This window comes from Urocitellus parryii, chromosome 5, assembly GCF_045843805.1.
Source record: "Urocitellus parryii isolate mUroPar1 chromosome 5, mUroPar1.hap1, whole genome shotgun sequence".
Lineage (NCBI taxonomy): Eukaryota > Metazoa > Chordata > Mammalia > Rodentia > Sciuridae > Urocitellus > Urocitellus parryii.
The window spans coordinates 19,612,926-19,757,104 of NC_135535.1; the positions used below are offsets into that span (position 1 = coordinate 19,612,926).

Consider the following 144,179-nt stretch of genomic DNA (forward strand, 5'->3'; position numbering starts at 1 on the left):
GGGAAGAGAGAAGAAACAGGGGACCAAGGACCTCATCTCAAAGCTCTCCATTTGATAAGAGTCTCAGAATTAGAAACTTCTTCAGTGTAAAGATAAAATCAGTGGTATAACTGGAAGACCCTTTGTTAAAATCTCAGAAAATGCAGGGCACCATGGCATGGGACTATGATCCTAGCTACTATAGAGGCTAAGGAGGAGGCTAGGGTGGGGGCAGCCTTGGAAATTTAGCAAGACTCTCAGCAATTCAGCAAGATCCTGTCACAAAGTAAAAACTAAAAAGGGCTGGGAATGTAACTCAATGATAAATCGTCCCTGGGTTCAATTCCTAGTAACTAAATAAATAAAATAACATCTCAGAAATATTTGAAGTAGAGGCTAGCAGTCACTCTTAGATAGATAAAAGGGATCTCTGGATCTTAAAGGGACTATTTCATGTCATTCTGACTTTATCAGAGAGATCTATTTCTAAAAGAATTTTAATTGTGGCCTTTTAGGCTGGGACAGAACCCCAGTAAGACTCTTTGGAAAGCTGCAGAGTTTTCAAGAGAGATAAGGGGGAAAGAAAATCCATATTTTTGAAATTTAGTAAATTATTATTGTACCATAGTTCTGAAAAGGATTCAATTGTTCACTCAGCTTTTAATAAATTGACCAGTTGACATGAGTTTCATCATTAGTTTGAAGCAACACCACCACCTGGTGGCTTCTTTTCAAATAGGACAACTTCCTTGATGCTTGGTCTATCAAATTAGCACAAGTGGTTGAGTGCTATTTTATTTTATTTTTTTATTTTTTTGACTGTCAAGGGTTGACTACATTGCTCTAAGTTTTTGAACCTAGTTTTTGTGAGTACTATTTTAGATAACAAGTTTTAATTGCATAATATATGCTTAAGAATTAAATTAATATTTGTACCATATTTTTTTTGGTACTGGAGATTGAACTCAGGGTTGCTCTTCCATTGAACAACATTCCCAGTACCCCCCATTACATACTTTTTTTTTCTTTTTCAAAATTTTTAAGACAGAATCTTGCTTCTGCCTCACCTCCTGCGTCTCTGGGTACAGGCATGGGCCACTGTGTTCAGCTCCTTATTTTTAAAAATATTTATTTATTTTGGTACTGGGCACTAAACCCAGAAGTGCTTTATCATTAAGTTACATCTTCTGTCATTTTTGTCTTTTATTTCGAGACAGGATATCCCTAAGTTGCTGAGGTTGGCCTGCAACCTCAAGATCCCATGCCTCAGCCTGCTGAGTTGCTGAGACTACAGGTATGTGCCATTGTGCCCAGCCTTATTTTATAATCTTAACAAATATATGTTTGTGTCCATGTGCAAGAATAAAACATTAAACAAAATGGACAAAACATACTTGCATTTCATACTTGCATTCATTCTACTGAATGTAAGACAATAAAAAATCATAATAAGCAAGCAAGTTACAATGTTTAATGAGAAATTGTTTAAAAAAAAACAGAATAAGAGGAATGTGGTGTAGGTTGCAATTTTAAATAGGATGACATTTGATCAAAGACTTGAAATAGGTCAATTCAACATGGTTGTGGAAAGGACAAAATTTGAAATGCAGTCAATATAAATAATAATTCTAGTATGATATTATAATTCCACTTCCTCAAAGGTTATCTTTTTAAAATAAGCTGGAACATATAATACCAGGTCAATGTTAATTGGATGTTACATTTTGAGGAGTAATACTGCCCTAAAGTTATGTAAATTTCTCATAGAATAATGGCTATCTTGAGTTAGAATCAGGAAAAAAACCCACAAGAAATAGCAGTTTTGTAATCTTGGTTTTTAAATACTTTATGCTTTGAAAATTGTATTCTAATAAAAGTAGTAACTTTGTTGAGGCTTATAAATTGAGAGAAGTAAAGATTAGGTGGAGATGAGATATAGTCACCAAGAAAGATGAGTTAAGTTTCTTTTGGTAATTATGTTTTTGTTAATTATAAATTTATCTCAACATTTTTTTCCCTTGGGGTGCTAGGGATTGAACTCAGGGCCTCACTTGAACATTAATTACTTCAGCCCAATCTCAAATATTTCAAAAATAATGAATATTTATGACATTTTGAGAACTATTCTAAATATTGCATGTGTGTCAGTTCATTAAAACTTTTTCTTTTTTTTTTCTAAAGAGAGAGTGAGAGAGAATTTTAATATTTATTTTTTAGTTATCGGCGGACACAACATCTTTGTTTGTATGTGGTGCTGAGAATTGAACCCGGGCCGCACGCATGCCAGATGAGCACGCTACCGCTTGAGCCACATCCCCAGCCCCAAAACTTTTTCTTTTAAAAAGTCTCAAAACCTTTTGAATTCATTTTAATTTTGTCCTATCCCCAAGGTCTTCTGAGATTATTATTATTATTTTGTACTGGGGATGGAACCAAGCAAGGGGTGTTCTACCAATGACCAGTTTTATTCTGAGACAGGATCTTGCTAAATTGCCTAAGCTGACCTCAAATTTGGGATCCTCCTGCTTCAACTTCCAGAGTAGCTGGGATGATAGGCATGAGCCGCTGTGCCCAGTTTATATTAGAAATTTGATGAGAGTAGAGATTACCTTCACATCCTTCATAGGCTTAGCATAAGGCCCTGAAATCCTGCTTAGAAGAAAATTATTTAAAATTATTTTAGTTGTCATAAGCTTAGAAAAATTTAAAGGTAAGGTAACACCCTATCTTAATATTTTGGAATTTTTCTTTACATCAGAAGTTCCTGTGAATGAGGATTTTTGTTGTTGTTGTTAATGCATTCAGGGAATTGTAACAGATCTTTACTGATGAAGAGGGTACGTTTTGAAAAATGGGTTTTGATCAAATTGTTAATTGGGTTTTTGGTTAATTTTTAATCAAACTGTTGTTTTCATCATGACTTGTTATTTTATGCTTAGTATATATTACAAAGACTGAAATACCATTTAATAGTCAATATTAATGCTTTTTTAAACTTGTTTTTGTGTGTGTATGTGGTGTTGGAGATTGAACCCAGAGCCTCGTGCAAGCACTCTACCAACTGAGCTATACCCCAAGCCCAATGCTTTTTAATTTGTATACAGCACTTTAGTATACAAAACATCCTCACATATATTTCATTTGGTTATTTGGTTCTAAGTATGTAGTCTGCATAAAAAGGTTATTATATTACAGCACATTTTTGTTCCCTTTTAAAGGAAATATTTATTTTCAAATATTATATGCAATTGTACTCAAACATAAATCTGTTAGGAAATGTGAAATAGCAAGGGTTAAGATACACCAAGTGGGGCTGGGGATGTGGCTCAAGCGGTAGCGCGCTCGCCTGGCATGCGTGCGGCCCGGGTTCGATCCTCAGCACCACATACAAACAAAGATGTTGTGTCCGCCAATAACTAAAAAATAAATATTAAAATTCTCTCTCTCCCTCACTCTCTCTTTAAGGAAAAAAAAAAAAAAAGATACACCAAGTGGCAGCAACTAACCCAGATGAAGAGGAGTCAGACAAAGAATAGGGAGGAAGGTCAGTCAGTGGATCATGAAGGTCTGACACTTGGAACACAATGCTTACAAAGGATAGCCTCAAAAAGATTCAGGTGTTTAGGTAAAGAGTCACTCTCTCCTTCTCAAAACAACAAATCATAAAAAGAAAAAAGACTAAACATTTCCGTGCAAGGAAAATTTCTGTGAATCTCTGGTCTTGAAGGATGAAAATAGGCAAACATACGGTCAACTGGACTAAAGTGCTGGTTATAGTGGTACACACCTGTAACTCCAGTAACTAGGGAGGATGAGTCAGGAGGACTGCAAGTTCAAGGCCAGCCTCAGCAATTGAGTGAGGTCCTAAGCAACTCAGTGAGACCCTGTCTCAAGATAAAAAATAAAAAGTACTGAGGATGTAGCTCAGAGGTAAAGCACCCCTGGTTCAATCCCCAGGTACCAAAACAAATAAACAAACCAGAACAGGCATTAGGAATATAAATTAATATAGCCATTATGGAAAATATGATTCCTCAAGAAATTAAAAATAGAATTACTGTATGATCCCATTTCATTATATCAAAGAGATGTGCATTCCCATGCTCATTGCAGTTTTATTCACAATAGTCAAGGTATGAAATTAACAAATGTGTGAATTAACGCATTTAAAAAAATGTGGCTCTTCTTCCTCTGCCAGGCCATTCTGCTTCATTTCAGACCCAGAATTATGGAATCTGCTGCTCATGGACTGAACCTCTGAAAGTGTGAGCCCAAAATAAACTTTTCCTTCTCTATATTATTCTTTTCAGGTCTTTGGGTCACAATGATTAAAAAAAAAAAAAGCTAAAACAGAAACTGGTCTTGAGATGTGGGGTTGTCGTTCTCACTTACCTGCCCATGTAGTTCAAAAACGTTTTTGAGCTTTCTGGAGTTTATGGAAGGCATTTTCAAAAGCTTAGAGCTGCAAGCTGGAAAAGTTTTAGAATGTTTTAAGTGGGTGATTTTGGTGGGTGCTTAAAAGACCAGGATTATGAAAGAACTGTGGAGAATAAAGACTGGCTCATGAGGTTTCAGAGGAGGAGGGCTCTATTGGAAATTGGATTAGAGGCCATTTATGCTACCTTCTGGCAAGACTTTGTCAATACTTTGCTTGTGTCCTGAGATTTTCTTTAAGGTTGTATTTAAAGGTGATGTACTAATTAATCTGGTGGAGGAGATTTTAAGACAGCACAGCATTCAGGCTGCAGAATGGATATTGCTGGTAGTTTATTTTTTTATTTTTATTTTTAAATACATTATTTTGTTTATTTTTATGTGGTGCTGAGGGTCGAACCCAGGACCTTCCATATGCTAGGTGAATGCTCTACCGCTGAGCCACAACCCCAGTCCGGTAGTTTATTTTTTTTTTAATATTTATTTTTTAGGTGTAGTTGGACACAATACCTTTATTTTATTTATTTATTTTTATGTGGTGCTGAGGATCTAACCCAGGGCCTCACGTGTGCTAGGCAAGCGCTTTACCACTGAGCCACAACCCCATGCCTGCTGGTAACTTTTAACCAAGTTTACTGTAATAATCAGGAGCAGAAAGCAAAACAGAAAGATCTGGAAAAAAATTTGCAGTGTGGCCAGAGAAGTGTGAATAAAATTAGTGCTAAGGAAATAGTGGTTGTTAAAGATATTGCAGCATTAAAGAGATGCTAAGTACTTTACATGGAGACACTAGGAAAGACCACTGGAAGTCAACCCAGGAATTGGCAAGAACATACTCATCGAAGGCTCAAGGGTGTCAAAGTATAAATTCCTTTGAGAAGAGGCCATGGGGGCACCTTGCTTGCACAGGCAGGCCTAGAAAGTTGTTTCACTGTGCTCAGCTGTGTAGGCACTGATGCTGCTGCAGCCATGTTCTCAGGATGCATAGTTACTGCTCAAGATGATGGCACACTGGAGTCAACCATGTGCTACTGTTTCTGTAGGAATGCAGGTTGCAGGAGTTAGGGGGTCATGGAGGCTTCCACAGAGATTTCAAAGAAAGGCCTGGAAAGCCACACATAGTGTAGCAGGGTCAGAGTTCCTGTGGGCAGCCCCTGAGAAGGTGATGCATGAAGATATGAGAAAGAAGTCAAAATTTTTTTCCTCTGGGAAAAAAGAAAATGTAATATATATTACACACACATACACAATGGAATATTATTCAGCCTTAAAAAGGAAATTGTGTCATTTATGTCAGCATAGACAAACTTGGAAGACATTATGCTAAGTGAAATAAGCCAGACACAGAAACACAAATACTTCATAGTTAAGAATCTAAAAAAGTAGAATCTGCAGAGGCAGAAACTAGAATGATGTTTGCCAGGGGAAAAAGGGATGGAGAGGTTTTAGTTAAAGGAAACAAAGTTTCATTTAGGCCAGAGGAATAAATTCTAGAGCTATACTGTGCAGCATGGTGACTATATTTAATAACACGGTAAGAGAGAACTTATCATTTCTCATTAACACAAATAACTATGAGGCGATGGATGTGTTAGTTTGTGATAATCACATCACAGCTCGTACATACATCAAAACACCACACTGTCCACCACAAATATATATAATTTTGGTCAACTATACTTAAAAAAAAAGTTTGAAAAAATTCTTAAAACAGACAATTCATAAACTCTTGAATGGATGACAATTTCTATTATAAATAAAAACGTAACTTGCAATGTTTGTATTGGGAAAGAAATCTGAGAAAATGTTGTGTGTGTTCCAGTGGGAACTGAAGGTTTAGGATTAAGGGATAAGTTTCCTCTTCTGTGTACCTTTCCAAAACTCTTGACTTTACAAATTAAGAGTCCAGGGAACTCTTGCCCGTTCTCCAGTTGCGCTTCCTCTGTCAAAACCTACATTACTTCCAAGTGACGCCCCCGGAGAGAACAAGTCCCCGATCTTTCTAATCCGGCCCAGCCCTTCCACATCGCTCAGGTATCCAGAGTCAGAGGGAGAGGGTAGGGGCTCTAACGCTAGTCCTGGCAAAAATTCTCCAGGTAGCGACCTCAGGTGTAAAGCTGCAGAGTACAGGTGGCGCGGGGAGGCGGGGGGCGTCTTCCCATTATTATTACGTAGTCCCATCTCCTTCTGGGGAAAGCACAGGTGAGAGCGGGGCCACCCGCGCAGGGTGCTCCCGGACCAGCACGCCCTGCGATGCCGCAGCCGGCGCTGGTGTCCTACGCGGCCGCTTCTTTGAGTCCTCGACTCGCTCTCTGAGTTGGCTGATTCGTCAAATTTTTCGTGTCAGAATTTAACATGAAAATTCGTATTCCATTATTTCGGAAGCCATTTCTATCCAGGAAATCGGAATCTGGAGCGACTTCGTGTTCTTGCATTCTTTAAGATCCTGGCGTCCACCGTCCTCACCCTCGGCGATCCGGGACCTTGCGTCGAAAGCGCCGACGCGGATGCTCAGGCCGCCATTCCCAGCGCGCAGTCGCGGCGGCCCGGGCCCCCACCCCCGCCGGGAGTCCGACGTGGAAGTTGCTGGCTGACCTGGCTTGAGAGGAGACCGCCTTGGAGCCGCGGCTGGAGGCTAAAGCTAGCGGAGGTGGCGGCGCCGAGGCTGGAATAGCAGTCGTTGCCGAGTCGAGGCCTGCCTCCGCGGACCGGCGAGGGCCGACTGGCGGGTCATCATGGGTGAGCAGTTCGAGGAGTCTGGGCGCGCTCGAGGGGCTGCGGCTCAGGGCTGGGGGCGGGAGGGGGAACGGGGCCGCGGTGCGAAGCCCTGAGTGGCCAGCTTCTCCCGGGCGGTCGTGCGGGACTCAGCTTGGCTCTTCACCTGCGGGCGGACCCCGCTCCGCGCTTCTCCGCTGCTCTGGCTGCTTCCCCTCCGGCGTCGGGGGCGGCCTGGCGGCGAGTCCTTTTCGGTGACCCCGACTTTCCCCTCAGCCTCCTATACCCACCGCGGCTCGCCGGGCGCAGTTGGGCTTGCGAAGCGCAGCGACGTGTCAGTTGCGGGTTCACTGACAACGTTGGAACCGGGGCTCCGTCCCCGCAGTGCCAGCTGAATTCTCTCCCCAGCGGAGTCGGGACTGCGTCACTTCGAGAAGTCCGACGGGAGTGTTGCTTTAAAAAACAAAACAAAACAAAAAAACACATTTATTTTATTTATTTGTTTTTATGTGGTGTTGAGGATCGAACCTGCCAGTGCCTCCTCCGTGCCTCTGAGCCACAAGCCCAGCCCGGGACAGTGTCGCTTTATGGCCACCCTGGCATCTGTGTTGATGGTCTGCTGTAGCTTTTCGTGTAAAATTAAGTCGGGTAAATTGAAAGTGGGGAGGGTGTTACTAGTCCCGTGAATGAAAACTTGAATTCCAGTTCTAGGGACTGTTCCTTGTGCCCGCTAGAGACCAAATGGAGGTGTGCATTCGTGAACTTGTTTACCACTTTCCAAATGAAGATGCTTGTCCTTTGGTTTAAATCCCTCGTCGGTTTTCCGGGAGTAAACTTCCTGCTCCAGAGGCTCACAGCCCCTAAACCTGTCTTGTGTAACCCTTCAGTTTTGTTCTTCCGCATCTTTCCTACCTGTAAATGGCAGAGAGGACTTTGTCAAGTCACACCCAGATTCTTTTGACTTTTCCAAGTTTCTCTATGTAGCCCGTGGTGTGTTCGATTTTCCAAACTTGGCAACTCTTAATTTTCCCATCTCCTTTCTGTATAGCAAAGTGTGGCAACCCTTTTGTTGTCAACTATTATTATTATAATTTCTAGCTTTAAAAAAATTTTCTCTAGTGGCTTTCAGAAATAGTTCTTGTGATTTCTGGTTTGTGTGTCAGTTTCTTTTTTTAAAGCACTTTATTGCCTTTATTTTATTTATTTACTTTTTATTTTTATGTGGTGCTGAGGATCGAACCCAGTGCCTCACTCGTGCTGGCAAGTGTTCCACCACTGAGCCACAACCCTAGCTCTGTGTGTCAGTTTCTTCTGCCTGTTATATTGTTAATTGGAGAAGTCTCAGTAATTAAAGATCATTGTGATTTTGCTGCTGTACAATAATTGCTTTTCATGTGTGAAAAACCACTGCCCTTCTGACTGGCCCTTTGGTTTTTAGGGGTAGTAAGGAAACCATGTCAAGGTATCTGTATTCTGAACCCCATGTCAGCAGTGACTATATTTCTAATTATTTAGTATATCTTTTATATAACTAATTACTTGTGTGATGTTGTATAATCCATTTCATTAGAAGCAAAAATATCTACCAGGAAAATATATTATTTAATTTGATATGTAGCTTTCAAAGGACAAGATTAAATGTATTGTGTATCTGGTTTACACAATATTGAATATGATTTTGCTTTTATTATCTTTTTAGGTGGCTTTTTCTCAAGTATTTTTTCCAGTCTCTTTGGAACCCGGGAAATGAGGATTTTAATTTTGGGATTAGATGGTGCAGGAAAAACCACAATTCTGTACAGATTACAAGTTGGAGAAGTTGTTACTACTATTCCTAGTAAGTGTTGGTATAATAAACTAATTGTAGGAGCTTTCTGGTTTATATCTAACTTTCAGAATAAATGATTTGTATAATAAATTGATAAGGTTTGTAAACTTCTAATATGAATATAATATTAATAACACTTTTTTCCTTCTCTTTTTTTTTTCCCATTACTAAGGATTGGACCCAGCAGTGATTTCCCACTAAGCTACATCCCCAGCCCTATTTTTATTTTTTATTTTGAGACAAGATCTACCTAAGTTACTTAGGGCCTGCTGGGTTGTTGAAGTTGGCTTTGAACATGTGATCCTCCTGTCTCAGCATCCGGAGTCACTGGGATGATAGGTGTACTCTACTGCACCTGGTCCGATAGTTAAACTGAGAGGCAATTTGATATAATTTAAGGCCCCCTGTAAGGGTGCAAAGCAAGTTTGCTGTTTAGAGCTAAAGTTGATTTAAGTCACTAAATCTTACTGAGGGCCAGTATCTTTACTGATAAAACAAAAAATAATAAATATCTACTGGCCTTGAGGAGGGGAAATAAATGAAGTGTACAAAAATACTTTAAAAATACTTTGTAGGGGTTGAGGCTATAACTTAGTTGTAGTAGAGCATTGGCCCTGGGTTCAATCACAGCACCAAGAGGCAGGAGAAACAGAACAAAAATTCTTTGTAAATGTGTGTAAAGAATTATATGGATGTTAAGTGATATTATCATATGCAAAGTGCCTTTTTTTTTTTTTGCCTGAATTTGTTTGTATTTTAACCATAGTTAGTTTGTCTTTAGTAATTCTATAGGTTCCTTTTTGTTGTGGTGGTGGTACTTAGGTCTGAACCTAGTGACTTGGGCATGCTGTGCAAGTTCTGTACCTCTGAACTACATCTCCAGCCTTTATTTATTTTGTTTTGAGGCAGTGCCTTACTAAGTTGCCAGGCAAGTGTTAAGTAGCTGGGATTGCACTTGGCAGGGTTCTATTGATTACTCTTAAAGATCTGAGTTGTAGAGACTGAGTGTCAAAATACACTGGTACTTAAAAATAACAAAAGAAACATTTGTTGCTGTCTTAGACAAATATCCAGGAACAATCCTGTTTATTTATGAATACTGTTATTTATACTTTTTCATTTGCTGATCTGAATTTACTTAAGATTAATACATTTACACTAAATTGAAGAGTTCAGAGTTTGTTCAAGATTATTTAAATTATTGCCTGTATAGTTATTGTTACTGAGGTTCTAGATTTTAAAAGTCTAGCTTTTATAAAAAGAACTTTTTGAACTCTGTAGCATCTGTTATTTTCTTTTTGCTACATTCAGTACATTTCAGTTCCCTCGGTTCTTCTTAAAATTTCTAATCTCTACTGTGACAACTCTCGGTGGCCCATGCAGTGCATAGTGGATCCCATTTCAGTGAGAGCTCTTTATACTACATTCTTGTTCTTTGCACATAAATAGTGCTCTTAATCATGGTGAATGAGGGTAATCACTGTGTAATTGCATAATTCTAAGGAGGACATCATGAACTTGGCTTTTTAGTTTTCCACTTAGGTTTCTTATACTATAGTTTTAATCATCCAGTTACAAGAGTAAGTTGTTTTTTGCTTTGATATTTTTAATCTTGTAAGATGTAAGTACTCTTTGTATATGTCAGTCCTAAGTTTTTTCAGCATCCTTTCCACTCCTTAGATTCCTTTCAGTGACAGTGGTAGTACCTTGCCTTAGCTGTGTGGTGCGCCTTCAACCATTCAGCTATGACTTATTTTGAGACACGTTCTCATTAAGTTGCTTAGATTCTCACTAAGTTGTTTAGGTCCTCACTTGCAATCCTTCTGCCTTAGTCTGCCAAATTGCTGGGATTACAGGAGTGTGCTTACTGCATCTGGTCCATTCTTGTTTTTTTTTTTTTTTTAATATGTTTTAGCTATAGATGGACACAATATCTTTATTTTTATGTGGTGCTGAGGATCAAACCCAGTGCCCCACACCTGCAAGGCAAGTGCTCTGCCACTGAGCTTTAGCCCCAGCCCCATTCTTGGTTTTGATCCCTATTTATTTACTACCTACCAACAAAAATTCCAGTTTTTGTAAATATAACTACATTCTAACTACAACTTTCTGAACACTTTTATTTGCTAGTACTGAGGGAATTTAATATAATAGGATTTCCATTGATCTGGGAATTAGATATTTCAGATCATTCTTATGTAATCTGAAGGTGGTGCTAATCTTGTTAGTGAGTTTGTGTGTATGTGTGTATCATAGAATATTATCTTAAATGAAATAATAATGTCCCAGCCGATAATGTGATTGAACAGTTACTGTTAATTGCTAAAACTCAATTGAATTGGACACTTGAAAGTAGAATGTATTAGTCTACACATACTTACCAATTTGATTTCTCTTCCAGCTATTGGATTTAATGTAGAGACGGTGACATACAAAAACCTTAAATTCCAAGTTTGGGATTTAGGAGGACAGACAAGTATCAGGTATAGTTTAAATACCAGGTTATTTTGTAGTATTTAACTTTTTTTTTTTTGGTCAACTGTTAACAGCAATAAACCAAAGCATATCTTCTATTGTAAACTGAGTGGGAGTTACTTAAGTTTAAAATATTATAAAATTTGAAACTGCCTATTCCCTCAGAGCATTCATTGAATTAAAATCTAAAGATAACCACTTCAGATCTGATTTTTTTCAGATATCACTTAAATGAAAATCTGTTCATGAAAATCTCAAGACCTAATTACTAAAGTAGTTTTTTAACTATCCCTCCATTTAGCTCTCATCAGCCCCTTCCTTTGTGTGACAGAGAATTCATAAAAATACCCCATAGACATTCCATTTAGAGGTAATATAAACATAGATGTCTCAGGAAATTCAGGACTTGTATGAATATTTAGTAACTTAATGGTAGTTTCCTATGTTGCCATTGTAAGAGATTAGTAATACATTCCCTATACATCTGCCTTCCTTTAACGCGTTTCATTTCTTAAATCACTTTTGAGGTTATTTCTGATTTTAGCCATTTCTGCTTCTTGGTGTCTTCAGTGATTAATTTAATGACTTGGATAAAACCATATTAAAATAAGTCCATTCCTTTTGAAGGATTCCTAGTTAAGAGTATAAGCTACATTGGCCAGATCTTTGTACAACTTTTCTATCAGAAAATTTGATGATTTTATAGATGATAAGAATCTGTCTCAGCCTAAAAAATTTGAATTATTTTTAAATTCCTTGGTCCTTTGATTGAAGATTTACCACCATTCTTTCAACTTCATGAAATCCTAGGGACATGAGAGATAACTGTCAGAAATAGTGAAATCATTACAGCATTGTTTCTAACATGAGTGGGGCAGGATTGGCATGCAGCCTTCCCCACCCACTCATTATTGCCCTGAGTCCTAGCAAGTAAATTGGTGTGTCAGTTTCTTCTTTCAAGTAATAATTATATATTCTCCCCCTTTGAATTTTCTTTAGGCCATACTGGAGATGTTATTATTCAAACACCGATGCAGTCATTTATGTAGTAGACAGTTGTGACCGAGACCGAATTGGCATTTCTAAATCAGAGTTAGTTGCCATGTTGGAGGTAAGTAAACTAACACTTTAAGATGAAGGGAAATCATTTACATTTGCTTGCTACTTCCAGAGTATATTATCACATGTAGGAATAATTAAAAAGAATGCAGTGACTTTTTCCTTCATGTTTCAATGTTTTCTCTTATTCACAATACTTCCTGTTCCAGAAATACAGTTGGAAATGGGGGAAAAAAGAAATCTAACCCTAACCCTGAAACTTCCTATAAGGTAGATTCTTTGATTTCCAGAAGTTCAGAGGTCTCTTAAGGCAACTATTAAAACTATCTTAAGTCAGTCCTATGATGTATCCCACCATCACTTTTTCTTTCTTCCTTTTTTTTTTTTTTTTTGTGGTTTTAGGGATCAGACTTAGGGTTTTATGCATGCAAGGCAAGCCCTCTACCACTGAGCTAAACTCTAGCCCCTATGATGTGACATTTAAAAAATGTCTTATTTTTAGCTGTTTTAGAAGCAGAAATATAATTTAAAAACTAAGTAAAGAAACAATAAATGGAATAAAGAATAAAGTAGGGTAAATAGTGAGAAAATAACTGAAACTCCTCTGTGGGAGAGAGACTTGTCAAAACCGTGTATTTCTAGGTTGCTGGCTGTACTGGGGATTGAACCTGAGGACTTTACCACTGAGCTACATCCCCAGCAGTTTTTATTTTTATTTAGAGACAGAGTCTAAGTTGCTGAAGCTGACTTCAAACTTGTTATCCTCCTGCCTCAGCCTCCTGAATAGCTGGGATCATAAGCATGTACCATTCTACTGGGTCACATTGATCTTTGTTTTTTGAGCATACTAAGTTGTATACTTGGGCCTTTTATACCTGTGAGCCTTCTGCTTAGAATTCTCTTCCCCCAAAATTTTACATTGCTACTTTCTGGACCTTTTTTTTTTTTTTTTTCCTGACACACTCTTCCTGAAAGAGTACTCTCAGTTACTTTCTAACCCCTTACCCTACTGTATTCCTTATATCACTTACTGTTTCTCTATTTAGATATTTGTTGTTACTGTGTTTTTTGCAATACTGGGGGTTAGTCCCAGGGGTACCCTACTACTGAGCTACATCCCTAGTCCTTTTTATTTATTTTGAGATGGTCTTACTAGGTTGCTGAGGCTGGCCTTGAACTTTGAATATTCCTGCCTCAGCCTTCTGAGTCACTGGAATTACAGGATGTGCCAATGCACCAGGCTCTTAGTTTTTAAATGTATTTGTTTATTTATGTATGTTTTCCCCTCAAAATATAAGTTCCTTGACTTTATCTTGATGTGTGGAAGAACTCAGTACATTTTATTCATTGAGCTTAAGATGATGTATTGGCTGACATTCAGAGGATGCATTAAGTAATTTTTAAAAATGAAAACAGCAAGATATACTATGACTAATTTAATAATGAAATTGCATTTTCTCTAGAAGATCAGATAGTTAAATTTCCTTTTCACACCAAAAATATATTTCTGATTTACCCAGTCATTGAATGCTTAAATATAAGTTCTAGACCACTTGATACCTAAGGAAAACCATTCTCAGAAGAGAGGACACTAGATTTCTGATTTCTTGGACTACTGACTTTGTAATGGTTTCCAAATTATAAATTTCAAACTTAGTAGTTTTAAACTTATGCTTAATTTTTTACATTATAGCATCATATTTATTATAAGATCTTTGTAGATAAATTCAAATATAAAGAACTATTTGTCTTATATATAATGGAGTTTTAAAGTAACAGCCATAAGCTGTTAATTAGATTTAATTGTATAAACACAAAGAACTGCCCCCCCCCAAAAAAAAAAAAACCCAGATATACCAAATGTAATTAAGAGTAAAAACGGGAAATTAGAACTTACTAAACACCAGTGACTTAAGAATTACTTTTCATTTTTTGTACTGGGTATTGAATCAGGGACGCTTAACCACTGATCCACATCTCCAGCCCTTTCCATAATTTATTTAGACGCAGGGTCTTGAGTTGCTTAGAGTCTTGCTAAGTTATTGAGGCTAGCTTTGAACTAGATTCAAAGATTCTGCCTCAGTCTCCTGAGCCACTGGGATTACAGCCACTGCACCTGGCTAGAATTTCTGTTCTTAATCATATCTAGACCTTTTTCGAATTAGTAGAAAAATGAGTAAAAGGCAGTATACATAAGAGAAACACATTGCTAATAACATTTGCATTTCTAATGGCCTAATAACAAACATTCAGTTAGAACTATGTTTGGAAAAATAATTTTCTGGTATACTAAGGTTATATTGAAAATTTAGATTTGTTGGTGGAGTAAAAATTGTTACCACCTTTCTAGAAAGCTATTTTATATTATTTTTTTTTCACTTTATCAAATCCTCAACATAAAGTTTTAGAGAACTGTGTTAAGAGAACAGATTCAAAGATTTCTGTACAAACACCTTGTTACCTGGATTTTTCTAATTGTCAAGTGAAAGAATATAGAGTCCAGTGCTATAAAATTGTTATATGATTTATGGTACATATACCCATAGTGTAAAGTATATTTAGTCACTAATTTATTTTTTGAAAAATTTTTATGGTTTGGAGAAAGATTCATGTTTATTTTTTTAAAGCAGGGTATAGAATTATATGTAATCTTAAATTTGAAAATGTATTAACTAAGTAAACTAAATATCTTTAGAACCACAGTACTGGTAGAAAATATTCCAAATGTTAACAATGGTGATTGGGAGGTAGGATTATGGATGAAGCATCTTTCTTTGTATTTTTCTGTACTTTGAAATAATTTATAATAAACATTATATGTACTTTTAAAGTAATGTAGTTTTTGGTATTTTTTCCATAAACTCAAGGGAGCAAATTGATTAGAGGAAATTAAATATCTTCCATTTTATTTAGGAAGAAGAGCTGAGAAAAGCCATTTTAGTGGTGTTTGCAAATAAACAAGACATGGAGCAGGCTATGACTCCCTCAGAGATGGCAAACTCACTTGGATTACCTGCCTTGAAGGACCGAAAATGGCAGATATTCAAAACATCAGCAACCAAAGGCACTGGCCTTGATGAGGCAATGGAATGGCAAGTATTGTATTTCTAGAAGCCAACTCAGCAGCTTATCACACAGGTTCTCCCAGCCTTTTCTCTCACTGGTCTTCATGTACATCTGCTTTTATTTTAGCCATATCTACCTGGTTATAGTTATTTAAATAAATCCAGCTCTCTGCCATTCTCAAGAATTTTTCCTGATTTATCTCCATTCCCATACCTTTCCGCATGTTGCTAGGTGACCTTGTTAGAAATCAGTGACATACTACTTGTTACACTGACTTGTAATTGTTTGATTTGTGCATTTGTTCATTGGATTATCAGCTCCTTGAGGAATGAGACTAGTTTTCACCTCTGAATCATCCACATGTAGCCCTACAGTAGTGGCAGCCTGGAAAATAGAAGTTCGGTCTTTTTTTGATTATTTGTGCAAATCACAAAGTCAAAGCTTATAATAACCATCATGGAAATTGAGTCCATAACTTCCTCCTAATTTGTGTTAGCATTCATCATTTTATGTGCTTTGGAATCTGCCTCCATTATAAAATTTATATTATAAATGTGCATGCTTTATACCTGAAAATTAATTTCATGGAACTTCATTTTCTCTTTACAGGTTAGTTGAAACATTAAAAAGCAGACAGTAATTAAATCACTTCAGCTCCTCTGAAATGAAGGCTGCATCACATTCTCTTTGGAAACAGGCAGGTGTGCTTCATATCACTAAATGTTGAAACCACACGATTGTTGGCATATTACTGAACTGACTACAAAGTTCATAATAAATACAAAAAATGAAGTATTTGGTTAGAGGGGTAACTTGATGAATCATCTGGGTATTCTATGTAATGTAAAAACATTCTTTCCTTGCTTTCTTGTGTTAAGGTATATATTCTATTTGTATGGAATTCTTATTCAAATACAGTTCTATTAAAGAATGTACTCTTCTTGGGGGGAAGCCCGCCTATTTTTGAATTAGTGGTTGCATCTTGTTTGTGTCATTAACACATATATTAACTCAAGATTTTTTTCTTCTTTAAAATGAATTAAGTCTTTCCAAAGATTAGACTCCAGAGAGTAGGCTAGAAGCACAGTATATATAATTTTTATTTGCTTAGCTGACCACTTTATATTAAACTGTTTTACTTAAAAGTTTTTGATTATAGGCATGAATATTTTGTTGACTAACTTCATTGACTATCTATAATTGTAACTTTATAGTACTTTATTAAGAGCTTTATAATACTGATCTAATCGGTTTATAAGGAAACCCTGTGAGGTAGATGGGACAGACTGTAATGTAACTTCATGAATGTGTACCTGCAGTGCTGATACATTGGCTTGCCCAAGGCCACATACTAGTGAGGTAGGTAGGAATAGGGCTCAAAGTAAAACTTCTGGGTCAGAAGTTTGTTTCATAAATTGTGCTATATATTCCTAAAAATTGAACATTGACAACACAGATAACCTAACTCTTAAGATTATGATAATTAGTTGCAGAACATTTAAAATAATGTCATAACTTTGTCTATACTTGTAAAACTGATCAGTGACAGTAAAAACAATCCTAAATGGGCATATTTGATGATATTTATAGCACAATAAAGAGAAAAATTCACATTAAAGGAAATTTTTAAAGCAGCATTATAAAAGATGTCTTTAGTATCTTGCATTATCTACCTGTAAATGTAGTGTAAATTGGTTAAAAGTAAAAATCTTATTTTATTGGTTATTTTATTTTATTGATTCTAAAGGAAGAAATTACATTCTTGGTTTTACAAATTAGGTTTACTGCTAAGCTGTGGTTGTTGTAAAAAGCCTGTTCAAAGCAACTTTTCAAACTACTCAGTCCATGACAGGATAAACTAGTGTGAACAGTGGTAGATATAGCTCTTTCATAGCAATTATTAAAATGAGGAGAGTTTTTTTTCTCAAGTTAAACAACCAGCATTTTAAAAATTAGTGCTGGTATAAAGAGCTTAAGCTGGGTGCAGTGGCACATGCCTGTAATTCCAGCTACTCAGGAGGTTGAGTTAAGAGGATGTCAAGTTTGAGGCCAGCCTGGTCAACTTATCAAGATCCTGTCTCAAATAAAAGGGCTGGGGGACATAGCCCAGGGGTAGAGTACAGTGTAGCATGCACAAAGCCCTGGGTTTTATCTCCAGAACTGCCAAAAAAAAACTATATGCCATTGTGCCCCCAAGTCTCAAAAATACTAGTGGTTCATTTCATGGTTCTCATCCTCTTTCCTCTGGTTTCTTTCCCTCAAAATTTATAGGCATTCTCCCATTGCAAATGAATTCAGCTTTCTTTTTTCACCTGCAGGATTCTATTTTTTTCCTTCCTCTGGTCTCTTTTGAATTCTTTTTTGGAGAGTATTTTCCTCCAGGCACAAGTGTTTCTAATGTAACTATTAACTCACTTTGATGGACAAGACCTGTCTTTTTATATTTATATCCCTTCTATCCAGTATGATACCTGGCACTTTATGGCCCATCAGAATCTAACCATAGTTGAAATGGTGGGATACAAATCTAGGAGAATTGCACTTCTGCAGTTCAGACTTGGGTTCTCTTCTGGTCAATGGCACATGACTATGAAATGCTAGTTTACTTATAAACTTGAGGTGCTAGGCTTGTACTCAAGGGCCTAAGTACTCTCTAGCAGTTCAGGAACAGTGTGAAAAATAGTAGGAGAGGGGAATAAGGGCCTGCCAAATTGAATTCTGAGGCATGAGTACTGTCCTAGTACCTGGATGATTCTGATTCTTCTGGTTTATAATAAAGAATAGGATGAGATAAAAGAGGGTACACTAATAGGGATTAAGATCCTTGTCTAACATGGAATAACTGCATAGATAATGCTACTAGGGTTCAAATATTGATATTTCTAAAATAAATCCAAATACTGTTTTTTGTGAGATGCCTGGTCATGGCAAAAGCATCACACTTGAAATCAAAACAGAAGCTCTAGGTCCAAATGGCTACCTTTCAGTTTTGTTTCTGTAAAATGAGACTTGGACAGAAGATACCAAAAGTTCCTTCATCTCTACCATTATATTTTATATTTCTGGTTGGTAGTTGTGCTGTGTTGTGATCTCACTAAAGAAATGAGAAATCAAGTAGTGGAATTACTTCTGTTATCTTGAATACCTGACATGCACTTTAAACTGGAAATATAAGTTCTGTGAGAGCAGGGACCATATCTAATTTACTGTTAGTATTCCTTGCATCTAGTGTGGTGCACCTGGCATATAGTAGCACTCAATAAATATTTATTTAAAAAAGATGCGTTCAATATCTTGTGATACATGTGTTCTTTTTGATGTTTATTATTTTTATTTATTTCGATGCCGAAGACTGAACACAGGGGTAATTAACAACTGAGCCACATCCCCAGCCCTTTTTAAAATCTTTTATTTAGAGACGGTCTCACTGTGTTGCTTGGGGCCTAAGTTACTGAGGCTGGCTTTAAACTTGTGATCCTCCTGCCTCAGCCTCCTAAACTGCTGGGATTATAGGCATGCACCACCACACCCAGCTAGTATTTTGATTTTTGAGTTTTAAAATTTTTATGAAAGTAAATACAAGGACTTTAAGTCAAATAGAAATAATTAATTAGATCTGACTTCCAAGATGTCCAGTGCTTATCATTTTGAAACATTGCAGACCCTTTAGAAGGTGAGAACACATGTTTGAAACACAAACTTCACCAAAACATAGATGAGTGAGTGTTCAAACAGTTGATTCTTAGGCCACATATTGTATTATAATTCCATAATTATAAAGTACAAAGCGCTGGACTTGAAGTTGTAATCATGATTCTACAACCTGTCATGTTTGATTTTAGGAATCCCTCAGGGGTACTCTGAGAATTAAAATATATGCCAAGTGCCTGGCACATAGGATAAATTCTTCTTTCCCTTTGTCTTTAGATACATGGGGCACTAAAGAATTTGTTTTCATATCAAATGTATAGCAAGGCAAAAGATGCCATGTGGTTCAACAACAATTAGTTTGGCTTCCTCTAAGTGTGGCTGGCTTTTTAGTTGTAAATACTAAACCTTAAAACAATTACTAGGTTTCAAAGAAATCACTTAATTCTTTTCTTTGTTATTAGTTTAGTAGTTTTGGCCACATATTGAAATATTTTTATTATAAAATTTAATATTTTTGTAATTATTAATAATAAAATAATGTAGTTGCAAGTGTACTCATCTTCAGGTTTGTAATGAAATGTATGAAAACTTAACCTTACACCAAATATAAGACAGAACATTTTAATCCCCCTGCCACCATACATCATGTGCTTCAAACCCTGTGTTTAATATAAGTACCCTATGCTGAAATTTTTGAAATCATTCCCATTTTTTTCTATACACACACACACACACACACGTATATATTTTCCAGACCTGCAAGTTTTCCTGAGTTTATTACAGATATTCAACTCTATTTTTCTATGCTTACCCCCAGTTGAACAGTTTCTAAAATTCATCTATACTGATAAAACTGGTTTTTAGTTTTTTGAAATTTCCTTACATGAATATGCCACTATTTTATTTATCCATTCTCTTGTGGAGGTACAGTTGAATTGTTTCTTGGTCATATCTTCTTCAGATCCATGGCTCTAAGTCTGTCTTAGGTGTTGAACTGCTGCTGCTAGATTGGGAGTATACTCTTCAGGTTTGTAAGATAGTGCTAAATTATTTTCCAAAATGGCTTATGAATTCCAGATGCTCCACTGTCCTTGTCACTTGGTGTTGTCAGCCTTGTCTGAAGAATTCAAAAATAGAATGTTATTCTAGTGCATTTTCTGGCTAGGTGTGGTGGTACATGCATATAATCCCACAAACTCAGTCTGAGGCAGGAGGATTGTAGGTTTGTGGCCAGCCTCAGCAATTACAGTGAGAACTGGTCTTAAAAAATAAAAAGGGCTGGGGTAGCTCAGTGGTAGAGCACCCTTGAATTCAATCCCTAGTTTGAAGAACCTATACAGTCATATCAACTAATTGTCAAAGGATTATCTTTGATTCATAGGTATCATTGTCTAGTGTGGACATTACTAATCCTTTGGCAGTAGAATATGGTATCTGCCATATTCTACCTTGTGTTTTTTTCATTTTCTTAATTTTTAATGAAGTAATAAGTCTTATCATACATTTCTTCTATAGATGGCACTTCATGTCTTTTTGGTTTCTGTTGGGTAAGACCTTTATCATCCTTTTCTAAGAGTATCATGGCTATCTTGACTTTCAAATAAATTTTGAATCAGATTAATTAGATTAACATGAAGAACTCTTGGGTTTTTGATCCAGAGTGCATTTAATCAGTGGGACTGACTTGGGAAAAACTAGCATCTTATAATAGATCTTCCTATCCATGAACATGGCTATATTTTCTCTACTTGTGCAGATCTTTCCTAATGCCTTCTGATAAAGCTTTATATATTCTCCATAAATATTTTGTTTCATTTATTCCTGCTACATTTTTTCTTGCTATTTAAACTTTTTATTAAAAAAAAAACTTTTAAACTCTATCATGTAGTATCACATGCTTTTAGACAATGAAGATAACAGTAACAGTTTAAACATTTTAATTAAAAATGACCATGGTTACATTAAACTATGTATTTACACATTCTGTGTCAAAGTTTAACTTAAGTAATAAAATCTGTTGTGATTTCAGCCCAGCAAAATATACCAGAAAGTTCATGTGTTGAGGTGAACTAAGACTATGAATTATGCTCCAGTATCAGGACAGGGAGCCTTCACTCCACTATTGCTAAATCTTTCAGGCTGTGGCTTTTTTGCCTCTTGGCTTTATAGCCTGGACGCAGGAATTCTATCTTTCTCTTCTTTGCTTCACTTTTATTTTTATGTTTCTTCAGCTTTTTCTTGGCAGCAATATCAGGATTGGTTACAAACTTGAAAAGAGAACAGAAATTTTATTACTTTTAAAGTACACGTTAAACCAGTTCCCCAAACATGCCCCTATGTTCACCTTTAAACATTGTGAATGTAATACATGCTTATTAATGAAAATATGGAACTCTTGCTATCAAGTTTCTACCTCTCAAATCTTCAGTCATCTTCTGGGTAAGTGTGACACAAGTGTGTACATACCTGTGGTTAAAAAAGCTTGAGCCCAGCAAACAAGCCATTTTCTCAAGCAGCAAACTCACCTCCAGAGCCTTCCTCTTTTTCCGGAGTGCCCTTTTCTCATTAGCCTGTTTCTGTATAGAGGCAAAGGCTAATGAGAAGCTCTCGAGCCCAACCATCTTTTTGAGTAATTCTATTATTTCTTGAGATAGATTCTTCAGTAAAGGATCTACTCGAACACAGAGAATATGGTTAAAGATGGTCATATGGAAAAGGACACAGCTGAACATCAACAAAATCAACAAAGTACAGTATTTAAATGTGTGGCATTAACAGCAGTTCATGGCCCCTGCTCGTTTCCAAGATGGAAACAAAGCCCTCCCATCCACCACCTCATCCAGAGGCAATAAGAGATTAGGCCCACTTCCCAGCAGGTTCTGAAGACAAGGAATTTGAGAACCTGACAATATTTTGGATTACTTTTGCAAACCTGTTCAGCTTTGTGCAGATGCAGGGAGAGGTTAAGATTGCTTCTCTAATCCATGGGTCACAGAAGCTAAGCTCTGCCCATGATAACCTTTTTTGGGGGATTAGAGACTGAAGAGCTGACAGAAGGCTGTGCTGTCCTATTCTTTCTGTTCCCTATCCTTCAAATACAGATAACCCAGACATTTCATATTAATTTCAGGAAAACTCAGGACTTGTGTGTTAGACTGCAAACATCAATCCCTTTGCACTGTTGAAGCCCCATTGCCTGGCGTATATTAGGTGCTCAGTACATGATGGCTGCTTAAACCAAAGTCTTTGATTTAATTGCTCTTTTCCTCAAAATTAGAGCAAGGAAAACTTTCTATCAAGGTTTCAAGGCTAAAAAAACTCTAGTTTTCATATTTACTATATTAATTTTTAAGCTCTTAACATCCACTTTACCCCCCCTTTCCCAACACACAATTCCCTCTTTTCCTATTATTAACAATAGGGATCTGTTAAGGGAATAGAACAAATGTACCAGGCAAGGAAAAAGAAGAAAAATGGCAAATGTTAAAATTATATTTAAAAACTATTTCAGATAAGAATGGTATATATTTTTGCCTCATAATTTGCAAGAATGTAATAACATCTTTATTATTGTTCACAGTGTTATGAGTTCAGAACCATCTCAAAACCATAGTTTTCTTTGACTGTTTAACCTATGCTTTGAAGTAAAACATAAAGCTTTTACTAGAGAAACACTCATGCTTAGACATTAGAAAGCATAGGAGACGGTCATCAAATACAATAACAGATGTGCTTATTTACTTGCTACTAATTGTCTCACAAGTATTCTGTCTTAAATTCTGAAAGGGAAAGAGTACAAAAAAGGAAGAAGAGGGGCCTATAGAAGAAGTTAGGTATCTGAGCATGAAAATATTCAGGAGAACAGAAGTGGCAGTGTTACCTTGCTCTGAATAGGTGCTGTTCAGTTCTCGAAACAAAGGAGCTATGATCATTGGCAGATAGGGCTTTACCTTGTCTACCCCAAGGTCCATTGCTACGGCACCAAGGAACTTAAAGATGCATGTTCTCTGAAAGTGAAGATTGTTTTTTAAACATTTCTCTTTAACACAGCCACACAAATACACAGAAATAAATTTAGAAAAGTGTTCAGTATACTTTGGGGTGAATGTTATTGCTATAATTTTGGATTCAAAAGGGAAAATTCCTAAGGACTTGGGATAACTAACACAATTTAACACAGTTATCCTGTCATACCTTTAAGAGATTTCTAGGTGAATAAGCAGCTTCCAATTTGGCCATCCGGGACAACTTCTGGATCAGCCACATCAGTGTGGCTGGCTTGCTGGGCTTGCTCTTCTCTTCTTTGTCAGACTCTGGCTTTCCAAGTGTGCAGGCCTCGTATTCTGTTGCCTCTCTAGCCACACCACCTCCTAAAGCTTCGTGTTCTTCCAGGTCTTCTTTTATCTCACCTTGCTTATCCTCAGAATCAGGTTCTAGTAAATATAAGACTTTGGCTACGAACAACAAATTCTTAACAACCTTTAAAAAAGAGGGGAGGGAAGAATTAGATTTTGAAACAAATATGTTTTTTTGTTAGAGCATGAGCTGAAGTAGGCATTCTACAATTAGAAAATATAAACAACCTGGGTACTTCAGTATTAAACCGATGATGGCTCTTTCAACAATTCTTGTTTTTACATTCCAAATTCATTTCCATGTAATTTTCATCCTGTTGGCTAGTTCTGTGTGTGCTTTAAGATCATACAACATAAATAAAAGATTTCCTTATGGATCAGCCATTTAATTTTTTTTTTTTTTGTACCAGAGATTGAACCAGGGGTACTTAACCACTAAGCCACATCCCCAGCTCCCTTTTATAAACTGTATTTAGAGACAGGGTCTCTCTGAGTTGCTGGTATTACAGGCATGTGCCACCATGCATGACTAAGTCATTTACATTTTAAAAGAAAGCTTTCATCCCAACTTTCATTAGATTCTTTCAACCATTCTATGAAGAAATAATATTAACTGATTACTAATTAGTTGCTTTATTTTTATTTAATTAGGTACTCAGCAGCCCTTTACCATTGAGTTACATCCCCAGCCCTTTTTATTTTTTATTTCGAGACAGGGTCTCACTAAATTGCTGAGATTACAGGCTTGCACCCCTGTGCCCAGCTGATAAGTTGTTTTATATATAGTATTCCAATTCAGCTGTAAAACATCTCAGCCAGATACTATTATTAGGAGAGAAGGCCAAGTTTCAGTGTTATTACATGACTTACCCAAATAAAGGGAGTGGCCAATTAAGATTCAAAGATAATTCAAGGCCAATTTCTTAAACTTTAGCTTCCCATCCTCAACTCCCATCTAATACTTAGGATTTTAATCTTAATATAATGGGACCATTCTTTTGTCCCTATCAAATCTCTGATGTAGGTATTTCACATCCATTATGTGAGGGAGGAAAACAATTTGGGTTGAGTTCCTTGATCATCTTGGCTGTTCTGCTGGATGTGCTGCATCAAAATTCTCCCGCACATATTTGTCAGAACCTTCACACATTCCAAGACTAGCTTAGCCATTAAGAATTAATGCCAAACTGGGCACAGTTGTGCACACCTGTAATTCCAGCTACTTGGGAGGTTGAGGCAGGATGATTCTAAGTTACAGGATAGCCTGGGCAACTTGTCCAAAAAATTAAAAAGGGCTACAGCTCAGTGGTAGAATGCCCCTGGGTTCAACCCCCAATAAAACACATATACATTAAGGTCAAGATCATAATTTCCTTCTTCTGGAAGCCTGATCCTTGTGAATATAGCCCAGGTTTGGTGGCCTTCTCACCTGTGGCAATCTTTGTTAATTCATCCCAAAATTCATGATCATCTAAAATCCCTAATTTCTTTTATCCTGTAAATCTCTTCCTCTCTATGGTCTACCAGCCCCTATAAAAACTGCTTCTTTGTGAGACCTGATCCTCTGTGAACCCTGGCAGGATTTTGATGGCTCCATTTTGCTACTCACTGAATAGCTATCCATTCATTCTCTGAGCCTGCCATATAATGAAGTTGAATTTTCACTGCAAAATGTGACAGAAGTGTTATTGTTCATGATGTGCCACTTGAGATTATTCTTCAGATAAAAGCATTGACCAATGCCTAATGCCTACTTCGATGAATCTATAAGGCTCCATCTTGCCAATGATTTATGAGGGACATGGTCAAGGCCCATGGGATAATGGTGCTGACTTATGATCACCAGCCCAAATGCTCTATCAAAAGAGGTAATAATAAAATAATAAAAGTACTAGTAGACTATTTCATAGCAACAAATTGCATATTTATAAGTGCCTTCTCTGAATTTACATTTTATGATTTTTTTTTTTTTTTGGTACCAGGGATTGAATTCAGGGGTGCTTAACTACTGAGCCACATCCTTAGGTCTTTTTATTTTTAATTTTGAGACAGGGTCTAGCTAAATTGATTAGGGCCTTGCTAAGTTGCTAAGGCTGGTGATCTTTCTGCCTCAGCCTCCTGAGATGCTGGGATTAACAGGTGTGTGCCACTGCACCTAGCAGACTTTAAGATGGGATAACCCACTTGCTCACATAGTAGATCACACAGTAGCATGAATATTATTGCTTTCTCTTTAACTTTAAGGGATAAAGGGAGGAAACTCAATATTATAGTTTTTCTAGAAAAATAACCAATCAGTGCCCCTTAAAGCTTTTGTCACAAAGTGGAGTATATGTGAAACCCTTAAGATGAGAAGATTAATAGCCTCCCTCCCATTGTATCATCTTTATTGGGAATTGTAAATGGAATCATGAGTTCCTCCAACATAGTCCCCAGAGTTGACGAGACTTGTGTGCATAACTGAACAGTTTATTTGAGTATATGTCTATATTTTGTGAAATCTGTCAAGCACTAAAATAGCAAAAACAACAACAAAATCCAAATGTAAACATATTTCTAGACTATTTGGTAGAATAGTAGGTTGCTTTCACTTAAACTTGGGGAGCTATAATTCTTACCTGCTCTCCTAGAGACTGATCCAAGAATTTGGAATGCAACTGATGGCAAGAGGCTAGAGAGATACTTTTCATCTGTAGAGAGAAATGGTCATTGGCAAACATAACATTTCTGATTATTAAGAAAAAAAATGACCATAATGCAACTGATGTACTAGATTTTGCTCTGCATGACAACCTATACAGAGCTGTAGAGAAAAGGTCACAACCAGAAATTACGTAATTATTCCCTTCTACCTGCCCCAAACATGTCAGTCCCCCCACACCCACCAAAGTTTAATGTAATGGTCTAATTTCCTAAAACTATTAGAATACTTTGCAACATTCCAGTAGTTTTTTCTTTTTTCTCTTTCCCCTTCCATCTTATGCTTATCCAGTATTTATGGAATTCTCACTATGAGCCACACTGTGCTAGGTTTAGGAATCAAGAAACAGATATAACATGGTCCTTACCTAACATCTTTATGAACATGATCTCATATAGTCATGAACAAGGTTATAAAGAACACAGGACAGACAGTTAATCTTATTTTTTCTAATGTTGATAAAAGACACACAATGAAAGATGGACAAGCTAAATAATCACAAGTTTGATTAGACTGATGATCTAAAAATTATCTTTGGAAAACTGGCCTTGAGGGTAACCCCTCTCCAGTTATTAACACTTATTGATTCACATATGCAACATGTTGTCAGTTGGAGGAGTTTTTCCCAAGGGAAAACACTAAGATGTTATGAGAACCAGAGTGAACATTTCAGAGGTCACAAGTCAAGGAAAAGGTTTTAGAGAAAGAAACCTTACCTTCTGTTCAAGATCACCTGTTAGAAACCTGACTGCTACAGGGTCTGCGAATTTCTTTTTAGTCTTTTTGGCATTCCATTTTTGAATAAGCTCCTCTGGATGGCAAGAAGCAAAGAGTAATCCAAAAATCTGGGCCGCTGTGAGCCACACCCAATTGTGTGGGTGTCTCAGGTGAGAGTGCACATGACCTAGGGGAACCAGAATGCATTCTCAAATGCTGCACAGCTTTTATGATTCATAGTAAATATGAAATGGGCATATATTATATGTTTGGGAAGAATAGCCAAAGATGGCCAAAATAGTCCATGTTTCCTGGAAGACCACTAGGAGATAGAGAGAAATGAGGTGAAGAAACCCTAAAACAGCTAGGAAACTAACTCCCTGGGTGGTAAATGGCACTGAAAAGATATGCCTAAGCTTACGCACAGACTTGTTTCACACAGATTAGTTTCAGATTCAGGGAAATAAGATGACATTTTAACATTATGTTTTCTGAAGTGACTAATGTAAAGATATATATATATTATATATATAATAGTGAAATTGGTGGTTCAAAGTAGCTTCCCAGAAAGCTATCATTCATGAGTGTTTTCTTTGTGCCAGGCACAGAGCCATGTGTGTTATATACATTACCTTATTTTTTAGAGCCTCACAACAGTTCTGTGATGTGTCATTTCCAATCTAACATGAGGAAATGAATTTCCAGAGAGGCCAAATGTCATGCAATGGGTAGAGACTGGCCTGGGCCCCAGAGCACATAATTCTTCAGCATTAGAGTATACACCCTTGGAAAGTACATTTGTAAAGTCTTATAATGTAGGTGTTGTGAATGGGATGGATTAATCATGCCACGTTTCAGTTTTAGCCTATACTACTATATTTCATGAATGTTATTTACATCTGTTTAAATCTTTGTAACAATCTGGCCATGTCTCAGTGGAGCCAGACCCAAACAGGTCATATAAACAGTTATTTCTCTTTTTTTGGTAGTAGGGATTGAACCCAGGGTACTTTACCACTGAACTACATCCCCAGTCCTTTTTATTTTGATACATGATCTTACTAAGTTGCTCAGTCTGGCCTTGAACTTGCAATGGTTCTGCCTCAGCCTGAGTCACTGGGATTGGAGGTCTGTGTCACCATACCTGACTAAACTGTGTTATTTCTCACAGGATCACAGTTTCTGGCTCTTAAACCAAGAACTAATTGAAATGTATAGTGTGTTAATGGAGTCTTTATTTTTCATTTAGAGAGTGATATAGTACTTAAATACACCACCCAAGTGAGATGGTTCAGTAAATTACAGCAATTTGCATGATGGCTATTGAAAAGGACAGCTAGGAAGTGAACTGTGGTATAGTAATAAGCTTACTCAGGTACAAATAGCTAAAAAAAAATCATAACTATTTAGCAAAAAGACTAGATAGAAATATATGTACACATTTATACATATTTCAAAACATTCTGTACAGGGAAAATATATATAATTCTTACATGTCAATTATACCTTAATAAAGCTGGGGGGGGGCAGCAAAAGGAAGAAGTGGGAAAATATATGCCAAATTATCATCAAATAGAACTTGGGAGAATTTTTCCTTTGATTTTGTGACAATATTCTCTTATGGATGAAATGTGTTACATGAAGTAATACATACACACACACACACACTTTTTTTTTCAAAAGAACATTTTGACTGTAATCAATCTGATAGGATCTTTCACATTTTTTTTCCTCATGGGCTTTTCCCTTCCCATCTATTTTTTGAAGATGTTCCCATTCTAATTTCCCAAATCTATTTTCAATAATTGTATCACAACTGTTTTTTTATACCAGGGACTGAATTCAGGGGTGCTTAACCACTGAGCCATATCCCCAGCCCCTTTTTATTTTGAGACTGGGTCTTGCTAAGTTGCTTAGGACCTTGTTAGTTGCTGAGGCTGGCTTTGTACTTGTGATCCTTCTGCCTCAGCCTCCTAAGATGCTTGGATTACAGGTGTACACCACCATGCCCAGCCTAATGTGTTTTTAGATTTAATTAAATAAAAAGGAAATACTTACTCCAGATTTTACTCAAAGTCTCAGAGGGCTTGGTAAACTGAATAAAATTACATTCCTTGATGAGTTTACTTATTAGCGTGAGAAAACTGAAGAGCAGGCGATCTGCAGCTTTTTCTTCAGTCTCTTCCATGATCTAAACATGGGGTGATTGCATATAAATGTAAGACAACAACCTGGAAGTACCTGGGATACATGTTTGTGTCAGCATGTAAATCCATATCAAGTCACTATGGGGCTGTCACTTGACTAGGATGTTTAGCAGCATCTCTGGCCTTTATCCACTACATGTCAGTAGCAACCCCCACCCTCCAACTGTGACAGCCAAAAATATTTCTAGACACTGCCAAATGTCCTATGGGGGGCAAAATTGCCTGAGCTGAGAACCTTTTACCCCCATCTTAAAAAGAAGTTCCAACTGCACTAAATTCTTGCTTTTATTAACAAAGAACATTTTTAAAGAAACTACTTAATCTACTAGTTATACTCTGTCAAGTACAACTTTCTTATAAAAATCATCAGAAAATTTATTCCTTAACAAATTACTTACATCTTTAAAGTTATCAGGATTAATTTCCTTTTCAACCACAGGAAGAACATTTCCAAGTCTTCTCTCAAAATTAACCCCTTCACTTTCCACAAATAAGCCACAGACCAGGGCAGCAAGTTGTCTATTTAAGCTCTATCAAAAATAAACCACCACAAGTGAGTGTTAATACAACTTGGGAAGATGTTTATAAAAATTATAAAACGAAGGTGGGGATTATGTTAACAATCAGACAGTAAGAAACCTTTTTGATGCCAGAATCAACAAAATATAGTGTCACGGTCAACAAACAGAAGTGAAGCAATCTTTATACCCAAGAATAACATTAGAAAAACGGCACTTATCCAGTGAGTATTTTGATACACATTTTTCCATTAAAAAAAGAAAAAAGAAATAGAGGTTTCATTCCCAACCTCAATTATATAGATATGCAACAAATTACTCATTAATATAAAAAAACATATTTATATTCTAAAGATGGGCTAGTGATGATGGTGGCAGAGTCAATAAGTGAACAGAATAATAGAAATTACACTCAGAAAACCAATAAGCAAAACTGGAAGCAGATATTCACCAACTGGGTCTGGTTAAGTAAATGATGATTATATTCAAGTAGAGTGCTTTGCTAGCAATAACAATGCATTAGGAATACAAATGACTCAGTGTTAACTTTCTATAATTTCTTACACTTTCTGAAACTTTGAGAATATATTACTTGCATAATCAGATACAAATATAAGCCAGTTCTACAGTATATAATATGAATTTTTATTTGAAGTTTGGACTTGTTGAACTATGATTAAAAGCAATACTAACCTTTTTCCCTCCAAACCAGGAGATAACCATATCAAATAACCAGTCTTTTTTCTCAAGGCTAATTTTACTGAGTAAGGATTTGATTGCCATGGATGCCATCTTTTTACATACAGCAGAGTCATCATTCACCATCATTAGACAAAGAGGGATGAAGAACATCCCACAGTTCTCATGGAGCAGTCCCTACAGGAAAAGAGGCATTGATGAACTTAGTGGGCATGGAATTCCTACAATTGCTGTCCAACAAGGGAAAGCCCAGGGCTTCCAGGGATCATGGGCAAACAGTTGAAGGGTTTCTCTTTGTGATTCATAGTACCTGAGGAAATGTGTCAAAGAGATAAGCGATCATTTCCAAGGTGGACTCTCTTCCAGTCTCATGTTCATAACTAGGGCAAGAACATTAGATGAACTGTTAGTATCTTCTACATTTATTTTTAAAAAATTTAAAATATTACAGTTAGGTGTCAATCTTTTTCTTAGAAACACAAAGTGCTCTATTTGCTCAATTTTAATGTTTATATTCATCAAGCTACTGAGCTCTTTTAAATGTAATTTTATTAGATTTTCAACACTGTCCTCAGTGGACTTTACTGACAATCAATAGTAATATTAAACTGAGTGAAAATTAACTTAAAGAACTGACATATGAAACCAGACACAGTGTCTGACAATCAAGCCTACAAGTCACACCAGCATCTTCAGAGAATGTGCCACTGAAAAGGACAAAAGCTTGTCCTTTTCAAGACAACCACCATGTTAAAAGAAAGAAACTAGCTTTTTGCCTCTGCATAAGAAATGGTTCAGCTTACTTCAGTTGAGCGAGCATGAATTCCAAGTTGGGTCTCAATTTCTCACCAAGGGGATAGTCAAGAATGTATTTCAGAAAAACCTAGGGGGAAAAAAAAAATCACACAGTTAATCATTTAGATCCTGTCACTCCAGGATTCCTGTTTCCTAAGCTGTTTTCTGAGATACACTCATACTCTATAAAATTTTTGCAAAAGGGTAATCAACCAGGCTTTCCAACTGACTCCAGCTAATTCTGTCTACTAAGTCAACCACTGTGCCCCTTCCTATCTCCTGCTTCACTCAGCTGGATCTTAACCCCTGTGCCTGGCTGAGTCAAGTCTTGACCCCCCCACTGCTATGGTGGTTTAAGACCCAAATCTCAACTTACATATATATTAGAAGCTGATCTGACAGGTGGGGCAGTCAACTGAGTAAGGACTATGGTTCAACCTTGTATCTCCCCTTCATATGAGAATAACAACATGGTAATGAATTAATACTGATAATGTATGTGCCAAGCACTATGTTAAGTATTTGTTTCTTGGCTAATTCTCCTCACTCCCTTAGGAAGTAGGTGGTGGTATCACATTTTACAACTGAAGATAAAAGATGGCCCAGAGAGGTTCAGTAACTCGCTCATGTGATGGTACCAGAATTTCATGCCTAGTCTATGGTCAAAGACTTCATTTAAAAACCATTAGTATTTAGTCTCCTTTATTAAATGATGTGCATTAGTTCTCACAATTTATTAACTTTCCAAGGTCTGCTTTTTTTCCTAGCTATAAAATGTGGATAATATTCTTTTGAAGGGTAGCTGTAAATAGAGGTCATGTGTGTAAATTCCTGGGCAAAAGCTAGTGTTTTAATAAAAGCTAGCCATCCTTCCTAAGTAATCAAGCAACTTTTTTTTTTTTCCCAAAGACATGTTTCTTCTCTTCCATCCTGGCCTTCTCAGTGGTCTAAAACCTCCTTCAACCTGGAGTGTGTATTTCTAATTCAGATCTCCCACTTCTTGGGTATGATATATATTCAAAGATTAAACAAATCTGAGTGTGTTACTCCTCTGCCTAAGGATCTCAATAGGGTCTTACTCTTCTTAGAACAAAGCCCTAAATCTTTAACAAGACCACAAGATCCTGCCCCACCTGGCTTCCCCTGCTCCCTCCACCCACCCTTCATTTAGTTCCTCAAACAAGGTGAGCCTTATTCACCTAAGGGTTACCTTCCTCAGGTATTTATTTCCCCTTCTCCTGCAAGTTTTGGCTTACCTGTCAATCCTCAGGAAAGCTTTCTCTGACCTACCTCATTAGGTGTTTGAGTCTCAGAGCATAGCAAGAATATGACAAAAAGTAGTCTTCAGAATTCAGTTAATACCAAGAGCTAACTAAAAGATGAACTGCTAAGGTGGAGCCCACCCAACCCTCACTATGGGAATAAGCTCCCTCTACACACCTGTCTGCATTGGACTCTGGCAGGTTCACTTTGTGCAGAAATTGCCAACTTGGACACTTTTCGCATGACGTCATCAATTTCTGGGACCAATAATCTTCTTGATAAAATGGCCTAAAAAATATAAAAAGATTCATTTCATGTGTTTTACTGTGTATGTAGGTACTTTCAGATGTAAAATAGCTGTAGACACTTTTCAAGCAATGAAAGTAACTTCAAATGAAAAAGAAGACGCACTTGGTAGAGTACCCGTATTTGTTCAGTATTCCCTGGGAATGTTAAGTAGTGTATTCAAACATTTTCATAAGTAGAACGTTAGCTTATGACTGACACATTAAAATCATCATAATCTTTATAAATTACTTAAATTCAGTGGTCCAACAACTAGTCAAAACAATATGTTCCACATTATTCTAAATACTAGACCTGAGACTCACAAACTGTGAAAGACAAGGTTATAGTGACACCATACCTTCAGAAGACCAAATGCAGTGGCTTGTCTTGAAGTATCGTAAATGTCCTCTTCAGCATAAGCCAGTAGAACTTGAAGCTGTTTTTCAGTTATCTGGTAAGATTTGACTTTCTTTACAAGTATGGTCACACACTGCAAATAATAACAGTGAAGTTAACAGACAGCATACTCCACATGTCAGGATCCAGTGAAATGATAACGAGTTGACTTTTTCACACAGGATACTAACCCTCAAGCACTAGCAAATTATTATGGAAATAATTCTGACCAAAGAGCAATGGGGAAAACTGAACTCTGGTATTACTCTAGGTCCTGGCTTTTTCTAGGTGCAACTGATTCACCTCACCTTGAAACAATTTACCACCAGGTGGAAGTTCTGGCCCCTGGCAGCCCCAAGTTTTGCATAGTTCTTCAGCAAAAGAAAAAGGTGTTTCGTCAGCTGTCCTGCTTTTCTTTCTATGGAAGGCAGAGGAAACCTTAAGACCCAGATCAGACATTGTAAAGCACCTGTGATCACCTGAGAAAACAAAATAATAAACAGTCAACTTTGAAGTGACCAAATCCATCAACAAGGCACCAGAGGCTGTGCAGATTATACAAGTGGCTGAGTTGAATAAATTAATTTAGGATTTTTGTTTGTTTTTTGGAAAAATACATTTTAAATGACTCTTCTATTTTCCAGAATGGTACTTCAATGTAATCCATCTTTTCTCACCCTGGGAATGTTAATATAGTGTATTCAAACATGTATAAAAGGCATGTACTGGGCATCATCATTATCATTATTGGTGGTGCTGGGAATCAAACCCAGGGCTCTGCCCACCCTAGGTAAGTGCTCTATCACTGAGCTACATCTCCAGCCCTCTATTAGTTATATAAATAGAAAGATAAAGAAGGAAACTATCTCTGTGTGTAAGGAAAAGATAGGTGGAACAGAAATTAAGCAGAGGAAAAATTAACAGTCATATAAAGTTTAGTGCTATACACAAGGATATAGAAAAAGTGTGCTAAGACCATGTGCTTATACATGAACTTTGAAGGTCAAACCTTGCAATCCCCAGGATCAGCTAGTTTAGCTCTACCTAAAATAATCCTGCTGCTCTGACTACTACACTGCAATGGATTTGATGAAAACACAGAAGAGAGATGGGAGTTTTAAAGACCTAGATGTTAAATCCCAGTTTTATATTTGACTACTGTGTGACTCCAGAGATGTTATTACCCTCTAAGCATCTTCACTTCTGAAGGTGCTGTACATAAGTGGGATTTAGAGTCCAACAGACCTAGATTCATATCTAAAACTGTAACTAGACCCTAGCCCTAGTTTTCTCATCTATAAAATAGAAATGTTGGGAAGAGGGATGTGGCTCAGTGGTAGAGCACTTCTCTGGCATGCATGAGGCCCTGTGTTTAATCCCCAATATCGCAAAACAAACAAATCCCAGAAATGTCAAGAATATTTGTCTAAGAGGTGGTAAGGTTCAGAAGGATTATGGAAATATGGACTTTACGAGATTGACGGTGGTAAAGATGTCCACTGGTGTTGGGACAATACTAATCACCCCTATGAAATTGTGAGGATCAGATAAGATGATTAATGTACCTAGAAGCATTCTAAAAGATATTAAGATCTATCCAAACAAATGGGACTTATTAATTCAGGAAACAGTGGCAGTTCGTAGTATCACCATTTCATTTAAAAACTCCACCATCTCACAAAGCAAGAGCCCTGAAATAAGTTCCATCTAAGAATTCTGCATGACATGGCTCTTGTGAGGGAATGAATGCTCACCTTCACATCCATGGAACCCAGGCAATCTATGAGGAGAGTCACAAAAGGATCCAACATTTCCAGGACATGATCACTTGAAGACTTGATCTTGGAAGTCTTCAGACTCAGATGAAGCAGCTAAAAAGTATAAAAAAGATATTGCACATTAGTTGTTTTGAAGATTGGATGTATGAGGTCAAATGTAAAATAAGAGATACACATGAAACGTTAAGCTGCTTCTGTTTGAAATGACGAATATTTTTAAGAAGTGAGAAATGGCCTTGGAGAGTCTTAATAAGTCAAGAAGGTGGAAGCTCACTGTGCAGTTGAGATACTAAGTCCATTTAGCAAATGGTCACTCAGCATCTGCTGTGATTCCAAGCACTGGCTAAGTATGCTGGGCAAAGCAATGACCAAGATGAACATGGTTCCTGTCCTCATGGACCTCAGCCAGGAAGACAGACTCAAAGTTTGACTGCTAGGTACTCTGAGGCTTGTCGGGGCATGGGTAGAGGGAAGAGTAAGCAGTGAAGTCTTGGGGGCAGCAATAGAGTATGGGGACTTTATGGATGAAAGGGAAGCCAGAATGGCTGGAGCATATGTTGGAATGGTATAGGATGAGGCTAGAACCCTGCAACCCAAATGAAGGACTGTGCTCTCTCCTAGGAAAAATGGAAGCCAAAGGAAATAAAATAACCAGATTTGTATTTTTAAAAGCTCATCATCTTAAAAAATATATAAAATAAAATAAAAAATAAAAATAAAACTTGAAACCTTGTCTTTGTTCAGAGATTATAGGATGTCCTTGGAGAAAGTCCCCAGAAATTGACCCAAAACTCCTGGAACTGAAAAACTATTATAGCTAAGTTGCAGGATATAGGTTACAGAAGGAACACAAGTCAATCACACACCCTATATACCCTCAATGAACAAGGAGAATTTGAAATTTAAAACACAATAGCATGCCAGATGTGGTGACACACATCTGTATTCCCAGCAGCTCAGGAGACTGAGGCAGGGGACTCTCAAGTTCAAAGCCAGCCTCAGCAATTTATTGAGACCCTGTCTCAAAATAAAACATAAAAAGGGCTCAGGATGTGTCGCTATGGTTGAGTGCCTAAGGTTCAATTGCCCCCATCCCACCCAAAGGCAATAGCATTTACACAAGCATCCCCAGACCTGAAATATTTTTGTTTAAATCGAATGAAATATGGTCAATGTGAAAAAAGCAATACAACATTGTTAAATTTAAAAAAAAAAAAAGATATTCATGTTTATAAAGAGAAAAATAGAATTGTTAAGATGTCAGTTTTTCCTAATTTGATCTACAGATTCAATGCAATCCCAAACAAGATTTCAAAGTTTTATATTTGAACATAAACAGTTATTATTTGTCAACTAAGTTTTAATTAATATTATTAATTAAATTGAACTGTGTATTGACAAGCTGGTTCTAAAATTTACATAGAAAAGCAAAGACACTAAATTTCCCACATACTATTGGAAAAGAAGAAAAGAAACAGGAAATGAACACCATCAAACTTTAAGATTTATAAAGATACAGGTATCAAGATAGTAGGACATTTTCTGAAGAAAAGACAATGCGGCCAAAGGATGACTCAGAAGTCAATTCACAGTGACACAGCTATTCTTTTTTTTTTTTTTTTTTTAAAGAGAGAGTGAGAGAGGAGAGAGAGAGAGAGAATTTTTTTTAATATTTATTTTTTAGTTCTCAGCAGACACAACATCTTTGTTGGTATGTGGTGCTGAGGATCGAACCCGGGGCGCATGCATGCCAGGCAAGCGCGCTATCGCTTGAGCCACATCCCCAGCCCAACACAGCTATTCTTAACAAAGGGGAGAGAATCTTTAATGCATAAAGGATGGTCTATTTAACAAATGGTACTGGAAAAACTGAATATCAACATGTAAATTAAAATAAATATTCTAGACACATCTCACAAAAATTAACTAAAAAGACCACACATGCATAAATATAAACCCCAAAGGATAAAATTTTCTAGATAAAATGGGACAAAATCTAAATCCCCTTAGGTTTGATGATGTTGTAGATACAAACACTAAAGGCAAAATTCATGAAAGAGAAATTTTTCTAAGTTGGAATTAATTAAAAAAAAAAAATCAAAGTCAAAGTGGTTTAGAGCTGCTCATGGGCAAGGCAACAGTGAAATCCTAGTAAATACTAGAAATTCAGCAAAAGATGAAATAGTACAGACTCTGTGAAGTCAGTGAGTTTCATTTTAAGAGGAATTCTTACCCGAAGCCCAGACTCAATAAATATGTGCATGTTGGTTTTCCTGCTCACAACAGCTTTGGGTCCACCTCGAACTGGAGTTGGGGGGAGCAGCAGGCAGCTCTGGGGTGGCAGACGTGGATCGGGTGCAGGGACTGCGGGACTCCTATCAGTCCCAATGGAATAAAAATGGAAAACACTGTTAGCTGCATTCCAAGAAGTTAGTGTGGCCCTCTATGAAGATGAGAGCCTAGCACTGAACATATACTCTGGTTTCCTCCCTTCCCTTAACCACAAACACACAAGAGATGCAATCCTGTTGATCAAGTTACTAGGACGGTCCTTAGAAACAGAGGTTTCTAAGGAAGATGAACAATAAATGAAGATGAACACAAGAGGACATTCCCTTTGATCCCTGAAAATAAATGGCAAGGAGCCTTTCCCACAACACAAAAGCAAAATCCAAAGGAAGGCATTTTCACATGTTTTAAGTACAGACTCTGTGAAGTCAGTGAGTTTCATTTTAAGAGGAATTCTTACCCAAAGCCCAGACTCAATAAATATGTGCATGTTGGTTTTCCTGCTCACAATAGCTTTAAATCTGCAATAAGCTGTGTATATTTAAAATCTATCCTTTCATTCAATAAATATTTAAAATAAAAATGACCTCATAGAAATAACATTTCTGTCACAGATACCTCAAAGAAAATCTTATGTTGAAAAGTAGCACTTTGAAGGACCAAAGTAGTACTTGTGTTTCACATAATATAATTTTTATCTTTCTTTAGAGCAAATCCAAACTTACTTGTCTTTCTCTGTTAATAGGGGTAGGTTTTCACTGACCAAACCATAACTGAGCAATAGAATGGATTCTGCCGTCATTTCCTGATTTACAATTAATCCTGCTATGATTCTGCGTAAGGTTTCATGAACTTTTCGGGCCAGTTTTAAACTTGTGGTATTTTGTAAGATCTAAAGGCAAACATAAATGTTAGGTAGAAATAACACAAACACAATTAGATTCACTACAATTTTTTTTAAATTTGCTTTCTAATTTTTTTTTTCTAATTAAAAAATCTATTCTAAAATTTCAAACAGTAATATATATATCTCACACACACACACACACACACACACACACACACACACACACACACACAAAGTCACTTATAAACTCAAACCCAAGAGATAACCACTGTGAGCAGTTAGAGTGCCTCAGAATCCTTCCATTCCTTCCCTGCTCCCTCCTTCCCTGTTGGTGAGGTAGCAAGACATACTGCTAGAAAAATGACGAGACTTCCAACAACGTTAATCTTCTAAATGTAACAAACGGGGTAATTTACACACAGGCACCCTGTACCATAATAAAATGTATAGTCCCTATTCTAAGCAACCATGTGACTGAACTACAATGACCAAGCCTCAGGGTTTGAAATTAATTAGTGGGTCAAATCAGAGGAATTTAATGTAAACTCAGGATCATCAACCACAGTAAAATACTTAATCACTACTTGATAGGATAGGACTTCTTGCGGATGACTCTCTTTAATCCTCAGTAAACATTGTTGGGAGTCGTCCAAAGACTAACTTCCCCATCCCCCAAGAAGAGCTGTCCATTGTAAGTCCTGCTGGCTCACATGATCCTTACCCACCAATCAGAGCCCTGCTAGCTCACCTGATCCTACCCACCAATCAGACTAGCCCTGCTGGCTCACCTGATCCTTATCCTCCAATCAAAAAGCACCCCATGCCAACTGTCAACCACCCCTAGCTCTATAAGTGTGCAGAGCTGTTCCTCAATAAATGGGCATTTGCTCCAACGACAAGCCTTGTTCCTTCTTTCAAACATCAACATTCTTATTAGGCTCAGATAATACTATGTGCATTCTAGGAACAATTATGAAATTCTTCTAGCATCAAAGCATTTGGATTAAGAGTAATTCATGTCACTAGATAGTGATTTTTTTCTCTATTTTTTGCCATAACCGAGCCGCTAAAAAGCCTTGTAGGTTCAAACAGCAACTCTTTATTCCCGAACTCTCACCAGCACTCTACACTCACTTCCCGGGAACACACTCCACTGGGCTCTGAGCACCAATTCTCCTGGAACCCCCCTCCCCCCCACGATATCAAGGGGACATCCAAAGTAGCGGGATCCTCCCTAATCCTAGAGCCGCCCTATTCCCAGCTGGATCCATCCTAATCCCAGAGCAGGGTAGGGTCACCTTTCAACCATTCCCTCTGGCAAAAATGCCAGGCATCATTCTGACTAAACTGTGGCTCTCAACAATTTTTAGTACATAAAACTGGAATAAAATGAATCGATAATGTTATTGTATGTTCATCCCTGTAACAGGCACAGAGAAACAACAGAAAACTAGGTTAACTATAGTCCCTACTCTTAGGGGAAAAAATGAAAAAAAAAAATGGAAAGAATGTGAGCTTTGGATCATAAAGATCTGGAACGACATTCTGACTTTTCTTCTTAACTGTATTCCTTTTTGCTCTTCTGAGCCTGAATTTTCCTATCTGTAAATGGAAATAACATTGATCTCATGGGATGATTGTGAAGATAAGAAGAGAAAATGTAGCAGTACTTAGAATGTGATTTATGTTCAATAAATTCCAGTTACCTTCCTCTTGGCAGTCTGGGGATACAGTTTGATTCTAAAGGCTATGTTCTTAGCTGCTGCCCTGACCCAGCTATAAAATTCACTTGCACTCCAATTCTTGATGCCTTTCCTTCTGCATCTCATGGATTACATCAGGGACTGAATGGAGTCTAGAGCACCCAACGCAAGGCTGCCACCTAGTGACTAGAGGGTATTCATGACCTTAGCACTAAAGGAAATCCTGGGTACTCAAGTAGTTGTTTTTGCCCTATAGGTTCCTTTCAGGAACTCATAATTTTGGGACCACCTGAACTGCATTCTAGTCCTTACCTCTTTCAACGGAACGATAAGTTTTGTGACCTGATCTTTTCCTACAAACTTGCCCAGGATTTCATAAGAATCGTAACTCTTGCTTCTTCGTGCCTCCATGACTTTGGAGAGGATCTGCTTTACTTCCTTCTCTTCAGCAACAGAACCAAACAATTCATGGTTAAACACCTTTGAAAGCAAAAGGACAAAAGGTGATTAAGTAGCCAACACAAGCAGTCTTTGACAAAAGCACAGGTATAACCAAGTCAAAGGAAAGCAAATGGGGAGGGAATGAAATGAGATGGCAGGAGTTTCTATTAGATTGTACTTGTTTTCAATGCAGTTTAGGGACCAGTAATAAAAATAAATAAATAAAAATTTAAAAAAATAAACAAATAAAAATAAAACATGCAGAAATACTTTTAGTTTAATATTAATGGAAAACAAAAGAAAAGTATTTCACAGACAAAAACATATACAGAACAGATACTTCTTTTATGATAATACCAGAGAGTTTAATTTCCCTTTAAGAAATTCTATTTGCAACTTAATTATAGAACTTAATGTAAATATTTAAATTAAGAGTCAAAACTAGTGCCCATATTTTAAAAAACAAATGAACAAAAGGCTGTGTGGCAAATTTTTTTCCTGTTCCCAAATCTACCTCCCAAATTACCAATTATCCAATTCTTTTATTTATTGGATAAAACATTATCCAATATTTTCCATTGGCATATTATAATTATACATCATAATGAGATTTGTTATTACATAGTTGTACATGCACACACATTATTCAATTTTTAAAGTTAAAATCATTGTTAATTTTTCATTATAAAATGAAATTCTACTCCAGACTATATCTCTGATTATTCCTTCAAAATGGATTCTTGGAATTGAAAATTTCTGTTCCTTTTAAAAGCTGTTAACATACTAAACACCCACTCTACCACAGAGCTACCCTCACTCCTCTATTTGTATGGATATTATTATTTTCTGAATTCATTTTATGCCCTCTGCTTTAAAAAAAAAAAAAAACTGGAATTCCATTCTGTAAATCTTACCTCAATCATGATATCTAAACAAGAGTCCAAATCCCCAACTTGCAGCTTGTTGCTAAGGCCTTGCAGCAACATGTAAACAGTGAAGGTGAGCACGTGGACCTAAAAGGAGATGCACAGTGAGAACAGGAGTGGGTACAAACCCCATGTTAAAGAACATTAAGATCTAAGAAGTACTGCAAAGAGAGCACTCAGAGTTTATGTTATTGCTGAGAGCTTTGACAAATGCCACCATTAAAAATCCTTTAACCAAGTGAGCACTGTACGAAGGATGTTTAGAAACACATTACCAATGCTTAGGATCTATAACTGTGACTAAAGCAGGTCAGTGATTTATAAAGGCCCCAAAGCCTTCAACTTTAAAAGCCAAACTGTGAATTAAGGAGCTTGTTAATGCTGAATGCAATCAAAGCTGGTACATAAGGATAGAAACAGGTTTTTAAGTTTTTGCCCACAATAGTAATCAAGCAAACATTTACTAGGAACTTACACTGTATTAATACAGGTACTGAATTAATATCTCACATGTATAAATATTTAAATCATTTAAGCTTCATGCATTCTATCTATGGTGTAGGTGCTAAATTATCAGCATTTATCAGATGAGGAAGCTGAGACACAGAGAAGGCAAACAACTTGTCCAAGGCTGCACAGGTAAAAGGTGGAGTTAGGATTCAAAACCAGAGGGGCTGGTACCATAGTCCCAGGTCTATATCACTGCAGTATACTGACTTTCAAGTTTTTTGCATTTTTAATGCTGCTTCCATGACTGTCTACCCACCAAAGCAAACATCAGATTATAACCAAAGGACAAGGAAACACACTTGGTTGTCAATATAAAAATTAGACCTTAAAGGCATAGTTTCTTTTGTATCTTACTTGAGACCTTTAAAAATACTTTTTACATATTTACATGTTTGCTATGAGCTTTATATAATTCTTAAAAATCCCTTTTCGGGGTAGGGGTGGAAGGATGAAGGACACCTGAAGAATACAATTTTGGTTTGTCTACATGATTAATACTAAAACACCAAAATTATTTTTGTCTACCCTATTTTAATTCTTTTAACAAATAAGATAGACTTGGAGAATAGCTGAAACAAACAAACAAAAAAAGGGTTACTCATGGAAATACCTTTGGTTTAAGGAATGTGTGAATGAATTCTCAAGGACAGAAATGCACTGAATTCATCCACATATGCCAGCACCTGTGACAGCATCTCACCTATAGTGCCATGAAGTAAATGCTGGTTAAAAGAACAGAATAAAGATGAACACTAAAAGGGGCTCTGGTTCAGGTAAGATGGAGAAAAGCACAACTAGTCACTCTGTATTGGATGTAGCTATAAAGTCTGGACAGGACCCAAGGAGCAACTCTCAGGGGAGAACATGAGAACCGAAATGCCACAAAATGTTCAGAGAGTTTGCTAGCATTTTTCAGCTGACACAGAAGTGGGCGCCAGGATGAGCCTGAGGGAATGCTGGGAAAGCTTTCTATTCTGGTGTGAACAGGAGAGAGAACTCATCAGGGAAAGAAAGGGTATGAAAATCTCTCATTTTATTTTTCTTGTCTTAATTTTTTCCCATTTCTGGAACCCCAGGCCCAAGCAACACTGTCGAAGTAGTGACAGTGACTTATAATTAGGATTGGCAGGAGATTGGCAACTCTGGGAGGGGAACCTGAAAACAGACTAATGTAAATTATCTAATCTAAGTAATAGAAAGGAAGACAACTGGAGGAAAAATAAACAGATGCTCAGGGACTCATGAGAGAGAAACAAAAAGTTTAACTTTCATTTCATTGGAGTCCCAAGGGAGAAGAAAGGGTAAACTGCAAAAAAAGTATCTGAAGAAATATTGGCTAAAAACTCAAATTTGGACAAGCAGCTCAATTTACCCCAAACACAGTGATCTCCAAAACAAACCAAACAGCAAGCAAACAAAAAGTCTTAAAACAGAAGAGTGGGGTATTTGTGCAGGATTCTGGGTTCATTCCCCAGCACTATTAAAAAAAAAAAAAGTATTTATGAATGCAGACAGAAAAAAATGTATTATATAGAGGGGAAAAACAAATTGGACAACTCATCATGAATAAAAAATTTAAAGAAAACAAACAAAACAAAACAAAACAACTTGCTACCAAAGGACCTACTACCACCAGATCTGTCTTAAAAGATGCTAAAGAAAGCTCCTTTAGACCGAAGAGAAATGATATCAGAAAGAAATTTGGAAATTCAGAAGTAAAGAGTAAGTGAAAAAGTAAATAGGTAGTATAACAGACTACTTTTTCCCTCTCATCTTTAAAGTATGTTTGACAATTAAAAGCAAAAGTTATAACATCACTTGAATAAGTTTTTAATACACAGATATAAATAACTGTAATACAAAAAAGGGAGGGCAAAAGGACTTATATTTTGGACTTATTTTACATTCCACCTGAAGTAGTAAAACACTGATTCTCGGGACACTGTTAAAAGTGAAATATATATATGATACCCTAGAGCAACCACGAAAATGTCATACAAATGTGATCAAAATGAACACAGCCATTTTAGTGTTATAACCTACGAAACAGGTTGACCTTGCCCATAAATAAATTAGAACACACCATGTAAAGCTAACTTCCAGGAGTGTTAACTGGGTACTTGAACAAACTGTAGTGTTTTCCAAACTTTAAATCACACAGGGGACCTTACTAAAATGTCGTTTCACAGGTTGGGTGTAGGGTCCTAATTTCTGCATCTCCAACAACTTGGTGTTTCATATTCTGCCTGGTGCTCTTACTGTTTTTATAACTTTCATGATTTAACTTTTTTTTTTTTTTTCCTGTACTGGAGATTGAACCCAGGGGCATTATACCACTGAGCTATGTCCCCAGTCCTAATTTTTTTTTCTGAGACAGGCTCTTGCTAAGTTGCTGAGGGTCTGAGGATCAAACTTTCGATCCTCTTGCCTCAGCCTCCCAAATTGCTGGGATTACAGGTATATACTACCGTAACCAGCCTATGTCTGCTTTTTTTTAAAAAAATATTTATTTTTTAGTTGTAGTTGGACACAATACCTTTATTTTATTTATTTATTTTTATGTGGTATTGAGGATCGAATCCAGAATTTCGCATGTGCTAGGCGAGCACTCTACCACTAAGCCACAACCCCAGCCCCTATATCTCCTTTTTAAAAAGATCTTTTTAGGCCTAAGTTGCATGACCTTTTTTCCTCTCAAATTATTTGATACTGAATTTCATGTTCTCTGGATATTAATAAAATTATTAATTTATATTGAATATACTGTCTTAGAATGAACAAGAACATATTTATTTGCTTAAGAGTTGAAACATAGCTGAGTGTGGTGGTGCTTGACTGGAATTCCAGCAACTCAGGAGGCTAAGGCAGGAGGATGCAAGTAGTGGTCAAAATGCAAGTATTTGAAATCCAACCCATCTTGAATATAAAGCACACAATGCAATTTACCTGATACCCTCGGACAAGGGTGGTCTTTAATTCTTTTAAAACATACTGCAGGAAGTGCACACCAAGATCTTCTATTATTTTTGTGAGTGTGCTGCGTGCTATGTCTCTGATTTCCTGTGCTCTATTCTTGAGGAGAGCACACACTTTCAGCAAAATACTAGAAAATGAGAAGTTGAAAAACGATCAATCAATAAACACACAAAAATTCAAATATCATTCTATCTCTTAATTACTTATAATGCTAGGTTTCCCTTAGTATTCAGAAGTACAACAAAGTAGGATAGTACCTCTCTTCTTTGTAACAAAAAAGATTGAAAAGTTAGGAAGAAAAGAACCAATATTTGAGGTTTCCTGAATTTGTCACATACATACTTTGGCAGATTAGCTTCCATGACCTCTTGTGGAAGGGACTGCATCAGTTTAACCATGGCAAAAGCTAAAGGGACTCGAACCACTTCCTCATCGTTTACAATCTTGGACTTGATAAGCTTGTGTTCTTCTTCTCTTTTAGTCTATAAAAAATTTCATGTTAAAACAAAAATAAGGATGAGAGTCCTGCTTACACTGTAACTCTGTATTTGAAAGACAAGCTCTTTTCATGTTTAAGTCCATGTCTAGCTGTCTTTAAAAAAACTAAAAGTTGTGTCAGTTGGAACTTTCAAGTGTTTGTGTAACATGGTTGGTACATGAAAAATATGCCTCCAATAGAGAAGGTTTATTTACAAAGATACAAAATGACCAAGTCAATACCTTATATTAGCAATTGGCAAACGTTTTTGTAAAAAAGTTTTGTAAAAAAAAAAAAGCATTTGGCCTTGTAACCCTCCTGTAGTAATGCAAAACCAGGATTAGATTACATGGAAACAAATGGGCATGTGTTCCCATAAAACTTTATAAATACATAGATACAGCACAGAGACCAGAATTTGGGGGCTCAAAGTTTTACAGTAAAGAGGAAAGGCTCTAGCTTCATGAATATGCACTGCTAAATGTAATTCCTCTTAACCAGAGGAGATGAATTTTAAAGTAGAAAATGGAAACACTAATTTTTAGTTAGCTTTTTTTGGAAATGCGAGTCATCTTAACATTTGCTTCAGAGATAGAAAAAGCATCTATCTAGCATAGCAAAATCAAAACGCCAGGCCATTACTGACTGACTAGCTACAGCAGGAAATGAGACTGAAACTGATGAGAGAAGGGAAGGGAATTATAAAATGTTGAGGTACAAGGAAACTCAAGCTGTGTATGATGGTGCAGCCTATAATTCCAGCTACTCTTAGGCTGAAGGGGGAGGATTCCAACTTCAAGGTCAGCCTGAGCAATTTAGAAAGTCCCTAACTCAAAATAAAATTAAGAGGCAGGGGATATAGCTCAGTGGAAGAGTGCCTCTGGGTTCAATCCCAGTACTATGAAAAGAAAGAAAGAAAACAAAAACAAAAAACCCCAGAAAACCCCCAAAGCTAACCCCCAAAGTCACTTTAAGAGCCTGGTGTGGCAGTGCCTCACTAGCACCCAAGTTCCTACAGACCAGCCTGGCCCCAAACAGAGTTATTACCGTAGATGAGAGGCACTTATGTAGCCTGGGGAGGATATCCCCAGTTATGGTTCCATGGATAGTTTTAATTGTTCTCTCCAATTCTTCCTTATTCCGAGGAAGGAAAGAGACAGACTTTGTGATACAGTCGGATTCCTTAGCCTCTGTCCCATCAGAGTCAGCTGGATCAGGGTGTGCAAGAGTATCACTGTTGTCTAACAACCCCTTGGATGTATTTTCTTTTTCTTCCTCATTCATGTGCTCGAATTCCATGGCTTCAGACTCTGGTAACTCAGTCATTTCTACTGTATCTACGTTTAATAATAAACAAACAACAAAAGTCACCTTAAATTGAATGAGGAAACAGCACAGTTGTGGCAAGTAGTGTTTTCCATGTATATCTAACATCCAATAAGAACATCTGATCTGATCTCCAAGTATAGAAAGGCAAGGTTAAGTGCCTAAGAAGCAGCAGGCAGTGAAAGGCCTATTTTTTGCTTTCTCAAAATTTAGAGTCTAATGAAGGGCACAGACAAGTAAACTGGCAACTATGAAAGAATGTTGAATATTCAGGACAGGATTACTTGAATACCTATTTGGGGAAAGGGGATGGGGCACACTGGGAAAAAAATTCTTAGGTGAAAGAAAGCTTCCTGAGTCCTGTAGTTGTTTCCATAAGCAAAAACTTCTATTCATGGGCATGAACACCATAATAGCAGCCAATCATTCCCATGCAGAAATTTTTCTTATTCCAGGATTCAATTTATTAAAGGAAATTGGGCAGTACAGTATTGTGGAACAAGTCTAGATTTGATCCTGCTAACAAACTATATGATCACAGTCAATCAGCATGACTCCAATGAGCTTTGGCACCAACCTTGCAAGGCTACTGTGAGGATTAAATGAAATAAAGTCTACAATTAACTAAAACATGTCAGACATGTTAATGGCAAAAGATGGGAACATCAATCTTTTTTTTTGCTTACCTGCTATATAGCTTTGGAAATGTTACTTTATATCTCTGAATCTTAGTTTCTCGTATCAAAAATATGGGATAACTAATACTAAGAATCTTGAAAGCTTCTTATCAGAACAAATGAGATAATGTCTATAAAACCTGGCTCAAAGCAGATGCAATAAAGGTTTCAAATTTCATTACACCCCTTTTCCTATTCCTTAAAAAGACCACTATTTTGTGGACTATGGTGCTCCACTTGTGCAGTGATGACTTAGGGTAATTTTGGGGCCTGGTAGTGATCAGCAGGGCAGGGCTCTTGTCTATCATAATGTGATAGACAGTCTTTTATGTTGTTTTACCAGTATCTGATATGAGCAGTACAGAAGAGATTACTTATGAAGGAAAACAAAGGGAGAAGAGCTATTTTGAAGGACAGGGAACTTATTGTAAGTTGATGACTATTTTGAGGGAAAGGATTTGTTTTGTACAGCACCTGGAGCCACTGCTTGTCTTCAGAGATGAACCTCAACATGTGTTTTCTAAAGTGATATGAATCTAATCCAAGGAAAGCAAATCTTTCTATTGACTTCCCTAACTTTTTAGATACTTGGAATCAGCCTTTGCAAGTAAGATATTTTATTTGTTATTTGACATCCTTACCAGGCAGAGGTTAGATCTCATCACAGCTATGCCTCATATAAGAAGAAGTTTTTTTTCCAAAAACAACTAAAGTTATATAAATAAATTAATAAAATATCCTAGTGAAATATTTCTTAGGGACAAAATTATTTTCTATAAATAAAAATAAAACAAAACCTGAATACTGTCACCAAGAGTTGGCAATCATTTTCAAAAGAGATTTCAGACAACTATTAAATGGAAATATCAACGGCACAGGGTCAACAGCACAACATATAAGAGAGCCAAATTCAGGTGTTGCACATTATTTAGATCAGACAGCATAACCAGATTTCAGTTATCTTTTAAATATACTACATGGATTTGGGTACCACTAAACTTGGATAATTTGAGCTAGTTTAGAATAGAGAGAGTAACTAAACTCTCTAAGAAGAAATAGTTAAGTAAATAAATATTTTAAAATTAACAAGTATTTATACTTATGCAAAATTGCCAAAGGCAGAATTAACTGATTAAAGAAAATAGTGCCCTGGTGTGCAGTGGTGCATGCCTGTAAACCTGGTGACTCTGGAGGCTAAAGAAGGAGAAACGCAGGTCTGAGGCCAGCCTGGGCAACTTTATACCACCTCAAAAAAAGGGGGGTGGCAGCTGGGGATACAGTAGTAAGGTAGAGCCCTGGATTCAAACCCCATTATTAAAACAAAACTAAAACTAAACAGAGGGGCAGAATATTCCTCTGTCTTTAGCCAAAATAATTAGGATAAGCATCTTGGCCTATTTGAGTGCTGAATTTTTTTTTCTTTCATATTTCTATTCTGACTAGAACCTCTAGTTCAATGTTCAGGATAAGCAGTATCAGGTATTATTCCCTCATGCTGTTTCTTTTTTTTTTTTTTTTAATACTTATTTTTTAGTTGTAGTTGGACACAATATATCATTTTTTTTAATTTATTTTTTTTATGGGTGGTGAGGGTCGAACCCAGGGCCTCACACGTGCTAGGCGAGCACTCTACCGCTGAGCCACAATCCCAGACCCCTTCATGCTGTTTCTTAAGTGATAATTAAATTTATACTTCTTTATCCCTGAGTAAAATGCTGCATTAGGTTTTTATTTTTAAAAAACGTGGAACGCTTCACGAATTTGCGTGTGATACTTGCACAGAAGCCATGCTTGTCTATCTTGTTCCAATTTCATTATATGTGATACCCAAGGAAGCACTTGCATTAAGTTTCTAAAACACATCTTTTGCTTGAGTATATATGAAATTTAATCAAATATTTCCCTGGGGTCTACATAGACAATCATGTTTTTAAATATGCTAATGTGTTAAAGCCCACTGACTGCTTTTCTAGGAGCGAGCAAACACTGCATTCCTTGAATAATCAGCCATGGTTATGGTTTTTAATGTTTTTTATCACTTAAAGGAATTTCATCTGTAAATATCTGGTTTAGGATTTTTATATCCATGTTAATGAATGAGACCTTGTGATACTCCATTCTCAGAGTACCTGTGCCAGTTTTAGGTATGTAATTATGCCAATTTTGTAAGTCAGTGGGGGAATTCCTCTTTTTTTATTCATTTAAAAGAGCTAGTAAGTTTGAAATTACCCATCCTTAAATATTTGCTAAAACTTGCTGATACAACATTCTTTACCTGGCATTTTCATAAGGAGATGCTTAACTATAGACTAGTTTCTTTATTGGTTAGAGATCCATTCAGATTTTTTATTTTATTCTAAAGTCAGTTTTCTTCAATTTTCCTACTATATTTTTGCTAAGAATATGTATATTCCACCCATATTTTCGAATTTATAAATACATATATTATCTTACTTTTTGCATTTAATTGTCATCCTTTTTAGTTCCTAATATTGTTTATTCTGTCTTCTATTTTCCCTGGTTAATCTTAGCAGGCATTTGTCAATTTATAATCTTTTCAAATACCAAAGTTTTGTTTAATCCCCTCTATTGTATCTTTTATATTTCACTAATTGTTGCTTTAACATTTTTTTTTTCTTTTCTTACATTTGCTTTGCTTTCATTGGTTAATGGTCTTTCTATATAAAAGTGATGGACTTCTAGATAAATAACCTGAAGTTCAAATTATTTTTTTACTAATAAATTTTAGACTGGCCATCTTCATAGTTAAATAAGTTTTTGTTTTGTTTTGTTTTTAAATAAACCATTCATTTTAACTTTCTCCTGATCCATTAACTGGTCATTGCTGCAAAGAACAGAAAAAGGACTAAGTTTAACTGACACCTTTAATGCATAATCATAAATGATCCAAAAATACGGGATGAAAATCTAGTTTAAGAAAGCTTTACAAACTTACTTTCTTCATCCTGAATTTTCCCCATTTGTTCTTCAAGAGTTTTATGGTCAAAGTGGAATGCTTCTAACACTATTACTAGCAAACTGTTAAAAAAAAGATATACACATTTTCATTATATTACCAACACCATTTGACTATTAAAGTTAATGTAAAGTCATAAATATTAAAATTACTTTTACTAGTCTTTGTTTTTACTTTAAACATTACCATAACCTTATTGATACAATGTAAAGAGATTAAAGACAAATTCAAGAAATAATTTTAAGATTATATTAAATAAACAAAAATAAGAAGTTTGACAATACCTGACACCCAACTTTTGATTGATCTGTCCTGACTGTAAGACATGAATGAAATGTTTCAAGTAATATACATATGCTGACCAAGAAAGATGTCTGCAAATAGCTCCAATAACTTCTATGGCAGCAATGGTTATATTTTCATGCTGTAAAATAAAAACAGCATAAATGTAGAACAAGTATTGGCTGATGGCCTACTAAAAAGCTTACACAGTACATGATTAGTAATTATAGAAAGGGGAGAACATCCAAATGTCCCAATTATACTCCATATTTCCTCTTCTGATTCCAGGAAAAAAACGCATTTAAAGGAGTGACAAATTCCTTTAAAGGATATTAACTCTTTTCCACTCAGACCTCCCTAACTGGTTCAAGACTAGATATAGTGAATGATATCTATTTAAGATACAGAAGTAGACAAATATTGGGGCTCAGATGTAGCACAATGGTAGACTGTTTAGCATGTGCAAGGTCCTGGGCTCAGTGGCTGGCACTGAAAAAACAAAATTGACAAATATCAAAAACTATACACTACATTGCTCTTAGCAATCAAAACTACACTATTTTAGCTGGGCACAGTGACACACACCTGTAATCCCAGCAGCTCAGGAGGCTGAGGCAGAAGGATCGTTAGTTCAAAGCCAGCCTCAGCAACATAGCGAGACCCTATGCAACTCAATGAGACCTGTCTCTAAATAAAAAATAGAAAAGGGCAGGGGATATAGCTCAGTGGTTGAGTGTCCCTGGGTTTAATTCCTTGTACCAAACAACAACGACAAAATGTTGTCTCAGAAACATCACTAGAAAAGGAGACAAAAATATAAGAAACAACACTTTTCATACTCTGAAAATTAAACAGAATGGGAGAACAGAACAGTGAGTAAAGAAACATGAAGTGAGTCTTGTAATTACACAAACTTACTATGTGCAGAGAACTGCAGTCACAAACAGCACATGAAGGTAAAAGAATGGCCCAGTGATCTCCCTGAGTTAAGGAGACAGAGCTGAGGCTAAGGTAGTAAGCCCACAGGGCAGATTACCAGAGGAAGAGACATATACACAGAAAGTCCCTTGAAACTCCAGCTGAGTACTGATGAGTATATGTGAGTAAGGATGAGAAGAGGAAAGAATCATAAAAAAGAGGTGACAGAGTCATCAAAGACTATTTAAAAATGAAAATAGTCCATGCTCCTATTAATTAGAGTGTTAAAATTCATGATACATAGGGCACGATACTGGATGAACACCTTGACTTACACAAAGGAATAGAGAGCACCAGGAATTACAAATGTGCAAGCAAATATAAAACACCTTTTATTTTTTTAAGATCTCATTAAAAGATGAGTAACTATTTAAAGCAAAAATAACAATGTACTGTATTATTTAAAGCTAATGAAGTAAAAAAACCTATGATAAAAATATTACAATTAGTAATAAGTCAACAGAAACCAATAAATTAACAAAAAATAACAAATTCATCCAACAGAAGGAAAATAAAATGTGGGCAAATGAAAAATATATTATAAGTTTACAGCCAAAGTTTATTAACAATTATATTGCATGTAAATGTCTAAAAGTCAGTTAAAAGGGAGACACTATCAGAATGAAGTTTCCAGGAGCAATCTTTTAACTACTAGATTCTTTCTTCTTCTTCTTTTTTTTTTTTTTTTTTTTTTTGAGTCATGGTCTTGTTAGATTGTCCAGGCTGGCCTCAATTTCACAATCTCCTGCCTCAGCCTTCCAAGAAACTGAGACGGTATAGGCATGTACAATGGCACCTGGTTTACTTACATCATTCTTTTAAATATTTCTTAATAACTAAATAAACACTATTATTGTAAAAGGCCATGTAATAAATTGCATAAACTCAAGTCACAAATCCTGACATTACCACAATTAAATTTCTGTGACCATTTCTTTGTTCCACCTTTCATTAATCTATATAATCAATAAATACTCAGCCACTTTTCCCCAGGTACCAGGCACTATTCTAAGCTCTGTATAGTACAAAGGTTAAAACAGCCAGAAATTCAAACACCATTCCAACTCCACTTTTGTGAAACTTATAAAACCTCACCCACTCTCAGTTTCTTCTCCTGTAAAACAGTGGTAAACAAGTCTTTATCCCATAAAGTTGAGCAGTAGTGAGGATGAAGTCAAGTATACAGAACAGTGCCTGGTACCTGGTATAATGTGAAAGGTAGCTATTGTTTTATCTCATTTCTTAGGAGCCATTTAGGCAAAGGCTCTGCTGATCAGTGGAGTTTACCAGAAGTCCTATGACACAAAAATAAAAGTATATTATCTCAGCAATATGACCATTTCTAGAAGGAGAATATTTTGTGGATGGGTTTTGTGAGGTAATAATAATAGTAAAGATTCAAGTAACATCAACATTTACATAGCACTTATTATGTACTAGGCATAGTGATAACAGCTTTAGAACTCTTCTAAGCCTCTAGTTATGGTGAAGATGGCAATGCGGATGCCATCAACTCATCGACATTTTGGCAAAGTGTGTCATGATATGGGCAGAGATTTGTCAGTTTCTAGATTTAATGCCCTACCTTGAGCATTTTCTCATCAAAAATTGGAGTCATGGCATAAGGCATAATATAATTCTGAAGAGATTTTGAAGACATCACAACTTTGCCTTCCATTAGCTGTTTTGCCAGTTTCTTCAAGGCTCTTGCTCTTCTGTGGATCTGTGAGTAGACAGAACATGAATTAGTTACTGAATAATCTCACTTATAACCAGCTCTACCTTAGGACCACTGTCTTGTTCCATGGAAATATTAAAGGAGTCAAACACAGTCCATTTGTTACATGAGCAAACTGTACCTTGACTTACTTACAGAAATGCAACCTATAGCATTTGTTCAACAATAGGTCCCAAAGCATTGAAACTTAGGAAAAGACAGAGAAAGGTATACTATGATTTGTGGTTTGTGATATCATTAAAATAATCATATCCCAGGAAACGATCATCTTATTTGCAAATAATAACAACCAAGGAAAGAAAAACTTATTAAACCTTTGGGGGAAGTTAAAAATATGTTTTCTAAATGAGACATTCCAGGCAGGGAAAAGCAGAACTGCTGTGTACCTGAATGTGCTTCATGTTCTCAAAGAAGTCCATTTCTGGATCATGGTAATGAGTAAGCTGTACCAAGTCTTTAAACTCGAGCTGATCTGGAAAGGTTTGAATTAAACAGGAAAGTACTGTGGTATAATCCTGTTGAATACTCTGCAAATCAAGAAAAATATTAAAATTTAAAACAATCTGCTTCCTAAATAAAATGAGGTGGCACCAAAAAAGCCATTAAATTAAGAACCACCACCATCACCACCACCAGCACTAAACATTTCCATTGTAAAAAAATCAAAAGTGATTGCTCCCATCTATTCCCACTCTCCTGTTAAACGTTTGGTCACTATTTCAAGTATCTTAATTAAATTAACTAAGCCTGACTCCTTTTCTACACAACAGTGGCAGAAGAATGAAAGTTTAAAACCAAACCTCAGATAAAAGTATTCAAAAGACAAAGTTACAATACCTCTGTCTGACTCTTCAATCCTTTCCTCAATTTCTCCAGGAGTGAACGATGAATGATTTCTCTATATTCTTTCTCTGTGACATTTAAGGCGGCTAGCTTTTTGATAATACTCATCAAGCACATGCTGGCATTATCACTTAAAGACATATCTCCTAACTAAAAATAAGAAAAAGAACCCAAGTTATTCTGTATAATAACTACATACAATATGAAATATTATTTCCTAAGGAAAGTGAAATATTATCACTGGTTTTTATAAAAGTCCCTACTAAGAAATGCACCTTGAGTATTGCATAACTCAGGACGAACACAGTGGAGGAATGTGAGGGATATAATCAATAAGTGACTTTGAGAAACTATGCTTATCGAGAAGTGTCTCTTAATTTCAAGAAGCACTACGAAGGGTATGTTTTAGTTTAATTTCCCCAAACAAGCAGTATAACAGGTCCATTGAAGCCAATTTTCAATATTCAATACCATTAGGTCACCAATGAAAATGACAGAGTTGGCTGGAATAATTTTGGTTATGTGCCCCAGAGTTCCTGGTTTGAAGAATGTAGCCTAGTGTAAAGAAGATATTCTCAATTCAGCCAACCAGGCAGTGACACTGAACACCAGTGTTGAAACTGGAAGTGATGTATCAAGAATAAGCTCCAAATGGGAGAGCATTTTTTCATGTACATAATAACAAATAATTATGCTGCACAGTTTATAGATGGTATTACATAACTAATAAAAAGCAAGGATTCCATTTTCGAACTTTGTTCAGTCCAGCAACAAGGCACTTACTATAGCCCAAATACCTTTTACTTCTATCATATCATCAATAAAAAGGGCAAACTTTCAAGTTAGTTAACAACAACAACAACAACAAAAAAGGTATGTAATTGACATACCATAAAATTCATCCTTTTAAAGTACATAATCCAGTGGTTTTTTAGTCTATTCTGAGTTGTGAAACTGTTACCAGTATCTAATTTCAGAATATTTTGTCGCCCCTAAAAGAAGGCCTATACTCATCATACATCATTGCTCATTCCTCCCTCCATGAAGCTTTTTTCTCTATTGAGTTTTTAATGTTTTTTGTAATTATAGATGGACAGAATGCCTTTATTGTATTTGTTTATTTGTATGTGGTGTTAAGGATCGAACCCAGTGCCTCACACATGCTAGGCAAGTGCTTTGCCAGTGAGCCGCAGCCCCAGCCTTCCTGCAGCTTTTGATAAACATTAATTTACTTTCTATCTCTTTGGATTTCTTCTAATATGTAACTTTATTTTTTTTGAAGTGTTTCTACCTACAGTATTTTATTTGAAATATCTGTCTTTCGAATAATAACAGTAAGTTTTTTGCCAGGTGAAAAATTCTTCATCTAAAAGAAATTTTATCCTAAAAACATTTCTCCTTGACAAAAACAAATTTAAAAATTAGGTGATAGTATTAGATGGTTGTATTATCAAACAATAAAAATCTCACACAATTTTGCTATAAAAACCTACCTCCATATTATAGAAACAATTATGCATAACTGGAATTAGGAAGTTAACATCCACAGTCTGCATTTCTTTAATGTAAGAGGTGATGGTCTGGAATGCTGCAAAGCGAATGTCGAAGTTGATGTCATCAAGATGTCGTTGATCAAAGGCATTAAGCTACAAGAAATGCCATTGAAATCACATAAATGATAAGGTGCATAAATCTTAAAAATGATAATGCTTTTGACATCAAAGAGAAATGAGATTCCTTCCTTACCTTGACAACATCAGTAATATAGTTTAGTCCACTCTCAAAATCAGAAAGACTCTAAAAGGAAAAGAATGGTTGATCAGTGAATAGAATTTTAAATTTTCTGACTTCCTCCCCTTAGCTCAGTACACAAATTCATACAAAACCATCCTACTGTCACAAAAAAAGGTTGTTCCGATGCTTTTTTATGTCAGTTTTTTAAAATATATTTTAAATTTTGTATTAATTAGTATATATGACAGTAAATTGCATTTTGACATGTCATCTATAAACGGAGTATAACTTCTCATTCATCTGGTTGTACATGAATGTAGAGTTACACAGGTCCATATACGCACATAGGGTAATAGTGTCCAATTCATTCTACTGTCATTCCTACCCCCATAACCCCTCCTGTCCTTTCCTCTCCTCTGTCTAGTCCAAAATAGACCCATTCTTCACCCGCTTATTGTGAATTAGCATCCGCACATCAGAGAAAACATTTGGCCTTTGGGATTGGCTTATTTCGCTTAGCATAATATCCTCCAGTTCCATCCATTTACTGGCAAATGCCATAATTTCACTCTTTTTTAAGGCAGAGTAGTATTCCATTGTGTATATACCACATTTTCTTTATCTATTCATCTTCTGAAGGGCATCTAGGTTGGTTCCATAGTTTAGCTAGTGTGAATTGAGCTGCTATAAACATTGATATGACTGTGTCACTATATCACAGTTATCTTTTAAAGAAAGGGTGATTTGGGGTAGAAATAAATATTACATACCTGGAACACTGTACAAAGCAACTGTCTTGACAACTTGTTCTTAATAACTGAGAAGAGTTTGGCAAGAGGCTTGAGAAAGCTTGTAGGATCCAGACAGTGTTTTAACAAGTTTTGCACTGTCACCAGAATATCAACCTCCGTATCCTTTAGAAGAAATGAGAAATCTCATTTCAGTAATTTATAGAACAGGTCAACTTGTATTTTGATATATTATAGCATTGGAAATAATGATTGATATGTAAAAGTAGTACCTGGAAAAATAACTGCATAGTCTTTTAAAAGGTTTTAGAATTTTAACTTAATATAAGACTCAATAATGTTGATAATAGTTTCTTCCTTTAATTCTAATAGAGAAAAATGTGGTTTTGAAACATAATTTCTGCAATTGTGTAATCAAAAAACAGCTAACAAAACAAGCTTGCTGAAGGGAAACAAGACACTTCCGGTCATTCACAGATTTGTGGTATTCTAAACTGAAAGTACTTTACACAGTGCTGTAGCGAGTGATGATCAGTGCTCCTGAGGCCTTATTGAATGAGTGAATGAGCCACTCAGAGACGCATAACTGAGGAAGGGTTTGAGGGTTAGAAATTCTTCACTATGTCTAAATATTAAAAGTCTGACTTTTATTGAGTTTTACCATGTGATCCATATTTGAGACTAAAAATCAGAAACTAAACAAAGAAAATAAAGAGACTAAAACTTTTACTGTTGTGGCTGACGATGATGTGTTACCTTTTTGCCTGTCCCCATACCTATTTCTGTGAAAAGTTTTCTACATCTAATTTCTGTATAGTTTTTTAAGTTCCTTGGGACAGACGCATCAAAGAATTTAACCAATAGCTGGGTGCGGTGGTGCACACCTGTAATCCCAGTGGTTGGGGAGGCTGAGACAGGAGGATTGCGAGTTCAAAGCAGCCTCAGCAACTGTGATGTGCGAAGCAACTCAGTGAGACCCTGTCTCTAAATAAAATACAAAATTGGGCTGGGGATGTGGCTTAGTGGGTGAGTTCTCAAGTTCAATCTTCAGCACACACACACACAAAACAAAACAAAAACAAAAAAACAGTAAAATTGTTGCTTGTAACTAGCGATAAAGTGCCACTTCAAAGACAAAATAAATGTTGCATGAATTTGTACCTGAGCAATATTGCCACGGTGGAGGAAAGGAAGGAGAAGTGTAATGAGGACAGAACTTTGTTCTTTGTCTTTCATAAACTTGCTTATCCTAGAGAAGGAAACAAATGGATATGTTAGGAAGACAAACAAGTTGAGAATATTTCTCTAAGAAGTTAACTTTTTGTAGAAAAGCATTAGCAACTAAACAGACTTTTAACATTTGAATTGACGGTGGCTTTGGAGTACTGTACATGTGTAAGAAGGTTAACTTAGTTATTTAGCAGTGCCCTCTAATCTTATTCCTCTCAACACCAGGTTCCTGGGATGATTCTATTTCTTTTACAATATCTGATCCCATAGGTGGGCTCCCCCTTTCTTTCTCCCCCACCTCCCGCCCTTCTTCCTTTCTTTTTTTGATATCATAAATTGAACCCCCAGGGCACTTAACCACTGAGCTAGCTACATCTCCAGACTTTTTTTTTTTTCATTTTTTAATTTGAGACAGGGTCTGCTAAGTTGCTTAGGGCCTTGCTAAATTGCTGAGCCTGGCTTTGTTCTTACAATCCTCCTGTCTCAGCCTCCCAAGCCACTGGGATTACAGGTGTGGGCTATCATGCCTGGTGGAATTTATGATTTCTTACTTTGCAAGGAAATAACATTTTTGCTAAGATTTAAGGTTTTACATACAGTATTTCAATAACTCTTGTAACAGCCCTGTAACAGGGGAATTATTAGAGCTTTGTACATACTAAGGAAGAACTCTATCACTGAGCTATATCCCTAAGCCCTAAGATAAAGTCATTTCCTGCACTTGGGTTTACTAACCTTGCCCTTTATAGAAATCACAATTATATACTACTAGGGTCTATTGACAAACAGACTCTTAAAAACAAACAAAACAATCTGTTCTTTCAAATTAATCATTTTTTTTCAATTAAGATAAAAAATCAAAAACAAAAAGGATAAAACAGAAAAGGGTAATGATCTCACAGAAGCCAAGGCTTTAATTAAAATATGCAAATACTAACTAAGCAAAATCTAGTAGTTTGATGTAGGACTCTGTAGTCAACTGTCTTTAATTACATGAAGGCAAATGCATAAGAAGTTTCTAGTGATTATGTCAGCAAAGAAACAATTCTGTAACTTAAAAGTGTAGGGCATTTAAAATACTGTAAGTTTTTTTTGGTATTAGGGACTGGACCCAGGGCACTGCACGTGCTAAACCCCCTGCTACACCACTGAGGTACACTCCCACCCCTACAGATATGCTGTGTGTGTGTGTGTGTGTGTGTGTGTGTGTGTGTGTGAGATAGTAGTACTGGGTATTGAATCTAGGACGTACTACATACTACTGAAAATTTTTTAAACTTATTTACCATGTTAACTGAAAAGCATGTAAAAAAAAAAAAAAGCATAACCATGCATGATAATGTAATCTTTACCAATGTCACTTACTTTGAAAGAATACCAAGTTCTTTACTGACTTGTGCCCTATTCTTTTTCTTTTTCACCTTTTCAGCACTTATTGTGGTTTTGCTGAGGTACTGAAGAATTGTAGGTACATGAGGTAGAATTAATCTTCCTCCCACAGTGATAGACTCTGAAACACATTTATTAATGTCTTGATTTTCACAAATTCTTATAAAGCATAACTGTATAGTATCTTCTTGATGACAGATACAGAAAGTAATCAACTACTAATAAACAATTAAATTTCTACTCTAAACCTTAAATAACTTTTTCTTACTTAAAAGACTTATATTGCTAGATAAAACAAAAATTTATGAGGCTTTATTTAATCCATTTTTGATAACAGTAATAGAATTTTTGGAGTAATATGGTAAGAAGAATTCAGAGAGATAATGGTAGAAGTCATCTGATAATTTCCTAAAGGATAACTGAGACTCTGAGGGCATTAAGTAATCTGCATTCCTATGTGTTCAAAGAAAATTCAGTTTTTATAAATAGAGTATTACTTCCCAGAGAAAAGAAACTCTGAGCACTCAATTAAGAAAGTCAATTCTACGGACTTTTTCATTTTTGAGAAGAGTCACTGCCTCTGAAGACAAAGATTTGCTTTATACAACATACACACCTTCTGTGTTTACTACTGTGTCAGCAGTGTATACGCATCCAGTTACTGGCAAGCTCGAGACTGCTTCTGTAGGCTCAAAATCTGGAAGGTTAAGAAGGTCATCAACTATATCCATCACAATATTGGCTGTGGCATCAGAGAGATTCTTTGCTGAGAGAATTGCAAAGACATTGGTCAATATATCACATTCTGGGTGCTCAGGTTTCTGTTTAGCCAGGAAAGGAAAATATCTGCAGGGAAAAAACCATTGTAATAATCACCTATTTTCCAACATTTATTTCTAAAATATGTTCCATATGAATTTTTACAATGAGTTTAACAAATATATGAGTGTGTATGAACATTAAAAGGTTTGCTTAAAAGAGGAATTACTTTAAAATCTAAAACTTGATCTAAACTAAGCACACCTCATAAACATTATACTACTTAGGCACTTTTTGTACATTTCTTATTTAATCCTTACAATGTCTCTATTAGGTAGTAGTATTTTCACATTACAGATGAAAAAACTGAGACTTATCCAAAGTCATTGTGCTAATAAACAACTAAAAAAGTTGTAGAGGTGAAATCTGAACCAGTCTAATTCCAGTCTTAGCCCTTTCTGAAAAAAACATGTGAAAGCCTATTTTTATTTTTCAATGTGAAATCTCCCCCTTTGGAATGTTTTCAAAATTTTAAATATTTTTTTAAAATCTTAAATTTTAATTTTTAAAAAAATTTCCAGGAGCTATAATACTAACAATTTATAAGAAAAAATTCAGATAGTTTGCTATCAATTCACTATCACTGGAGAAAAGAGTTCAAGTACTTAGTACTAACAAGCTGATGAAAAAGTTCTGAGGTTGTATTCATAAGTCTTTTTGTATAATAAATATTGGGCACAGTATGCACAGGTTCCAAGCAAGATACTTTACATATTATCATTTCTGTTATCAATGAGGTAGGACTCTTTTTATTTCCATTCTATAGGTGGAGAAACTGAGGCTCAGAGGCCATAGGAGAATGATATTGCTCCATGCTGAGGTATATGGCTCAATCAGAAACTTCAACCATTCATTCAACATGCAATGAATACTGACTAAACATGGATTAAGAGGAGCAACCCTGTGTGGAGAAAGACATAATTATGAGTGAGAAATGGTTTCTGTCTGCAAGGAGGCTTGGGCAGATAATTATAAAGATAGAGAGTACAATCAAAGTTGTATGTGATGTCAGGGCCTTAAAAGAGTGGACAGTACTCCCAGGAGGAAGAGACTGAGCCAAGCAAGGGTCATGGTAATGAGAATCAGTACAACTGAGAGTGTGGTCAAGGACAGTCCCAGTTATGTTGGTTGTCTTAGCCTCATTAGTTTCAGCATCTTTTCACACAAAGGAATGTAGGGGACAATAAACTGTACAATCACTCTAGTTGGTAAGGAAGTATTTGTCGTCTTGAGTTCACCTAATTTCTGAGACAATTTATCCTTATTATAAGCTTAAAGATACTGGCTATTGTTCAGCTCTACATGTATTCAGGTAAACATTAGACTTCTGTACAGATGGAAAAACCTATTTTAATATCTGATGGACACTTACATAAATTGTAAGTGAACTTCAAAATGTGAATTTATTTTTAATCAAAGAGTAACATTCCCATGGAGTGGTTCTGAAATATTCATTCATTAATTTTTCTACATAAAACTACATGTGCATACCTCCTGCCATGAGGATTCCAAGGAGTCAGACTTTTTAGATTTTTTTTCAGATGAGTATCAAATATAAAAGAAGTTCCCTAGGCTAGTTTTGATTAGATTAACCCAAAACACCACCCCTTTTTAAAGAGGGAGAAGGGGGAAGATTATACCTTGCATTTCTGCTCCATATACTAATTAGTTTCAGCAGAGGAGTAGGTGAATACTGACTCTCAGATCCAAGCCTGCAGATCTACAAAACAAAATTTAAAATGAACATAAAATAAAAACACATAGAGAATCATAGAAAAGCAAAAACAACCAACAAGCAGAACAGAGAAATCATATCACAAGATGAAGCAAAAAACAAGGGACAGGGATTAACATGTAAACAAAGGCTGAGAAAAAGATAAAGGGAAGCAAAATAATATTGACATTAAAGAAATGGCAGAGATGATGCATGGAAGTTCTTGACTTGAAGGAATCAGGTATTTTAGGTTTCAAATGGTCAGAAAGGATTGAGAGTTCATGCAGCTAGAAATCTCCAAAGATCAAATCTCTCCTGTAGTCTTCTGTGCTGTATCTACATCTCTAGCATCAAGTGATTACAACTAGAGAAATCAAACAAGAAAACGCACACCAAAAACACCTGAATATTTCCCCTCAATGTATATTTGTGAGAAGCTATGAAAGTTAATTTTGTTTAGAGACACAATCATATTCAAATTAGCTTTAAGCACAAATGCCTACATATTCAAGAAACTAAACTCTTGATCTTTAGATCTAGTAGTGGAGGGGGAAAAAAACATGTTGTGAAAACTTTCAGAAATAAAGAAATGCTTGCTGTTAAGAAAAAAAGACCAGAATAAACATTCATGTCTAGGAGGCAGACTGAGATGTTAAATTAATAATAAGGAAGCAGAAGATGCCCAGGCAGAAAATAGAAATTTAGGTTTACCTGGGGCCAAACTGCACCATGAAACACAGCATCGATTTCTTCTGTTTTGAACTGATAGGATTCCCAATCCAAAAAGATATCAGTAACCATTTTGATTCCAAGACGTCTTAAATTTTTCAGTGGGTTAATAAACCTTAGCTGTATCTGCAAAACAGAAGATCTGCTATATTAAAAAAAAGAAAAGAAAATGAAAAAAAGTACATACCCAATTTTTTTTTCCTGATTCCTCAGAAAGGCTCTCCTGCTCAGATGTCAAACTGAACTGAAAATCCTGTTATTAAATCTATTGACTCTGATTCACATGGGGACATCAAAGGAGCAAGTCACATTGCTATTCTCATTGAACTGGAAGGAAAATCAGAGCAAAAAAAATCAAGTGCTCTGCTATCACTGCCCAGTAAAATCACATTCACTGTCCTTAAGAAAAAATAATCACATCTGTAACAACTTTGCATGAATAGAATGTTCTAAACAAAACCTCCCCCACCCCCCCACCCCCACCCATCTCAATGCCTCAGAATCAGGATTAGGGGAAAAAGAATTAGAACTTCATTTCAACTCAGACTAATGTTCCTTTTCATTTTCACACTGTATTATTCTTATTTTTTGCCACTTAAAATCTTCCAAATTGTTTATTAATTGTTATTTTCTATTTCTGTGTCAAATTCTTGAGATCCTACTTCCATTCCCCCTTTTCTGGCTTTCACATACAAAAGAAAGCATAGTCCTTGATTTTCTGAGTCTGGCTTATTTCATTAAAGTAATGCTCTCAAGTTCCATCCATTTTTCTGCAAATGATTTTGTTCTTTGATATGGTTGAATAAAACTCCACTGTATATAGACACAAAGTTGGTTCTGTAACTTGACTATGGTGAATGGTGCTGCTATAAACATGGATAATTGTATCTTTTCTTAAAACTAGAAGTTTTAAATTATTCTAGTTAAAATTAGTCTAGGGGACAAATCAAAGAATCTGTGACCTTTCCATAATGTAGACTATTTTGTGCAGTAAAGAAAAGAGAATGAATTAAGGTATGGAAGATCAATGGGTCTGAATTAAAAGCAAACTTCTTTTTATAACAGATATTGCTATTTCTACTGCATTCTCCTTTCTCTATGAGATATAAAAATCACAAACACGCAGCCAATTGTTCAGACTCAAAGTAGAATAATGTAGTGAGTCCCCACCAATGACATTATGGTCCTAATCTTGACCTCAACTTAAAATCTTAACTGGATGCAAATTTATTAAATTAGGTGAGAGACTGAAAATCCCAAAGATATTCAACAGATAAGAAATTCTATGAATTTGGGAAGAGTAAACTTTATGGAAAAGAATTTCCACTTGATATTAAAAAATGAAAAAGTGTAGGCCAGTAATAAGAGAGACAATGGCCTCAGAGAATTCTATCAGGTAGAGAATGTTGTAAAAACCAGACTTTAAAGAGGAACTTTCAACCCCTGACTATTTTGCCAACTGACTAACATACTGTGGGTGATGGGCACAAAAGTGCCAACTTATTTGTATATATGACTTTTATTACCTACATCAACATCTAAAGACCACCCTAAAATGTACAGATGACTGAAATGCACTCAGATGCTGAATATCAAGTCTATGACCAAGATATCACATATAAAACTAAAAGGGAAGTTACTTCCATGAAAATCTGATACTCTGATCAACAGATTGATTTGAATCTGAAATAGTACATTTTAAATTCAGGTGACTTAAATAAGAATTAATAAGAATGCTCTTAATTAATTTGTTATACAAACCTAAGGGACCAAAGTATCTCACATATCATCTACTATCAGCTAATGTGGGAAGCCAACCTTATGGGTGACTGAGTTACACTCCCCAGCTGGGTGCTGAGGCCCTCAGTCACAGAAATGGGTGTATCTTCCTATAGCCCCATGGGTGGAGCTATGCTCACCTGTTGCTTTGTAATATAACCCCTTGCCCTGTTTAGGATAGAATCTTCCATGGAAGTGCCTTGTGTGTGTCCCCTTCTCTTACTGTGCCCTTGGGTGTGGCCTACCCAGGTGTCAGTCAACCTGCTGACAGTGGACATCATGAAGACAGACTCAGCCCCCTGAAACCTGACCCCTTGCCTCATTTGAATAGCTTCTCCTCAATAAAAGGGGTCAGCGCGTGCTCTTGCTCTCTCTCTTTCTGCAGACCCTTAAGGTCAGAGGAGCCGTCACAGCGACCCCAAAGAAAAAGGTATTTGTGTCTCTTGTGTGGTTATTTCGTGCAGCCCAGTTAGCCCAGTTTAACTAGAGTGACCCCTGAGCCTTTTAGTCGAGAGAACAGAAACCCGGCAAGCTAATATTATACAAGTTAAAAAGATGAAAGAAATGACAGGCAAATACAAGAGGTGACATAGTTATAAGTCACTCTGATCTGCTTCAATTCCAGTGGCAGTATTTTATATGAGCTGAATTATACTTGGGGTGAAAGATAAATACTGTCACTGATACTTAAAATAACTTGGTATCACCATTATCTGAAGCAAATGCCAAACCAACATCAGCAACCATGATTTTAAATAAGACATCCCTGTCCTTCTCCAATCCCACCTATCCCCCTCCCTCCCTGTGGGTAGGATTGGCAGGCCCTACTTGTTTCTGCAACTCCAGTGCTGGCTACCCAGTAAAAACTGTTGGATAAACTGGAAAACACTCTCAAAATGAGCAATTGTAGACTTTAATTCCTTAACTGTCAGTATGGCTGAGATTATGTACATTATTACACCACTTAAATGTACAAAACGCCCACAAAGCGAACAATAATATTCATGGTACATCTTTTAATGTCGTCAGTACCTTGAAGGATAGGAAAGACATAAAACAGCAAATGTGTAACTGAACTCAAACACATAAATGTAAAACTTTAACTCAAGAAAATTCACTGTAGAATAATTGCATCATGCCACTTTAAGGAATTCCATAGACTTGTTAAAAAATAAAAAGAAGAAACCTCATAACTATGCATAAGCTTAACATCTCACTAACTAATGAACTGTGAAATTGCACAAATGATCCTCTGAGTTACTGATTAGTGACCTGGTAGCAAGGCTGCAATATTGAGTAACTTCTAAGTTAACCAAAAATTCAAAGGACTTTTACAGGCTTTACAAAAGCTATCACTTCTCATGGTTTAATATATCCACAGTCACTTTTACTTGCAATAAAGCATAAACATAGTCCTTCCTATGGTCCTTTAGCTCTCATATAACACAGAAAGATTTTTCCAAGACCTACTTTCAGTATTCACTCTTGACCTCCCACAACCTTTTTTCCATCAAGAAACCAAAGTGATATTTTTAAACATCAGACAATCTTTATCACTCCCCTGCTTCAACTCTCAGGAACTTCCCACCACTAAGCTGTTTAAGTGTACTTTAAAAAAAAAAACAAAACTCTATTTTATTTATTTATATATGGTGCTGAGGATCAAACCCAGGGCCTTGCATGTGCGAAGCAAGTGCTTTACCGCTGAGCCACAACCCCAGCCCCTTAAGTGTACTTTTATACTTAGATGTAAATACACCTCCTGCCATAGCCTACAAGGTATACATAACCCACCCTATCTACTTTATAGCTGAACGTCACCTTGCCCAATGTTCCTGATTTCTGCCACCTCTACCTTTTTTCTTCTTAGAACATGCCATGACTTTCCACCTGAGGAATTCTACACTGGTTGTTTCACTACTAAAACAGACTTTCATCCATTCCTAGCACCAAAATGCAGTCTAAAATTTTGCCAGTCAATTTTCACTTATTATTATGTTGAAATTATTTTAAAATAAAAATATTTAAAAATGTAAATCATTTATTAGGACTGTATTTGAGAGGCGATTCACCAGACATACTCATAAATGAAATGAGCCTGGATCTTTACTTCGAGGTCAGTCCCTGAAATTATTACGTATGGATTATTTCATTAAATTCCAAAGAGTACACTTACATCTATATACTTGTTTCAATGAAACATAAGTATATTGTTTGGAATACAATTCAGAAAACATCTTCCAGAACACTTCTTGGCAGCTGGCCAGTTGATATGTCTTTTCTCATCTCCCTGCTTATCTATTCAAGACACTGCAAATTGTAGGGAAGCATTTACTTGGAGTCCCATGTAACTATGTCTCAAAGTAACAAGGATGATGGCAACAGTGACTGATTTATTTACCAACCATTCTGAAGAAACGACAACTGGATGATAGTTTAACAACTCTTCAGCTCCTGAAATTAAACTTCAAGACACACCAGCTCAGTGAGCTGAGTTTCTGAGAAATGTATACAAGTCTACTATTATTCCATCTCCTTTAAAAACATACACTTGATAACAAGGAATTTGCATTTGCTAGTCATACATAAATATTTGTACATAAATATTAGATTCCTAATAAATGGAAGATTGATTTTAAAGAGATACTCTCAAGGGTTATATATAAGAAGATTTAGGTTAGAAGGATGTTAGTATTTCAGTCCCCAACCCAATTCCCAAAGTGAACCAGACTCCTCAGCCCAAGAAGAAGCATCTATAGTCAAATCTCTCACCTTTTCTCGCTGGTCAAGGATGTGTGATACGGTTGCTGTCATACAGAGCAATATCTGCAAAATCTTTGGTAAATATTCACTGATCAGATGGCTAATATTTTTCAATACTATTTCAAGGCTATTTAAAATTCCATGCTGACGTCCCAAAGGAAGAACTTTAGACAAATCCAAATCTTCTACTGCTTGAATGACTGCAGAATGGCACTCTCCTAACAGAAGAGATAATTGTGTACTGTAAAATGTTATTACTATATGTAATTATGGCTTCAATTTTTCTCTATAATACAGTATTTTATACTGTTATAATTAATAAATGACAATGCACCTTTCTCATATACTATCTCTTTTTGATTCTTACCAGATATTCAATGAGCTAAGTAAGCCAGGTTTTCCTATTCCCACTTTAAATAAGGAAACTCAGGAATAAAGGAAGATAAGAAACTTGTCACAGAACTCAGTCTCTTGGCCCATTTCTCATCCATTTTTTAAAATACTATTCTGAGTTACTAACAATCTTTCATTCCACCTGACAACTTTACACATATTTTTGTTTTGCTCATCTTTCAATGAGCTGAGTTCAGTGGATTCATGAAAACTGCTCTGCTATATTATAAACTCCATGAAGGCTGAGAATCCAATTTTCTATACCTCTTGTAGTCCCTGCCTAAGAAATAAAGCAACAGTCCCTTATAAACAGCTGTTGAAATATTGATTTCAGAGCTTACTGAAAACATGTTATTACTTCAGTTTTACATAAACCAACTGAGATGAGATCATGAATCAACTGATCCATAAGTCATTCTACCCTCCTATACTGGGGCTATACATGAACAAAAACTTTTGTATTCATTAGAGTCAACTTTCTTTACAGGACAATATTATACTGAATGAAATTCTTTTAACAGCTGGGCCCACTATCACAGAAAAACATCAAACTAATTCAATACATTGCCTTACAAATAAATATCTATGTTTACATAACCCAAAGCAACTATGGGACTAGTTTTTGTAGTCAGAAAGGTCTGGGTTTAAATCCTAACTCTACCACCTTCCAGTAAATCTCTAAGCCTCAGTTTCCTCATTTATAAAATGGGGACAATCATATACTGATAGCTCAAGTGGTTGCTTTAAGGATCAATTGAGTTGTGTGCAAAGGGGACTGTTAGAACATCTGGTATAAATTAAGCACTTAATAAATGTTGGCAATTATTATTAGTAATAATTACTAACATTGTGTACCACACATACCCCAGAGCCTTATAGCTCAGTGTATACACTATTCTTTCCTTCAATTCTTGACTGTGAGGTTGAAGGCAAATATTATACTCACTTTTCTGTTTTTAACTTATCAGAGTACCTGGGGTACAAGAGGTGCTCAATAAATCACTCTCAATAGGTGAATGACTCAGTGAATAAATAAATACCAAGACAAATAAATTTTGCAACACACTTTTGATTTCTTAGAAGAAACCCATTCTTTGTGTATGGATAAGTATTCACCATTTTTCAGATGGCCTAAATACACAAAATAATACACAAAATAATATACATTTGCTTATCAAGCACTTAGTAACATAAGAGTGCCGATAATTCCCAGGATCAATTGTAAGATCACCTAATTCAATGTTTAAAATGAATTGCACTTCAGCTGAAAGACAGTCATCAAGGTTGGGAGGATCAACCCAATTAGAAATACTTCTAATGTCCAGGAAAGTAGGGAAACATATTACTTTATAAGTTTCTACATAAGTTGTCTGCTACAGTAACATATTCAGCAGGGAATGGGAGGCAGTTGGTGGGTACCATTCTTGAAGTGTTTCACAGGTTCAGACAGCAGGTCTAAGAATATCTGGATTTCTTCAGGTTGAGTCCCAGCAAGGAAGCGCAGAACAATGGCCATGCGGGTGCCTGAAGCAGATTTCCCCTGAGTTTTACTCCCAGTTTTATTCTTCATCCGACCATATAAAATTCTGAAAAGTCAAAAGAACATTATTTCTTTGCACATTAATTCTAAAACACAATACTAGTTATTTTCTTTTCTTAAAAGGCTGTAAGAGAAACAGCAGATTTAAATTGGAAAAATGAAAACAAATGAAATATTTACATTGACATTTATAAAAAATAATCATTGTCATCATCATCATCATTAGGCCAAAAGGAAGCAGGAAGAAAAAAATATAGACAAAAGGCCAGAAGGTGTTTTTCTGTGTGAGAAAAGAAGCAGTAAAATAGGTTAAGTCAAAGGTTAAGTATAGTCAAGGAAAAATGAAAACAAGAACATAGTGATTAAAAGGAAATGAAATAAGAGTAATATGCAAATAAGGAAACTGCAAAGATTTTAGTTTAATAGCTAGGAAAAAAAACACATATAAACAAAAAGAACTTAAGAAGGAAAAAAACCTGAGTACACCAATTAATAACTGGAAAACATGGTTTATATGCAATACACTGTCTTATATAGTTGAATTAAAAAAATTATTTTTGTTGTTGATGGAACTTTGTTTTTATTTATTTATATGTGATGCTGAGACACAAACCCAGTGCCTCACACATGCCAAGAAAGCACTGTACTGAGCTACAACCACAGCACCATAGGTTAATATTTAAAAATAACTGCTGTCATAATTTCCTAGCAGAGAGAAAGAAGGAAACAGTCCTTTTGCATTAATGAAGGTGGAAAAACTAATAACTAAGATGAGTCAATGACCAAAAATGAAACTACATACTAATATTGCTTAGAAACATAAAGCACAACATTTCTAAACACAGTATCCAGTTCTGGGTTAAAACCAAATAAGAATTTTTCCAGGAATTGCAACAAAGAATCTTCAGTAAAATCTGTTAAATCAAATATAGATGAATAGTTCATATTAAAAAAATAATATAACCATTATAACAGTTGCTTAATAAGCATACAATTCAACATCCACTTCTGATAAAATTCTAAATAATCTAATAAAAGCTACTTTCTTAACATGATACAACATATTGACTTTTTCAAAATTTAAAGACAGTGGTTTTCAAACTTTTTGATATTAGGACCCTTTGACACTTAAACTTTATTGAGAATTCCCACAAGAACTTATGTGTCTGAGTTTTATCAGCTTATATTTACTATAGTAGCCATTAAAACAGAAAAAATTAAAATATTTGTTTGAGTTCACTTAAATAAAAACTTATATGTTAAGATAAATACCATTTTAATGAAAATAATGTTTTCCAAATTTCTCTTCCTTAAAAATTAAGACTATTGGCATTGTTTTATTTATTTTCTGTCTGGTTTAATATAAGATAACTAGATTTGCCTATCTGCTTTCAATCTGTTGGGGCTGAAAGAAAATCTAACCCCACACAGATATGTATTGGAGAAGGATGAAAAAACTTTTAAGATTAATTGTGACTATTCCACTTTGATACTAATCCAGATCCCAACAAGTGGTAGCTTATTAAAGGCTAACTGATGGACTCTACAACTCTACCAACAAACTTTGAGAACCTTATTATATTAAAATCTGTTTACTTTGCACTTTGAACAGAACTCTTACCCTTACATTGATTCTGTAACATGCATTAGTTACTCAGAAAACACTAAGTCCACTGAGTTACATGGAACGCCAAATACTTGCACATTTTATTGCAAACCAAAAGACAAGTGTGCTAATTAACTTTACATCATTATCCTCTTCATAAGGAAAGTTTTTAATTAATTGGGAATCTGTCAAGTTCACAGGAGCAAATAACAGTTTTCTAAAACCTTGATTTTCACTTGAATACTAGAATTTATCACTGGAAACAAAAGCTATCAATTGTTTCTCTTGAAGTGACAGGCTCACTGCCTGTTTAGAAGATTCCTATAAAATACCCAAGTGTGAAAAGAATCATAGTCTATTAGCCAAACTTCCAGATAAAAATGGTATTCTGTGAAAGGAAGGAAAAAAAAAAACCAAAAAAACAAAAAACATGGCCAGTTCAGCTCGTAGCTTATTCACACATGTGTGAATAACCAGTGTGCAGCAGAGGAGTTTTTATATATACTTCCCACTTTGTCATACAGAGTAGAAAAAATATATACTGAAGGGTCAATATTCACCAAGGACACTGAGTAAAACTAGCTTTTCTTTATTTTTTATTTTTTATTTTTTTAAAGAGAGAGAGAGAGAGAGAGAGAGAGAGAGAGAGAGAGAGAATTTTTAATATTTATTTTTTAGTTCTCGGCAGACACAACATCTTTGTTGGTATGTGGTGCTGAGGATCGAACCCAGGCCGCACGCATGCCAGGCGAGCGCGCTACCGCTTGAGCCACATCCCCAGCCCAAACTAGCTTTTCTTTAAAAGACAAAATAAAAGTAAATAAAATTTCCAGTTAGTTGGTAATGAAGAATGACTAGCAAAATCTAGTACCACAGTCCTGATGCATGATAAGGCACCATGATTTTACCCACCTTGCTTTTGCCTTGCCAGTACAAATGTCAACACAGTGAAAACAATATGGTCTTAGTTTATTATTATGAAAATTTTGGACCCTATGGACTTCCCTGTAGGTGTTTCAGGGACCTCCCCAAACAAGATGAGCACATTTTAAGAACATGACTGTTAATAAGTAATTACCGTTAGCCCATAACGAAACAAAGATAATCACTGCCACCACCACCACCAGTTAATTCTTTTAGGCTATTTGGGCAATAAATAGGATAATAAACTGGAAAAAATGGTTTTATATCATACATGAGTACAAATTAATTCAACCAATATTTATTAAGGGTCATGGAGCTTCCTATGATACGGAAGATAAGGAAAGATTATGCTGTATGATAAATATTGTAAGGAAAATAAGTAAGGAAAGGGCCTAGTGAATATCAAATAAGGAAAGGTATGATTTTATACAAAGAATTCAAGGAAGGCACCTCTAATAATGCAGTCACCCGAAAAATGTAAAGTTACACAACATGATAGCATTTCTCACCAACAAATTAGAAAAAATTAAACAAATAATAATAATAATACCCAGAGTTGGAATAATGGGGAAACAGCTATCCTACTACTGATAGGAATATAAAGTGGCTCAAAAATACTTGAAAGTGATTGGATAATTTATATCAGAAATTATAAAAGATCTGTATTTCTCCCTTAAATTATCTGAGAAAAATCATCAGAGATTGGGTCAAACATTCATATTCATAGAAAATAAAACTGTTGATAGAAAACAATTATAGAGAGCAATTTGGCATTTTTAAATGGTCATAAATTTTCCTATTGAGAATCCACCTCTAGAATAATTACACTATCCCATTAATATGTACAATTTTTATGCTTTTATGTACAGTTAACAATTTAAAAAATCCAAGTATACTTAGTAAGAATAAGTCATGAAGGAAAATGAAAAACCAATGATAATGAACAAATACCTACAAAATTAAAAAAAAATCTATCCTAATAAATTGATCTAAAAGATTCACAGATATTCAAAATCAGATATGTGTTTTGCAGAAAACAAAAACTAGACCCAAGCAAAAGGCTCAACATAGGGGGCTTGGCTAAAAAATTATGGTAAATCTATAAAATGAATAATCATACTTTGAAACATCTTATAGTATAAGAAAATTCATGTAATATGTTTTAAGTAAAAAAAAGATAAAACATTTTATGCAAAATGATTGCAATTTTCTTTTAAGAACTGTATATGCATGTATTCTGACAGTTTTTGGTAGTTTGTATTTTAGGTTTTATGCAACCCTTTGATTTTTACTTCTAGCTTTTAAAATGTTATTAGTATTGTTGATGTTTATAATTTATAATTGTTTTGAAAGATCATGAAGTGTTTATTTTTGAGTTTTGGGTAAGGTAATTTCTACTTGGCATTTTTATTGTTTCATAATCCACCAATAATTATAATTTTATATAAGTATATGTAAGTATATATTAAATAAGTATACTTACTTATTTACTCATATTTTCAAGTCCATTATAGCAAATACCTTAATGCTGGCTATAAATGGAATCAGAGTCATCACATCAGAGAAAGTATAGGCAACAGAGGATATGTGATCCATCTTCCATCCAAAAAAGGGACGTGAAGCCCAAAGAATCTAAAAAAACCTGCCCCAGTTTTCAGAACTACATAATCCCAGAGCTGAATGGCAAGTAAAGGTCTATTAAATCCCATTCCTATTCTCATGATCTTTCCAAATCCCATCACCCCAGAGCCACTTAGCTAAAATTTTTAAACTTCATTTTTTAATGCTTTGAATATATGATCTCTACATTATTTGTATATAACTTTGTATGCCACCATCTATAATTTAGAAAGCAGTAACATCATTAAATATAAATATGATATTTATAGACACTGGAATGAACTCTTTGTTCAGTTTCTTTAAATGGATTTTTTCTTTCTTTTTTTTGGTGGTGCTGGGGATTGAACCCAAGGCTTTCTGCACATGAGGCATGCACACCCAGCCTTTGTGGTACATCTAAACAATAAACCTAGGGAAATAATGGGCCTAATTTAATATTATCATTATTAAAACAATACTACATTAACAAGTTTCCTCATAAGAGAAAGAAAATTATCTAAATTACATACAACTGACTTCCCCAAAGATCCTATTAAAAAATTAAAAAAAGCATTCAAAAGAAAATACAAAATGATATATTCTACTACAACTGCTGAAAAGAATCATAACACTATACTTAAAATTGTGCTTGTGATTAACTTTTTTTTTTAAATCAGTTTTTAAACAGCAATATAAATACCTCATTAGAATAGGAAACAAATCTGCTCGGTGGGCTGTTTTCACTACAGTATTTTCTTCTGAAATGCTAAAATGCACTATCTCTTCCTTAAAGCTTCTGTCATCAAGCAACCTTTGTAAGTTTTCCCTTTAAAAAAGAGAATAGCACAAATTATCAGTCAGCAAGACTTTTTAAAAACAGAAGAGTAGTATGTATACAGAGCAAAAAGTACAACTAAATCAAAATATTAAATGGATATTATGGTTGGTTTCCATATACGAAAAGTCTCACAAAAATATCTTCAAATTTCAAAAGGTAAAGGTAAATGGACTACAAAGACTAGATTTACTACACAATTTGGCTATTTATAAAAAGCATACAAAAGGTTTCTTTAGTTTTTAGAATTATGACTCCCTAACCCTAACCTTTAAGATTTTATGGCACAGGGACAGAGAGAATGATTAAACTTTACAACATACATTTTTACATTATCCTTCCTTTTTTTTTTTGGTACCAGGGATTGAACTTAGGAGCACTCAACCACTGAGCCACAACCCATACCTATTTTGTATTTTATTTAGAGACAGTGTCTCACTTCACTGATTTGCTTAGTGCCTCATTTTTGCTGAGGCTGGCTTTGCACTCGCAATCCTCCTGTCTCAGCTTCCTGAGCCACTGGGATTATAGGCATGCACCATTGCACCGGGTTCTCTTTCCTATTCTATTATCTATATAAAACTGTGTGTGTGTGTGTGTGTGTGTGTGTGTTGGGGAGCGGGGAGGCACTAGATTGAACCCAGGGCACATGCTAGGTAAGTGGTCTACCACTGAGCCACAATCCGAGCCTATTTATTTTTTAAGAGAGGGTCTCAGTAGATTCATGCTGGCCTTAAACTTTCCATCCTCTTCCCTCAGACTCCCAAATAGTTGGAATTATAGGTGTGCACTACCCAGCCTAGCTAGAGAATAACTCTACCACTGAAAACAGCATTATGAATTCCTTAGAAAAGAGGAAAATTTCTCAGGCCTTCAGACATTTCATAAAGGAGCTCCTAAACAAAAAGATAAAAATCAGCCAAAGAAATAATATTTCTTTAAATTTAAGCAACTTACCTGTAAGGAAGTATATGAGGATGTTTGTATGTCATGATGCAATCCAAAGTTATTTTTTGCACTGTTTGGTCCTGGTGTAGCAATAACTGGAAATGATATTTTATAGAATAAATTAACATATACACATGCCATGGGATGACAATCTTCTTGTGTTTATTTGCTCAACTAAATTTCCTAAAATCTAAAATTTTATGCAAGTGTTGGGCTGATTCCTAACAAAAGCTTTATGAGTTTTCTCTAGTCAAAGGATAAAGAGAATATATGCAAATAAAAAATGGAAATGAAACTCTGACCTCAAATCTCTATGCTGAATTTAAACCAACTAGGTTGGTCATGTGATAAAGAAAATTCCTACACTATAACCAGAGCCAATAAGCTGCCAAGAAAAAACACTTGGCTCAGAGGACTCCCTGAATATTAAGTTCAGAATCTTGTTTCCCTTGAACAACTTTATAAATGAGGTCTCTCTGAATATAGGCAGAACACAGATAAATTCTGCTGAAATTAAATTTCTCTAAACAATATCAAAATGAAAAAAGAACATTTCTCAGATTGTTTAGAATGACATCCAACACTTACTCTGCTTCTGACACTAAATTTTTTCTGCAGCCTTTTCTGGAATTCAGGGACATACACTGTGATATCAATAGACAATTACTCCAACTATCTGTTTTTACTCCACCTAACAGATCCTGAAACTCTAGACCTCCATGAAGGCTGAATTAACTAGAAGGGAAAGGTAGCCAATTGCTTTTGGTACAACTCCCTTCTAAAAGCTAATCCTATGATGTAATTCATGCTTTTAAAATTTTCACTTTTAATACAACTCACCAATGTTTTATCACCTGAAATACCTTTAAATTAATTAATTAGTGTTACCTAAAATAATTTCAAGATAGCCGAAAGTGTGTTTATTTATTTTTTAAAAAGTAATTAAAATATGGACATAGGTTCTGTTCAACAAGCAACTACTGAGACCCTACAAGTAACTCTGGCAAAGAAAATGATAAAGACTTTATTTTACTTACCTGAAGATACAATTCATATAGTTTCGATTCCAGATATAAGGCTCGTGGATTTGAAAACTTAGAGAAAACTTGCAAATGAGCAATTAACTGCCTAAATAAAACCAAGTAAAGAGTATTACAGATAGAGATTATTTTCTTCAGATGACAGTACCTACAATTTTATTCTTGCAAAATACTACAAGCACTCTACCTATAGTTTCACTATTAATTATGCAAATAAATTATTATTATTGGTACCAGAAATTGAACTCAGGGGCACTCAACCACTTGGCCACATCTTCAGCCTTCTTTGTATTTTATTTACAGATAGGGTCTCATTGAGTTGCTTAGTGCCTTGTTGTTGTTGAGGCTGACTGAACTCACAATTCTCCTTCCTCAGCCTCCCGAGTTGCTGGGATTACAAGTGCATATACTACCGCATTTGAGTGCAAACAAATTACAAACATTTACATTTAGGAAGTTACTCTCCAGAAATTCTACATCTTAGTCAAGTCTCTCCCTGATACAGGCTCCCTATCCCAGAAAAATCTTTCAGGATGTGCTTCCTTCAAACTAAAGTTTGAAAGAAAGTAATCAACATAGTAATATATTCCAAAATTGAGCCAAGTAATTTTGGGAATAATTCCTTATCTAAGTTCTATAAAGTAGATGGTTAAGTGGTAGAATATAGTCTTCCTCGCCTTCATACAGCATAAACACTGATGTCAGCTAACAGAGGTCCAAGTTTAGGTAACAATGGCACCAGTTTACCACAAAGGAAGAAATGACAATGTTCTGTGGTTGAAACATAAATGTGTACATGGGAATGCCCAGAACAAATGGCCATCTCCTAACACAGACCAAGAGGGCTTTTACTGTATTTATTCACCTGACTTCCTAATCCACAGACTCTAAGACTCTAAAACTGCTTTGAGAAAACTCTTTTCTTTCTGTACGTAATCTCTGTGTTAGAACTTTAAAAAACAAACAAAAATAACTATAAATGAAAAGAGTTCAAAAGATTTTATCTGACTATTTCAAGAATGTAAGTAGGAAGAAGGAAATGGAAATCAAGCTGCATGTGTGTTTCTGCCAGTTTCAGCTGTGTAACTTTGGGGAAAGCTACTTACGTTTCAGAGTCTCAGTTTTTTCACTGTAATAACCACAAACTTCCTGGGTTTTCCACAAGGATTAAATGAAAGAAAGAGTCTAAGTTATGGTGCCTTTGCTCTGAAGCATTTACCAAACAATGCATTTCTCTGCTACTGGGAAAAAGAAAGCAAAACTATCAAAGTCCTTCTAATTAATATGAAGAAATTAAGCTAGAAATCACAACCTCTTTGGCTACTGTAGAAAAATAATCTGCAGTTTTACAAATAAACTTTAAAAAATTGAAGTCATGCACATACATGCCTGTAATTCCAGCTACTCAGGAAGCTGAGTCAGGAGGATATTAAGTTTGAGGCCAGCCTGCAACAAAATAAAGTTTTTGTTTTTGTTTTTAAAGGGCTGAGAGTGTAGTGGTGGAGAGCCCTGGGTTCAATCCCCAGTTCTGCACACACAAATGATTCTTCCACTCATTTTCTCCATCTATGTGCCATTTGCCTTACAGACTTAAAGAGAACAGGAGCTAATTTACACATTTTCAATAAAGTACTTGCCAAATGGTGATTTCATGAGAGATTATAAACTTAGGTTATGAAAATACTGAGATGGCACCAAGAAGGTGATTACTGATTTCTTCACATTTTCAATTTTGGTATTTGGTGGCAATATTCTAGGTTTGCTATAGAAGACAAATTAATACATAGATCTAATTCTTCAGAGTTTCTGATTTTCATGGGAAATCTATAAAAAATTAATATGCAAAGGAAGGAGTGGGGATGTGTTAGGGGTATGACAGAAGCTGCTACAAAAGTCAGAAATTGAGACAGACAATTTTGACTTTAAAAGACAGGAAAGGCTTAAGTGAAGTACTGATGGAAGAGTGAGTTAAAGTATGAATAGAACTTCAATTGACAGAAGTCAGGCAAGGACACCATGGAAAAAGGCATGAACATGTGCAAAGACCCAGGGATTAGGAAGACAAAGCCATGGTTGGTTAGAGATATGATTTATTCATCTATTCACCAAATACATATCTAGGACTAATGTTTTGCTAAGTTTTATGTTAATGGCAACGAAGGAGAAAGCAACAATCTTAAAGTAGTAAGTGACAGAATGTTCAGAGCTATGAGAAGGCAGAGGCAGAGGAGGAACTATATAGTTGCATCGTCAAGACTTTACCTGCCCCTGTGCTTTCTACACATTTCCATTAATTGCTAAGTCTTTTCTCATCTAAGGCTGCCAAACTGTAATCTTTCCGCATCAAAGATATTCTTTCCAGGGGAGGGGAGGGGGATAGTAGAGGATAGGAAAGGTAGCAGAATACAACAGTTACTAATAGGGCATTATGTAAAAATGTGGATGTGTAACCGATGTGATTCTGCAATCTGTATTTGGGGTAAAAATGGGAGTTCATAACCCACTTGAATATAATGTATGAAAAATGATATGTCAAGAGTTTTGTAATGTTTTGAACAACCAATAAAAAAATAAATAAAAAAAAAAAAAAGAAGATATTCTTTCCTTTGGAAAAATCCTTCTCCGGAACTTTGTAGTAGAAGTAAGCAATTCTTTACTGTGCTCCTATAACTCCTTTAAAAATATTTCTCATATAGAAATATTTCACCAGGCATTTGACTATGACTTCTGCATTGCAGACATTGTGTACAATTCACTTTAAAGCCTAGCACTTAGCAAAAATCATTCCATACAGTTACAGGATTGGATGAATTAACAAATGGCTCATGTTAAAATACTAAACAAATGAGATCTAAAGTTTTAAAATAACACAGGGGCATCAGTCCAGTGGCTCTTAAGACACCTCAATTCAGACAATTTTTAAGTAACCTGAAATAACTTCTGAAACCCCAATCATTTGTTTTTAAGGTTTAACAATTTAGATAAATGAGTAACCCAGAGAATAAGAGGGTATAACAGCATGAGAAAAAAGTAACCAGTAGAAGATAAGCCAACAGCAGAGTAAAAGTGGCTGATATGCTTATTTAAGAGAAAAAATATCATTATGTGTTCCCCTAGAACACAAACATAATGATGCCCTTTGCTGCGAAGATGAATAGCAAAAGTCCAAGAGTATTTAAGCACTGGAGGCTCCAAAGCTCACATCTTTAAAAGAAGTTACAATAAAAATGAGCTACCTCAAAAGTTCCTAGCTCTATATTCTGTGGATAAACAAGGCTAATAGTAAGTAATTGTTTCAGGACAATAATTCCACTGTGTGAAAACCAGCCTCAAGATGCCATGAGATCGAAAAAAGAGGCAGACAGATCCAGAACTGTACAGAGTGTAAAGTACTGGGGTCACTGACAGAGGCATGATCCTGGGCAGAAACAAGATCAGCGGACCCACAAAATATTGCACCTGCACAATCCTGGATCTGTCTGCCTATTTCTTCACTCTCAAGGCACCATTGGCCCAATTTTCATACCCTAGAACAGGGCTGTTCTAGAACAGTACACTCAGAAGACAGTTTTGTTTGGACTGTAAAAGAAAAATCCCAGGAAGATGTAGCACTTAGTAGTTCATGTTGTACAAGGCTATTTCCCATTCAGGTGAGAAGAGATAGCACCTGCTCCGCCTACATCTGTGATCACTCCACAAAGGAGAACTCACTTTGCTGCAGCTCTTCTTGTCTTTTTCTTCTGCGGGGGTTCATCTGGGGTTACCACCTCTTCCTCCATTTCTATATCATCTTCAGCAGTAGGTTCATCTTCTTTTTCCTCTGCTGCCATCCCTTTGCCTTTTCTCCGCAGATCCTGGGTTGGAGCAACCTGCAGATCTGCTGGGTAATACTCATTGCTACAGCGGGAAGAGAGTGGTACAACACAGATGAGAAGGGCACACTAATCTGAAATGTCTTGATTCTGTTCATGAGGGAGATGTTCACGGCACATAGAATCATACCCTAAACAGACATCAGAGGTTAGTCAAGCTTATTCTACAATATTATTTTTTTTATTGTGTCCCTCATTGACAAGGCAATCACTAACTGTACAAGACAGCTCATTCCACTGGTAAATTACTGAAAGTATTTTGAGATGTTTATTTTGGACTTCACTGAAATCAGCTTTTCATCTTTGGAAAAGCAAGTGGTGAAAAATGGATTATATTAAAAGATTGCAGCATGATGTTAAGACCACACTGTTACATTTGGCCAGACACATTCTACTTTGCCACTGTCCTTTTGAAAATATAGTATCTCAACCCTGAATAGCTAAAGTAATCTTGAGCACAAGGAATAAAGACAAAGGTATTACATTATCTAACTTCAAAATATCCTACAAACTTGTAATCAAACAGTATGATTTTAGAATACACGCAGAGGCCAATGGAACATAATAGCCTAGAAGTGAACCCACACATTTATAGCCAACTGATTTTTCAACAAAGGTGCTGAGAAAAATTGTATATCCATATACAGAATAATGAAACTAGACCCCTCTCACCAATTACAAAAATCAACTCAAAATGTAAAAAAAGACAGACCCAAAACTTTGAAACTACCAGAAGAAAACAGAAGAAATGCATCAGGACACTGGAACAGGCAAAGATACGTGTGTGTGTGTGTGTGTGTGTGTGTGTATGCATTTTTAACAAGACCCCCAGAATCATAGAAAACAAAATCAAAATAGACAAATGGGATTACATCAAACTAAAATGCTCTGTAGCAAAGAAAAAAATCAACAGTGAAGAGACGATTCACAGAATGGAAGAAAATGCTTGCAAACTATATATCTGACAAGGGATTAAATAAGATTCAGAATATATCAGGAAATAAAAAAACTCAATAGCAAAAATTAAAACAAACAAAAAACTAAATAATTCAATTAAAAAATGGGTAACAGACTTCAAGAGACACTTCTCAAAAGACATACAAAAGGGCCAACAATTACATAAAAAGTGCTCAACATATCACTAATCATCAGGGAAACACAAATCAAAACTACAATGAAATTACATTAGTAAGAATGGCTACGATCAAATAATAATAAATGCTGGTGAGGATTTGGAGAAAAGGGAACCCCTGGACATTGCTGATGGAAATGTAAATTAGTACAGCCGTTATGGAAAAATGCAGGGAAGTTCCTCACAAAACTAAAATCGAATTATCATATGATGATCCAGCAACCCCAATACTGGGGACATATCTAAAGAAATGTCTACACTCCCATCTTAACTGCAGCACTAGTCACAAGAGCCAAGACATGAAAACAATCTAAATGTCCATCAACTGATGAACTACATGAGCTCATATTTAGAATCTAAAAATGTTGATCTCAAGGATAATGGTGGTTACCAGACTTTAATAGAAGGAGGGATGGGAAAAGGTTGATCACTGTGTATTAAGTTCCACTTAGGAGTAAGAAATTCTGGTTTAACTATTGCACAGTAGGGTGACTATATGTAAAAATGTACTACATATTTTGAAAAACTGAAATAAAGAATTTTGTATGTTTTCACCATAAAAAAAATGTCAGGTGTTTGAAGAAAAGGATAAATTTAACCTGATCTGAGCATTACAATATATGTGTATCAAAACTTCACATGATGCTTATTAATACATAAAATTTCTTACCTTTTTATGTATTAGGTTAAAAATAAGCTTAATTTAAATTAAAAAATATACTTACAGAGGACATCACCACAAAATTCAGTTTAAAAAGCATGGGTCTGATAAGATAAAAGGAGCTATTAACTCCATAGCTTTTGGTGGCAGCCATGATATGGTAGATTCAAACGGAATGTCCATGCAACAAAAATCATTAAGTTTTTATGCTTTATCTCTTCTAACTATAGAATTTGTTCTTATTAAATATATTAAATTCCAATCCTTTATTTTTAATCAATTATTGTAGTTAACAAATACAATCTTGAAGTCATTTAGTGCACTAGCTTTCATTCATTCATCCAATGATTAACATTTTGTTGTTTACAGCATGCCTGGAGAGATACTAAGAAAAAGATCACACAGTGAGACTTTTAAATTCTCACTCAAAATAACATGTTGTGGACAGTATCCTACCAACCCTTTTAAAAGAACTACTAGAATAACACAGATTGAGGTTTTCATCTTTAAGCTAAGGGGTGATCTATTTTTTCAAATTAACATGGCAGAGAGCTCACATTCAATTAACAGCACTAAGGCCAGGTTGCACTTGGATGCCTTTTGCAATTCATAAAACAACTGATACAAATTTTGCCTCCAAAACAAGGCAAAAGATGATAAATATCACTGTCCTCATTTTATAAACAAATTTATATCCAAATAATTATGTGCAAAGAGAAAAATCATTGCTCTTCCATCGCTATATCTGTCATCCTGCTGCTTCTTTGCCAATAACCTTTGCCAAAATGAATAATTCATGCAAACCTTTTCACTTATGCATCGGATCCTATTTCCTCTTACCTAGTTGAAGAGATGGTATTAGCAAATTTTCTTCTCCCTTCTGGATCATTTGCACCAACAATAGATATATATCTGTACTTTCCAGATCCATTTTTCTTCTCCATTTTCTCTACAGCTCATTTAATCAAGCTTTGATTCTTCTCATATTAACCAAAACTACTATCGTTAAGGTGGCCTGCATGTAGGCCTGCTTTAAGTCATCTCTAAAATTCTTTCTCATTCAATGAATCAATTCTTGATCCTCATCTCACTGACTTCTCAGACACATGTGATTAAAGTGATTGCTCCCTCCCTAAAATATTCTCTTCATCTGGCTTCCAGGATATCAGATGGTCTTGGTTCTTCTTACTATCACTCTTTTGTAGTCTCTTTGCTGGTTTATTCTCTCTCAACCTCTAAACACTGGTGTCAATCCTTACAAGTCTTCTATTTTTACATTCATACCTTAGGTGACTTCATTCTCTGTCTTATCCACATACTGATGACTCCCAATTTATTATCTCCAGATCACATATTTCCTTTGATTTCGAACTTCTACCTTCAATGTGTACTTGACATACCTCTACTTGGGTGTTTACTTAGTAGCCCTAACTTAACACATCTTCAAATGAACCTTGATTCAACCTGCAAACCTGGAAAGCCTGCTCTCCTCATATTCTCAGTAAGCGGTAGCTCTCTTCTTCTATTTGCTTAGGCCAAACCCTTAAGAGACATACTTAACTCCTACCTTCTTCCCATTTCCTACCACCACCACATACCCATACTGCCATACTGGCAAATCCCACAGGCTGATCTTGTTGGAATCTTTCAAAAATATATCCTATCAAATTGAAATCTTTTAAAAATTCCCATCTTTATTGCTACAATTTTGATCAAGTCACCACCAAATTCTTGTCTAGACTTACAATCCCTACCTGATTGGTCTCTTGCCACTGCCATTCTATAGGCCATTTTCAATGTAACAGAAAAAAAACCTTAAGACTTAGATCATATCATCCTTTTGCTTAAACCTCCCAGGGCCAAAGTCCTTACCATTACTTAAAGCACACAATCTGGTCTCCTGTTAACTTTTTGCTCTTATTTCCAAACACTCCCTGGACAGCTCTATGTCTGCCACCTAGACTTCCTTGTTCATCCTTGGATAAGCTAGCATGTAATCCTACAGCATTTTCTCATGTCATGAAATACTAGTGGAGAGCATACTTTTTGCTAATTGCCTAGTTCTGACCATACCTTTGGAGTCTTAAAGCAACCAGACATATACACACATATATAGTCAAAGCCAAACAATACTCCAGAAAATTCCTGTTATTCTTTGACAGTACATGCATCAGCATGAGAAATATCAAGAGGCTCAAAATAGTAGATGGGGTTGGTTCACTGGAAAATATCTTCCAGTTCCAGGTAAACAATAAAACAACAAACAGGGCGAGAAATAACGAGGCCTCTTTATGTTGATCACACTCAATATGACCTTCTTATTTCGTAATGTGAAGTATTTTTATTAGTACCATTTGTGTTTTGATTCATATAAAATTAAGTGGTGAACAAAACTAGTTGTTACCTGAGAGAACCGGTGCTTCACAGACATTCCACTGATTTAAAAATGTGAGATGAATAAAGAACTTGGCCAGTTTGGAAGGTTAATACCCACACCCTACCAAGGATATATTCCTAGAAGAGAATACTTACTTGATAAATCTCAAGAAAAGTGGGGAAAGCTCCCTGGACCGTGGCTCTACTCTCTCTGGAAATTTTGACAAAGCACGCCAGAGCAAAAATCGAAAGTTGGTATGGTCCAGTCTTTCCTGACAATCAGTTTTCAATGTTAACTGCTTCTGATAAAAAGCTCCAACATCCCCTTCCTGGGTCTGTTCCCAGCTTTCATCTCCAATGGACCTTTCCTCATCTTTTATATTTTGCAGTTCTTTCTCTGAAACAGAGAAAAAAGTCATTATAACCACTACAGAATATTAACATATGCCCTATATGTTTACTCAAGAGAAGACATTTCTGTCTCTAGTAATATAAGGAAAATAAAAAACTCACATCCAATGGTTATAGAAGATAATACATTTCTCACTTGTTTTCCAATTTCATGCATAATTATGCAGTAAAAATTACAGTTAAACAACAGCTTGTCTTTCCAGCCTCCCCTGCCCTCTTACATACCAGCATGGGTTGCTGCTTTTTCTAGATGTTCATAGTAGACTTTCCAAAACTGCTTATTTTCCATTTCATGAGCATGGGAACTAAGATAAAAACAAATTTTAAAAATAATGTGGCATGGTCTTAAGTTTTGGATATCTCATAGGAAAAAAAGTGAAAGAATTATATTTGATTAACTCAATGGGAGGTTGTAAACAAGTTCTGCATTCTTTAAAAATGCCTGCATTGCTATACATACACACACACATACATATACACACATATATGTGTGATACATATGTATATAAAGACAGATAGATATAGATATATAGATATACGTACACACATACGTGTACACACACACACACACACACACACACACACACACAAACATTTAGCTACTCTGAGAATTGAACCCAGGGCCTCAGACATGCTGAGCAAGTGCTCTACCACTGAGTTACAGTCCTTTTTAAAAAATTTTTTTGAGACAGGGTCTTGCTAAGTTGCCCAAGTTGGCCTCTATATTGCAATCTTCCTTTCTCAGCTTCCCAAGTAAATGGAATTACAGGTATGAATCATAGTGCCCAGCTCAAAAATTCTTTTTGTAGTCATAAAAGACTGATGGGTATTTTAAAAAATGTAAATAAATCCCTATAAGGTGAATATTTTTTAAAGGCATAATAATGGCAATGGAGCATAGTATATGAGGTATATAGACCATTAAGGGAAAGAGACCACTGTTTGGAGAGAAAAGTTATTTTGTTCACAGCTTATTTTAAAATGTAGGTTCCCTCTACCAAATTCATATATACTTATTAACTCAACAGTAAAATAAAGATTCACCAACTATTTGAAAAACATTTTTAGAACTCCATGAATAGATACTAGGGGAATCAAATAGTGTTTACATAGTTTGATATTCCAGCAAAAATCATCTCGAATTTTTGATATTTTTTGCATTACTTTTCTGAGAATGCATAAACTTCATGCAGACATTAAACTATGTCTGTTATGTACTATACATAGAAAAAAAATATCCAATTTCCAAACAGAAATAGCTACCCAACAGGAAGGGAGCCCAGACACTATGGAGAACCATTAAAGACAATTTAGTACTTAAAGAAACAACATTTTTTGACAAGAGGCTATTGATAATATATCAGATTATTTTTGTCTTCTGAAGGGACAATAAACAAAATAATAAAGCTGGTGTTAGAAGGCACTTATTTTCAGCATACTGATTTGATGGTTTTGAAGGGAAGTAAAAGGCAGACAAGCTAATTTGAAATTCAAAAGGGATTTATTTATTGTTTCTTTCTGGTAAATAAGAATCAACAGTCAGGATAGAAAGGCCACATATGACATATTTCCAATCTGTTAAAAAGCCAGAGTACACAATCTGAAGACAAATATCTGAAAAAAGGACCAAGTTTTACATCTGAGTAATGACATATGTATTTTCTACGTGACTATTAAGATTCTTTTTTTAGATATGAACATAGGAAAGTTATTTAGAGCTAATAGGATTTTGTATACTACACAGCAAAGGTTTTGAAAAGTTCTTATTTTTAAAGTAAAGTGTGGCTCAATGACTCAATATATATAAATAAAAATATGCAATTATTGTATCTCTTACTATAAAAAATCAGCACAGAAATTATTACATAAAGTAAAAAGAAAAAGCCCTCCAAAGCTATTTCAATACACATACACATAGCAATGTACATATAACAACTGAATTGTTGAAAATCTTGACATCCAAGAGAATAATTAATGTTTATTAATATTCTATTTGAGATATGTGCAAAAAGGAACTGACACTACCTACCTTGAGGATTAAAATGAGATTATAGACATAAATTATAATTTTGTAAATTATAAAGTACAATTCTGGCTTCCTCGTTCCATAAAGGATTTAAGGTAATTGTAAATAGTGCACATAGCCATTCATTTAAATCACAGCTACAAAGTATATAATCCTGGCCTCATTATTCTGCAGCCATTAAAGCATAATAGCTTCATCCATTTAACCACGCTTACCTTATGAGTTCAATAACAGGATCCCAAAGAGGGCTGAAGTTAACATATAACATGCCTAGCAAATACCGAAGAGGCACCTGCAATTGCAAAAGACTTGTTTAGTAAATGAGTAATAAGGTACAATAGAATGGCAGAAGTGCTCAAATGCAGACATCCCAACCTGGACAATCTGAGATTTGGAAAGATGCTGTGCTTTAAGAAAAAATGTTGTAATTATCCACCCAAAATCCAGTGTGTAACAATTTCCTTCCTTTTCCTAACATATCACTCACAATTAAACACAGAAGACTCATTATAATGAGTAAACATATAATGAATAAACATAATATTCAAACTCATTTCAGATATCCACATATAAAGGATACATTTGACTCAGAATTAAATTCCTTTCTAACAAACAATTGCCATCACCTGCTAAAACAGAACCTAAAGAAAGATCAATGAAGTACAAGGCTAAAGAACTCAAAGTTTACTGTCAATGGCAGTTGAGGCTTCAGAAGCACATGTTCGAATTCTCAAAATTATACTTAAAAGGAGTTCAGTTCAGTGTGTAAAGTTTTCTCAATCTCCTTTTGGAATGACACTCATTATTACCAATATCTCCTAGTGAGAGGCATCAAGTTCATTACTTAAGGTTGGGATGTTTGTACATATTTTAGCAGCCATCTCTTTTCCAGATGAAATATCACAGAGGATGTTAACATCTAAAACAGGTTAAAAGCAGGACTTCCTGCAGTCTTGCTCACTAAGAGTTCAGTACATGATGGATCTTCAAATGCTATGGACTGAAAACCCCTAATGTCCTGCAACAGAGAACAAACGTGGGAAAGAATATAAGGCTTTAAACTTTGACACTGGTATTCCTATTGCTGTTTTCTCACCTACCTACCTCACTTGGGTTCTATTTGAGACATGTGCAAAAAGGAACTGACACTACCTATCTTGAGGATTAAATGAGATTATAGATATAAAGGCATGTTGTGAATTATAAAATACAATTCTGGCTATTATGTGTTCTCTGAACACATTACCTAAATTAAAATGAATCCATTGCTTTTACATTTTTTAGTGGAATTATCTGAGTTGTCATTAACTGAGGCCATGGATCTTATTAAAAGCACAGACTATGGATCCAAAACACTTGGGTTTGAATACCAGTTTTCCAAGCTCTGAGCTGTGTGATCATGGGCAAATTACTAAATCTCCTTTTTATGTTTTCCTTTCTATAAAGTGAACATAGTAAATGCCTAACTCCAAAGTTTGCTCTAAAAAAAAAAAAAATGTATTAATATACAGTAAGTCTACAGAGTGGTGCTGGGAACATATAAAAAGAGTACAGAGTACCTGTCTTGGCCAACAGGTAGAGTCTCCAAACAGAATTCACATTTATTTTTGTAAATAGCTCTGGACTAAGTAGGCAGCAGCACTCAGAATGTCTTTCAATGGTAAAGGCAGGCAGTTCCTTCATAAAAAAGCATGATTGTTACAGTTTACATCTGGAATGTCCCCCCAAAGTCTCATGTGTTAAGGGCTTGGTTCTCAATGTAATAATGTTCAGGAGCGATTCTAAGGAAATAATGGGTTCATGAGGGCTCTGATCTCAGCAGTGAATTAATCCATTTGATGGATTAATAATGTGACTGAACTACTAGGAAGTGGTGGAAATAGAAGGTAGGTAGACATGTCTGGAGGAAGTAGGTAACTGAGGGTTTGCCTCTGGAGAACTGACTATTTCTCATCCCCTGCCCCATTTCCAAGCTGTCAAGAACTCAGCAACTTTCTTCTGCTACACTCTTCCTCCATGATGTTTCTGACTTGGAGTCAGTCAATCATGAACTGAAACCTCTGTAACCATGAGCCAAAATAAATCTCTCCTCCTCCAAGTTGTTTTTCTCAGGTATTTGACACAATTTTTCAGCACTGAAAAGCTAATGTAATGGCCTAAAAATGGAAATTAATTCTCAGATAATGACTATCTATTTCTTTCTCTTAATTTCTAATAATAAGGAAGACAACAATAGCCATCATGTTTCTTGTGATTTCCTTTTACCAGGTTCCATTTCCACATTCTTAGCCCTAATACTACAACAAACAGAAGGCTGGTCATTGAACCAGGAAGTTAAAATGAAATACGTTTCAACAGATTTCCTATTATGAATGTTCACCATAACTTAGCCAAGGAATATCAGCAATTTTTCAACTCAAGTAGCCTTTGAACATTTCTCCTAAGTATTCCAGAAACTCACTCATCATCTATATGTTTTATTAATAGCACATAAAATCAACAAAAGGAAAAAGATAACAGTAACAAAAGCCAAATGTCTGCTCCACTCTCCCTTTAATAAAAATACCATCAAGTTTCAATAGTGATCTATAAAGTTGGCATCAGATGCACTGGTCAGGGTCTATGTCTCCTCTGTTCTTTGTTGTACAACCAGCATCTTGTACAGCGTAAGATACTTAAGAGATGCTATAAACAATACACAATAAATAACTGAATGAATGATGGCATTTCTTTCCAAAAATGGCAAATCTTTGAAGAGTGAAAAGACTGAAAACAAGGGCCTACATAGTGAACACTGTCTCTGGTTTATAAGGTCTATACAAAAGTCCAGGCTTTCAGATATGACCTAGGCCGATCTCAATTTTCATGATGTCTCCCCTGCACCTCACACTGCAGCCATATAGAATTGCCTGTATCTCTCATATGAGTTGGGCTACTTGATAACACTTCTGCCTCACTCTCCTCTCTCTGGCTTTAACAGCCTTCCCATCTGCATTCCTGAACACCTAATCCATCATTCAGCACTCAGCTCCCTCGGTGCAGCCTCATCAGACTGCACTACTGTACGCAGTGCTTTCTGTGTCTGACAGGCTCTACTAGGTTATACATCTCTTATAGGCTGGGTTATGTTCTCAATTATCTTTGTATCTCTAGAACCTAACCTGATGTCCAAAACATCGTAAATGCTTACTAACTGGCTAGATTCAGGACAGAATACTGACAAGCAAATTCAGTAACATAAGTATTTTCTGAATAGAAATAAATCATAGGTTTCTGGGGCAGGAAAAGTGAGAGACCGTCATATTAAATATGGCTTCTTTATAGATAGGAAAACTAAGACACAGGGTCAGCCCAGGAGAAGGGGCAAGTGAGGGCAATCATGCCCTCTGTATGATTCCCAGTTCTCTCTACACATGCCTCTCTACATATAATGACTTCCCATCAGCCTCCCAAGCTGCTGAACTTTCAGGTGGGTGCCACCATGCCCAATCCTATGAATACTTTTAAAGTACGATTTTGGCCACTCAATAAGGACATTTCAAATGTTGAAATGACTGTGAATAATTTACATATAATTATTTTATTTATATTTTATATATGCATATATGGGTATAAATTTCTTTCTGGTGGTACTAAGAATTGAACCCAAGGCTTTATGCTCTATCACTGAGCTACACCCCCAGTCCTTTTTATTTTGAGACAGGGTCTCACTAAGTTACCCAGGCTGGCCTCAAAGTTGTGATCCTCCTGCCTCAGCTTCCCACCATGTTGCTGGGCTTTCAGATGGGTGCTACCATGCCCAATTCTACAAATACTTTTAAAGCATCATCCACAATTTACCCAAGGCTTTGAGAGAAATAATATTACACAAAGACACCTAATCATCATTTTATGTGCAGGGCACACTGGCCAAAGTAATTCTATCTACTATGATAAGTTGATAATCAATATATAATTGTACTTTTATCTCTAGAAATGACAGAAAATAATATCCAATTTCAAGCACTGGATTTGGAATTGGACAATATGGATCTTAGTTCCAATTCTAAAATGCTCACTAGTACATAACCTTGAACAAATCATTTTAACATACTTCAGCCTTGAGCTTCTTATGCAATGGGTATACTATCTGGGAAAACATAAAACACCATGTGACTGTAAGGTACTCTTATAAAGGAGCAAGACAATCTAGGGTTTTGTAAAAATATTTTTAAGTTTGACATACAGTTTTAAGCAGCAAAACTGAAAGGCACTGTAAGTATTCTGTGTTGCTTTAGACAAAAGAAGTCAGTAACTCAGTAAATAATTAATAGTCATATTTTCAGTTTGTGCATAATTGAGATTTATTATTAGAGTTCCCTAAAAACAGAAAATATTAAAATATTAACTGTTGCCTGCAATGGAAACTTGAAATGTATACATAAAGAAAACAGATCCCATGTTGAGACTTGATTTTCAAAGTAATTTTGGTAAGAAAACTTTACATGCTTATAGGTTTTTGGATTATTCTGAAAAGTAAAGTGTATTTTCCCAAAGCAAGGCAGCAGGATGGCATGATGAAAAGAACAAGGGAATACATTCTGCTTCCAGCTCCCTAAATCCAGTAAAATAATGCCTAGTTAATAAAATGTGTGCTTCTCAAAAAGTAGACTTATAAGAAGTAAAATAGCATTTGATCTTTCTCAGACTAATAAGGACAAAAATCAAGATCAATATTAAGAACAATTTTATTATGGAAAGTATATTTTTTTTCCTTATGTATTTTACAGGCAGGGTGAAAAAGCAATTTAAAAAAAAATTGTATCTATTTTATGGCCATTCTCTGAACCTAAAAACCCAGCCACCACCTTGGTGGACACTAAAACCATCCTGATGTAAAAAGGACCTGGATATAGAAGGATCCTGTTCTCTCAGTCTCCTTCCAGTAGTTTAATGGACATTTGCCTTTCCAGGGAAATGTCTGGGATCAAAAATCCAACCCAATTGTTATTATAAAAACATATTGAATTTGTAACTTAAAGAAAATCTAATAAAAAAAATTTACAAAGTATGTCTCTAGTAAACTAATATAGAACAATAAAAATAATTTATCATTCACTTATTCTACAAACAAATTTCCCTTGAAAACCTGCTCAGTGGGGCAAAGCACTATGCTTAGATGATTAACACCTAAATTGCTCAAAGAAAATATCTAATCTAATGAATGCATAAGGAAAAAATACAAAGAAAAGAATATTATGTATTGTCAAGAAGCACAACAATCACCTTTGTAAACTAAAGATTGTAGAATAACTGAATTAAGATGAGGGAGAGAATGTCAGTAACAACAAACTGAACTACCAAGGCACCCTAATACCTGTGCAAACTCTCAGATATGTCAGTCTGTATAGTTCCCCTAAATAAACTACATTCTCTCAGACTTGTTTCCCTTACATATATTCTTCCTCTCAAATGGAACATCATCCCCTTGTGAGGGTACAGTCAAACATCACCCCTGCCTGAAGTCCTTGAACATTGTCTTACACATTCATTATGAAACCTGCCCTAAGCACAATGTGATGTCTTTGAAACATCAGTACATGTTTGATAAAATATTAATTTTAATAATCTCAAAGTTACCATACAAGTGCTTAATAGGTGCTAGCTACTGTTCTAACATTTTATATTTATCTCATGTAATTCCCAGAAAAAAGCAGTGAACTAAAAGTATTTTCCCAATTTCACAAATAAGGAAACTGAGTCACCGTGTAGTTCTAGGTTCAGTAAGTGGCAGAGCTAGGCCTTGATTTCAACAATCTTGACCACTCTACCTAAACTATTGTGTGATGATGCCAGGGACTACAAGAATCAATTCTGACTCCTCACATAACACAATTCGGCCTCCTACCTCCAGACCAATCATTTCTTTATACTCTATCCTTCAAAGCTTCTTTTTAAAGATGGAATCTAATTTTAAAAACATTATATGAATAAAACCAGTTTAAAAGTGAACTTTTGACAAGAAATTATTCACAAATTAACCCAATCTTTAAGGTCTGAGGTTAATGAAGTTAAACTGCTAAAAGTGACGTTGTATTTTATGCTAAAATGTAGTGCTACACGCTGAAACTGGAGAAACATCAGAGACCCTAAACAAAACAAACTTTTAAATTGGTCACTTCCCTATTCTACCAGGAAAAGCAATCATAAAACTAAACAAAGACTGGTCGTAAGTGTTTCAAACCTTCATGTAGTCAAAACGTGGGTACTAAATTATTCCTACTATTTAACAGGCTGGTAGAGCTAGTTAACTCACAGCATCTAAGAGAATTGTGAATTTACCTGTTTAAAAAATTTTTCAGGGGGTGTGGGGTGGGGTGGTAACTATTTGATATGCTTCCCCAAATATGATTTGAAGTGTAAATTAAGAAGGAAGAAACAGAAAAGGATGGTATTTTTACCTCCTGTAACAGCCCATCAGGTATTGCAGTCTGCACCACATCATGCCTCAGTTTTCTCAAGTGAAGAAGCTTCTCTCTATAATCACTCACTGTTGCAGGAACAAGTTCTGCCTGGCGTAATATAGCAAAGGCAGACTGCCGCTGACACAGCCCGTCACCCTGAACAGCCAAACACAACCCAAGCAGATCAACATTGGGGTTTATCCAAAAAGTAAAAGAATATTACATATAACTAAAGGTCTGAAAAATAAAAATAAAAAAAAATAAACTAAAATATATTAATGTCTTAGGTAACTATTTTTGTTTGGTTTAGTTTGGTAAAATGTTCATTTTTCCTCACACTATTTACTTTTTGGCAGGTAATTTAGGTTTAGTGTTTAGCACAGGAATGTAAAGTGAACAAAAAAGTAATTCTCACAGTGACTCAAATTGATTAGCAATATCTATTGAAATAAAATGTATATATACTTTTACTCTACAATTCCAATAGTTTGCATTATAGAAATATAATATATATAACCCTACACAGAGGTTGTGAAAGGAGGTTCACTACAGTGTTTACCCACCAAATAGGGAACTGAAAAACTAAGATATTTTAAACTGTGGAATACTATTCAAAACTTCAAAAAATAAGGTAACACAATAGGTTCTAACATGGAAAACTTTCATCATAAAATCTGCTTTAATTATGTATGTATACTGAAAAAGTTTAAAAGAATATTCATTAATTATCTAGATTTTTGTTTGTGGTCTTATTGTTAGGTGGGAGTAAGAATTAAAAAAGTTATCAATTTCCATGAGATATTTATAAAGTGTGTTAGTTTTCTGCAAAGATAACATTCTGGAAATTTAAAAAATGTGTAAAATTGTGTTTTTAAAAAACCTTCCACTCAAGCAGCTATAATACCTCCATCAATTCCGGAAGCCGAATGTCAAAATGGTTTAGGATCCTTATTGTCAAAAGCCGAATCTAGGGAAAGTAAAAGGCGTATTTCACTTACAAATTTATATGGAGGAAGAAACTCATTTACAGCCAGTAAGATCTAAGTTTTATAAAATAAAAAAAGATAACCATTTGACCAGAGTCATAGACATCTATTCTATCCCTTATTTCATATCCAACCAATACCTAATTCAAAAAAGAGAATATATATATATAATGACCAGACCAGATTTAAGACAGCGATGCTGACCAATATTCCATATTGTTTTTCTGAACGATAACACTGTAAGTACTTCTGTAAATAAGTGCAAGGAACTGATTAAGCTTATAGTTCAACCAAAATCAGTATTATTTTTATTCCTAAGTAACCTACTCATATACTTCCACACACCCAAATGACCACCAGAATCATCAAGGGGGCTTAAAAAACACCATGTACATTTTTCATTTCCACCCTAACCCTACTAAATCAGAATCTTTCGGGGTGGGGACCTGGCACTCATATTTTTATTAATCTTCCTAACTAATTCTGCTACAGTTTGCAAGCTAATCTTTAGGAATCCTTGCTTTAAAGAGAAATCATTCCACAGCAGCACTTTCTGATTAAGGAGCTCTCATGACTTCTGGCTATACACATAAAAACAAATGGAGACTGCGAACATCCCACAAAACAGTATTACCTTAGATATACCAGTAGAAATGTTTCCTTGTAACTTGGGAAATAATTCCATCAAAGCTTCCTCAGAAAGTGGCCCTTTACAGCCACATAAAGACAATCTCTGATAATAGAGATCAGCCAACAGCAATACAGATGGCTCCGAAGGAAATGTTCTGCAATGAGATATTTATAAGACCCAAATTGCACATACACCTTGGAGTATTTAGACAGTAAAATAAAATTATCACTGTTGAGGGAAATATAAAAGGTAGCATGGACAAGTTTTACTGGACATGTAACATCATGATTTTATAGATGAAGAATCTGAGGCCTAGAGACCCTGAGTACTCTGTTCAAGGCACATAGCTGATTGGAGGCAGAGGCAGGATTACAATGCTATTTTCACTCCATATGCACAGCTGAAAAATGACGGTCACATAAAAAGAAGATATGTAATACTTATTAAGTGTCTGCTGGGTACTAGGCATGGAGCTAGTAAGAGAAGCAGCAGAGGAGTTCTGGTGTAGGGCAGTCCATGTCTTGACCCAGCCCCATGATGCATCAGTGGCATAACCTTGAGCAAGCTTAATCTCTATGTACCACCTTCACCCAACAATTATTTACTGAATATTACTATATGCCAGTGACTTTTCTAGACATTGCAGATACAGCGGTTAAGAAAAAAAAAAAAGACAACATTTCTATCTTTCTGGAACAGCATTCCAGCAGGGAAAGATAGCCAATAAGTAAACTAACAATTAGTATGACAGTGATGAGTGCTGTGGAGAAAAGTAACCAGAGAGGGAGGTTAGACAGAGACCAGATTATGGAAAGCAGGGATGGAAGGAAATGAAAAAGGGAGCTAAGACGTATCTGGAAGAAGAACATCTTAAGAGGGGAAAGTAAAGCCACCACAGCCTGAGATGTGCTCGTCTGTGGGAACAGTAAGGAGAACAGTCTGGCTGAAACTGAGTTAACAAAGAACAGTGGCTGAAGATTTAGGAGTGGGAGTCATATGGAGCCCCAAGGAATCTGATAAAGACGTTGGATACCACTAGAGCAGGGTTTCTCAATAAATATTGGTACTATTGATATTTGAGGCTGGAATCTTTGCAGGGAGGTGACCTCTGCATGGTATGGTGCTTAGTAGCACCCCTAGCCTCTCTCCACTACATGCCAGAAAATTTCTCTCTTCAGTAGTCAATTTCTCTCAGTTAAGAAGCACTGTACTAGAAGGTTGTGAGGGTGGAGTGACATGACCTATCATCTTACATTTAAAAGAATAATCATTCTGGCTTCTGGTATAGACTAGAGAGCAGTAACACAAGGGAAGAAGTAAGGAAACTCATTAGGCAACTATGACAATGATCCATGCAGGAGATAACAAATGAGACCAGGGTGTTAATTTGAAACTAGTTCCCATGGAGAACAAAAGTACCTACACCTTACAGAGTTGTAAGGATTTAATAATGTATAAAGTGTACACACAACAGCAATTTGCATATAATAAGAAGACAATAAATGCATTTTTTTAACTATTATTGCATACATTATCCAAATTTGTTTGCACAAGGTAAGTACTATTATCCTTTCCTTTTTTAACTGTCCTCTGTTGAGATATAATGAAGCTAAGGTCAACTAACTTACCCATGGCCTCGGAGTTACAAACTTCAAATCCAGTCTGAAGTGACAGTGAAACCTAGACACTCAGTGTAATAGCACAACACTGAGAAAGGCCCAGTACATTCAATGAAAGATCATACCCTGACCTCAAAAATGGATCCACTTCTGATGGGCTTCTAAAGCTAACTGCCACCTGGCCTTTCCCAGAGGACATAATTACCCCATTCTGGTATGCTATGCATGTGTTTTGTTTCAAACACCCTAACCGTCTTCCACTGCTTATACCAAGGACTAAAGGATGAGAAATTTTAACCACAACAGTCAAGAAAAGGGAAATATGTAATATGGTAAATATGGTGAATTCAAATAAATATTCCCTCTCTAAAGAAAGTTCATTTAAACCAATATAATTAACCATGGAAAAACATCAACTTCACCCAGATTTACAAAAGTAAAGAGATTCTGGATTATTGCCATAAGTCTCCTAATTATCTTCTCAACTGGGTAAGCTAAGTGATCCCGTTTAGATCAATCCCTTGCCAAAAATCCTCTCCTTTCACTCACAGTAAAAGCCAAAGCCCTTCCTCTACCTAAAGGTCATATACTGTCTGCTACTTCCACCTCTGTGTCCTCTTATTCTACTACTCACCCACTCTGCTTGGCCACAAAACACCCCTTGCTGCTCAAGTTTATACACCTATTGCCCCCAGGGAGCATCTTGGACCCCATATCCCTCCTGCTTTCAAGTTTCTTCTCAGGTATCTCCTTCTATGTGAGGCCTTCCTTATTTAGAACTGCTACTCACCCTAACCTTCAGACTCTCCTACCCAAAGACTACTCTGGTTTCTTCATAGTATCTAGCACCTTCTTACATGCTGCTACATATTGTATTTATTCTGTTTAGTGTCTCTTCTTGCTAGAACATTAGCTCCATGACAGTGAATTCTGTCTACTTCATTCCACTGTGTTTCCCAGTGCCTAGAATACAGCCTGGTACATGAGAAAAGCAAAAAAATACTGAATAAAAGGTGCTACTACCAAAATCAGAGGCTAGCCAAACTAACTTAAACAATAAATAATTGTTTCAGTACACAGCAAAAAGATCACAAGGAAATTTTTCTGAAACACATTATGTTATGGTAGGGCAGAATATGATAGTGGTAGGAATGTGTCAGTTGGAATCATTAAAGAGGTTAATAAAGTTCAACACTGTGCAATGTTACATTTGGGAACAATTGCCATTATAAACTCTTTACACTGCACCTTAATTTACACATAAAAACAATACTCCTTCACAGAGATGAATCTGTATTTAAAGACTGTAAAAAAAATTCTTATTTTAATTGGAGAATCTAAGTCAATATTAAATTTCACTATGTGAATACAATTCATGCATGAAATATCTTAGAAGAATTTTTGTTATGTCTGAATTATAGACAATTATTTTATGTTCTCAAAAATAGACTTAAATATTTTATTCATTACTAAGCCAAATAAAGATCTGCTTACTTACAATATTAAATTCTTTACACGTTCCACAGGAACCAAATGAAGAAGTTCAGAAGATTCTTCCAAACTTAGCAGAGTACTTACAGCTTGACAAAGAACAAATAAGTTTCCTAAGCACAGAAAGACAGAAAAAACTGCTTATTATTTCTATGACACAACTATCAAGTATCTTATTTATCCAACATCTGATACTTACAGAACAAGTAAATTCACTTTAAAGTGAATCTGTACCTTCTAAAAATTATCTGTCAGGTACCTGAATTAATAGAAAGGAAAAGAGAAGTTTCCAAGCTTTATATTTTATCTTTTTTAAGGTAAATATGTATTTAGAAGTAGAGAATAATAACTTATTTGCCATTAATTGAGATGAGGATGAAATACTGGTTGGGCATCTCTAATCCAAAAAATCCAAAATCTGAAACATTTTGAATACTGCTATGATGCCCAACAAGTTCCGGATTTTGGAACATTTCCATTTTCAGATTATCAGGTCAGGATGCTCAACCAATGAAGCCTATGTAAATATTCCAAAATCAGAAAAAAATCGAAAACACTCTGGTCCTAAGCATTTCAGATAAGGGACACTCAACCTGAGTAATGACTCAACCCTCTTAAAAAAGCCAAATTATCTTTGTATAAGACTCATGTTGATATTAGTTTCTAATTTATAAAAAGTCACATACCAGTAGCTATTACCTTGAATATATTCAATTAATATTAATTAAACCCCATTTAATTTCTAGCCAAGGGGTCAGTAAACTGTGGCCCACAAGTCAGATATATTAGACAGTCTGTTTTTATATGGCCTGTAAGCTAAGAATGCTTTTTGCATTTCTGAAGGGTTCTTAAGGAGGAAAAAAAAAAGCAACAAAGATAAAACATGTCCATAAAATCTAAAATATTTATTATCTGGTCTTTTTGCCAACCCCTGCTCTACACTCTAGACTACTCAACAGAGCTTTATGCAATGTTAAAAATTATTGTGCTATTTTGTAGCCACAATCCAAAATGGTAACTAGTAGACAAATGCGACTGCTAAGCACTTGAGATGTCTTTTCTTATTTAAGTGAGTAAATGACTACCATGTTTATATGTTAAGAGAGAATACTGTGCTAGAATAAAACAAAATACTTGCTTTTAAATTGCTGACTCATGTACATCTTGGTACACGAGAAAAGCAAACAAATACTGACTGAATAAAAGGTGCTATTTATATGGGAGATGTACCCATATATAATAGGCGATGAAGTGTGGGGCAGGGCAGTTCAATACAGCTTGGAAAAGGCAGGAAGGCCTTCTCAGAGGTACTATACCCGAGCTCAGCTTTGAGAGGTAACTAAGAGTTAAATGAATGACAAAACCTAGAATGGTCCCTAGGCACAGGGAACACATGTTCAAGAGCAAATAGAATATTATGTTGCTCAGGGTGAGAAACAGAAATGCCTGGAGCATGAAGTGTATGCCCGGGATAGGGCAGGCAAAGGACACACAGAGCAAGACACAGGCTGGGGCTTGAACGGTTTTCTATGCCATGGCATCCTTCTGACACTCGACTTTCCTATGTTCAAGTCACCTTGATTTGGTCAATACATTACAGGGTACAAGTGAAACATGCCCTTCTTATGCTCTTTTTTCCGTATTTATCACATAAGGAGTTATGTCAGAACACAATGTTAGTATTATCCTCTGCTATTACATGTGTTTACAATTACTTTATGTGTGCCAGAAAAGACAAAGAGAACAAATGGTGATTGTAACTGACCTTTTCCAAAGCTCCCTCTGTCAACAGTCATGAAAAGTGATTCTATGAAGCATGTAACCAGTGGTATCACCTTCTCTTTCTCAAGAGGTCTGTCCAAGAAGTAGGGAGAAAAAGGGAAAAGTTCAAACAGTCATCCAATGGCTTTTTCACAGAATGGTAAAGAACAACTAATATATTTTAGGCACATGCTATATTCCTTTCAAAATTAAAAGTTTATTTTCTTACCTAATGTGAGGTAAAACAACAAGGGCTGCCCAAGAATGTGAAAGGTAGGTAGTATTTTTACTTGGGGGTAACTGAATTACAGATAAGAGGTGGTCCAAAACTGGAAACTGCTCCTTTCCTGCCTTGGATCTAGTCTTCTTCTGCCTTAAGTAGGACCTATAGGATGAAAATTCAAGTAAATGTTTAAAACTGGAGACAATATAATCACTTATTGCCCTCGAAAGTTTGAAATGACACTGGTTCCTTCTCATTGTGGCACTTCAGGGGAGGAGGGAACTAGTGGTGGTGGTTGAATATAAGTAACTAAACAAATGTGAGTCCTTCCATTGATTTTCACTGTGAGGTCCTTTCAACTCCACTGGCTCTACTTCTTTCCATTTCAATTTGCTTCATAACTTAAACCAAGTCTCTCTCAGTTTTGGATATTACTTAATTTATGTCTTTAAAAACTGGAGGGATAACTCATTCAAATGAACTAATCTCCTCTATTCCCTTTCATTTTTCATATGAATTTTACAACTTTCCAGATGCAGAAATGTTATATAGTTACTGTACTAAAGTTAACAAATATCACAAAAATGATTATGATTTACAAGTAATCTTCTACTGCTTTACTGTGTATTATTACACAATAACATTTTCTGATATGACATGTGGTTTGGGGTATGTTAGTCTATACTATTCTTGCTAGCCTCTTTTTATTCTTGCCCTCATACTATGCCTCAATTCTATCTGAAAGAAATCTGAAGAAAAATTTATCATAAAGGAAAATTATTTGTTTTCCAATTTGTCCTCCATGTCTAGTTTTTTGTTTTGCTTATTTTGTTTTCCCTTTGGTGCTGGGGATGGAACTCAGGGCCTCAGGCATACTTGGTAAGTACTCTACCACTGAGCTATAACCCCAATCCCTCCATGACCAGTTACATTAGCTTATTATGCAAAAACAGTGAAATATCAGGTTTTTTACTCCTATGCCCTTTTTATTATTACAATTAATCAAAAAGTCACAGTCTCATTTAGTTTCATACATATCAGGATACTGAATGATAGGAAATTATAATAAATGGTTAATTTTAAAGGTCAGCTACTTAAAGTCACCACATCCTGATGTATAGTTTTTTTGGCAGTAACCATGAATCAACAATCTACAAAAATCTTACAAATTATTAAGATGTTTTTAAAAAAAGAAGGAAAAAAAGAATGATTAGTTGCCATGTCATTCCCCACCTTTTTCATACCTGCCATGAGTTCCTCTGTTGTGTTAAGGTTCTATGTGATCTGACCCTTGCTTACCTCCCTCACCTCCTGTCATCCACTCCCCTCCTTCTCTAGAGCTCTTTACCCACAGAGACTTTCTCTTTCTGAAATAAGCTGAATTTATTCCTTTCCCAAAGTCTTTGTAATAACTCTTCCCTCCACCTGGAAGTCTTTCATCTGGCTCCCTCCAAGGCTGAATCCTTCTCAGCCCACACATTCTTGCTCCAGAAAGGAACACTGAGTGCCTCCTTCATGCTCCTTTTTATCACTATCTATAATCATCTTGCTTATGGGCTTATCTGCCTCATTCTGTCCCTTCCCATAGAATATTATCTCACCGCAAAAGGAATCTTTTTCTTACTCATTGTTGTATACCAGTGTCTCCAACATTACCTAATACTATAAATATTTATCAAACAACAGAATACTCTGAAAAGCATTTTCACATTAATTATCTTTTTATCTTCAACAAACTTGATGAGTGGACTATTGCTAGACTACTGAAACAATTATTTAAAGCTATTCACAGAAGGAATCAAGACAAAAGTGACCATTTACACATACCATATCTCTGGGGAATGGGAGGGTGAGTAGCAGAGGAATGTTTTCTCAGACAGACAAGGAAGTTGTAGCCCTTGCCTTAAATTAATACATCCAATTTATTTATTGATTTTACCATGTGACCTTCTCAGGAGGATTTGAGAGGGCTGAGATAACAGTGTGAGAAAGTCTGACATCCAGTCACATTAGTGCCTTGGCTTCAAGGAATTCAACCAACAAAGCAACTTCATTCCCATAATGAAGACACCATAATTGTGGCCACTTGCAAGGAATTGGCCTGCCAGAGATTGGTTTGAGGTTGCAAAATCAAGAGAAAAGGTTCAAAGGGATAATTCTATAGGAGTTACTCATTACCCACTCCTCAAGAATTGGAGTTCAGTCAATTAAAACACTAAAATTCTGTTGGCACATTTTAATAAAGAAGATAGGTTTAAGGTAGGCAGAAGATGTTAAGTAGGTGTTAAAAGAGATGGGTTCTCTCAGAATCTCAAGTTGATCAACCTCCAAAGCTATGTGACTGTGGAGACAGTATCTCCCACTTCAATGGATGCTGTGAAACTTTGAAGCTGAGTGCTCGGCACAAACTCAACACATGTGCACTTCCTCTGACTACCTTAAAGCAAACCATAAACACAGAACAGATCGAACTAATCCAACAGACATGAAACCAAATGTAAACACAAAGGAATTACAAGGGAACCCATTTCCTAACCTACAGTTTCTAGAAGCTTATTCACCTGACTATTTGTAAAACGATAAGCTGAATCCTCTCACATATTTAAATGGATTGCTTTTAACTTATAAAGGGTTCAACCTGTTTTGAGTGAAATTAAGAAAGTAATTCATAGTCCTTTAAACAACTTAAATAAGGCAAAAGTATAAAATTTAAAAATGAACAATCACTTCATTTTTCCTCTCACCATCTCCTGACAACACAAAACAAAATTAAGCCTTTGTATCCTTGGGGAGATGTTAATTCTCCCCAAATTGATCAAAAGGCTTAATGCAATTCTTTACAAAATCCCAGCAAAGTTTTTCTGTAGACATAGAAAAGCAAAAGGAATAGGAATAACTAAAACAATTCTGACAAAGAGGAATAATGAGGATTTTTACTTAAAAATCTCAAAACTTATTTTATAGCTAGAGAATTAAGAGAGTGGTATGGGAGGAGGAAAACTTTATGAAATGAGATCATGTTATGCATACTATATGTACAACTTGCTTTTTCCACATATTATGTATTTCTTATTTATATATAATCATTGTTATTTCTCTATCATTATATATGTTAAAACATATAGAGCTTCATTTTTTTACAGCATTCTTGGTGCACTATATTTAAAAAGGTAATCTTACTAACACTATAGGAACAGACTTAGAGAACTCACCCCACCGTCTGCTGTGAGAAAACAAGAGGATACTTTTCAATCGCCATGGAGCCAGCAGTGGGAGGTGCTGCTTTGTTCAGAATAAGCTTGGCCAAAATGGCCAGGGTTTCATCTTTGACCACATTGTCATCAATTAAGAAGCAATTCTCAATATATAAGAGAAAGCTTGGCAGAAAAAGCTAAAGACAAGAAAGGAAATCACACTTGTTAACAGATAAAAATTCTAGAATGCGTAAAAAAGAAAAAAATCATAACATTTCAAAAAAACATGAATTCATAAACAAAGGATCAGGAATCCTAATAGCATTAAAATTTTCCATAGGAACAATGAAAGAAGACAATGTAATACCCTAAAAACTGTGAAGGAAAATGATTTACAATCTAGAATTCTACATCCAGTTTTAAAAATGTAAGGAGAGAATTTCAGATGTACTAAATCTTTTATTTTAATGTTTTTTTTTTTAGTTATACATAACACTAAAATCCATTTTGATATAATTATACCAGCACAGAATATTTTATGCTAATCCAGACCTCAGGACTGCCCCTTCCCCTTCCCCATTCCCTTCTTCTTCCCTCTACTGAACTTTCTGCCATTTACCCATAGTTGGTTGTTTTAATTAATCAGATGTGCTAAATCTTAAAACTTTACCTCCATTTACCATTCTTGGGAACCCTTGGAAAATATAGTTCATTAAAATAAGAGAATAAACTGTGATAAGAAGGAAATCTGGGACCCAGGAAACAGGATTGAGAAGGAAAAGGACATCCTATTATAACATCTGTGTAGTGGGTTAAGAAAGCAACCCATTCAGAATGAATTGTAAAAAGAACTGACTGAACTGCTAAATTCTCTGACAGTTTGCCGTGTGACAGGTATTTACAATGATGCTGGCAGACAGACTCTAGTTTTTAAAAGATAAAGTAATTACTAACTTCAGGAAAAATACAAAGGTATGAAAAAAATGATACGTAATCATAAACACTCTTTGTTTACAGAAACTATGTGGTTCAACCAAAACCTGTGATGTAACTCTATCACAAAGATGATTTACTTTTTTTATATCCATTTACTATATGAAGAATTCTACAGATTGGGACAAAAACTAACAAACTAAGGAAAAGTAGTATATTCAGATGACCCAAAAATATAAAGCAAATGCCAGAAAAAAATAGCAAAAATCATTCATATTGGTCGGTGCTGGTAAAGTGAATATGGAGGACAAATGACTATCTTTAGATGTATGCCACTATTTTAAATTACATAAAAATGATTAAAAACAAAAACAAACAAATAAACGAAGATCTGGAGAGAAATGGAAGAAGAAAAGACATAGTTGCTAAGAAATCAAGAGTGAGATAAAGTCCACATAGAGCAGAAATGAGATCTAGGACATGAATAATAGAGGGTTTTTTTTTCCCCTTCAGTTTTTAGTCAAATAAAATTATATATTATTAAGAATTAATACAACAGGTCTTTGAATTATAACTATTAATTCTACCTTTGTCTCCAGCAGACAGTAAGTATACTGCAAGGTTATTAGTTACAGGATGTGGCAAATACTTGATGGCCATAAGAGGAAACAGGCAAAATAAACTCTGGATTTGACAAAAGGATTTTTTCCATCAGGTATTTCTTTTGAAGCAATGAAATAAACTTTCAATCTTCCTCCAAAACAAGCTGTTTCAGATACTATTTTTTATGCTTCAAATTCACCCAAAAGTTTCTTAAACTGTTTTTTTCAATTTTACTGCATGATTTTGTAACTAGGTTAAAAATTATTAAAAACAGATTGGTTGCTATATATCATTTTAAATGCTTTAGCATATGGAATAAAGTTTTACCTGTAAACCAGAACTGAATATAATTTCTTTAAAATAAGAAGCTGACTAAAACATTGAACACTAAGTCTGTTTCTCTCCAAAAACAAATAAAAATCACAGAATTTCAAATTTGGTTATTTTATCACGACAGATTCAAGGAATACTCAAAATCTAGTATCTTGCTCACCTGCTCAAACTGCTTCATAGCAAACATGACTTCAGAAAAATCCAAAATTAAACGTCTTTCCAATGTGCTCTCAAAAATCTGCAAACCACAGGTAAAAGCTATTAATTTAAGTATAATTACAGAATACCTTCCCCTTTACCCCCAAGAAAGTGAATACACTAAGGGAATGGAGGGCACATCAACCAGCATGCTGTTCTAAAGCTCAGCCTTCTCCAAAGGAACTCGCACAGATGGAAGGGGCATTGTTTTATCAATGACAGAGGCTCTGCCTAAGGAAGGATTTTCTCCAGCTCCACAAAATTGCAAAAGGGCAAAAAGCATGATCCTAACCTTTCCAATGTGTCCAGCTGCATTATGTGATGTTAGAAAACATCTAATATATCAATTTTCAATCACACTTCCCTCCAAACCATCTCTCAAAAATCACTAAAATGTCAGTCTCTTCAAATCATGCCCCTGCTTAGAATTCTTCCAGGGTTCACCATGACTTGTAAGATAAAACCCAACTTATTTTTCCAAAGCTGAACAGAGCTTTGTGGCTATCACATCACACTTCCTCAAGTGTCCATGTGCCCAGACTGTACACATTCCTCAATACAGGTCTTTGCTGTCCCTTCTTAGTGTTTTTAAACTCTTATGACTGGCAGAACACTATAGAACCTTCAAGGACTATTTCAAATATAAATCTTCAAAAATGTTTTTCTGTTCCTCAATCCCAGGCAGAATTAATGGTTATAATTCAATATGTATCTCAAACAAATCAGTTCTCTAGATTTTAACTACTGACTCCCAGACCCATTCTCTAACATCACAAACTGTAGGGATTACAGGGTTATCCCTGGAACACCTAGTTCACACATAGTAAGTTATCCATGTTCACTAAATATTTGCTCTAGAGATTTAGCTTTTACCCCACTTTATTTCCATTACAGCATACAACACGTCTTCTTAACAAGATTATAAATTCCTTGAGGACAGAGCCTTTGTCAAGCTTCATTTGTATTCCCCAGCAGGCTTACTCGATGCCAAACATATTATTAACTACTCAATTAATATTTGTTGAAATAAATTACTTTTTCTAAAGTTTCTCTGATGAGGGTCTCCGGCAAGGAAACATTTTCACCGAGAATCAAAGCAGAAATTACATCCAAGAGAGTTTCCCAGCAAGATGTGGAGAGATTGGGTATTTGTAATGTTTCAGACAGTACCTGCAAAGATAAAAGAAAAACAATGTAAAATCCACTTTTAATCAACAAGCTTTTAAACATATTAAGTTGAGAACTCACCTTACACACATCAGTAGGTTCAGTTACCTTTGATCCATTACCATGTTTCACAAGTATCAGATATATTTCTAATAACCTTTTAATCTGTTCAGAACTTTCATAACAGTTCTTTTTTGTTACTTTGTTATGTAGATCCAGGAGTGATTCCTGCAAACAATGGATTTAACAGAGAAAATAACTGAAAGATACTAAACTCAATTTTTCATCCAATAATGAAAATGTTGTGACTTATTTGAACTTTTTCATTCTTTTGCTTTGGAAAGAAAAGACACTTATGGGGATACACTAGATAATGAGAGCTACCATTTACTGAATGATCAATTCTTAATTCTTTGAAGTAATTAGCATTTTCACAGCAACCCTGAAGTAAAGAATATTGACATCATCCTTACTAATCACATGAGACTGAGGAATAGAGATTTAAATTAACTTCCCCAAATTACACTAGTAGTAAGTGGTGGAGCCAAGATTTAAACAGACAGTGTGGATCCAGAGCCTCTCTCTTTTTTTTTTTAGGGGGCGGGGGGGGGGGTACCAGAGATTGAAGCCAGGTATCACTGGGCTACATCTCTAGAACTTTTTAATTATTTTTATTTTGAGATGGATCCCACTAAGTTGCCGAGGTTGGCTTTGAATCCTCCTGCATCAATCTCCCAAGCAGCTGGGTTACAGGTGTGTCCAAAGGTTCTTGTAACACTATACATCACTGTATCTCAAGACATCATATCAAATAAAAAGAGTACTAAGGGTAATGGAAAGGAAAATCTTAAAATGTATGTAGAAGAGTGCTCTGATAGACTCAGAACAACAAAAAAAAACTCAACACTTCTTATTATATACCCATCTTTAAAACTTAGAACTCACTTGCAAACAGTCAAAAAATGTACCAAAATGTTCCTTGTAGATGTGGAATACAGTGGATTTGGCCATGTTTTTGAGTGTTTCTCCAACTAAAATCCATGGTAATTGAGTTTCTGTTTCAGTAACTGGTCCTAGTTTTTGCAAAATTAGTTTCACTGCCTGTAGTAAAACAAGAACAATTTAAATTATTTTAAGTATTAAACTGTGATTTACCATTCTAAATTAGCTACCTTAAAAATCTGTTCAAGAATTACCAAGGATATGGGAGCTTTGATGGTTAACTGTGTCCCAAGGAATTCCCAACCTAGGGTGGGGAATTTTACTGTACAACTGACCCTCTCTACCTACTTGTGCCCATTGATATCTGGGTTATTACCTCCTACTATCCACAATGAAGAAGATAGAAATGACTCTGAAAGTAAACATACCCAGGGCTGATGTGTCAGAAAGCATTCTACTCTCAAGTATAACTAATTAGAACCAAAAAAAGTACCTAGGGCCTACAGCAGGAAGCAATGTTATTAATCCTCTAATTTTCCCACTTAGTGCTTTGTATTTGTTCTAGGTTACCTATCCTTCTGCCATAACATTTGCCTAATTCTTCTCTATTTTTCTCTTTAATCCTTTTACATAGACCCCACCCACAACTTCCCATCATTAATTACCTGGCTTGTACAGGAGTGAAACATATTTCTAACTCCTTTGCACATTTCAAAGAGCAACTGCCCAACACCCTCCACTTTTTCTGGATGGTCATTAAAATCAAGAAACATTAAATTGAAAAGTGCATTTTTATCAGAGACCTAAAATATAAAATGAAAAAGTATATTTTCAACAAAAATACATTCAAATGAAGAAATCTTACTTCCTATTCTACATATTCTTATTTAAACATACTTAGCAAACAAACATTTGTAATGTTCTTGAGTTACTACAATAGTGTACTCTCATTTGTACAATCACATAGAGGAGTGATGAATTCACTAGTATGATAGGAAGATACCTACAAAAAAACTACATAAGGCAACATTTTATAATTTAAAACAAATCATATATTTGTATTTTATGAGTGTGGAAGAAATGTGATACCTATTTTTTTGTTGTTGTTGTTACAAAACCAGTCTAAAATTTACTAGGGAAATTTTTAGACAAACACAAATCACACTACGCCTCCATTTTTCAAGGAAACTGTTACAGAACTTCCTGTTCATCTTACTGTGAATGTATTACGGATTTGAATTTGAAAATACTTTTGAAATATACACACAGAAAGTTACCAAAAACCTAAATAACAAGAGTGACCCCAAATTACATCAAATTAATTAGTGAGCAAAGACTAAACTTTACAGAGATATAGTCAAAATAGTATCAGGTTTGTCTACGTATTTTAAAAAGTTAGTCCATAATAGCCATATTTTTACAAAGTGTCTACTTCTGGTCATCAGATTCTTGATGATCAACTAGCAGCAAATATATAAAACATCAAACTAACCTTTCTCATCAAAAATGTAAAGCTTTCAGCAGCAAAATTTCTTATGTGTAGTTTTTTATGAGCCAGGAGTGTACTATACATGCTATAAATGAGAAAAATAAGATAATTTATTAACCATATGACTCTAATAAAGATATACTACATGTCAGCAATAAAACTAACACTGTGCTAAGCATGCGAGGAATATCTAAGAGGTATAACACAAGTTTAACATCTTAATTACTTAATTACATGTCAAACGCAAGACTTGAGAGTCCCACATTCAGTGGTGCTGGTCTTATAGCAAAGACTCCATGAAAAGCTAAAACTAGCAGTGAGTTCTGAATGACAGAAATTCTGTAGGGAATGTTAGGATAAACAGAAGAATAAAGACAGAACAGGCAGCATTGATTATGGTCAAGAAATAATAAGGAGGCTATTCTGTCTCAAAGAGAAAGAATGTTGGGCTGGGGATGTGGCTCAAGCGGTAGCGCGCTCGCCTGGCATGCGTGCGGCCCGGGTTCGATCCTCAGCACCACACACCAACAAAGATGTTGTGTCCGCTGAGAACTAAAAAATAAAAAATATTAAAAATTCTCTCTCTCTCTCTCTCTCTCTCTCTCCCTCTCTCCCTCTCTCTCTCTCTCTCTCCCTCTCCCTCTCCCCTCTCTCACTCTCTCTTTAAAAAAAAAAAAAAAGAGGAAGAATGTTGGTGGTGAGATGCAGAGGCTGGGGGAGAATAAAGGTGAGAGGCTGAAAAAAGCTGCAGAAAAAGTTACTCACGTAAACAGATAGCTGTGAACACCAAGCAGATTAATTTTAACTCTAACTTACCTCTACGCAAGAACTTACTCTGTGTTACTTTCATTTAATCAGCACAAGAACTCTTTGAGATGAGTACTATTATTACTCTCATTCTACAGATAATGAAACTGAGACACAAAGACTAAGTTACCTGCTGAAGGTCACATATCCATGCAGCTATAACAAATTACTTACATAAATTGGCCTCTCTAATATGGAAGATAATGGAATACGAATTTCTCTCTCATTTTGGCCATATTCCTAGTTCCCAACAACTTCTTACTCACAGCAGGTACTAATAAATAATGGCTAAATAACAAATACTTTCAGAAAGATTAATTTGGGAGCAAGAGAAAGGATAAAATAAAGGGGAGGGGGGAGAGACAGGTAATCCACTTGGAAAGCTGATAACATCAGGCAAACTTGGGCTGATGATAGAGGAAGATGGTAAAGGATAGACCCAAGAGACATTAAAGTATCTGCTGCAATGAAATAAAAAATCTTACAGTAGTCCACAAGACCCACCATGAACTGGCCCCCATCTACTAGTACTCTGACATCACCTAATTGCTCTTATTATTATTCATGTTCTTCATTGAACATGCCAGGCATGTACCTCAGATGTTTCTCCCCCATTAAAATGTCTTGGTAAGAAGAGGGATTTTCATGTTTTATTTGTGACCATATCTCAAGTGCCTTCCAAGCAGAGAGCATGCAGTAAATACTCAGAGTACATGTGTACATAACAGCATCTTAGAGTCCTTGAAGATGACTGTGTCAAATATGCTTTCAAGGTGTGATACAGGAAGACTGTCAGTATAACTGATAAAAAAAGAAAAAAGGGCAGCCAAATGGGACTTGGTACAAGGTATGCCCTTAGTTCATATTTATGAGCACACGAATAAATAAAAGGTAAGAAAAGATGGTGTGAACAGAGATGTGTTAAAAACCTGGTTTTAACAATATTCAAGTAAAAATATCCAGGCCATTGAAGATGTCACACACTGAAAGCAAATAAATTTAGAATTAAAGAACTTTTCTTAGGAGACATAAAAGTGATAGTTTTTATGACAGCTGAAGTTATAAAACCAAATAAACTATACTCCCCTAAAAACCTCATAGGTTGTTAATGACACAATCTTGGCTTTTAATCATTTTATTCAAAGCTTCATAGAGAAATAGTCAAGAGTAGAAAAATACTTCTTTCTCATCCTTTGTTCAAAGTTCCTAAAAGAAAAGGGTGGGCAGGTAAAGGGGGTGGCACAAAACCACTGTTCTACTTTCTGATAGCGGGTAAACAGTTGACCGCTGATCTTAAGTATTCCTGTGGCGATTACCACGTTGAAACAATCAGGAGACCAAATCCCATCAAATACCAAATTTAAACAGATAATAATCTTTCCTTAAAATGCTACCATGGAAGTCATTCTCCTTCCCTGTCTACATAAGCTCAAAAATACTGGGTATCTCTTTTAGCTTAGTAAGCATAATGGTAGCTGGGTAAATAAGTGTTTAAGACAGGATTCTTAAAGAGTTCATGGGTTTAAAGGAAACAGCACTATACTACAAATAGTTAAAATGAAAGCTGTGTAATATAAATGATAATAAACAAATGCTTTCACTTCTGGTAAAGGTGCCTGGGAATATTTGTGGAAGTTATGAAATCCAAGTTAGGTTTGGATGACTGGGTATAATTTCAATAGTTGTAGATGAGAGAAGGTTAGGTCAATATAAACAAGATACATTCAACGCAGATTGCTAGACTAGATAATGAGTCACTCTGGCTGGCAAATCAACTCTATATAAGGAAATAATTAGGAATCAAGCTGCAAAGGTAGTTTAGAGTCAGGAAGCGGCCAGACAGAAGAGAAATATAAATAAAAAAACATACTGGAGAGAGAAAAGGGTCACCTGTATATATTGGACATGTCCTTCACCATCAATCTCCACAGATACTTGTAAAGATATGACAGTGAGGTAAAAGCCCATTCTAATAATTCGGTGTCCTGGGTCTCTAGGATGGATGTGATGGTCAGGAAAAAATCTTGAAAGTGTGGATAGAAATCCATCTGCAGATCTCGTGCCAACTGTACAACCAAACTGGATTTTAAAAAGAAGAAACTGATTATGTAGTTTTTTTTTTTTAAATAAAGGTTATAAATCTATATGATGATAGATTACCTATGATCATCAGATTAATTAATTCAAAATACTTCTAAATCAAGTCTTAAGAGATACAAAATTCTTCAGATCTTAAAGTGTTCAACAAAAAAATCAGGTCAGAAGGTACATTTCTTCAAGGCTGTAGTTACCTGCTTCCATAGTATATATTAAAAAAAAAAAAAAATGGGGTTCTTTTAGGAGTACATGACAAATGCAAAATTACACACCTAGGATTCTGTTTAATGATAATGCACATTTTCCTGATATTCTGATCTAACAGGAAAGGTAAATTCTTCTTGTTTCTAAATTACAAATATCTGATCCAAGGCATGTGCAGCTATAAAACACAATCTTTCTTAAAAGTTAAAAAAATATCAAATTTTCTCTCAAGATGTTACTTACTCCAAAAGGGGTTGGTAGGCAAAACTGTTCTTAATTTGCAGGTGAGTCTTCAAACTCTGAACGATTTCATTTTGATGATAGACCAACTGATTAAATGATTGGCATTTGCCAATAACTTCTTTGTAAAATTTGCCTGGGTGAAAAAAAGAGAAAGGAATGTGTTCTGCTTTCTATCACATTATTATTTAGCTGTTTTGAACATATAAAGTACAAATTAAAACAAAATTTAAAATACCGAAATGTTCCGTAAGATTTAATTCTCTCCATTTCAGCAGACCCTCAAAGAAGTAGGTTTCAACCTCCTGCCAAGATTAAAGCAGTCCATTAATCAGACAAGTACAAGAAAACTATGACAAAGTTTAACAATAATAATAATGATAATAATATTAATATGTTAGGACAATAACTAAGAGTTTAAAGTCTTTTTTAGTTGTTTTTGAAAAGTATGTTAACTAACACTTTAAAAAGCAATTAGAAATGATAGTATCAACAGATAATTTATAAAAACAAAGTTTTAGGCTGGAAATGTAAATCAGTAGCACAATGTTTGCCTTCCATGCACAAGGCCCTGGGTTTAATCACCAAAATATAAAAGTAAAATAAAAACAATGTTTTGTTGATTTGGTTGTATTGAATGATTCTCTAAAGCCCACAAAATAGTCACATAGAAAAAAATTCTTTTCTATTTTATTTTTTTGCAAGTTTAGACACAGAAAAAAAAAAGTGCTGATTCTTTACAGTTCTTTCATGGTGATTTTGGAAATAACTGCTACAACTTTATGGCAAAGCTATCTGGCATTTCTATTAAAATTAAAAATAGATTTACCCTTTGATCTAGCAACTCTATAGTTTTTTGAAACAAAAAACTGCAAACATAGAAGTACAAAAACGTATATCCGGTTCTACTATAGTGGAAACAAAACAGCCTAAAAATCCAACAATAGGAAAACTGTTGGAATAACTATAGTCTAAATATAGTAAAATATATTATGTGGCTATTGAAAAAGAAGTTCAATCCCCAGCATTAAAAAACAAAACAAAACAAACAAAACCCCACTATATTTTATATTAAACTAGGAGGATATTGAATGTTGATATACTCCCAAAGTGACAAAAGCCAAGTTACATAGTGAAATATACGTTGGGATCTAATTTTTACAAAACAAAAACCTCTGTAAATGTTGGCGTATGTTTATATGAGTATGAGAGAAAACTGTGGAAGAATACACATATACTGAACCATTAATGATGATTTCCTTAGCAATAAGGAGAACTGTCTTTTTTCTAAGTTCACAACATGTTGGTTATCTCATTAACACAGTATATATTATTTTGTTCTTTGAAAGATAAAGCCAATAAGTAAATTATTACCATGCATGTGTATATATGCACATGCACATACACACATACATATACAGAGAGAAAGACAGAGACAGAAAATACCTAGGCACATACCTGAACAACATGCCAAAAAAATTTTTTTTCAGGGCTGGGGCTGTGGCTCAGTGGTAGAGCACTTGCCTAGCATGTGTGAGGCAATGGGATTGATTCTCAGCATCACAGATAAATAAATAAAATAAAGGATCACTGACAACTAAAAAAATATTTTAAAAAAAATTTTTCCATTAAATTGTGTTTTGAAAATTTTAAAAGATAAAAATGAGATAAAATAAAAATAAACAAGGAGAATATAGGAAAAAGAAAATCCCATTAAATTTTATTTAGCACCCCTAAGGTAGAAGAAAAATAAACATTACAGTTTAAAATCTAAATGAAAAAGATATTTCTAGCATTCCATACTTACTGACACATGTCAGACACTTATGACATACCACATCCCTGCTCCTCCCACCAAGAGATGGAGTCTATTTCCTAATCCCATGAATCTGGCCTGGCCTCAAGACTTGCTCTGGTCAATAAAATTCAATCGAAGAGACACTGTGATACCAAAAGCAAGGCTTTATGCTTCTACTTTTACTCTCTTGGAAAGATTCTCCATCATAAAAAGAAGACTAGTCTATTGGAGAAAAAGAGGCATGAGGAGAATCAAGACCAACAAGCCCCAGCCAGCTGCCAATCATGTGACTGAGGCCATTCTAGACCACCCAGCCCAGGTCCTATCCCATGCTCTCTAAATTAACATTCTACCCCTTAGTACTTTTGAACTTTTCTATGGCTTAAACTATAAGCCATCTACTGAATGTCAAATCTAATTCTACCTCTGAAATCACCTATTCTCGAGATCCATATACCCAAATATCTTTCGAATAGTATCATTTTCATGTCCATAGGTACTGAATATCAAATTCTACTAGTCTCAAATGCAACAAATTATCTTCTCTCCAAAACTCATGCTCCTCTTCCTACAACTCTATCTTGATAAGTGACATCCTCAATCACCCAGTTATAAGAACCAAAACCTTTAACACCATTCTCCTCCTTCCTGCATATCCAGTAGGTCATACTTCCTTAGTATCTTTGGAATTCTTCCCTTCTCTCCATCTTGACTGGAACTACCCCATAATAATTTCTTACTTCAAATGACTACCAGATCCTTACAACTGGTTGCTCTGACTCAAGACCCATTCTTTCCTCTACACTAAAAACAGATCAAAAACTTAAAGCTTGATTCACGTCTCTCACTCCCACAGCTTCAAGAAAAATCTGAACTTAGAATGGCATATGAAATTCTTTCTTTGTGTTGCCTTAAATGTGACATGCATTTCCTAGCCTCTGTTCCTTTATGTAGGCTTCTCCCTCAGCCTGGAATAGCGCTCCCTGTTCTGCTTGCCATGCCAAAATCTATACAAATAATGAAATTCAATTCAAGTAGCATCTTGTCTAGATCACCTCTTTGACACTCCATTCTATACCTCCAAAGCATTTAGGGTACTCTGTCTTCACTATGAGTTCCCAAAGCATTATGTGCTTACCTAGGTAACATGATTTAACACACTGAACCTATACAGAAGAGACAATGCTTTTAAAGACACAGTGAGTAGACTTTGACTAGAGCCAAATGAAGAATAAAAACTAAAGTTGAATTCTCAAGTTAAAGGCATGTTATACAAGACCTTAAAAGGTTAGTCAGTGGAGGAATAATGAATTGATACAGTAAAATGAGGAAGATTTCTGTCCAAAGGGATGACATAGGTAGAATGTGATTAGAACTGGAAAATCCTGTAGTCTAAACCCCCCCAATTTTTTTTTTAATAGAGGAAACTAAGCCCCAGAAAAGTGATTCATCAAAATCACTTTAAAATAATACAAACATGCAGCAGTGTCAGAATGCACAAGAGAAAGGAAAAGGCTTGAATCACAAAAGCCAGTTGATTATCAAGTCAAATCAACTGCCTTTATAGCATCATTCAACAGAACTTTCTGCAAGGATGGAAAGAAATGTTCCCTATCTATACTTGTCCAATATGGTAACAACTAGACATGTATGGCTAGTATGGCTTCTGTGTTAGACAGCACAGGTCTAATGCATTTCATGCTCATGTAAGAATAGTTTGAAAAAGAAATCACTTTTATTAATAGAGAAAACTGAAAAAAAAATACAGGAAAAGCATCACAAATACTTTAAGACTTTCTAATATCACATTTTTCTTACCTCCTTATAACTTGCTGTTCTATCGATACGGTGAATAATATCAATATTCACATTCCCCAATCGTTCAGCAAATGTAAGAAACTGGGGAGGGAAAGCATATTTAAGATACATTATCATTTAGTACTTATAGCATTTTGAATATCTGAGTGCTATATAATAATCATATGTGGGCAATTTTCTTATGAAACAAACAAAAAAAAGTGTAAAGGTTCAAAAACCCTTATGTGCAATCATTACAAATAAATGTATGCTTTGCTTGGCATTTCAGACTTGTGTTTTCTATCAATCATAAACTACATAAATGAATTTTAAACTAAAAGAAAGCATCACTGATGAAACACAAGGGTAAGTATAAAAACAATTGAATGGCACAAGACTTTAAACAAAGACACTGCATTACTATTGGAGGATAATTAATTTTTCTGTATATTTGCATTAAGTTCTTCCAGCTATGTTATTTCAAATAAGATTTCCATACTAGACTGGTAAACCTACGTAAACGCTGAAGATTAGATTATCTGGATTTATTAGTTTCACACCACTACACAAGCGCAGGGACCCAGCTAAGTTTTTGCAATAAGAGTGATTTTTAAACCTGCAATAAGAGTGGTTTTTAAACCTGGAAACAAATTGCCAGGAAGCACCCAGAAAAAGAGCTACAGTAGCCATTAACTGGAAGTCACTTATCTTCTCCCGCTTGTTTTTTAAAGATAAAAAATCAAGGGAGATTCTGGGATAATAAATTTCACTCTAGACTGAAAGGTATCCGGGACGGCCCAAATCTCACAAGCTATCAGCGAAAGCTTGAAAACTTTCCCTCTCCACTTTTACTACACCCGGAATCTTCCACTTTCGCCAGAGCCTCCTGACAAGTGTCCCACTCTCTGCCCAGACTCTGCAGCCCCAAGAGTTCTGTGCCAGTCTTAAGCTGAGGCAGGAGGTACCCGTGGCTCCCGGCCCAAGCACTCGCGCTCACCCGGTAGGTGTTCTCGGTCTTGTGGGAAATGGGTTTTATCTTCATGGCTGAAGAGGGGCAGCGGCACGGAGGACCTCAGAAAGGGTCGAAGAGCTACAAGCGATCGCTGCCAGGACAAAGTAGCTCGCGTGCGGTACTCTCCGAGTCTCAGTAGCCCAGTCTTTCTCACGTGCGGATGGAGCCCCAGGGCAGCGCCATGTTGGAAGCGGGGAGGAGCCTGAGCTGGTCACGTGGGCGGAAGAAGCGTCGGAGCAGGCGCACTCTCACGGGTCGGAAGCGGGCGAGGGGCGGGGCCGCTTTGTCCTGGCTGGCACATGGCTGCGGTGTTTTTTTCTCTTGATTAGCAGGATAAATGTTTTTATTATAAAAGAAAACATGCGTGGTGCTTGGGACGTAGCTCAGTGCTAGAGCACTGCCCTGAGTTCGATCCCAGCACCCTCTAAAGCAAAAAAAACAACTAAGTTTGTCATCATTAGCAGCTAACATTAGCTGCTTCTCACTATTACCCTGCACCGTGCAAAAGCTCTTTCCATTCATAATTTCACAGTAAAGCTGATTGTGAACGCTAAGCGTAAAGGAGGGTTGTATCTTCAAGCCTCTTTGGCACGCTAGGAAACAGATTATACAGCTGGTGTCCGAATTTACTCTGACTGAGGTCACTTGCTTTTAAATTCTGATAACCACTATGCTTGGAATAAATTTTAAAAACAGAAAAGGAAATTTAAAGAAAAATCTTTTACTTTCATGTACTGTTAACTCATTTGGTGTTTTTCCCATTTTAATGTCTGTGCATAGCATATATTTTAATAATTGTACAATTTTACACATATACACAGTTTTTAGATATAATTTTAAATATAATCCCACACACACTTAACATTGATTTGTTCAAATATTTGCTTAGAGTCTACTATGGGCCAGTATTCTAGGAGTGAACAAGAGATAATATTAATAATTATGTTTGTAAATATTTAGTTTGAGTTCCTTACATCTTGGGGGAGAGCCGAGGAGAGATGTTAAATAGACATGCATACATAGCTGTATATATCAGCATAGAGATCAGGACTTAAGGTGTGACTTAAATACATTAAATACCCCGAAATACCTCAAGCCTGAGATACTGGTGACTTGTAGGAGAATCAGTGAAGTAGAAATGGATTAGTCATGGAATGGAAACAGAGTCAGTGGGCAGCTGTCCTGGACACTGAGGGTAGAGAAATCACTGTTGGATTATAACAATGTGACAGTCTAATTACCTTGGAAGTACAGTCTGGTGTGGAAGAAAAGAAACAAAATATTAATGGATCAAGGAAGGAATCGGGTGAAAAAGAACAGTAGGCACAACATATTGAAACTGTTATTGTCATTATATCACAGACATTTTCAATGTCATTGCAAGGTCATTTAAAATATTTTAATGGCTCCATAGAATTTATGGATTTTACTTTTTAATAACAAAATATAATAAAACATTGAGATACCCCATAATTGGTTTCCAATAGACTAATAATTAGCTTTTTTTTTTTTTCTCTTGCTCTCTTTAGGATATGCTTATCCTTTTAGGGATCACATAGCCCTCAGGAAAGTCTACCAAAGCTGTAGACCTTGTCCCCAGAAATATGTAAGTAAGCTTATTCACACTAAAATATATAGATGATTTCATAGGTTTGAAGCCTGCAGTTAACTGAAGGTGGGAATCCCGACTCTAAACAAAGTTCCTTATCTTTTGCTAAAATTGCTACCCAATAATTGTACCCCTTTTTTTCTTTGTTATTTGCTTTTGGTAATAGTTAGTGGGACAATAGAGAATGGGGAGAAAAATGAAAAATCAAGGAAACTAAAAGAATGGATACTTATACATAAGTTATCTTTCACATTCGTTGTTGTCTTGATTGTTACTGGACAGTTACTTCTTTGAATAAGAATTGCTGTTATTGTGCAAAGGAGATTGATCTCTACTGCCAGGGCTCCCAGGCTCACACAAGTGCTCTGCCACTGCTATCTGAGTCTCGGTTTACTTTTCTAAAATCAAGAAGAATATATTGATTTTCAGAATGTGGGTTCTCTGACCACATCATCCCACTGCTGAGTCCTCAGAGCCCCAAGAAGAAGTAGGATGATAATCTCATTAACACTAGAAACCAGGAAAACTTGAACTTGTTGTGACCGAAAAGTGAATCCAGATATAGTTGGAAAAAATTTTCTCATTTACTCAGTTGACAAGTATTTATTGAGTGCCTATTATAGTCAAGCCTTGGCCTAAAGGCTGAGGTCCTTGTCCTCAGGAGGGTCATGTTCTAGTGTGGGGATATTACAAAAAAAAAACAACATATACATTTATAGACTGTCAGGTGTGATAAGTGCTAAGGAGATAAATATAGTAGATGAATAGTGAGAATGACAGAAACTATTAATAATTCCACAGAATTAGTACTCTGTTTCATTTTTAAGAAAAAGAACCCCACCACCACTAGGGCTGGGTATATAGCTCAGTAAGTGCTTGCCTTGCGTGCACAAGGCCCTTGGATTCAATCCCCAGCATCTCAAAAAAAAGACAAAAGAACCCCATTTTAATCATTAACTGATTGTTTGCCCTAGCTCCCTTCTTCCCAACCCTACCCTCGCACCTAAATATACCCTTGTGACCAAGTTCAGGCCAATTGAATAAGAGTGGAAGTGCTTTATGCCATTTCCAGGCCGTTTGTTGAAAGATTGCCATCCTCTTCTGGAGCATCTATAAGGTGATCTAGGTTTGTGATCACAGAAAATTCTGGAGACAAATTGTGGGCCTCATCATATACTTTTGGATGTTTTCTCTTAATGAAATACTGTATTTATAATCAAATTCTGTGTGGGAGGATGTATTTCCAGAGATAACAGTAGATATTTAACCCAAGTTATGAATAATGACCAGACCTCTTCATGCCCAGTAACATCTCTGCCACAAAATACATAGTCACAGAATTGTAAGCATTGATTTATTTTCATTGTACAGATGAGGGAAACCCTAAGGAATAAAATGACCTTACTCCAGCCCAAGAAGACACAGGAAATTAACAGAAGAACTGAGAATTGCAATCCAGTTTCCCTGACTCCCAATATTACCCCCTTTCTATTAAAAGCTGCATTAACATTCTAGGTAGACTAGGTGGTGGTGAGTATTTCAAATCACAAAGCAATTCTCAGAACTTTTGAATCGGATTTGGTTGTGGAATCCATTATTTTCTTTAAGCAGCAGATTTTCTTTCCTAATGACACTTTGCATAAAACTGTGTGGGATGAAAAACTGCACTGTTACAAATCATATAATCTCAATGGAGATAGATAATTAGTATTTTTAAGGCCTCTTATTTATAAAGGACTTGCAGGTTTTCAAAGAATTTAACATTCATTATGTCCTCTGATCTTCTTGACAGCCCTGTGAGGTAAGCAGTGTAGATAAAATTTCTACTATACTATAAAGAAAGAAAATAGTCCAAGAGACAATAAGCAACTCAGCCAAGGTCATGCTTCTTTTCTGGGATGATGATGCTGCCAGATTTTCTTACTCCAGCTCCAAATTACTTGGCACCACGTTGCATCTTCCCAGGTGATTAATAGCTGGCACTTAATAGCTCTTACTCTGTTCCAGGCACTGTTCCAAGTGTTTTGCATATGATCACTCATTTACTCTTCCTACTAGGTAGATTCTATTATTATACTCTTTACTGATGGGACAACTGAGCCAGAAACTGAGTAACATGCCTAAGGTCAGATAGCCTCACAAAGCAGTCAGAGCTAGGATTCTGTGCTCAGAATCTATGGTCTCAGAAGCTGCACTATGTTGCCTCTTCAATCAGAAGAACTCAGAAGCAACTTTATGATTCAGGTGACTCAAGGGCTCAATTCAAGTCTTTGAGATCACGTTCAGATATCCCGTTGCTCCTGTGACTGTCCTTTGATGTGTATGACCACTTGGTCTTATTATTCACTTATGTAGAGATGTGATCAAAATTTGGTTTTAAAATCGTACATCTGGGTGGGGTGGAAGAAGTATAGAGCCAACCTGAGCAGTCATCATTTCACTCTTTTGCTTGTGTTCATTAATAATATGGAGTAGATATATGTTCTTTTCACCTACTTTCTCTGTTTTTGTTAGCACTATCTCAATTTTCTTTCAGGAAATCCCCTCTTTACTCATTGTCAATCCATGTAGTTTCAATACCAACACATTTCCTGTCTATAGGGTTGGATCATTACCCAAGTACAATGAGAGTATATCCTTTGGGGAGGGGCTGATTCAGGGGTCTGTATCTGATTCTAATCCGTTCAACGAAAGTTGGCCCTACATCTTGAACTATTTGAAACAGAACACCCCACCACCACCACCACACACACACACACACACACACACACACACACACGCTTTTATTGAGTAACTCTTACAGTCAGGTGTAAGCTCAAAGCTGCTGGTGGCTATCTTATCCTAATGAAGGAGAACTGGCAGACAGATAAAAGTAGAACCAAGAGAAACAAGTCCCTGATGATAAATTTCAGGTACTTAGATCTAGCTGTGTCTACCCCTGGACTTTTCAATAATGTAATCCAACAAATCCTCTAAATTGGATTTCTGTTACTTGCAATTTAGATTAAACTTTTCTGATTAATTGGTTTGATGAATATAGGCATTGTTCATACATCAGACATTCTCCCTTGCCTAGAAACTTGGAATTTCACTGTAATACTGGTATTTGTTGCCACAATAAATCTGTATTAAAAAAAAGCCACACACACACAGTGACATGCAACAGGTCTACAGTTGGCTGGGTGGTTCAGTTATTGTGGGTTGATATGGTTGATCTTGCTTGGACTTATTCATACATCTGTGGTCATCTGGCATACGAGATGGAGGCTGGTTAATCTAGTACAACCTTGGTTTAGATCCCTCCACTGCTTAGCTCTGCTTCACATGGTGTCTCATCATCCAGCAGGCTAGCTTGTGCTTTTTCCATGGAGAGGTAGAGTTCTGAGAGAGACTGGTAAATTGTGAAGGCTTCCACAGCATGTTTACTGTACACAGCCTGGTTGTGCTAGGTCAGTGGGATAGGTTGCCAAGAGACCAAAGAAAGTATCTGGAGATGGTATGCAAGGCATGAGGCTTTTTGAAAAATGAATACAGGGGGTATCCAGTGGTGATTGTCTGGACAGATAGTACCTTCATCCCTGACTGTGCTTCACCAAGTAATCCCTCCATCCCTCACAATGTTACTCCCAAAACTCCAGTGGTAACAGATTGACAAATAGTACCTTCATTCTTCACAATGCTTTGTCAGAAAATAGTACCTCCATCCCTATGATGCGTTGTCCAGGGGCAGCCCGCTGGATGAGTTGCATTTATCATCTCTATAGCACTCTCAATTCTGCACCAGTTACTTCAGGGCAAAGGTTTTATAAGTAAGGCAACAGAAGCAGTGACATCACTGGTTTAGTTTGCTTTGTCCCATTGTATGATTACCACCCCCAAGAAATAGGTATGCACACAAGAAAGTAGCTTTCTACAGATGCCACTAACTTGTCCTAATTCCTGCATACACTAGAGAAAGCCATTGTCCTTGGAGATATTATTTATCTGAACATTCCAGCCCAGACTCACTCATTGTTTCCTTGACTTGGCTAGAGAATGGAGAGGGGCATTTCAGGAACATGGTGTTGTACTGTCCATTCTTTTCAGGAAGGATGACACACTCCACCACCCATATGCCTGAATTTTCTCACAATTTTATATTGCACCCATTTTTTTTGTGATGTTTCTCAGGCAGTATACTAAGATTTAAATTGTAACAAAGAAAGAATAACAAACTATATCAAGTCTTATTGTAAGAGCCCTCAGACTCAATAAAATATATCTCCAGGTAATACTAAGAGACTGTAACCAAGCAGAAATAGATTGACACTAAGTGTATACATAGTGTTAATATGGGTCTGTAACTTATTTAGGGCCAAAGACATATTATGAGAATTATTAGGGACATATGTGTTTATGAGGGCACCAAGTGCTTGGTAGTCAGCATATTTATTGTCATTCTATTTTGCAGTACTACCTTTTACATTTGAGTAGTTTCTGTATTAAATCAAGTTATAACTCTGAATATTATTTAAGGCAGTGGAGTGTTTAGCTAAACATCAGCTTGAAACTAGATAAAAATGCTTGTTGTTTGAGGAAAAAGTATAGCACATGGGTAAAACCTCTAGGCAGCTCAAGTTACTCTATGCCTAGCTTTCACTATGTCCCAATTAGTATGGGCCATAGATAAATAGATAAAAGTGGAAAGTGTGTGGGATTAGGTATGTAGGGTCTTTTGTAAGTGCATCAGTCTATATAGTCATAAACAGGTATGGCCACCCATGACCTATAACATACCCATAACCTCCCCCCCGAGGGGTGCACATGCTGTTTGACTTTGCCATCCTAAGTGGTCAGTGTATTTGAATATAGTGGTAAGATATTTATTGAGAGTGGAGAAATACTATTGCCACTTGTCTTTTTCATACAGAGAGGAACTTTTCCTCTCACTTCAGTTGTACTTAGCCATCCCAAGCCATTAAACACAGTGTATCTTAGTAAAGGCTTGGTCATGTTTATTTGTTCCCATTGTAAACAGAAGATGTGATATGGGTGTCCTTAAAAGAAGGTAAATTTAGGTTTAAATCCATAGGCCAGTTATTCAGCTGTATCCATGAGAACTGGGTGTTATTCCGGCTTAACATTTGCTTCCACTGAACCAAGGTGGCCAGTTGCAGATGTCATGAGAGCCTGGTAGAAGATGAAAAAGACCTCTCACTCTACATGGGCAATCCTATAGTTATAGATTCTATTTCCATGTTTTGTTTTACTCCCTTTCCCCATAGACCTAGAAATCCACATTGTTGATTCCCTACTAGCCATTCTCATAGCCAGTAGATCATATTTTGGGTCACAAAGAAAGTGTTAGCAAATGCAAAACATACCTGTATAATCCTTTGCATCTTATAAGATCAAAATGGAATAGAATTAGAGATCAACAGCAAGAAATATTATGGAAACCACATAAATTAATGGGTATTGAACATTACTCTTTTGAATAAAGAATGGATCATAGAAAAAAAATTCCTAGAGTCAGATGAGAGTAGTAGTACAACATATCAAAATCTCTGAAATACTATTAAGACAGTTCTAAAAGGGAGGTTTGAGGCATTAAGTTTCTACATTTAAAAAATACAGAAGGATGCCTTTTTTAAATTTAATAAAAAGTAAGATGCCTAATAAACAATCTAATATTATATTCAAGGCCTTAGAAAAGGAGGAACAAATTAACTCTAAAACCAATACAAAGCAGGAAATAATTCAGACTCGAGCCAAAATTAATTAAATAGAGAATTAAAAAGCATAAAGGATCAATACTACAAAGAGCTGATTCTTTGGAAAGATAACCAAGTAGTTGCTGGAATTCCAGGTACTGCTACACTGACTTCATTATATCTTCTTGTTGAATTGTTCCAGTAGGTAGTGAACTTCCTTTTCTGTTCTGATTGCTTTGTCAGATGTGAGAATAGCTAATCCTGCTTGGTTTTGGACTCCATTTGCACAGAGTATCTTTTTCCATCTTTTAACTTTCACCTTATGGATACCTTTGGCTATACAATGAGTCTTTAGAAAACAGCATATAGCTGGGTCTTGTTTCTTAATTGATCCTGTCAATCTGTTTGATTTTTTTTTTTTTTGTTTTTGTTTTTGGTACTGGGGATTGAACACAGGGGTGCTTTACCACCAAGCTACATCCATAGCCCTTTTTATTTTTATTTTGAGACAGGGTCTTGCTAAATTGCTGAGGCTAACCTGGAACTTGAAATCTTCCTGCCTCAGCCTTGTGAGTCCCTTGGATTACAGGCATGCATCACTTTTGTAATTGGAAAGTTGAGACCATTTACATTCCATGTTATTATGGAGAGATGTTTATTTTGATTTGTTTTATAAATTTAATTTTGTGTTAATTTTAATTTGTCTAACATCTAGTGAACTTTATCTACTCAGAAGCTCTGGGGTTTGTTTTGGGGGTCTTCTCTGTGAAATATTTCTGTAAGTATTTTCTGGCTTAGTGGTCATGAATTCTTTTAGTTTATCCTTACCTTGGAAACTTTTTATTTCTTATTCATTTCTAAATGTTAGCTTTGCTGGATTTAGCAATCTTGATTGATGATTGTTTTAGAGCTTGGATTATCTCATTCAAAGCCCTCCTGTATTTTTAGAGTCTGAGCTGAGAAATCAGAAGCAAGCCTTATTGGTTTACCTCTAAATGTGACCTGACATGTTTCCCTTGCAACTTTTAATATTCTATCCTTATTCTCTATAATAGGCATTTTGATTATGATGTACCTTGGAGAGGGTGTTTTGGGGCTTCATATGTATCTTGTATGTAAACGTCCATCTCATTGCTAAGGCTTGGAAATTTTTCTACTATTATTCACTGAAAAGGTTCTCAATGCCATTAGCCTATTATCTCTGCATCCTCTTCAATTCCAATGACTTATAAATTTGGTCTCCTAATGTTGTCTCAGAGTTCTTTTATATTCTGAATATGATCTATTTTTTTTAACTGCTTACTCTGTGTCTAAGTCTTCAAGACCTGACATTCTGTCTTCTAGATAATCTAATTTGTTAGCAGTCCTCTCACTTGAGTGCTTCATTGGAGTGTTTTATCATGTCTTTCATTTCCAGTGTTCTGATCAGTTTCTTTTCAGAATCTCCATTTTTTCATTTCTTTATTGAAATGATCTTTCTTTTTTTAAATTTTTTGTAGTTGTACACAATGACTTTATTTTATTTATATATTTATTTTTATGTGGTGCTGAGGATCAAACCCAGGGCCTTGCACATGTGAGGCAAGCGCGCTACCACTGAGCCACAACCCCAGCCTCCTATTGAAATGATCTTTCATCTCTTGTATTTTCTCTCTTAATTTGTTCCTTAGATCTTTTTTATATCATTAATTATTATAGTAATAATTTTTGTTGTCTTCCTTTGGAATTTTATCCCTTTCAATATTTGTTGGTTCCTTTATTGGAGGATTGTAAATTTGAGGTGAGGGGAGAGACTTGTTTGCTTATTTCTATTGTTTACAGAGGTCTTAGACTTTCACATCTATTGAGATAGATTCTCATTCCTCTTTTATGAGGTAAAATGGTTAATTTGAATTGTCAACTTAATTGGATTAAAAAATGCTAAAGATTAAGAGGATTCTGGGTGTGTTAATGTAGGTGTGTCTAGAAAAGATTAGCATGTGGGATGGCAAACTGAAGTGGAGACCCTCTCAAAGCATAGGCATCACCCTCAAATAGGTTGGAGGCTTGGATGGAATAAAAGTTGGAAGAACATGGAAGCAGCAAGAGATGCAAGCTCTATTCTTTTTCAATGTGTTCTTGATTGCTGCTGTGATCACCTGAGGATATCAGACTCCTGCTCCTTCATTCCTCCAAAGTGGACTCTGCCAGTGATTTCTAGAAGCCTTCAGTCTCAGACTGGGGTAGCATTGTTGATCCCTCTTGTTCTGAGGCTTCAGCCTTTTGGACTGTGCAGCTACTGGTTTCTCCAGCTCTCCACCCTGCAGATGACCATTGTGGACTATCCAGCTTCTGGTTGTGTAAGCCAATCTAGTAAATACTCTTTTGATAATCATACTTCTTGTTGGTTGCGTTCCTCTAGAGAACCCTGACAAATACAAATTGGTACTGAGAAGTGGGGTCATTGTTGTGACTAAGCTGACCATGTGGTTAATAAGCATTTGAAGTTTTTTTGGAGTCAGTAGGAGGAATTGTTTAGCAATACAAACTGGAAATGCTTTAGGTTGTAGTATGCAGAGCTCAATGAGCAATTCTGGTTGGAGCTCAAAAGACCAGACTGTCAATAGGATCATGAACAGTGAAGAGAGGGATCAAGAGGGGTTAGAGGAAAAGGAGGACACTATTGGGATAGAGGCCATCATGTTATGTTCTGGCTGAGAAGTTGTCTGCATTATGTCCATGTCCTGAGACTTTCTGTGAGGCTGATTTTGAAAGTGATGGACTTCTTATTCTGGTAGAAGAAATTTCTAGACAGCATAGCATTCAGGTAGTGGCATGTATATTGCTGGCAGATTTTTAGCTAAATTTATTGTAATAATCAGCAGCAGAAAGCAGAGCCAAAAGATTTGAAAAACTTGAACTTGAAAAGTTGAAGTAAAACTGGGGCTAAGAATGTTACAGTTGTTACTGCCACTGAAGAAATGCTAAAAATTTTGCCCAGAGACAATAAGAAAGATGGCTTGAGGGCATTTTAGGAATTGGCAAGATCACACTCATCTCAGACTCAAGGAAGTAAAGCAAAAATTCTTTTGAGGAGATCTGTGGGGCACCCTTCTTGCACAAGGGTGACTAAGAAGTTTTCTCATATGTTCAGCTACTCAGGCACTCAGAAGCTGCTATAGCCAGGGTCCCTGGATGCTTGGCTACTGCTCAGGATGGTGGCAGACCTTGGTTTTGACCACATGATGCTGATTCTGCAGGAATGCAGGAAGCTGGAGTTAGGGGGTCATAAAGGCTTCCACCAATATTTCAAAGGAAGGTCTGGGAGGCCAGGCAAAGTGCTGCAAGGTCGAAGGCCCTGTGGGCAACCCCTGAGAGGGCAAAGTGTGCAAATATGAAGAGGATGCCAAAGAGACCCCCAAGATTATGAGATGCTAGTACCATGGAATGGTCATTGAGGACAGCTGCAGAATCAAGTTGAGACAAGCCAACAGAAAGGCCACTTGGGCTTCAGTTAACAAGGCCACAGGGGCAGAGCTACACAAGCCCTTTAGATAGAACATCACCATGCCATGTGCCCAGATACTGAACGTGGAGCTATAGGACTTGTTTGCCCAGCTGGATTTCAGGCTTGCATTGGTCCTACTTTTTATGCCCTAATTTTTCTGAATAGAACTATTTAGTCTCCATTTTATATATTGGGTACTTATAAATTGCTTTTAATTGTACAGGAGCTCACAATGCAAGATTGCCTTGAGCCTCAGAGAAGACATTGAATTTAAACTTTTAAGCTTTCTTGGAAATGTTGAGATATGAGAACTCTTAGAAATGGGCTAAATGTACTTTTTGTTTTTTGGTTTTTGGTACCAGGATTAGGGGTACTCAACCCCTGAGCCACATCCCCAGCCCTATTTTTTGTATTTTATTTAGAGACTGGTTCTCACTGAGTTGCTTAGTGCCTTGCTTTTGCTGAGGCTGGCTTTGAACTCATGATCCTCCTGCCTCAGGCTCCTGAGCCACTGGGATTATAGGAATGCACCACGGTACCCAGTTGATAAATGTATTTTGCATTGTGAGATGGCCATGAGCTTTTGGATGAAGTGTTATGGTTTGGATGTGAGGTGTCCCCCAAAAGTTCATATGTGAGACAATGCAAGAAGGCTCAGAGATGAAATGATTGGGTTATAAGAACTCAACCCAATCAGTGAATTAATCCCCTAAAGGGATTAACTGAGTGGTGACTAAAGGCAGGTAGTGGCTGGAGAGGTGGATCATTGGGGACATGGCTTTGGAGTATATGTTTTGCATTTGACAAATGGACTCTCTGTCTGCTTTCTGATCATCATGTGAGCTGCTTCCCTCTGCCACACTCTTCTGCCATGATGTTTAAATTTACCTGGAACCCCAAGGAATGGAACCAAACGACCATGCCCCAAATAAACTTTTTGTTCTGGTTGGGTCTTTTAGTTGCAGCAGTGAAAAAAAGCTGACTAAAACATGAGGGCATCCTTTGACGAGTAGTTCTCTCTTTTATAATAAGTGCCATGTTATCAGTACATTTTAGCTTCAACACATAGGATAAGTGCAGTCCAAGTGTTAATTTCAACCTCCAAACCTTTCAGTTTGCTGCTGAATTGATGATTTGATTTACTCTTGGAGAGCTGAGGCAGCATTGTGGATTTCTCTTATTCACTATCTTTGAATCTCCCTTTTTTTTTTCTATAGGAGCAGATGTCCATGTACAGGACCTGAGGGACACCCCTCCCCCCAGCCATTGTACCTACATGGATTATGAATGTCAGTTTGGGGTTTTTATCTCCCCTTTATATGTGTTAAAGTATAGTTGAAATGTGAGTGGGGTTAGTTTTTATATGGAGCAAGGTGTCCTGTCTAGGCTGTGGGTGTAGCTCAACACAAAATCTATACCCTGTGAATTTGTAGTACCCTAGTAGATTCCCAACACCTTTCAGAAAAGGGAAAAATAAACAATAACAACAGTAACAACAACAGTGAACAATACACAGCATCAAAATAAATATCCAATGTCTACTATGACATTTATTTGCCACAAAAAGGGGAATGGCAGGGTCAACAGTTCACAATAGAAACAACAATAAACAGCTGTGAACTAGATCTAGCATTAAAGTAAATGGCAGGTGTCAACTGTGCCATCACATGAATGGTAGGCACAGGAATCGTGTAAACTAAGTAGTTCTAAAAGATGGTAAAAATTACAGTTCATTAAGTTCACTATAGTATGCTGATTTTAAGTCCTTTGGGTACAGACCAAGAAGTGGGATAACTGGGTCAAATGGTGGTTCCATTCCAAGTTTTCTAAGGAATCTCCATACTGCTTTCCAGAGTGGTTGCACCAATTTGCAGTCCCACCAACAATGAATGAGTGTACCTTTCGCCCCCACATCCTCACCAAGAAAATGAGGTAGGAAGGCAAAAGTAAGTTTTACATATTCAAATCATGAACAAAGAAAAAGCAGATGACGGGTAGCAAGGGACAACCATAAAGAAGGAGAATAAATAAATAAATAAATAAATAAAATAGAGAACAAGATTGGCTATTAGAGGGGAAAAGGAGGGAGAGAAAGAGTAACAAGAAAAACAAACCCCCCCCCCCAAAATGCTTAGCCCTCAAAAGACAAAATACAGTGACATGAATGGATGGAAAAAAATGATAAAAAAGAAGAAGAAACAAATATGCATATGTATTTATATTTATGATCTAATCCGCACAGCAACTTAGGGGGAACAAGGAGAAAATAATCCTTGATGGAAAATGAAAGGATTGTCTCCACTGAGATGGTGAAAACTGTTGACGAAGATAGATGCTCACTCCCTATACCAGATTCTCCTTCTTTCCATTTCCTTTTGGGCTGTGTATCACTTAGAGAGAGGGATACAACAAGAGAGGAAGGGAGGGGGGTTGTTAAACTCTTCTTCTTTTTGTGTTGCTCAATAAGCACCAGCTAGAGTGGCCTGGAATTGTAGCTGGTGGAAATAGCTCCCAGCTGCTTTTCTGATCAGTGTAAGGTAGAACAGAATAGGATGTACTGTCAATTGGGATTTTGTCCAGACAGACTGGATCAGTGCACTCCTAGGGTGGGGGCTGATGTAGAGTTCTAAATGGGAAGTTCTGGAAGGGAAGCTGGTATTTAACTTTGATCAAATCCTTGAAACTGTGTTGGGTGGTATCTCCTGGGACTGGGGCAAATGCCAATCTCTGCTGGGCACTTGGATCTCAGGGGCCTTCCAAGAACTCCATTTATAGGACAGAGTATCCAACCTTCCAAAGGTCTTGCACACTCCACTGTCCATGAATGTGGTCTTCCCAGGCTGAGTCCCCACGTTCAGTCATGCCACCTTTCCAGTTTCTGGACGCTCCTCAGTTCACATGGGCTGCCAGACTCAAAGGGAAAGCAAGCCACAATCTTCCCATGTCCCTAACATGAATTCCTCTGAGCACAATCCTCTCAGTCTCTGTTTCAATCGGACTCCACTAGGTATACTCTAGGCCACACAGTAGGTGCTTACCAGGACAGTATTGCAATATTTGCTGTGATTTTCTGGGTCGTGCAGCAGCAAGCTGCAGCATGACCTCTTCAAGATAGCTCTCATCCCAGGTCTCTGCTTGTCAATTGAGAACCATGGAACACTTTTCAGACAACTGATTGCCGTGTAGTCTTTGGTTCAAATAAATTCAAAGTGCTTTTCTGTTTTACAGGTCTTTTTTTGGGGGGGGGAGTTCTAATTCATTTTTTTAATTACTTTTTATTTGTTCTAATTAGTTATATATGACAGCAGAATGCATTTCAACTCATTGTATACAAACGGAGCACAACTTTTCATTTTTCTTGTTTTATATGCTGCAGAGTCACACCATTCATGCAATCATACATGTAAGTAGGGTAATAATGTCCATCTCATTCCACCATCTTTCTTACTCCCACACCCCCTCACCACCTCTCCCTCCTCTCTGCCCAATCCAAAGTTCCTCTATTCTTCCCTTGCCCCACCCCCCCACCCCCATTTTGGATCAGCATCCACTTATCAGAGAAAATATTTGGCCTTTGGTTTTTTGGGATGAGCTTATTTCACTTAGCATGATATTCTCCAATTACATCCATTTACTGGCAAATGTGATAAATTCATTCTTTTTTAAGACTAAATAATATTCCATTGTGTATATATACTACAGTTTATTTTATCCATTCATCTGTTGAAGGGCACCTAGGATGGTTCCATAGTTTAGTTATTGTGAACTGAGCTGCTATAAATATTGATGTGGCCGTATCACTATTATAGTATGCTGATTTTAAGTCCTTTGGGTACAGACAGAGGTGTGGGATAACTAGGTCAAGTGGTGGTTCCAGTCCAAGTTTTCTAAAGAATCTCCACCCTGCTTTCCACAGTGGTTGCACCAATTTGCAGTTGCACTAGCAATGAGTGAGTGTATCTGTTTCCCCACATCCTCACCAACACTTATTGTTGCTTGTACTCTTGATAACTGCCATTCTGACTGGGTCTTGCTGTGCAATTTTTTTCCTTTTCTTTCTTTATTTATATGCAGTGCCTCACACATGCTAGGCAAGCACTCTACCACTGAGCCACACCCCAGCCTGCTGTGCAAAATTTGTCGGCTGTGTTTCTCTTTCTACCTATGTTGCTCCTCCCCTCTGCCACAAGCTTGGCTTCAATGTTCTCTTTCTTGTCCTCTGTTCAGAACTCCCACGTTTCTGGGTCTTTATGATGCTCTGACCATTTGATATTGAATTACAGTGAATTCCCTCTATCACTCACCTTCATGAGAAATAGTACTCTTGCTGCCTGGATTCTGAGCCTTGGAGCAACTGGTAAGTGCAGGCTTCCTCTAATCCACCATTTTTAATCTCAAGATAAACTTTTTGATATGATGTACAACACACTTTGTTTATATTTTTAACTTAATTTTCTGCCACTTCTTCCTATGTACCTATATTAATTATAATTTACTCTTTAAATATACATTCATAGAAGGCACAGAGACAAACCCACACAGATACAGTTATCTGATCATTGAAAAATGTGCTTAAACATATGTTGGCGAAAAGACAGCCTTTTAAACAAATGTTTCTGGGGGAAAAGTGGTTATCCGTATGTAGAATTAATGAGACTGTATCCCTATCTCTCACCCTTACAAAAATCAACTCAAAATGGATCCAAGTTGAGGATTTAGACCAAAACCTTGCAATTTCTAGGAGAAAATGTAAGAATAAACAAGTGGGATGGCATAAAAATATCCAGAATATATAAAAAACTCAAAACAGGTGCAACCAAAAAAACCAATTAAAAAATGATCAATTAGAGTAAACAGAGATTTCTCAGAAGAAATACAAATGACTAACAAATGTATGAAAAATGTGTTCAATATTTTTAGCAATTAGGGAATTACAAATCAAAACTACACTGAGATGTCATCTCACTCTAGTTAAAATGGCAGACATCAATAATACAAATAATAATAAATGCTGGAGAAAATGTGGAGGAAAGGAATAATTTTATACTTTTGGTAGGATTGTGGATTAATACGCCACTATGGAAATCCATATAGAGGTTCACAAAAGACTAGGAATGAAATCACCATATGATTTAGCTATATCACTCTTTGATATTAAAGAATTCAAGTCAGCATACTACATGCATACCTACTCAAGTTTATAGTAGTACAATATCTAAACTATGGAACCAGGCTAGGTGTCTACCAGTAGATTAATAGATGAAGAAAAAAATGGTATATATACTCAATGGAGTTTTATTTAGCCATAAAGAAGAATGAAAATATGTCATTTGCATGAAAATGGATGGAACTTGAGAACATTGTGTTAAGTAAAATAAGTCAAACTCAGAAAGGCAAGTGTCAAATGTTTTGTCTTATGTGTGGAAGCTAGAGAAGAAAAAGGAAAAGAAAAGTAGGGATGTATCTCATGAAACTTAAAGGGAGTAGAGGAAAGGAATGAGGGGGGCGATACTAGGGAATGATATTGACCAAATTGTATTGTTATATTTTATGCATGCAGGAACATGTAACAAGAATCCCTCTGTTATGTATAATTATAGTATATCAATAAAATATAGAAAAAAGAATTATGGTGCACTCCTGTAAATCCCAGTGATTTAGGAGGCTGAGACAGAATGATCTCAGGTTCAAGGCTAGAACTGACATCTTAGCAAGGTCCTCTCTCAAAATGTAAAAAATAAAAAGGGTTGTGTATGTAGGGGGCCGGTAGAACACTCGTGGCTTCAATCCCCAGTAATCACTCCTCAAATATAAATAATTTATAAAACATATTCATAAGATAGGCTAAATTGTTGCTATAACTTAAAAAGACCCAAAGGTCTATAATGTTTCACACACAACAAGTTTATTTCTTGCTCAGATGACAGTGCTGGACCGGTGAATAATCTGTGTCACAAGCTGTGCTTTGACTAGGGACCCAATCTAATGGAGAGGTGGCATTTTCACATGTGCTCCAAGGTTATCCTTTCCAGATATCCATAAAATGGTGTTGGGGTATTTAGAGGATAAATGTGGGGAGTTTTTATGGAACAGGCCTGGAAGTGATGCATGTCACTTCTTCTCATAACCCATTATCTAGAATTACTCGGCTCCACTTTATTACAAGGGAATCTTGAAAATGTCTAGCTATGTGCCCAGGAAGTAAAGGAAAAAATTCGTTGGTAAACTTATAGCTCGAAGTCTGGGCCATTGTGCCTTAAACTTTGGCAAACCTTTTATTTTCCCATGGTAGAGTGTTGTCATTTCTAAATAGAGGATAAGGATGGCACATCCTCCCCTGGGTTGTTGTATGGACCCATGGCACGTGTTTAGTGTTGTGCTCCTAAAATGACAGAGTGCTTCTGAGAAACGAATCAGGCAATTTTGACAATTTGTGAATATTACAGAGTGTAGTTACACAAACTTTGATTGTGTATGTCAGTCACTTGATATGCTTTTTTTAGAGAGAGAGAGAGAGAGAGAGAGAGAGAGAGAGAGAGAGAATTTTAATATTTATTTTTTAGTTATTGGCGGACACAACATCTTGTTTTGTATGTGGTGCTGAGGATCCAACCCCGGCCGCACGCATGCCAGGCGAGCGCGCTACCGCTTGAGCCACATCCCCAGCCCTTGATATGCTTTTTGATATATGTAAGAGATGTGGTAAACATGAGATATACAAGGCCTCTTCCAGCCTAACATGGCACACTGTTTCAAGTAAACATTTTTTTTGGGGGGGATGGTTACTGAGGTATTTAATTTAGGGGCACTCAACCACTGAGCCACATCCCCAGCCCTATTTTGTATTTTATTTAGAGACAGGGTCTCACTGAGTTGCTTAGTGCTTTTGCTGAGGCTGGCTTTGAACTTGTGATCCTCTTGCCTCAGCCTTCAAGCTGGTATGCCACCATGCCCAACTTCAAGTAAATATTTTTTTTTTTCCAAAAAGTAGAAGTACATTCTAAAACAGAGATAAAAACATAACATAGTAGATACATAAAGCAGTGAGAATTCTTTATGTCAAGTATTATGTACTGTACATAGTTATATGTGCTATAATCTTACACAATTGGCAGTGCTGTGTTGGTTTACATCATCAGAAACACATGAGCAATGTGTTGCACTATGGCATTATCACAGACACAGTATCACTAGGAAATAGAAAATTTTCAGCTCCATTATAATCTTATGGGACCCTGGTCATATATGTGCTTCATTGTTGACTGAAAAGTTATGCAGCATAAGACAGTACTATAAAGACTTTAGAACCTTGCCTGGCATCCCATCCAAGTTATCTGCTATTATTTTTATTGCAATTCTTAAGAGACTCAGTTTATATGTTACTTTCTTAGGTGAACTTATCCTCTTTCTTCTCCCCACCTGCCCACTCTCCTTATCAAAGTGTATTTTTGTTAGAGCTGTTCATTTTCTAGGGGGTCCCTCCTCAACATGACTAGACATGCAAGGATTGTGTTTAGTTATTTTTATATCTTAATCATCTTGTGTAACCTCTGACATATTATAGGCACTTTCTAAGTATTTGTTGAAGGAGGAAAGAAAGAAGTGATGGAAGAAGGAAAGGAGGGGAGGGAAGTGGAAGAACAGAAGGAAGGAAAGCCATCTAAGAATCCACTGATCTTTTCATGGGTACATTCATGAAAAGGCAGCTGGTAAACTGCATACAAGCTTGAGTAGCCATCATACTCCAGGTCCCAGAAGGTCACTTGATACTGAACTCTGATTCAGGGACCATGGTATAGCCTTCAAGTTCTGTAGGGGACACCGACTGTGCATTAATTCACATCCTCTAAGCCTGTCTTACCCCAGCCATTCCTGAAGCACACAGATGCCAGGGGAGCAAATCTCTGTTCCCTTACCTCAGCACACTCACATCATTCTGCCCTCAGGCAGCTGTCACGCCATTTCATTGGAGGCCTGCAGAAATGTGTTTTGGCTTTCACACATGCAAACATGCAAGTGTGCGGGAGTTGGCATCTTATCAAACTAAAAAAAAACAAACACAGAGTCCAAACATAATGATATTTATTTGGGAATGAGCAGGGAGCACTGTAATGAGAAAGAAACCTGTGTATTCAAAAAGGTTGAGGCAAAGGGAAATGTTTAAAGGTAAAATGAGGATGATTTCCTGAGTTGCTTGGAAACAATTATGCTTGGCTACAAGGATCTATAATAAAGAGGGCGTCATTCCATGGTTAAACAGGCAGGTGAAGTCGTGGCAGCCTTTGTGCTTTGTGCTGTGGTTCTAATAGTCTTTTGTGCTAGTTCTGTTATCAGGCATCTGTGCAGGAGATCCCCTCCTTCATGACCTCTGGCACTTATTTGCTATTATTGGGTTATTGTTGATAGAGTTTGACAAAAATGAGTCTACTTTAATTTTGACAATATTCACAGTGATCTTAAAAAGTGTTGGTGCAGCGACTTGTGGTAGTGTTGGAGTATTTTTGCTGATGATGTCATCGGTGGTACAATTTTTCCAACAAGAGCTGTCAATTGGCTTGGTATATCTTCCTCCCTTCTGCTTGTCATGATTGTTCAGCTATTTGGGGGCCAACAGAGGTGAGGCTAAGAACCTCACCCCCCCTCTGGTACCTCTCCACAGGTGTGGCTGTATACTGGACCGGTAGTCAATGACGGGTAAGATCCAATTACAATGGTACCAACCTAAGACAGGAGGCTGACGCCCTGAGGTCAGCTCATCCGAAGACGGGTAAGGACCATATGTAGTATTGGACAACCTAAGGCAGGCACGGTCCCTAAGCCACATGCTTGTTGTTTAAACAGAGAGGGGGAGATGTTGAGAGCCACAGCCAAAGGGGCCCTAGCAAACTTCCAGCTGCCAGCAACCAGCTGCCGGCTGATGATTGGCTCACAGTGGCCCCAGCAACATCTAGCTGATTGGCTCCTCTGCAGTGATGTTCATTGGGCTGTTTCCCTGCCCTTCAGACTACGGAACTGCTCATTGGGGGACTTCTTTGGCTCTGCCCACGCGACCCAGCCAATCGGCCTCAAGAGCAGGAGGATTGTGGGAGGTGGTGTGGTTTGTGTGGTGAGAGGCTTGTGGAAGCCGGTGGTGGCAGTTGGGCTCTGAGGGTTTTTCCTGAGGAGCTGTTTTGTTTGGCGTTTGTAGTTTTAAAAATAAAGTTTGTTTCTTTTGACAAGTGGCTCCTGAATTGTGCCCAGCCAGACTGCGGCAAAAAGGATCATTAAAACCTGTCTTTCTCCCTCAACAGTGGCTTTTCATATATGCTCTGTGAAGCTGAAAGATACAAATTCCTACAGAAGTCCTGGAGGATTCCTTACCTGCAAACTCTGCAAGTTCTGACAGAGTCTGGGCTCTTCCAAGAAACTCACAGAACCACATCAATATGTTATGTGCTGCTGCTTCAACAGAATTTGTCCTCATAACAAATAGGAGTTTGCCTATTTGGGGACTTTGGAAGGTTCTTGAAGGATTTTTGAAGACTGCTTAGCATCTTTGCTCCTTGACTAGATGAGTTACTTAACCTTGTTGAGCTTCCTCATGTGTATAATGGATAATACATGCTTCAGAGGGTTTGTGGATTTGTCATGAACCTTGGAGAGTGAATGCCTTAAGATACCTCATATATATGTGCCCTCACAGGAGAGCTTTAGGCATCGTGGGTGTGTAATTTTGTAGTCTAACAACTTCCCCCACCCCTTAATCTGTATAATTTTCAGAGCCTGGCAAAGTTGATCTGATGTTTGTTCACAAGCAGGAGATTGTGAGAATGAATCACATACCCAAGTGCAGTCCAGGGTCGGGCCCCTTGTAAGAGTGTCACAGAGTCTTTGTTGTTGTTAGTGGAGATACTTTCCCTCTATTACCTTTCCTCCCACATACTCTCCCCCCCACTCCATAAGTGTCAGTGCACAACCACATCTGTTCAACTTGCTTCTTTTCCTGCAGTGTTGGCTTCCTGCCAATCACTCACCCTGTGTCACTCGGTACAACTTATTTTGTAAGGTGCAGTATGTAATTTCTCCCTGTGTCCTTTTTAATGATGCAAAAACAATGTCTAACAATTGTGTTCTTCTCAGAAATGTGACAGCAGGGAGAGACTGTAAATAAATTACCTTAAGCTCCTTGGTATGAAGGGGAATCAAAGTCCAACTAATGCTTAACAAAATACCCAGCAGGACAGGAAAACAAAGGGCAATTGAGGCAAACTGTGATGCTTGGCCGGTTGTTGAAATCAGAGACCAATTGTCCTCTGACCGTGATGTAGAGACGCTTCCCTTAAGAATTACCAAAGGGTTCTCAGTCACCCTCATAATGACCTTTACTACAAGCATGGAGAATGCAACCCACATTTAATCTTAAAAGACACAGCTCTTTGCACTGCAGTTGTTAAAGAAGCTCAGAGCCGTTGGCTTTGACTCAGGATGAATAAAGAAAGAGTGGAGTGTCTGAGGGCCTGACATGGCACTCTTTCCCTGGCCTATAACTTGACTTCATTCTCTTAGGTACAGCAGGTATTGCAGGCTAATTGTGTACAATGCACTATGGAGGGTGATGAGTAAAACCAGGGCTCCCGCACTTTCTATCGCTCAGTGCTGGAAGCTGTCCAGTCAAGTGGAGGGAGCATGGACAATGGGATTAGTTGAATCTAGTCTAATCCCAGCTGCTTTGTACTAGTTATATAATTTAGACTACATAGTAATCTCCTTGAGCCTCAAGTTTTCGCATCTGCAAAATGGGAATAATGCTATCCACTTTGCAGGATCACAGTTGAGGATTAAATAAAAGAAACAAGACAAAATGGCTGAAACAAAGAAAGTTAAGTTTCTTGCCTTCTTCTGGAGACATAGAATATAAGTGTCAAACTTTCAGAAACTGTAGCTCTTTTGATTTTGTACTCTTTTAGCAGCTGAAACATTTCATCTTATTACAAAAGAAATATATTTTGGTGGTATAAGAATTAGAATGTTTAGATAAACAAAAAGAAAAAAGTTTTCCATATGATTCTAATAGATTATCTTTGGGTGAATCATTCCAAAATAATTTTTTGTGCCTATACATACATAAATATTATTCAAAACATAATTATACAATATCTTTCAACTTGCTTTTAAAAAGTACAATACATTATTTTTATGGGAAACTCTTTAAAAATGTTTTCAACGACAAGTCCAGGAAACAACAAGTTTCCTTGTGGGAAACTGTTAATCAGCTTTGCATTGCTATGACAAAATATCTGAGATAAACAACTCAGGGGAGGAAAGATTTATTTTGGCTCAGGTTTCAGTCCATGGTCTCTTGGCTGCATGGACTCTGAGCCTGTTGTGAGGCAAAACATTTTGGCAGGGAGATTGTGGCATAGCAAACTTGCTCCCCTCATGTCAGCCAGGAAGCAGAGAGAGAAGAGGAACCTGGGGACAAGTGAGAATCCTCCAAGGTCATGCCCACAAGGATCTACTTCCTCCAACTAGATTCTACCTTCTACCGTTTCTGCCACCTTTCAATAGTTCATTTAGTGACCCTATCGAAGGATTCATCTATTGATAAGGTTAGAGTCCTCTACTAGATCGACTAGATCTAGCCACTTTCCAAAGCTCTACCTCTGAACATTGCTGTGTGGTAGACCAAACTTTGAACACATGAGCCTTTGGGGGACATTCCAGATCCAGACTATACCAGAAACACATGGTGGCCAATGTCTATGATTATTAAGTATATTACATCAAAATGTGGGGGCCTGTTTTCCAGAGAAAAGAGGTTAGAAAGAATAAGTGAGGCCATGGTGTAGAACAGATTGGCAGAAACACTGATGAGACCTTGGGCCAAAGAGAAGAAGTCAGATGTAGGGACTCTCTGATGTCCTATTGATGAGTGTGTGGTATGGAGGAAAAATCTCTGGGCATGCTTGATGAAAGAATATCTCTCCCCAGTGCCTAAGTAAAGAACAGTGGAGAGGTCAGTAAGACTACTGCCCTCCTTCCATATTCACCTTTCTCTTAAACACTAAAGGATGAAGACCTTTAAAGGCCCTAAGAATCCTGTGATGTGACCTATCAACCCACCTACTCGCTCTATTTGTAACTGTGACTAGTTAACTAAATGAACTGAATTTGGATGTTGGAAAACATCTCCCTGCTTGCTCCACATTCTGGCACATTCAACAACAGAGCTCATATTTTTATCTGCCTGGAATATTAATCTTAGCCTTCCTTCCTTTGAGGATGCTTACTAATTCCTCCAAAATTAGGCATCATCTCCAGGAAGGAAACCTCCCTTGGCTCTAGCTTGAGCCACCTCTACTATGACTATGCGACTTTGTTAAAATCTATTCACATGAAAGCTTTTTTTTTGTTTTGTAACTTTTTGTGGTGCTTCACTCATGCTAGGCAAGTGCTCCACCACCGAGTTACATCCCAGTGCAATTCACTTCAAAGAAAGGGAAATTATCTTATTCATCTTTTTATCCCCAGGATCTAGTCCAGGCCCTGCTGAGCAAATAATAGCCATCATTATTATTGTATTTATTTTTCCACTTATCTTAGGTCAAAAATGATACTTTGAGAGAGCACCTACAGAGATGCATGTTTGCAGAACAGGTTCTCTGGGAGGCAGACTCTGAGATGGAGTAATTTGGGGTTGGGGGTCCTCAGGATCAATCTCTGGTGTAATAAATGAAGCAAGATGTAGTAGTAGAGAAGGAAGTCAGGCTATCAGGCCATCACAACAAAGGCCTAAGCTAATCCCACAGGGGCCTCTGGAAGGCACATGGTCTTGCAGAGTTATCCTGAATTGGAGCAGGGGACCAAATTTTTATACCCCTCTATCTGTAGTCAAAGCAAGCAGGCTGCCCCAGCGAAGCAGGCATGATCTTAGATGAAGGTGATATGAGCTGTTGGCCATCATTGTCTTGGAGAATGAGTTTTTCAGTCCTGGAGGGTATATGGATGGTTGTATTAGTCAGCTTTGCAACACTGCGACCAACATATCCATCAAGAACAACTTAGAGGAGCAAGATTTTATTTTGGCTCAGAATTTCCAAGGTTTCAGTCTCTGGCTGACTCCATTGCTCTGGGCTTGAGGTGAGGCAGAACACATGATGGAAGGGTGGCAGCCGATGAAAGCTGGTCACCTCTTGTCAGCCAGGAAGCAGAGACAGCTTGAGTGCAAGGGATAATATAATTCCCAAGGGCACAACCTCAGAGTTATACATCCCAGTGATATACATCCTCCAGTCCACCCATTAATCCATTTAAATTGTTAATCCATCAAATGTATTAATCTACCAATTAAGTTAGCAACCCTCACAGTCCAACACTTCACCTTTGAACACTCCTGCACTGTCTCACATACAAGTTTTGGGGGGACACCTTCTCCAAATCATAATAGGGATGTACCCCAGTATCTACCATGGCCCACTCCTGGTGATGCTAAGATTCACCTACTTCATATCAAGGGGTTTTCCTGAACAGCAGAGGCGAGTGCACTTTTCCCTAAAAGGCCAATACCCCAACATGAGAAAAAGTTGGACATCCTAGTTTATATGTCATTCTTTTGTCAGCTTAGTGAAATGAATTTTGTTTGAGCAGTTCTCTGAATCTAAAATTTGAAAACAAGATTTGGGATCCAAGAGTGCCTGCATGAAATTCAAGAGACCCTTTGAAGACATTTATAAAACATTCGATTTAGCTATCTAAAACACATGCCATTTCCTGAGTTATAAGAACTTTCTTAGAAGTGTCATTATCTACAGAGCAAATTTTAAATGAATGTAGAAAGAGTGAAATTGCAAGCCTTGTTGTTTAACTTCTGCAAATTAGACTCTAGACTAGAAAACCCCCTACTATGCTTAACCCTGAAAGTAGCTTGCAATATCATGCCAAAATAGTAAACTGGCCTCTCCTTCCTTGATAATATTTTTAAATGCACATTTTAAGTCTGTGGCAAAATACCACAGACTAGGTGGCTGAAACAACAGAAATTTATTTTCTCATAGTTCTAGAATCTAGAAGTCCAAGATTGAAATGTCAGCCAGATGCAATGGTTTATGCTTGTAATTCCGGGGACTCAGAAGGCTGAGGCAAGAGGATTGCATGTTTGAGGGCAGTCTAAGCAACATAGTGAGGCCCTCAGCAACTTACAAGACCCTATCTCAAATGAAAAAATAAAAAAGCCTGGGGATGTGGCTCAGTGGTAAAGCACCCTCGGGTTCAATTCCAAGTACCAATTGTGCCTTCTCCCTGTGTCCTCATCTGGTCTTTTCCCTATATGCATGCCTCTCTGGTAATTCTCTATACATTTAAATTTCTTCATTTTACAAGGACACTGCTCAGATTATATTAGGACCCATCATAATAACCTCTGTTTAACTTAATCACAGCTTTAGAAGCCCTATCTTTGAAAACATCCACATTCTGAGGTGCCTATAATTGAGGCTTCAACATGTCAATGTTGGAGGGAATAATTCAACCCATCACAGATAATGACCAAAGCAAAGTAAAACTTTATGAATTTAGAAAAGCAACCTCTGGGGTCTGAGGAGATATTTTAAGAGCATTTGACATTTCAACGGGTGGTGATAGACCAAAGAGTATTACATAAAGTTTCTGCACTTCACTATTTGGTTCAATGAGAGTTGGCACAGTTTTCTTTCATCCTGAATCCCAGGCACATTCTCACAAAGAAAGCAGGCACCATTGCCAAAGACAACTTGCCCTTTGAATATTGGGTATAAAATGTTAATTTTTTGCAAATGACGCTGGACTTCTGGTCTCAGCTGGGCCACTCTGCAGTCACAGGTTAAATTTCATCCTCCTTCAAATTTATATGCTGAAGCCCTAACTGCCAGTACTTTAGAATGTGATCTCATTGGAGAGGATCTTTACAGAGGTAATCAGGTTAAAATGACGTTGTTAAGTTGGGCTCTAATCCAATATGACTGAAGTGCTTATGAAAAAAAGAAATTTGGACATAACATACCATGTGAATAAGACATAGCACACCATGTGAATGCCACGTGAACATGAAAATTGCACCCACAATCCAAAGAGAGACCTGGAATCGATCCTTTTCTTACAGCCCTCTGAAGGAACCAACCCTGCCAACACTTTACTTTTGAACTTCTTGCCTAGAACTATGAGACAATGCATTTCTGTCATTTATGGCATGCACCTAATGGTACTTTGTTATGGAAGCTCTAGCAAACGAATATATGACCCAGCTGGACCCTGTCCCATTTCCACAGAGGCAATTATAAACTGTGTGATTCTGAGTTTCTGGTCAAAGGTAACAGACCTAGAATGAAACTGACTCAAGCTAATTTAAGTAAAAAGTGGGTATTTGTTATAAGGGTAGATGTCGTCTTAGAAATCCAAGTGTAAGTAAAGGTGAAGGCTGAGCCTCAGAGACAGATTATACAGGGACTCAGTTATATATGAGGGCTGGTCACAACTCTGCCATAGACTGGCTTTCAATCTTCTCTAGACCTTGTGGTGGGATAGTTAGATGGATTCCCAAGTTTAAATAGTTGAGACCCAGTTACCTAAAAAATGACCAAAATTCGCAAACCAGAGGAAAACATACTGGCTCAACTGTGGTCACTGATTTTACTCCTGTTGTCTCTGCCTCCTACTAATCATGTACAGACATTGCTGCTGGAAGTGCCCCTGGTAACCATGTGGATTGCAGAGGGAAGGTTAGACCACCTAGTTTCCTAGGGCTGCTGTGACAAATGACCACAAACCAAGAAACTTAAAACAGTAGGAATTTATCCTCTCACAGTTCTGGAGGCTAAGAGTCTGAAACTAAGATGTCACCAGGGCCATGTTCCCTTTGTTTCCTTCCTTACTTCCAGTCTCCTGTGGTTGCTGGCCATCCTTGGCATTCCTTGGCTTGTAGCTGCATCACTTCAATCTCTGCTTATATTTTTACATGGCATTCTCCTCTGCATGTATGTTTCCTCTGTGTCTCTTTTTCCAAATTTCCCTTTTCTTGTAGACACACTGGATTAGGGCCCATCCTAAAGCAAGTCATTTTAACTTGGTTGCCTCTGCAAAGCCCCCGTCATGATCTGTTCCTGCTTTACTACAAAATACCACAGACTGAGTAATTTATAAACTGTTCTGGAGTTCTGTAAGTCCAAGTTCTGGAAGCTGTAAGTCCTAGGTCATGACATCAGTAGATTTAGTGCATGGTTACATAGATAGCATTTTCTTATGGCACTCTGCCATGGCATAAAGGCAAAATGGCAAGAGAGCCTATCTAGTTTTTTTTCTAGTCTTTTTAAAAGTATTAATGCCTTCTTGACCTATTCCTAAAAGCCCCACCCCATAATACTGTTGCACTGGGGATTAAGTTTGAACTTGAATTTTGAACACAAATGTTCAAACCACAGCACACTCTACTTGAAAATAAGGTCACATTTGCAAGTACCAGAGTTTAGGACCTAAATATATCTGTTTTGTTGGAGAGAGGAAGAACCAATTCAACCCACAAAAGAAAGGAAGATAATCAGTAACTACTACACAAACTTCGAACACTTTCACTAGTCCTCTGCTTGCTTTGACTTTTCTACCTCTTGCAATCAAGTGGAGACCTTCCTGAGTCAAAGGCTAACTTTTTAAAAAATATACTGTCTATTTTCATATACTATCATCTCTACCTTCCTCCCTCTTATTCTGGAAGAGGAGCTTGGATAGGACTGTCAGATAGGACAGAATACACAGTTAAATTTCAATTTCAGCTGAGCAATTAAAAACATTGGTTAGTGAAGCATGTCCCGAGTATTGTAGAAGTCCTTTGCTAAACTTGACAATGCAAGTTCTGCACCTAATTTAAAGCTCTGGAAGCACTTTAGATAAAGCATATGTTTTCCAGTTTGACACCAGACTGTAATATCTATACTGACCTATTTTATTCAGTTAAGTTGCCTGTTTCTGGTGCCTGTTTGCAATGTTTTTTTCCTGGAGAGTCCAGATGGAAGGTGGAAGTAAGATGAGAGATGACCAGAGACTAAATTGAGGCAAATATATGCATGTGAATAGGACAGGAGAGGTCTTGAGAGCAATTGAGACACAGAATAGAAGTATTTGGCATCTGAATAATTCTAGTTTTATCACTTAGGCTCTGAAGCACAAGCATTAACTGAGTTAGGGATCCAGGGGCAAAGTGGTCATGAGTGAAGGTGGCATCTTTGCACTTAG

The 144,179-nt window shown here is 36.4% G+C and overlaps 2 protein-coding genes and 1 non-coding gene across 3 annotated transcripts; 1 reads left to right on the forward strand and 2 right to left on the reverse strand.

Annotated features, from left to right (window-relative positions):
- The first annotated feature begins 6,334 nt into the window (after positions 1-6,334).
- Positions 6,335-18,476, forward strand: Arl1 (ARF like GTPase 1). Its single transcript, XM_026397368.2, has 7 exons — positions 6,335-6,447; positions 6,857-7,152; positions 8,828-8,965; positions 11,358-11,439; positions 12,431-12,542; positions 15,404-15,582; positions 16,166-18,476. The coding sequence occupies exons 2-7, from the start codon at positions 7,149-7,151 to the stop codon at positions 16,194-16,196; spliced, it is 546 nt and encodes a 181-aa protein (XP_026253153.1). The 5' UTR covers positions 6,335-6,447; positions 6,857-7,148; the 3' UTR covers positions 16,197-18,476.
- Positions 18,477-21,127: 2,651 nt separating this feature from the next.
- Positions 21,128-116,333, reverse strand: Utp20 (UTP20 small subunit processome component). Its single transcript, XM_026397192.2, has 62 exons — positions 116,138-116,333; positions 115,162-115,242; positions 111,784-111,850; positions 111,549-111,681; positions 110,895-111,083; positions 108,201-108,282; positions 107,374-107,511; positions 106,712-106,867; positions 105,848-105,994; positions 105,635-105,769; positions 104,562-104,639; positions 102,551-102,729; positions 99,345-99,500; positions 99,120-99,208; positions 97,362-97,467; positions 94,248-94,398; positions 93,532-93,594; positions 92,625-92,783; positions 86,400-86,476; positions 84,384-84,463; positions 83,904-84,144; positions 79,418-79,603; positions 75,704-75,794; positions 74,676-74,761; positions 73,584-73,709; positions 68,634-68,800; positions 66,831-67,039; positions 62,262-62,405; positions 61,477-61,556; positions 59,634-59,863; positions 58,994-59,138; positions 57,560-57,647; positions 56,420-56,563; positions 55,662-55,712; positions 55,409-55,561; positions 53,910-54,065; positions 53,459-53,599; positions 52,920-53,057; positions 50,359-50,498; positions 50,054-50,136; positions 46,142-46,431; positions 44,959-45,098; positions 44,587-44,743; positions 41,119-41,217; positions 40,076-40,243; positions 37,939-38,105; positions 37,158-37,299; positions 34,901-35,017; positions 33,455-33,625; positions 33,109-33,240; positions 32,640-32,750; positions 31,208-31,287; positions 30,715-30,784; positions 30,399-30,581; positions 29,586-29,717; positions 29,039-29,171; positions 26,980-27,167; positions 26,181-26,252; positions 23,402-23,686; positions 23,088-23,214; positions 21,733-21,878; positions 21,128-21,474 (listed from the first exon to the last, which is right to left on the reverse strand). The coding sequence occupies exons 1-62, from the start codon at positions 116,180-116,182 to the stop codon at positions 21,319-21,321; spliced, it is 8,376 nt and encodes a 2,791-aa protein (XP_026252977.2). The 5' UTR covers positions 116,183-116,333; the 3' UTR covers positions 21,128-21,318.
- Positions 48,835-48,936, reverse strand: LOC113190038 (U6 spliceosomal RNA). Its single transcript, XR_003301727.2, has one exon. It is a non-coding gene; the product is annotated as a U6 spliceosomal RNA (small nuclear RNA).
- Positions 116,334-144,179: the final 27,846 nt, after the last annotated feature.

Coding starts and splice junctions, on each gene's coding strand:
- Arl1 (XM_026397368.2), top strand. Junction 11,440..12,430: donor GGAGGACAGACAAGTATCAG/GTATAGTTTAAA, acceptor AATTTTCTTTAG/GCCATACTGGAGATGTTATT. Junction 15,583..16,165: donor CTTGATGAGGCAATGGAATG/GCAAGTATTGTA, acceptor TTCTCTTTACAG/GTTAGTTGAAACATTAAAAA.
- Utp20 (XM_026397192.2), bottom strand. CDS start 116,182: ATGAAGATAAAACCCATTTCCCACAAGACCGAGAACACCTACCGG. Junction 111,682..111,783: donor AAATCTTACGGAACATTTCG/GTATTTTAAATT, acceptor TTTTTCACCCAG/GCAAATTTTACAAAGAAGTT. Junction 33,241..33,454: donor TGGTGGTAAATTGTTTCAAG/GTGAGGTGAATC, acceptor TATTATTTGCAG/TGTGTGACCATACTTGTAAA.